General features: G+C 45.1%; 6 protein-coding genes across 6 annotated transcripts; 2 read left to right on the top strand and 4 right to left on the bottom strand.

The window, feature by feature from the left end:
- The first annotated feature begins 47,419 nt into the window (after positions 1–47,419).
- On the top strand, positions 47,420–66,355 carry LOC149286885 (zinc finger protein castor homolog 1-like). The gene is made up of 20 exons (XM_089493688.1): positions 47,420–47,525; positions 47,822–48,325; positions 50,131–50,968; positions 51,313–51,375; positions 51,778–51,868; positions 52,015–52,179; positions 53,996–54,168; positions 54,341–55,158; positions 55,327–55,447; positions 55,681–55,744; positions 55,850–56,010; positions 56,269–56,391; positions 56,504–56,824; positions 57,022–57,220; positions 57,387–57,558; positions 58,914–59,062; positions 59,379–59,619; positions 60,110–60,406; positions 61,348–62,406; positions 66,288–66,355. Exons 1-20 carry the CDS (start codon positions 47,420–47,422, stop codon positions 66,353–66,355), a joined length of 5,733 nt encoding a protein of 1,910 aa, XP_089349814.1.
- A 7,669-nt stretch (positions 66,356–74,024) lies between these two features.
- LOC149286884 (peroxisomal membrane protein PEX14-like) lies at positions 74,025–115,170 on the bottom strand. Its single transcript, XM_089493687.1, has 9 exons — positions 115,135–115,170; positions 113,316–113,363; positions 93,947–94,031; positions 79,833–79,964; positions 78,266–78,351; positions 77,587–77,689; positions 75,381–75,478; positions 75,066–75,157; positions 74,025–74,451 (listed from the first exon to the last, which is right to left on the bottom strand). The coding sequence occupies exons 1-9, from the start codon at positions 115,168–115,170 to the stop codon at positions 74,025–74,027; spliced, it is 1,107 nt and encodes a 368-aa protein (XP_089349813.1).
- Positions 115,171–115,833: 663 nt separating this feature from the next.
- On the top strand, positions 115,834–119,338 carry LOC149286883 (DNA fragmentation factor subunit alpha-like). Its single transcript, XM_089493686.1, has 6 exons — positions 115,834–115,930; positions 116,481–116,642; positions 116,888–117,036; positions 117,533–117,722; positions 117,959–118,098; positions 119,168–119,338. The coding sequence occupies exons 1-6, from the start codon at positions 115,834–115,836 to the stop codon at positions 119,336–119,338; spliced, it is 909 nt and encodes a 302-aa protein (XP_089349812.1).
- A 3,101-nt stretch (positions 119,339–122,439) lies between these two features.
- Positions 122,440–125,617, bottom strand: LOC149286882 (cortistatin-like). Its single transcript, XM_089493685.1, has 2 exons — positions 125,510–125,617; positions 122,440–122,649 (listed from the first exon to the last, which is right to left on the bottom strand). The coding sequence occupies exons 1-2, from the start codon at positions 125,615–125,617 to the stop codon at positions 122,440–122,442; spliced, it is 318 nt and encodes a 105-aa protein (XP_089349811.1).
- An 895-nt stretch (positions 125,618–126,512) lies between these two features.
- LOC149286881 (centromere protein S-like) lies at positions 126,513–129,998 on the bottom strand. Its single transcript, XM_089493684.1, has 5 exons — positions 129,960–129,998; positions 128,995–129,118; positions 128,693–128,726; positions 126,979–127,045; positions 126,513–126,665 (listed from the first exon to the last, which is right to left on the bottom strand). Exons 1-5 carry the CDS (start codon positions 129,996–129,998, stop codon positions 126,513–126,515), a joined length of 417 nt encoding a protein of 138 aa, XP_089349810.1.
- Positions 129,999–130,850: 852 nt separating this feature from the next.
- On the bottom strand, positions 130,851–138,086 carry LOC149286880 (6-phosphogluconate dehydrogenase, decarboxylating-like). The gene is made up of 13 exons (XM_089493755.1): positions 138,079–138,086; positions 135,755–135,830; positions 135,230–135,409; positions 134,654–134,719; positions 134,367–134,485; positions 134,031–134,097; positions 133,488–133,622; positions 133,157–133,346; positions 132,282–132,412; positions 131,839–131,972; positions 131,656–131,755; positions 131,346–131,468; positions 130,851–130,970 (listed from the first exon to the last, which is right to left on the bottom strand). Exons 1-13 carry the CDS (start codon positions 138,084–138,086, stop codon positions 130,851–130,853), a joined length of 1,449 nt encoding a protein of 482 aa, XP_089349881.1.
- Positions 138,087–143,656: the final 5,570 nt, after the last annotated feature.

The following is a 143,656-nucleotide window of genomic DNA, read 5'->3' as shown; positions in this document are numbered from 1 at the left end:
CAGAGACAGCCGGAGTGAGTAAATAGAAATGACGGGGTCAAGCGTGACCCCCCCCACCCTAAAGCCTTCGAAAAGCGAGGGGAACAAACTACCCCCAGCTCCTTACACTTTGGGGATAAGCGGGACAAAGGGGCTTGGTTTGATGGGGAATAGATTGAATGTGACGTCCTGGGAACACATTTTCTTGCAGAGAGGAGATCCCAACCCCTGCTGGGGTAATGAGTTGAAATACCATTAGAGTGTGCGGCCACCAGTAGGAGACGTCCGCGGGGGCTTTGTATAGGCGCGGGGGGCTTTGTGTTGGAGAAGTGATCGGATGAGGATTTGTCACAGCGGGAGCCACTCCACAAATCAAGTGTTTACCCGCTCCACAAACTTTTACAAACAAGGTGGTTTTTGCCCCTCTTTTCCTGCCAAATTTCCACGCATTTCCAGCTCTTTACTGAACGTTCTTCTTCTTCTATCTTTTACTGATTTAGCCATTCCTGCCACCTTGTTATCTTCTTACCTCTAATACCCCGGAGGAGCTTCCTAATCCTTAACACGTGTTTAATGACACTCGTCACGTGCGCTCTCGACACTGTATACAAATGAATTATTCAAATAGTAAGATATTTCTTTACATATATATATATAAATAGATAAGCGCGACAAAGGGGCTTCGTTGGATGGGGAATAGATTGAATGTATATATAAATATATATATATATGTATATGAACAAGACTGGATCTATGTAACCGGCTGCATGGAACGTTTGCAAAACTGTGGATTCGAGCTCAGATTCCGGATTCCGTACGAACATCACCAACATCACTGAAGATCTCTGCGAATTGGGCAGAGTTAACCCTGCGTGATGTATCACTTAGCTGGTGACTCTTCCTGAAAGATTTCAGTACGCGGGATTATGATTCTCTTTATTTAGGATAATAATAATAATTTGATGAAACGCAGGTTTTCTCGCTATTTTCTCACAGTGAAAGCAATTGCCTTTACTAACGTGGCTTTTCGTAATGCGTTACTTTGTGTCCTGATAGGGAGACTTTATACGGGCTCTGAGTAATGTTTTCGGGGGGAACCTGTATGCCCGGGGAGCCTCTGTGGATACAGCTGCTGAAGGTAGCGGGGGCTCCAAGGCCGGCCGGGGACTTGCGCATGAGAACCCCCCTCGGCCTCCCGGGCCGGTCCGTTCATTGATCAATAAATAGTTTAAACGTCCTCTACATCATGGAAAGCTTTGCAGTTTTTCATGTTAATATCACGATAATGGCTTATTTAACACTCTCAGTACCAGAGGGGCGCACGGCCGACGGCAGCCCTCGCCGGGGCAGACATAAAGTCCCCGGCAAAGCCTTTTTTTCCCCTCCGTAAACAAAGAAAATTGAATCAATGTTATAAATATTCAACACTATTATTTTTCTCCTTAGAAATAATACAATATGCATTCAATCGATAGGCAGCTAACTGGTGCTTCCTCTTAGAAAAATGAATATTTACATCCAAAAATAATAAGAAGCTGATGTGCGAATTCTTCTACCGCAGTAATGTAATTAAACGTCAAGAATGCCGGGTTTTAACCCTTGCTGGATAACCCCAAAAACATTCCGCATTCCGCGTTGATTCCCAGTGGCTGAGGGTGCTGTGAGTCGGCCACATGCCCAAATCTTTGTACCCCTTTGAGCTCACGAGTAAACACAGGCACGCAAAGTGAAATATAGAAATAAATACAAATATATATCAGGTTTCTGTTCTTGAGGTTAGATTGTAAAGTCTGCGTGTCTGTCCAGGGCTGGCGGTAATAATATTTAGTTTCACCCCGGCAAGTGTCTTTGCTGAAAAAGAGAAAAAAAATGTTTGGGCTAAGTAATGAGCTGTGATATTTTAAAAATGCAAGAGAAGTCAAATGTGCGTAAAATGCAGAAATATGTAGAGAGGAGAGCGATCGGGCCGCGCTCCCCCTGGAAGGAGACAGACACCGCCGCTGTCTGCGTGAAATCCCCACGGGCGCGGAGAGCTGATTTTCTGCTGTTAATATTGCATCCGTTGATGAAGAATTCGTTAGGATAATGGAACAAACGTAAAATATGAATGACTCTCTGTCAAGAAGCATCTTTTGTTTTTTTTGGCTTTGCCAGCAGCGGGGGGGGGGGGGGGGGGCTGCAGGATTCACCTTGGTTCTTTTCTCCAACATGCGCAGCGGCTTCACTACGTGCTCCGGCCTTTATGTCAGAAACAATGGGTTGGGCAACGAAACCTTCCCTTTGGCCAGCTGAGAGACAAGATAATTGCAGTTCAATGACACCTAGGAAGTCCTGGGCTGGCTACTGCTCTGCTTGACATTAGTTGCCTGAGGAATATGGGAGTTGGTGACTAGACCCACCACTAGCTGTAGACTAATGTGTCGTATAATGCCACCTCTTTTGGTTGGCTTTAAATCATAGGAGATGTTCCATAAAGCTCGGCTACATTGCCTTCTTTTTGCTTTAGAACCACGTTCAGTGTTGACTCCTGGCTGAGGGTGCTGTGAGTCAAGGTGAACCCCATGCACAGATCTGTGTACCCCTTTGAGCTCACATATAAACACAGGCTCACAAACCAGGGTGTAAAGGTTGGAGTAAACTCATCGAGGGCCGGAGTAGAGAGCAGCCGTGGGCAGCGCAGTTCCTGGCACTCATAGCGTTAAAGATTAAAGAGCTCCGTTTAGGTTACTTGCCTGGCTCCTGCGTCTCTCGCCTACAGGTGGGGAGGGCAAACGGTGCGAAGGATTTGGTGTCGCTAAACCCAAGGGCCCAGGTGGCAGCTACATGAGGATTCTGTGTATTTCTCCTGATAAGTGATTGTTAAACATGCGCGTCTTCCTTGTTTGTACACAAAAAAATCTGCAGCGAACAGATTTGTTTGTTTTTCTGATTTTTCCCTCATATGGCGCCGCATTGTACTCTGCGCGGTGTGGAGCCCGGAATGGGGGGCTACGACCAGGAGTAGGTATGAAGGTATGGGGGCACCAGGAGTGGCATGGCAGAGCCTCCATCACTCTCAGCCAAACAAGACAAACTAATATGAGTTTAACTGGGGCACCTAATGCAACTATGATGAGACTCCCTATAATCCACGCGAATTGCAGCGTCTGACAAAGTGATGAGTTCAGGTGTCTCAGGTTGCATTCAGCGAATGGGAGAAGGGATTTCTGCTCTGCCTGGCTCCTATTGGCTGCTCTGTTTTGTAATAAGAAACACACTGCAGCTAATACAGACTCCTCCACATTCATTCAGCCCGGTCACTGACACTACAATTCCCATCATCCTCCGCTATAGCGCCAGAGGCTTCTGAAACACGTTCTGAATACCCAAAACCTGGCTGTTTGACCCTTCATAAAATACTTTTGGGGCCGTCCCATTTCATAGAAGTAAGTGGCGTGGACGCGGAGTGCGTACACTCAAAGCTGCTGAGTGAAGGTAAAAGGTGTCTGTTTCTGTTTCTGTGACTCTCAGAAACCACTCGTCACTTTTTTTGTGTCTATTTCTTTTCTTTTGTAACAAAAGGAGTTTGAGAGCGCTCTAGACAGACGTCCTTTCCGAGGCGCCGGCACGTTCCTTGCTGGGTCCCGTCACAGAAACATCACAGGGCAAACATCTTCTCACAGCCCCTGAGTGCCCCGTCCCGTACCAGCGACTCCACTTCTGAGAAGCGGCCCCTGGATGGGGCGACCCCTGCGTGTTCCACTTTGTGCGGAGAACACAATTCCGAGCTCTCTGACAGCGAGGGACACCACTTGGAGTCGTTTTGTTTCCTGCGAGAAGAATGGAGTTCGGGCTCCCGACTTGTCACCTTCGAGTTCTTTCTCCCCGGTACCTACTCCATCATTATCTCAATCACCATTGTGTCCTTTTAAAAGCCTTTTCCCTTTCACTGGCTCTGGTGCGTGATACCGCGCTGACACTCACCCCGGGACCTATTGCCAAGGGAACATATCTCTTAGGGTTTGGCCCCAGGGCCCTCTCTCCCCCTCTCTTATTCCTATTCTTGTTTCCCTCGCCGCGTCTTCACCCCTTTTTTTTTTTTTTGTCTTTTTAACACGGTTTTCCTAAAAAGTTTTTTTAATCAATCAAGTATGAGGCAGAAAATTGGCTTTGTCACGGCTGGACTGTGGGTCGTGTGACAATCACACAGCCTCTTGACAGCTCCTGAAAGGCAGAGAGGGATATGGATATTTCTGGTAGAAGCCCCCCGTTTCCATGACACCGCTGCACGTCGTCCCCCCCCCACTACAATTCACAGAGCTCGCAGGGGCCCGAACTTTACAAAAGGAAAGGAGAGAGCGGCGTATGGGTACACGGGGAGAGAGACGCGGGAGTCAGGCCGAGTAGAGGGGCGCATTTGGGGGCGATGCTGGATACCCTGACAGCTGCCCCTTTTTTCTCCCCGTCTCTCTCACTCAGGGGAGCAAACCTCACATATAATAAAGAGTCTTCCCGCGTTAGGCCTCCGACCGGCACATTCCAAATTATTAACTTCCCACCGAAGGTGACATCTGCCTTTGGAGACGACGAGCTCCGATTGTCATGAAAATAAAGGGTCATGGAGCGTTTCTACCCCTTTACTCCGAGGCTTTTCAAAAGTGTCGCTTTAATCTTAATGACTTCGTGTCCGGAGACAGAAGACAGAAACCTCGGTGGTTAAAAGTTGGGGTTTTAAATCCAAGTTTACCAGGAAAACCAAAAGCTATAAAATGGTAATTGAATTTTTCTGAGATAGATTCAGCTCAAATATGCTAAGTGCATTTAATTTGGTTAGCGTCCCTCGAAGGTCATTTGGAGGGCACCATGCAGAGTATCTCGGCTCCCTGGAAGATATATTCAGCATCGCAGATAAATAATAAAGGTAACTGATGTCTCGAGTACACGTTACTCTTTCTGATTTAGAGATTATGTACTTGAGTGCATGCCTTGTTCTAAGTGCACATTATAGGCACAAGGAGCAAAACAATGTTTTTTCAGCCAAAAAAGAAAGTGTATAATTAGGAATTGTACAGCAAGATGTATAACGTATAATCTGGGTTCTCAGGAGCGTTTACTGGAGGGTTGTGTTTCAGCCCCTTGCCTTAGCTGAAAAAACCTTCATCATGGACAGTTCAGATGGCCCAATATAATGCGTAGAATTCATAATTTCAATGAAGAAATCCCACCGATATAACTATACATTATACAGGGCCAGCCAAGCTCTTCCTGCAGTGGCCCTTAATAATGTTTAGTGAAGTCAAGGAGCTGAAACACGACCCTCCTGCGAACTCTCCCTTTAGTGAATAGACCCCCAAAGATGCAATATGTTTTATTCCGATCTCCAAAAAAGTTCCTTGCGTATAGGAAGGGGAGTTTGTTTTTACCTCTTTGGAGCTTCATCGCCCTACGGCCTAGCAGAACCCAACTGGCACTGAAGACGTTTCCGCTCAGCTACAATTTTACCCAAATTTTAATCAAAATGTTACAAAGTCTCACACCTGCCCCTGCACTGGAATCAGTTTCTTTTTCACCGGGTTTATCCATCGTGGTTTTGCTCCTTATCTCATTTCCCCCACTTTTTCATTCTCCTTCTCCCCTCGCTGTTTCTCCTTTTATAATTAATGATTAGTTTTAATTGGTTTGCTTAGGCAGTCTGACAGCAAATTAGCTAAAGCAAGCCATCCGCTGCCAAAATCTGATGTGGGTTTTCTGTGCGCTCGCCGAGTAGGTGCTCTCCCTCCCTTCGCCTCCTTCCCTTATCTTACACTTTTTAGCCACGTGGATGTAGGTGATTTAAACCCCTGGGCTGATTTCTCTCAGGTAGAGGGCGCCCCCATCTTCCCACCACCTCCTCAACAGGTCTCAGCGCTGGGCAAGACTCACAGCCGACCAGAAAGTCCAGGATGCAAAAATATTTATCCAATAACTTCTACACTGGGCTAAAACCAGTTAGAGACCAGTACATTGCGGGAGCTGTGGGTACGAGATTCCTGGGGGGGGTAAACAGAATGCGGGTTATTACCCCAGATTAACATGGCCGGGGTATCTCATAGTCTCTGTCTGGGCATGGGACAGGATCTTTGGAGCGTCCCCCTTCTATGGGACCGAGCCCCGCCATCATCTCGCTGCTCAGCGGACCAGGTCTTAATAACAAAATCAATTAATTGTATAAAAAGGCTGAGAGACTTGAAAAGATTGTGCCATTTTTTTAATCTGTGCATAAATGACCCCAACTATTTCATTTGAATTGTGGGGAAAATGTTTTTTTTGCTTATAAATTGCTGATTAGAGAAACAACAGAGATACACGTTGTTTCCATATAAATCTAAAATGTAGATGTTTTCCAGAAATGTCTGATATGCAAATTGCTCGCTGCGTAACGGCAGAAAATTCATTTTCATTAAAACCGCCGAGTTTCAGCTGAAAATAAATCACTTGATTTGTAATTGTGAGACAAGCAGTTATTTGTCTACACGATCCTGCAAGAACAATAGCGTCCGACCGTTTAAATGACAAGCCCATGAGGTGTCTTAAAAAACCAAAATGGCGGCTGCCCGCGTGTACCCCCCGTTTCCGTCGATGATAACGTTTAAGCGTTGCAGGCAGCGGAGACCTCCCATCGTGAGATGACATTAAGCCTTTGTTTAGGTATAATGTCTCTTTAAGTGCCGCTGAAGGCCGTATAGACGGAGCCTCCGGAATCCGTCGTTTGTACAGCAGGCAGAAGGTTCTAAGTAACGCGGAGAATTAACGTGATGTATTAGAGGAGGAGGCAGCTTTTATAGATCATATGTGATAGGAGGGAATGGGATTATTTCGACAAGCAGTGGAGGAAGAAGACAGCAGTAAATGAATGTCAGCATCAGATAGAAAAGTACTATTAATCTAATAGAAGAATGCTTGTCGGCCAAGCTCAGTTGTTTTTTTTTTTTGCAGTGGATTTGACCATTTACCATATTTAACGAGAAAATCTGTCTTTCCCGGGACCCCTGTACACTCAACAGGTTGATTTTGGGCCCTACGGAAAGCATTATGTAGCAATGGGATCCAACCGTCGTAAAATCTAAGGAGTTTTGATTAAAATAATAGCCGATGGCAAGTAACGGTGGGCAGCACGGTGGCCGCCCGCATCCCTTCCCACACCAGAAAGAACATGAAAAGAAGGGCTGCCTTCTTAGATATAAAATGCGCCGTATATTCCGGGTCCTATAGAACGTAGATCTGCAGAGCTTAGGTCTGTAGAAATCTGCAGAATGAGGGAAATTAGTGCAAAATGCATTTTAAAATGCAATTTCTGAAAATGTATCTGCAAGTTTGAGAACAGAGGATACAGTCGTCTGCCGCCTGGCTACAAATGACAGATATACAGTAACAAATATTAAGGATACAGGCAGGCACAGAAGTGAAACACTGGCCCAAAAGAGCTTACAGTCTAATTAACCCAATGCCGCAGCATCTTTGTAACGGCACGGAATAACGCTCAGCCCGGCGACTGTAAATCTGAGACAAACAGTTCAGGCAGAGAAATGCAGAGGTTCTACACAAATGCAGAGGTTCTACACAACGCTGTGTAACTGCTGGCTCCCAGCAACAGCGCGTCCAAGTACCTAGGGGCCCGCAATGCACCGGCCCTCTCTGTGTGCTGCATATCCACTGCAATCACATTGACAGATTTAACTGCAAGCTCTTCAGATCAGTAAGTCCATGCTCCGTGGCTGCGTTCTAGTGGTTTTTCGCTTTGCATGTAAGGCCCACGCCGGCCCTTTAAGGCCTGTGTTTTTGGCAGTGGAGGGGCTAGAAGACATCAGGCAGCACTTTGCTAGCCTCCCCGGCATCCTCTCACAGAAACTTCACTCCCCAATTGTTATGTGCGATCGGATCTGAAAGTTGCTCTCTAAGCTTCTTGTCACATTTTGACTTAATGAAGTGCAACTGAAGAGGGAATTTGGGTTCATCACGCCAGTCGCGCTGCGCTCCCTTGTTGTCAGAAAAGAGGGGTGGTTTGGGACCGCTACGCAGCGCTGCAAGTCGTTATCATTCCGGTCAGTCTGTTTAACACAAAATTAAACAAAGAACTAATTAGTGCCTCATGAATTAATAAATGCACAGTTGCTTGGCTGGGAAAAAAATAAGGGAAAAATAAAACGGGGTAGCAGAGAAGAAAGACGAAAAGAAAGTGATGGCGCGGCTTTGAAATTTACTCTGTCCCCCCCAAACCGGGCTGTGTGGGAAAGCACCTGCATGCCGCTTATGTCCCTGTATACTGTGCCCTATCCCTCGGTGAACCGGGCGCTGCTTTTTGATCACGTTTATTTCCATTGATACATTTATTCGATGGTCAAACAAAACTTAAACCCGCTCGTGTTCCGGGACGTCAGTAGCCCCTGAGATCCTGTCCTGAGGCGGTGGCTCCGTCTTCCGTGGCCCGTAGGCCTGCGGCAGGGGGACGTCGCTCGTGGTAAAAATATATATACGAAGTCTAGAACTTTGCCCAAACTTCTGTAATTCGCAGCAGCCGTTGAGATCAAGCTCTTCAAAACACAGAAAAGAATAAAAATACACTTCAGCCGTAGCTGGCGGCCATGATGGGGCAGAGGCTGGGGAGCCGGGACAGGAGGACGCCGAGCGGCTGATCAGATCGAGAAAACCAAGAGAAAAAGAAAAATAATAAGAAGAAAATTGCTCGTATTGTTGCAGTTGGAGAGATACGGTTACGGGGCTGTTAAAGAGTTAATGTGACGTTTAGTTACAATTTACAGTTCAGGCTTTGCTATGGGCTGCGTCTGCGCTGCGGGATTCTGCTTTTAAATTCACACCTGCTGCGGGATACGCATGATGGGAGTTGAATTGCTCAGTTGCTGACAGTAGGTTTTAGATATAGTTACTATAGTTTGGGGGGGGGGGTCCATAAAGTTTAACCCTTCCAAGCGCCCTTATCTGTTTATACAGAAGAAGACCAAATAATGAAACTTTTATCCGTTATTGGAAATTACTGCCCACTGAGGCAATAACCCCCGCAGTGCCGCCTCAACCATATCTGGCTTTTGATGTGGCCAGTCGGCTGCGTGTTCTGTGGATCCAGAGAAGGAATGGCCGTGTGCCGGGACCGTCCGGTAGCCACGCTCACAGCCCCAGTAAACGGCTCCCAGCCCTCCGCAATCACATTATGTAAAGTAAATGCTGATTAAACATGGCATGGCTGGTCCCGGGGATGGAAGTGAAGGGTGCTTTTTATGTAGCGTGTGTTTGTTTAGTATGTAAATAAGCATGTGCTGGTAGCCATAACCACTTCAGCTAATAGCCTTTTGTCTTCTTGATAAGATTACAAAGAACACAGAGAGTCTTCACATGTTTTCAGGACAGTGAGCTCTCTGCTATACTGGAGGCAGCCGTCAGCTCACGCTCCAGCTGCTGCGGACTCCAACTCCCATAACACTCTCAATAGCTATAGATTCAGACATTTCCCTATGCAGAGTGAGCGCAGGCAAAGATTGTGAGCGCCTTCACATGCAATATGAGTGCAGATAAAGAGTATAAGTGCCTTCTCATGCGGTGTAATTGCATGTACAGTATGAGTGTCCTTCAGTACAGTATGAGTGCTTTCCCAAGGTGTGAGTGCTGGTGTAGAATGTGAGTGCAAGTGCAGAGTGTAAGTGCTGGTACAGGGTGTAAGTGCAAGTGCTGAGTGTGAGTGCTGGTGCAGGGTGTGAGTGCTGTGCAGGGTGTGAGTGCTGGTGCAGAGTGTGAGTGCTGGTGCAGGGTGTGAGTGCTGGTGCAGGGTGTGAGTGCTGGTGCAGGGTGTGAGTGCTGGTGCAGGGTGTGAGTGCTGGTGCAGAGTGTGAGTGCTGGTGTAGGGTGTGAGTGCTGGTGCAGGGTGTGAGTGCTGGTGCAGGGTGTGAGTGCTGGTGCAGGGTGTGAGTGCTGGTGTAGGGTGTGAGTGCTGTGCAGGGTGTGAGTGCTGGTGCAGAGTGTGAGTGCTGGTGTAGGGTGTGAGTGCTGGTGCAGGGTGTGAGTGCTGGTGCAGAGTGTGAGTGCTGGTGCAGAGTGTGAGTGCGTGTTGGGCTCGCTGTCAGATGCTCATCACCGTGGCTCTGGCTGATGTGACTGTTCTGGCTGAGGAGGGGCTGCGGGGAGCGAGTCCGTCCCTAAGAGGACATGTCAAGTGCAATTAGTGTTATCTGTCTAAATATGCACTGGGAGCAGAGAATACAGGAACAGGTTTCTATAGCTTTAATGGAGACATATGCAAGGTCATATTACTGATAAAATCCCCCAATCTGATTTTAGGATTACGCATTCTCAGTAAATTGCTGTTATTCTGCCGGCATCACTGATAAGCTGCAGCCCAAAGACGCACAAAATGAACAAAACATAAAGAAATCAGACAAAATGCTCCAAAAAAATCCTCCTTCACACAAGCTGGCCGAAAAATAATAAGAGTCTAACATGTCTTTAACCCAGAACACAGGGCCCTGCAAGGGTAAAAGCCGTGCGTCCTCCGTCCTGACCGCCGGGTCTCCGTTTAGCCTTCATTCATTATAAAACCCGCAACTTCCCACCGTGTCCCTACTTCCAGCTTGCCAGACAGGGCAACCCCTGCTAGCTCCAACTCACATCATCCCCAGCCAGTGATATGCCTGTCCCGGTTTCTTCTGTTCCCCGTTATCATGGCTGCTCCTCTCTAGCAGAAAATAGATATTTATAACATGTCTCATACTCTGGGCTGATGGCCGGGCCCGTGACAGACACGCGTACAGAGCCCGTCTCCCCCATCACCAGCGGGAATCCACAAAACCAACATTTCATAGAAATCTCACTAATAGAGGGACATAAAACTACTTATAAAAATAATAATCGGCCTCCGAGAAGCACGGAAAATCGCTGAGCGCCGGCGGTTCTGATAAAGACGAATTTGGTTTCATTCATTTAACCAACAAATAAAGCGTTCATTCAGTCGCCACAGCCATCAGATGCACGATTGTGACTGGGAGACACGTTACATGGACTTAGTTCTCACAAGGAGTTCAGTTCCGAGCAATAAGGGCCAGTGAAGTTCACACCTGTGTTCATGCAGGTCTGTGTGTTTGTTGACGGGATGTTAGGTTAGTTATTAGAATTAAACGGAATGGGATCTATGAGCAAAATAGAATAGAATCATGTGCTTAGAGTCCAAGATATCGTTTGTCTGCAATATGGGAGCAAAATAAATGAAGACTTACTTTTTGGACCCGAAGAGAAAAATAAAAAAGTGCTTCCAAAATTCTGCTTCACTCCTGCAATTGTTCCTGCATTGGGGGCATTAATTGCCCCAGTATTGATATCTACTTCACCCCCGACTACGTCTGGGAAAATCAAATCTATTAATTCTATACAATTCTAATGAATCTACTCCAGCTTCAGGAGACAAACCAGAATTAGCAAAATTTGGCGCTAATTTAAACCATCCTCCTTAACAAGGAATTACCTGAACGGACCCAAAATACTCGTATTATACTCGTGATAGATTATTACCTTTTAGTGGCAAAACGCGTCGGGTTTTATCTACTTCATCTCACATTTATTCAAACCTGTGTATGAAAACATCAACAAGATATGCATATGATACGATCTACTCTACACCCGTACATAAGATTTTATTTTGTATTTATTGTCCTGGTTACATTGTATACTAGATATTTATTAATGGATATGGTTTTTTTTTTAACTATTTTTATATATTTATTCAATTTTCCTTAAAATAAATACTAATTCTTTAAAAAGAATGAATAGAGTCGCTGCCATTTATTTATTATCGTAGACAGGATTATGTTTCTGGCTTTACCTCTGTCTATAGGCGCTGAGGTTTAAGATATAAATCTCATATAAAGGAAGTCTTTTTTTGCCATGTAATAAATGGACTGTTGGCCCTGACATGATCAAGACGCATCCTAGTATATATAGGAGTACATATACGCATTATATATATATATATATATATATATATATATACATCCTACACATTATACGCATTATATATATATATATATATATATATATATATATATATATATATATATATATATATATATATATACATCCTCCTGACTCCCAAATAAGACGTAAGGAAGAGGTCTGAGCGAAGTAGACTCGGCAGGACTTCCATTTCCAGGACAGTTTCTTGGGCTTAGATCTGCCGGGCGTCCGGTGACAGAAGCTGACACTTTTTTTGTTCATATAATTCCAGGCATCTGCTTGGATTAACCCTGTCTTTCCCAAAGATAACAGGACTGCTCACAAATACTTGATATTAATATACATAGTGAGTTGTCACCCCCCCCCCCTCCATCCCAGAGCTAAAAGTTTCTCGTCTCTCAGATCTGTGGAACATATGGCACTAAATAATTCAGCGGCCTCTTCCTGTGTTTTGTGCGAGACTCTTTCTAAGGAGCGCTCCGGATGAATAAAAATGGGATTATCAGATCCGCGTATGACATCATAGCCAATTGTGAGCTCATGGTTCTGCGTGGACTCCCCCCCCCGGGTCACCGTGACGTCATGTGGGTTTGTGTGGCCCCCAAGGCATCCCCGCAGAGATGCAAAAGATTAAAGTTGATCAAGTGAAATAGTATTAACCCTTTACTGCGGCAGAGAGTCCAAAGGAAGGCAAAGCAAAGGGAGTTAACCCTTCATGTGACCCATGAGCAGAACCTGATACTTTACTGGTTACGTGATGCCCCGGCTCTGTCATCTTTTGATGCCTTTTAGATGCAACAATGTTCCGCTCACAGAAAGCTTTTTGTACGTGTGCGATCCTCCCGGTGCCTCCGTGTGACACATGTTCTGTCCAGCTGCTTGGCAGAGAGTCCCCGTGTGCATCTGCAGAACACATGGTTACTGTACAGCCCGGCGTGCTCGCCTCCGGGGATACTCATCGCCCGTACCCAGCGCGCACGCGTGGAGACGGCCAAAAGTAAATGGAGTCCTTATTAGAAGTCGATACGTTTTATTGGTCAAACATAGAAAAAGGTGTCCATTCGAAGAGGAGACCTCGGAGGTCACTGCAGCTTTACATCTTTTTCAATGTTTGCCTAATAAAACGTATCAACTTTAAGACTTATCTTCTCAGGCGTTACGCAGCTTTATTATTTGTTGCGTGTATTTACTTTGCGTGTTACATTGTTACATTTGATACGTTCCATCTCATTCTTTTGTCACCTTTACTCTCTGAAGGATGTTCCTTGGACATAAATCCCTTTATTAATATATAATACGCATGCGGCCATGCATCTGCCTGACACATGTTCTCCATACAGTTACTTGACACCTGTGTTTCAGGCCCGGCTGCGCAGGACACCTGTTCCCTGTATAGTAGTGCATGCGGGGCAGACACATGTCTGCTTGGTACCTGTGCACCCCGGCTACACAACTACTACCCCCTATCCGTAACAGCCATGAGTGTATCATTAAAAATTTTTATTAGAAATTAGTATTAACTTACGGCCCTGCTCTGAAATAAAGAAAAACTGCTGAATTCACTTTTTTTGTTCTTTTTTTTATCAGGATGAAATCAGTGAAATCTCGGAGGTGAGAAGATTCCAGGTTTCTCCATAACAGGTACAACCTATTGTTTGTTGCACCGGAACGGTCACATGACTGCTGAAGGAGCGTGTGTGTTTGCGGTTGCCGTTAATGTTAGCCGGGGCTATCGCATTTCTGAAGTCGGACCATCGCAGCCTTGACTCAGTATTGCGTCGTCGCAGGGGCCTAGGCTTCTGGCGGCGGGTCTTTCTCCGCAATGCCTCGTGTAGCTGCCGGCGAGGAATGTTATTACATAGGCCCTATTACCGTGCTAGAGCGGCGCACATATTGTTATTATTACATGTCATTTTTATTTATTATTATTATTATATTTTGCAATGCCTGTCTCCTTTCAGTTCTCAGTTTTCTCTCCCCGGGTTATCAGGGTCTCACGGTGTCACCGCTTCTTGCCTATGGGGCAGTTCAGACGAGAGGCAGTTCAGATGAGAGGGAGGGTAGATTCCGGGTATAAATATCCGAAATGTCCGAAATCAGCGACCAGCATCGCTTCATATCGCCAACTTGGCCACTATGATGTAACCATTAAAAATGATGTAGAGCGCACGGACCTCTTGATCCCTTCTCAAATTTTTAGCACCCATCACAAAGCGTGAAGGGCATTTAAAAGTCGTAGAGACAGGTTGCACCCCGTGCAGGAGAGCAGATCCAGCGTCCTGCAGCCCTCCTGATCTCCTGGAAAGAACATATCTGTCTAGTAATTCAGAAATTTCTATTTCAAACTCGGGTTGGTGAAATTACTGGCAAAGGCCGTTCTCTCTTTCCTCCTCCGCCAGGACCGAAGGGCTGAAGCCGCTCCCCGGCCCAGGGTCTTCTCGCGCGCAACGAGACGCTGCTGGGTTTTGGCCGTGGAGAGACAGGCAACAGGTGTAGCATCCTCCGTCTCTTCTCTCCGTCCTGCGTAGTGTCAGAGGTGACGGCTGGATCACTAGTGTGTGTAAATAGTGTGATATAACATGCTAAGGGCTCGCACGGCCCGTCCCAGCCATCCATCATCCCGCAGCACACACCGGGGCATCCAGACACAAGCAGCATGCGCCTGCTCTCATTCTGTTTGCTTTTCTTTTCTCTCTTTTCTATAGTTTGCGAAGCCCAACTGTGAAGCACTTTTTCTTTTGTCCTTTCAACCTTTTTAACACCCCCTCCTTTTTTTTTTTTTTTTTTACTTTTCTCCTATTTAGACCCAGTCCCCCCCCACACACACTCATTTTCACCATCCTTCCTTGTTTAGCTTTCGGCTTCTCTTTTCTGACATCAAAGCCCTCCCACCCATTATTGTGCGCGAGCTCCTGGCCGCGGGCTGGTAATAGGCACACAGAGAAGCACGGCGCGGGTCACGTTAGGGCGCTACGCCTGCGAGCGCCAATGAATGTCCCCGGGATTCTTTGTATTGAAGCTTCTGGAGCCTGGCTACGGCTCTCCGCAGGCTGTGTGCGCTCTGTCCCCCTGCCGGCACCGGGGCTTCCCACTTGACTTTTCCAGGCAAGGGACGCTAAGCCTTTGGGCGCCAAAAAACAAGGCGTTTAAATATCGGAAACATTACAGAGGCCTCTCTGATAATCCAACGGTCGCTTTCCCTTTTAACTTAATCTACGTTCCCTCTATGGGGCAGTCTGATGCTAAACTCTCTTAATCAGCCGTTGGTCTCGTCTTAAATCCATATGTCTATCCCATGTTTAATACCCTCACTGTATTAACCTCTACCACTTCTGCTGGGAGGCTGTTCTACTTATCTACCTCCCTTCCAGTAACAAGGTGGGATTGGAGGGTGTGAGTATGAGAGTTAACTGTATGCTGCGATGGCTCTGTTTTTTATTTAAACCCCATGGTTTCTCTCATTACTACTGCAAGTGTTTTTTTTTTTAATATATATACATATTTTTGCCGTCTTTAGTGCTGGCCTGCGGCGAGGAGCTCGGAAACATGAACTTTAAGATGATATTATTAGTTAATAATGTCAGAAATCGCTGATAATTGCCGCTGCTTATCTCAGTCTAAGTAACGCCAGACAGTAATAGGGCCGCCTGCTATGTAGAAAGGCTCTCCCGACGGGTTTTCCAGGCTAAGGGCTGCCCCGAAAGCGTTGCCATGCGGGGAAATATCACCCCGGGACTGAAGGGCATTTTCTGTCGTGCGCAGGAATTACTGCGGCAGAATTATCTGCGCATATAATATCCAAACCCTCATCTTCCAATGATGTGCAGACATAATAACACAGAATGAGCCGGCAGATCGGCCCCATTCGGCCCATCTAGTCGCCCATTTTCCTTACTGTAAAGACCCAAACCTTGCTGGTCTCATCTTAGATTCAGGAGCCGTATGTCTATCCCATGCATGTTTAAATCACCTCGCTGTATTACCCTCTACCACTTCTGCTGGGAGGCTGTTTCACTAATCTTCAACCCTTTAAGTAAATGTGTTCCCTCTGACTCAACCATGACTCACGCACAACCATGTGCACAGTAGTAGTAGTAATGGGAGTTGTAGCCCGGTAGCCGTTTGAAGTAGGGTTAAAGCGGGTTTATGCTGCAGGCCGGCAGGTCTCGGCTGAGTGAGAGTGCGTACTACATGCTTTACGGTAAAGAGTGAGAACAATCCGTTGCTTTAATGAGACAGCCTCACGCTGAGTGTGTGTCTTTGAGTCGGCCCGCGGCACCGTATGGAGTACTTGCGCTCATAATATACAGTGACCCGCGTTCCCAGCCGCCTCTCTCCCGCGGGGTCGGGAAGCACCGGACGGCTCAGCGCAGATGTTGGGATTGTTAAGGTGTGAGTAGAAAGTGACTGACAGCCTCATAAACAGAGGATAATGCGCCAATAACTCTGCGAGAAATAAACCCCGTCGGGCCCGGCGGGCAGCGAGTGAGCAGCTCCTGGAGCTGAAAGGGTTAACGGAAGGGGCGCAATGCCGTAGCTTCACGTATGTTAGAGCGCTTCCACTTACAGGCGGAGATTCACTAAATGGTGAAAATACGCAGAAAGGAAACTCATCATTCAGCATTAAACTAGTCAGTTACCTAGTTATAAAGTAAAGAAGTTTTATTTTACTCAGTGGGTGGTAGATAAGTGGAACAGCCTCCCAGCAGAAGTGGTAGGGGGTAATACAGTGAGGGGATTTAAACATGCATGGGATAGGCATACGGCTCCTGACGAGACCAACGACTGGTTAAGGTTTGCGTCTTTACAGCAGGAGAAACGGGCGTCAAATTCAACGTTTCTGTGTCTCATTAAGACACCGCCACAAGATATGCCGTAAACAAAGAGGTGTAAATTCCTACTATGCTGGTAAGCAGATGACATGAGTCTGCTTACAAAGATCACAATACACCATAGTCAGTCTTTTATTCAATGACTGATGGATTATTCCAATGCTCCCAAAACATATACTTTATAACATTTTGGGTATATTTCGGTCTTAGTCTCTACCGACTCACATCATTTAACCTTTGACTCCCTCAGCAGTGTAAGGGGTCCGCACGCACGGGTGTTACGCAGCCTTTCTAGACCCAGATTTTGATAAACAGGGAAAAATCTGCCAAAGTGCAATCGCGCCATGAAAGGAAATTTACGAGAGTCGCGGCAAAACGGCCACGGAAATAACTCGTGTGTATAATTTAATTTTAAAAAAAAGCACATGGTATCTTTATAAACCAGACAAAGCTCTGGGTCGGTCACCTGCGGCTCGACTACCACTACAAGTCCCATGATCCCCCGCTGGCTGGAATTTCACAAACTGAAAACTTTGTTAAAGTTGTTATCTGATCTCCATGGCAACAAGCAAAAAAAAAAAAGAGCAGCCGTTAAGGTGTAGCACAGATTGACATTCCCCAACGTGCGTCGGGAGCGATGCTCTGAGAAGGTGCGGCACCACCGGTATTGTTTCAACATGGAGAGTCCCGTGTGAGATAATGGAGTTCACTTAATGACAGTTGAGTTAAACGCGTTCTTAACGTCTACACAAAAGAAGAGTCCGTAAGAGTCACAAAGTCTGAAAAGGCAACCGCAACGACCAAAGGCTCCTAGTGACCAAGATGGGGACTAAACCAGGTTCACAAGTCAGAAACGTATAATCTGCCGGCAGATCAGACCCATTCAGCCCGTCTAGTCTGCCTATCCCATGCATGATTAAATGTCCTCACTGTATTAGACTCTAACGCTTTCACTGGGAGGCTGTTCCACTCATCTACCACCCTCTAAGTTCCTTACACTCCATCTAAGCCTCTACATCACGTCCTCTTGTTCTAACATTTTTTCTCCATTAAAATAAACTCCCCTACTGTACTTTGGATACGGTGAAAATCCCCCCCACCCCATGTTAGACACATATTTAAAGTCAGGCGTGACTGCCTGGCTTCTCCGTAGATAAGTCAGAGGCTTGAGCACAGGTGTGACTACTTTATAGAGAAGCGGGATGCTTGAGCACAGGTGTGTAGAGAGTTGAGTGGCTGCTTTAAGTCTGGATATATTAAGCGGCTGCTGGAGCTTCGAGGTGGCAGACGCTGCCCTATGCCCACCATGCCTCGTTAAATGCCACATTAGCTCATCTGCAGCGTTGAGCGGAGATCCGCAGACAAAGTTTCGTGATTACTAGCGGCAGGAGCTAAATAGCCCCGGTAACGGGTATGAAGGTTCATTCATGGTCTGCTAGACACACAAATCTGATAGGTTTGGCAGACAGGGAAAGTATGGATGGAAGGGAGGGGGGTGCCGGCTCATCCAGTGCCGGGGGGCTGACGTGTGGAAGCCGACAGTCTCGCCTATACACACAGTGACAGTCCTTGCCACGGTATCTCTGCTCCATGATGTTTGTTCTCAGCTCCCACGGCACAGAAGACACAGTGGGTAGATTTGTTCTTGCGTTTTGTAAACAACAACAGACATATGGAGTGTTTAGCGGTAAAACGCTGTCGATCCGCCGTTTCCTAGAGTCCCGGCCACCGACGTTCAGACTCTTCTGCGTACCAGTCCCGGCAGCACAGATAATACCTCTCTCTCCCCTCTCCGGGGACCTTTCTCCACCGGTTTTACTGCTCTAACCCTCTGAGATGGTGAAACACATTTGACAACCTTTCGGAACCTTTGACAATAACCACTAATTAGCTTTGAAAAGTTAATTAGTGGTTTTGGTTGCATTATTGTAAACTTGAAAGTTTTTAACCTAGATCGTAAAGCCCGGCTTTTTGTTTATCGTGGAGCTTTTCCAAGTCCCGCGTCATCCCAGCCGTCCACAAACCGCCTGTTCTGCTGTGAGGTTGGGATGTTGTGTTTTTTGGGGCTCTCATTTCGCTCTCAGGTGTCGTATTCTGCGTCTCTCTCAGGCTTTATGTGCCTTTGAAAGGTGAATCTCTTTGTAAGCGCGCAGGAGCAGGGCCCTCTCCTCCTTCGGTAACGCATTTAAATGTTATTGTTAGTTTTCATTGTCCCCGATTGTAATAGTGCTACGGAATCTGCTGGCGCTCTATTACTGTAATATCACATACTGGATAGCACAATATACAGTATGACTATCTTATTATATCAGATAATTTACATTGTGTTTAGGGCTCTGTTACTCATTATTTCTCTTTTCTTATTGTGTTCTCTAAGTTTCGGGTTTTATTGATTATCTTTAGGTAAATACGTGACTAAATAGTGTTAAGGATTAGACCGAGACCCGCAGTTTAGTAATGCTGTAATGTTTCTTTTTATCCCAAATCCCCCGATACCCCCCTCTAGGAGCTTAGAATATAAATGTATCACTTTTAAAACCACGCCCCATACCCTGACTAACCCCACCCTGACACACCCTAACCACACCCCCAACTTGCCCTTAACCATGCCCCTGATACAAAAGCGCTCCTTCTCGGCTGTTGAGAGGTGTGCATCAGCAGACCCCTGAGGTTTGGTGACCCCGCTTAATGTTCTAGGAGTATGTCAGACTTCTCTACGGTGGGATTACTAAGACCCCTATCCTTCGGTGCATTAAAAAAAAATGTATTTCAGCATCTGTCCTGAAGTTTGGGTCCGTCGCTGGGAATTCTCTACTCTGACCTTTTATAACAAGAGGAGGGAAGATCTTACCCAACACCCCCAAAGCTTATATGGCAAACGTTTCTCCCCAAATTGCCCCATCGATGCCCTGAGCTTATTGGAGGTGCAAGGATCGATAATCACGTATTCTAATCACTGCTTTTTACGCCATTCCCGGCTTAGTCTCTGACTCTGATAGACTTGCTGCCGCTCGGTTGCCGTGGCATGATACTTTTCCCTTTTCCGTGGCAATTTTCCATTAAATAAATCAAACTAAATGCCCTACCAGGCCCTGATCCCTACTTGTTTTGCAATCCTCACGTCTTATTGCAAAAAGAAACTTGGTGTTTGGGAGCTCATACCTGAAACTCATTACTAATTCTGAAAGAAAGACAAAGATTTGAACAGGAGAATCAAGTTTGGCCAGTTTTATTTTTATTTGAAGGGAAAAAAGCCTTTACCAGTATAATTAACGTATGTTTGTTTGCTTGTTGCTGGACGCGGCTGCCAAAATCTACTGTTCTTATAACCCAGCAACGGCTGGAGACCAGGGCGACAGAGACGTCACCTAGTGGCACGTCTCAGAGGGGGGAGATGGCACCGAGACGAGGAAGGTGAGGCTCTAAAGTTTTGGGGACCAACTGGAACTGGCAGGATAGATGGGGTTGGCCAGTTTGCGGTGGCTTCCTACGGCATTAACCTCCTTGGGCACGCCATGGTTATCAAATTCAGGTGATTTGGCAAATGTAAGGGGGACGATGGTAGTGGCCAAATCAAGGTGGATCCTAAAACATACCAGACTGCATATTTTGGAAACATATTTCTCATCTGCATTAAGATGCGGGTGTCCGATTTTCATGTTGTTGTAAATTATAGATATTGCACCTTACATTACATATCCTGAAGTCCGGGGGGTTACTGGGAGATACTGGGTACATTGCAGGGCATTTTAGTGATGTACCATTGATAAGAAACAGAGTCAAAGGGATTGTAAAGGTCAGCATTTCCACCGTTGTCCCAACCCGTCGTAGACCTTTCTGTTGTTCCATGGCTGTGTGCCTGTGTATGACAGCATGCACTCTCCAGCTTGCCAGCTGGTACTTCCCATGCATAGTGATGGTTAGAGAAGAAAAAGAATACAGGGCTGGAAGAGTTTGATTGCATTTAGTGTCCAAGGCACTAATAAAATGCTATAAGGTCCTCAAAGAATAAGGGTCTCGAGTAAGGATACATTATTGCTTTCACCAATCTATAATGGGTTCCTGGATCCACTCTACACATGGCAGCAAGTTAGGCTATGACAGCAGGTTGTCATCAATGTGTTCATTATAATAAGAATGCTCTGGATCATAACAGACTTGGCGTCTTGCACCTTCTGTAGATTGTAAGCTCCCGGGTTACCTGGAGGGCAGAAAAAAGGCCTTGTGAAAAAGCAGAAGGATCGCTTAGATTTAAGAAGGAACAGAACCTTCAGACTTCATGGTTTATTTTTACTCAAATGGAGAGATGTATGTTTTTTTTTTTTTTTTGGTCTTCAATTTAGCATTGGAGAATTTTATAATTTAGTAATTAAAATCTCTGATAGGCTTTAGAAATTGCAGCTAATTGAATTTAATGGGAAGATGATTTTCAATTTTATTTGATTACGAGGACCCCTGGCATTGGCATTTATGGGAAAAAAATGGAGAACGCACTGTGTGGGCTGGGATGGTAGAATTGAATTGGGGGTAATCTGATTTTCTCATCATGACTTTCACTATAATTTTCCTATAATTTTCCATTAGATATCTAGTTTACGAATCCTCACTAAGAAGTCTAGAGAAAGGAGGCTGCCAGCTAACAGGATTACAGAGATGGAGCATGCTGTATGCCAACCGCACTCATGTAAACACAATGCCACTCCTTAGTACACAGAAGCAGGCTCGCACATGGCTGAGACGCACATACGTGAACACAGGCCTTCAGCTCCATTATTCCTATATGTTACTTACAAAGTCCCAACATGTCCTTCAGTACTGCAACTGACCTACAGTAAATAGGACAGACACATAGTGCTATACAAGGGTATCAGCTATACCCAGTAAATCCATCCATATAACCCAGCAACTTATATTTAAAAATCTTTACATGTTAGGGCTGCTAATGGAGAAGCGTGAGCTCTGGGACAAGAAGTGAGTGCCGTGGCTCCGATCCAGTTGTTGAACGGATCCAGTGGATGAGGTGGTTACGTTAGCGGGATGAGACTGGTGTGTCTCCAGAATACTGTCAAATGTCTCTGTTACAGCTACTGTGCCCCTCTTTCCTCTCCCGGTGCCCCTCTTTCCTCCCCTGATGCCCCTTTTTTCTAGGAGGTCAGAATGTTTGCTGGGTATGAGGGTATCGCAGGGTTCTACAGCCCTAAAAGCCCTGATAATGTGTATAGAAACAGCTTTAGAAATTATGCGGGGTAAATAAAAACCATTCTTCTTCTTCTAAATGCCTCACATAATTACCCGGCAGTAGGGGGCAAAGTCCCATAAAAACTCCCAATCCCCATCCCCTAACCATGCCTCTAACCACACCCCCTAGTCTGTCATTGGCTAGAATATTGGCAGGCATGCACTCCATATTATGCACGCTGTGATTGGCTTCATTTACACGGAATGATTCAGATCAGAACCGTTTAGAATATCGCAGGGTATAGTCTTTGCGTGTTTCTTTATTGTTTTCTTGGTGAAGGACAACAAATCTCACCAGCAATGATCAGCCATTGGTCGGTTTGGTGACATAGACCACCGACCACCAGGGAGACCTCCGATTGCTTGGATCCGTGGCACAAGTGGCCAGAGTTCTTCAGCTGTTGCCAGAATTCTGCGTGGTGGAGGAGATTGTCTTCGACTGTCATGGACAGTAAGAGCTCAAGCAATAAAAGCTCAAGCCGTTAAACTGCAGCTCCCATCACCCCACCGACACTGAAGGGGTTAAAAGGGTACTTTGTCGGTGATGGCATTTATAATCTCAGGGGCCTGGTGGATGGTTACTGTTCAGCCCTATGCCTCAGACCCAGCATAGGGTTAACCCAGCAGCCTTATAGACAGAGATGATAAAATGCTTTATCCGTAAAGTAAAATGTATGACCATAGCACATTTTTAATGTAGGACACACAGGAAAACTTCGATCTGCCCGACTGCAATTAAATCCACGCAGCCTTCCGCCAGAGAAAGCCGGGCAGGTCACGCGTTATATATCTATCTGGCCTCATAGCAACGCCGAGCAACGGCTTCCGAACCGCGTAGAATCACGTAATACCTGTATATTTTTAAGGCGCTATTTTTTTTTATTTTTTTTTTTAAGTATCAACTTCACCTAAAGTTTTCTTTGCCTCAAGTGAATGAGTGGGACAGCGTCCCTCACTGTATCAGCCTCTACCACATCTTCTGGGAGGCTGTTCCACATATCTACCACTTCTCAGTAAAGTAAAGCTTCCTGCAATGGTTACTGTGATATCAGTGTCTGAAGGCACAGGCTAGACTTCGTGTTCTATGTAGCGTTTGCAGAAATGCAGCTGTAGGTATTAGTTACGTGGAGCTGTGTAGTGAATAATCACCCGCCGCACGCCCCAGAACTAGACTGCGATGGCTACCTTAGTGGGGTGTGAAGAGTCCTGCTCGTTCCGACCCCTGTCCATGGTGCTAAACTCATCCTACCTTTGCTCACGCTACCAAAGTCAGAGGGTGGGCACAGTGTTGGCCTGGCACTCCAGGGGTTAATGGGAATGCGGATGGCCACAGCCCTTGGTCTCCAGTAGCGTGATAGGCAAATGCCTAGCGTCCGATTTATGAAAAGACGAGGGGCCAGAAATCCGGGACTAAGCAAGGAGCCGTGTGTCTAGCAGCGGGACTAGAACCGAGGCAGTTTGACAAAAACATTATATATTTTGTGGGTTTTCAGCCCAGAAAGAAAACAAAACACTTCTGGGATGTCCTGGTTTTAGGGGCAGGGAAGGGGTGAGCCCTTGTGCCCCTGTGGACAGCCAGACAAGGGGCTGTGTGACCTGGAGGGTGACGGAATGGGCAGCTTCCACCCCCTCTGTTGGGGTTTTTAGAATAGTAAGAGAGAGGGGTCTATCCAGCTTGGGAGAAACACTCTTATGTAGGTTGTTGACTAAGCATCATAGGAGTTGTCATTCCGCAACAGCCGGTAACTACTGTTTGTAATTGTCAGATTTAACTCTTTGCAGCCATAACACTTTCTATTCTGGTCAAGTGGGTTGCCTTGGTGCTCAAAGTGTTAATATAATGATGTCAGTAATTCCCAATTTTTGGCTTTTTTATTATTTTTTTTCTCCTCCCAGTGTTTGTTGGGTAACACGGATTAAGCACAGATTACACCAAAATTATTTATATAAGAAGGCACTCCTGAGATAAATAATTATAATGGAATCTCCTACTTAGCGAGGTTTTATACTGTAGTTTGCGGAAAAGTATCTGCACCTGGTTTTTATGCGTGTCGCTGGCATTTGGAATTTAATAAATTCTCAGCAGTGCCGTACACGTTAAAATGACTTAATTTTGTTCATCGTTTTAATTGTTACAATTTATCAAGCTTTGGAACGTTACGTAGATGAATTGATAGCATTTCGAATGTATAATTCCAGCATTTTTCGATTTTCTTTTATGGATGCTCTGCTGTCAATTTTAGTTTTTCAATATTTTACGATCAGGTGATTTTTATTTACTTTTTTAATGGAAAAGGATTGTAATGTTAACCTCTTGGGTGCCAGGGGTCGCTCTCCATTCCTTCTTTTGGTGTTTAACTTGGAGTACAATATTTACATAAAATGTAATAAATTAGCATTCAGATCTGTAGGAAAACTTGAGATGCTGGAAAAGTATCTCCTTTCTGGCTTCATAGTAAATGATGAAAAGTGATTACATTTGGAGGTGGGTACGATCATTGATATTTCGTTGATATTGGTTATTGATTGTCTTGGACAGCCTACACCAAACATAAAGGCTTAAGGGCAATTGTATTTCCAATTGCTTTCAGTCTCTGATACACATAAGAGCTGCAGGCCATTTAAATGTGAATGAGCAGAAGATCCTGACCCTGGAGCAAAGTGCCTCAACTGCCCAAGTCAGAACCTCCCCAGTAGAGGTTGTCGGTGGAGACCGGGAGCGTCGGCTTGTAAAAAGCCAAGGGCACCGGGCTGTGAAGTCTCTCCAGGACTCTCCCCGGTGTTTGGGAATTACTTGTGCCTTTTCAGATCTGCCTCCCGCCTCCTCTGTCAGGGACTCGAGTCTTTGGGAATAAGCCGTGAATCAGGAAGGACAGCCCCTGTGAGAGCGACGCGGTGATAGGACAGCCTGCTGCTCACTGGCTGGGGGGGGCTGAGTATGTGTGTGTGTGAGTGTGTGTAGGGTTTTTTTTTTTTTTTTTTTTTTGCAAACTCTGAGCCGGCAGCTCGCTGACTCCACATCTACCTCTGCGGCAGCGCTGATCAGAGAGGAGCACTCGCAGGGAAAAAGGGTCTGGAGCCCCGTCTGATCTTTTTACCTGCCCTCCAGCACTTGGGGAGGCCAGGAGGAGGCGTTCCCATCTCTCCCCTGCCAATCCTGGGCTGCCCGCCTGCTCCGCTCACTGAGCTCAGAGACACTCGGTGACATCAGTCAAACAACTTGTGATCCTGCAAGCAAATCAGCTACAATTAGATATTAATTAAGTATTATGAAAGTTGATTATTTAAGTGAATTCAGCTTTGGACTCTCTGACTATGGTGAGTACCCGGCACTTGCCAAACTCTTCTCCAAACCAACTAAGCCTCTCTTTCTTTTCTCTTCTTCTTTCTGTCACTTGTATCTGTGTTTTCTTCCTGTGACTCCTGTCTGAGGACAGCTATTGTTTCTTAGCTTTATATAGTAATGATCGGAGAGCTGGCCTTCGCTTTCTCCCAGAGACGGGCTTGCATGCTTTCGGAAAGTTTAGTGCCAGGGGAGGTGATGGGATTAAGGAGCGTTACATGTACGGCTGACAGTTTTTGCCACTTTCTCGGGCTGTGTTACAACTTCAAGCGGCGTACAGGTTTTTAACCCTTTGAGTGCAGAAACGGCATTGCCGGGCTCTCTGACACACATGGGGTTAAAGGTGACAGTACCCCGGCACATAACAAACGATTGCCTGGCTGGTAGATCAAGGATGATTTTGTATTTGCGGAGGAGAAACAGAAGCAGAAATGTTTCTCTTTGTTTTTGTTTTGTTTCTTTTGCTACTTTTGTTTCTCTTTGTTTTGTTTCTTTTGTTACTTTTGTTTCTCTTTGTTTTGCGTTCCTGTTTTTTTGTTCTGTTTTATTTTCTCTTTCCTCCTGCTGTTCCGTGACATTAAGCTGTCGCTTGGGCTTTCCTCGCACACCATTATCGCAGCCGGGAGATGATCCCATTGAGGCAGGGAGCAGGTTCCCTCACCCTTCCCGGGAGGTCGTTAATTTGATGGAACGGACTCCCTTTCACTTTTTCGTTGGGAAGTCACGCTCTTTACACGAGCAACAAGGGCTTTGCAGCGACTGTCGGGGCTGCGATGGAGGCAGCAGGCAGTGGCTTGGGAAACGCTCGCTTTGTGTTGCCTTTACCCTGGGTCCAGTAGTTCTGGTTTTCTGGGCAAGTGCCTGTGTCACCCCAAAGGAATTTCATTAATTTAGGACAAGGCAGTGGCAGTTTGTAAGAGGTGATCATTAGAATGTGATGATTTCTTGGGAGTATCCTTTTTGGTTTTGTTTGTGTGTTCATTGCGATGCCTCACGCTGCTCGCTCCCTGCCTGCCCTCCCCTGGCCGTCCTCCCCTGGCGGAGCAGGGGCCCAGGTGTGCAGCGGCGGCCGAGGGGGGCAGATTAATCGCTCAGATCCGGAGGTGGCGAGGGCAGTCAGTGGGTGGCAGTTACTGCTCGCAGGCATTGTTTGGGAAGACGGTTGCTCTCCTGTCTGTTTGCAGCACATGTGCTGAGGGGTTTCCGTGGCGACTGCTGATCACACCCTAGAGATTATTCCGTTTCACCTTTAAAAGAAAAATGAGAAGGGGTATAAACTTGCTCCCTCTGCCCTGTCTCCTACCTGCACCCCCGACGCTTTCCCGTCGCCTTCGCTGGCTCCGTATAAACTGCTGCTTACACTTTTTTGGAAGGATCCTTATAGTTCCGGCTGTATTCTCTTTCATCTTTTTTTGTTTCTCGCCTTACTTACAAACAATAAACCCTTTGAGTTTCACAAGCAGATCGGTGTGTTATTCACTCCCCTGGCTCCTAAGGGGTTAAAATCCAAAGGGACACTTTTCGGGGGGGTTTCCACATCAGTTAGATCCAGTACCGGCCCGCACCCTCCGGGAAATTAGGAGAGCTCCAAAATAACCTAGAAAAAAAGAAAAAACTCTGCTCATTTAACCCTTTGCTGGTCCTTCCAGATGATTGGCCCTGTCAGGTCTGGCACACTGACGCTTCCCGGCATTAGTATTGTACGTTATTATAAAAATAATGGACATTTCATATTTTCTGTACAAAGTACACCTCGGCTGAAAGATATTGGGGGGTGAAAAGGACTATTTTATAAAATCCTATATTTTACTCTCGAGATGATTTGTTTAAAGCCTTTTTCTAATTCCCAAAATGAGTTTTATTCTGAGAGGCAACAGGTGCCATGTTAAAGGTCCGGGGGGCCACTTTGGACCAGTTTGCCATGAGATACCTGAATGCTTCCAATTTCTTTATATATATATAGACCTCAGAGGATTCTTGTAAGAATAATATTTTATGCTTGTGACTTGAGTATATATTCCGAATATTCTCTGAATTTTCTGTATGTTTTATCAAGTTCTTTGCTGGATCCGTCGTGTAACTGGGTGAACAGTAAATCTGGAATCCATCAATCAAAGTTGCCTTTTGTGCCCCAAAACATACAGTGCAATGCACGCCCATACTGAATGGGTTAACCCCTCGTCTTGCCAGTGGTTTGTGGCCCCTGAGAAGTTCCCTTGGCCCTTAGCTGCCCCGGATCTTACACGCCCTCCTCTACGGCTCTTTCTGGACTCCTTTTCTCTGCATCCCTGTCAGCTTCAGAAGATGCGACCGCCGTCCCTAACTCACCAGGCCCCAAGATGACAGCAAATTTACATTTTTTAATTAAAACCAGCGCTGAGAGTTTTTTTTTTTTTTTCCCATTTTTTTTTTCTTTACATGAGGGCCGGGTTATGCAAATGAAATGGTTGTGTACCAAAGATTAGAGGAGTTTGGAAATAAATTTCCCCAACACATTGACATGTGGAAGGAGAGCGCTGCTTTTAGTCTGATTTCCCCAGAGGCTGGGAGGAGACGGACGCTGAAACCTCGTTACGATGTAAAAAAAACGGAAAAACTGTTACGCTCTTGTGACATCATCACGTTCGCCACGAACGCCTCACGCCTCGCTGCGCGGCGGCTCCATAGAAACGCGCTTCCATTTTTAAGCGCTATAAACGAGTACAAATCTGCAAATTCTCCCGTTTTCTGGCAACGATTTTTAATGGCGTTGATTGATCCGCTACGATAAAAATGAATATTTTCAGCTCCCTTGTTCTGATAAAGCGCCGTATATTTAGCGCGTTGTAAAAATGTCAGATGATGGCGAGAGGGTTTTGCGAAGCGGAACGACCGTTTAGGTTAAAGCGCTGAATTGATTTGCACGCTCTGCATCCTTTTTTTCTTTGATGCTTAAAACATTCAAACCCGGAATTTTTTTTCATTTTTTTTTATTCTCTCAATTATTTTCTATAAAAACCATTGTATTCGGGACAGAGGCCACCAATAGGACAGTAGAGATTTTCTCCTCCTGCTAACCACCTGCTATGAACGCGCCATTCGAGTGACGCCTCGAGTGTGAGTTTGGTGCAAATTATTACAATCGTTGGACACTTAGTATCCCGGCTGTTGCAAACTACAACTCCCTGGATATTGGGTATTATAGTCCGAAGCAGCTGGTGTGCGAGAGTCTCCTGTCCGGTCGCTGGGCCGTCGTCTACATCAGTACTAAAAGCGGGGAAACTAACACAAGTATTTACAAACCCAACTCGCACTGAAATTCTGGATACATATTCATTTTAATATTTTATTTTAAATTATTTTATTAAGTATTTTTCCCCTTTTTTTTTTAAAGGAGAAAAATGATTTTTTTCTATAGAAAGGGCATATTTTCTAAAATCTGCAGCATTTATAAGTATATGTATTCTGTCGATCATTCAGTGCTAATGACCGTCTAACACCAAACATGATGCTTATCGTGCCGGTTATTTAACCGTTTATGTGCCAAGAATCTTTGCACCCTCATGCACCTTGCAGGAAAAAAATGCTTTGGATAAAGTTATTTACTTCCCACTTAATAAACCAGAAATTGTAAATTAATCGGTTTTCTCATATTACCAAAAAAGAGATTTCGGCCGGATGTGCAAAAAACATGAGGGATTCTGTTATATAGTCCCAAACTTGCTCCAAAACACCCCAGATGCCGAATGTGATGTAGCGCGATTACTTTTATGTAAATGTGAGGTCATTTAACACTGATCTCTACGATAAGATTATTATTTTTATTTATTATACTGTATAGCGCCATCATATTCCACAGCAATGTACAATGGCATACACAAACCAAGGTGATATACTAGGCCTCATTCATAGCAGAGATTATTAAACACATGGCTAATAAGATTTTATTTATTTATTATTAATTATTATTATATAGTGGGTCTGACTATATAATTGGGGTTCTGCTCGGGGAGGCGCAGGAACGTACAGGTTGTCACAGACAAGATGATTAATTAGACGCAGACAGAGGCCACGTCTTACAGGTTACAGGTAAAAATGAATGGTCACCGTCTCCCTTTATATTTAAAAAAAGATTGTCTGCGATCGCCGGGCTTTCAGCTACACAAATACTGTGTTTATTATCTAGCAGCTGTTCCGATCATACCCCACCCAGAAATATTTCTATCATTCTTCTGCATGGGAAGTATCAATGCGTATACATCCTGTCAAACCACAAACGACTGCGCATGCACACATACTCTCCTTCAACGTATAGCGGAATGAAACATTGCGAACTCTGGCCTTAGTACGTTATGCATGATTTTACCAAAGGTGTGTGTGTCTGTACTTATGTATCTATATATATATATTTATGTATCTAGATAAATTTATATATATATATCTATATTTATTAATGTATATATATATAGCTATATGTATCTCTATCTATCTATCTATCTATATATATATATATATATATATATATATATATATATATATGTATATCTCCGCATACGGTGATAATGTTTTAGATTTAATGGCGCTCTTGGTAGGGGCAGAGAACAGAAGATTTGAAGTCCAAAAATTAAACTTTTTCGTTTGTTTTCTTGTTTTTTTAGTTCACTTTGAATTCCATCTATTGAAACAGTAACACAATAAAACTGTAACTCAGACTTGTTTATTTCGCGGTCACGTAGATGTCTGAGGTGTAAATCGTTAAATGCCTTTTTCACAGGTTTATAATTTATGGAGAAAAGTCCAATCCTCATAAAATTATTTATTTTCCATGCTTATCATAATTAATCGCAGTTGTTATTTTTTTTTTCTGCGATAAAAGCTGTTTCATTGAAAAAGCTTTTGGGTCACTGGAATTAAAGATAACATCCCTGACGTCTTAACGCAGTATAGCTGGTAGAGCGTGATGAGAGTGAACTTTATGGGCGGGTATCTGATTGGCTGAGGATCTTGAGAGTTGGAGTTGGACACTGGAGGGGATTGTATGCAGGACACGCAGCTACTGAACGCTTTGGTATCATTTGGTGTCCTATGAGAAGCTCGTTCCATTTTGACACTAGCTTGAGACATTTTTGTCTGCTCTTTAAATTGTAACAAGAAAATGTTTTGTTTCTAACTAAAATTATCGTATGAAATTCTAAACGTTACCCATATAAAGATAGCCGTCCATTAAAACGAGGGACTATGAGAAGCGGCCAGCCTGTTATTTGGGAAAACCCAAAATCTTAAAATATTACCAGGTTTTTTATTTTTTAAATTCTTGGCGTGTGTAGGAATAGAATTTTGTGAGTTCAGAGCTTATGAGTAAAGTGACGTTTGTCTTCAGGTCTGTGCTTAACATTCTGGAAGTCTCAGCCCGTTTCTTGGAGATGTAAGAGGATCTTTCGATTCCTGCCGTGTATTGATATTTTCCAGGAATATTCTCTCTCTCTATATATATATATATAAATATATATATGTGTGTGTATGTGTGTGTGTATATATATATATATATATATATAAATATAATATAAATTCATGCAAGGTTTTATCGTGAAGCCCTAGAACATTAAATTGAAATGCCATTAGCCAGCAAACGGTGTCTCGTCTCTTGTGCTTCCGGGTAATTAAAAAGCATTTCTTCCAATGACTGTGAGTTTTTCTTGTATACACGCTGGCTCTTTCTATCTCACACCTTTATTTCCAAACTCTGCTATAATCAGGGTTCTGGAATCGCTCCGTCTGCGGCACGTTCTTCTGCAGATGACATTCTTTGACAAAGTTTGGCAGGTTCATCTCTCCACCCACCGGGTGACTGCAAATCCCACAATCCGCCAGCCGACGGAGGGTCATAGCAGATCCCGATGTAGGGGGAGTGTGTTGTTTTTTTGCGCTGTGGAGGGATCCGTCTCCTGGAATAATTATTGCGGAGAAGCAGCTGTCAGAGCGAGCTCTTGGGGGGGGGGGTTTGACTTTGTTCTATGACTTGAATTAAGGAGAAAAAAAGTGACACTTGATCAGCCCTGGATGTCTCGGGGACACCTGTTACAGAGCTAAGTGAGTAGGAAGCTTGTTAGATCAAGAGTTTGGAGAAGGGGGGGGTATAAAGGACATGCATGTTGGTATTTGTACTTGTTGTCTGGAGGTCACAGGTACTAAAAAGGGTTAATTCCCAAATTGAGGCGCTGGAAAGGGAGGACGTGCCATGTTGGTATTTCTAACTGAGGTGGTAGTAGATAAATAGAACAGCCTCCCAGCAGAAGTGGTAGAGGTTAATACAGTGAGGGTATTAAACATGCATGCGATAGACATACGGCTCCTGAATCTAAGACGAGACCAACGTTAAGGTTTGAGTCTTTACAGCGGGAGAAACGGACGACTAGACGAGGGCCGGATGGGGCCGATCTGCCGGCAGGTTCTGTGTTTCTACCCGCAGAGCATGATGGGAACTGTCGCCCACAAATCGGCAGACACAAGCTGGTCTGTGGTCTCAGAGGTCTGTCGGCCGCCATGCTGCTCCTTAAACGTTCAGCGCGGTGGAGACGGCTCCTCCGACCTTGCGCAGAATGGAATGCGCGTTATATTTTATGTCCTGAAAAATCAACAATATTTTGTCCGTGTTGACCCAGGTTTCAGGCATTCTAGGAATGTCACACAACGGGATCAAAAGTTGCCGGGACTGATAGAAATTATTAAATTCCTGCGTATGAGGTCATGTATTTTTGTCAATAAATATTGTTCTGAAATGAGTCGTATCAGATGGGAAGATGAACGCGGCTGACGGAGGCTTCCTCGCTGTGTATCAATCAGCGTTCTGCGTATCCGTTTAGACATCACAACCCGAACACGATGATAGTTATTTGCGTAACGCAAGCCCATGAAAATATATAATAATAATATAATAATAATAATAATATTTCTATAATGAATGAAAATAGATCTCTCCCCGTTTCCTTAATGAACTAAACTATACACAGCGATTGCTCTCCGGGAGAGCGGGGTATGAAGTGCTTGCGGAGGGTAATTACAAGACTCCCGTTTTCCTCTTTTTACCAGAACTCTCACAAAAATTCCAATCGAAACACGAGAATAAACGTGAAAAGAGACCATGAGCTTATATCGCGTCTGGAAACTGGGAGTGATGGGACATCCGCTCGGATGAGTGGGTAGTAAGGCCCTGCAGCACGTGCTAATCCCCCCCAGCGAGGGGTAAGTCGAGGGTTTATTGCCCACAGGTGCAGAGGGCGACCCCGCGGGTGCCGTGCGCCTCCGCCGTGTCAGCACTCTTCTTCTCTCGCGCACTTGAAGTAAATTTGTTTTGCAAGGGCAACCTGTTTAATCATTGCACTCTCTAGCGGCTATGTATTCGTTCGGTTTCCGTGGTTACGGGACCATTAAGTAGAAGCTGGCAATAAGGCAGCAGAGTCAAACAGGTAATAAAAAAATTAAGGCCATTTTGGGCCCAGAGAGGACATACTGAGGAATGTGACGGAGCGTCGGCAGCGAGACACAGGAACTCATCAGTGTTTGATGGGCACCGGGAGCCGTCGGAGAAATCTAGCTGATTATACACGGCGACTTCTCAACCCGGCCCTCCTGCCCGTCCCTGACCGAGATTTAACTGCCTGAGTGCCATGGGGGTGACAAGGTACCACCCCGGGGTCTCAGAGCTCATGTTAGCCTTTAATGCAGCCAATGTGGCTCCCATACCCTCTTCGTGCCGTCTACACGCGGCTCTGATCTACTCGACCCTCGTGGCACTAGAACTGATTCTCTGCGGACGGGTATTAAATCCTGAAAACTATATATCTAAACGGGGTGTGAAGGATCCTGGGCACCAAAGCTTGCACTCTAAATCAAAGCGCTGGGGTGGATTTAAGGTTTTCAAGTTGAACCTTCCCATACAGAACCTTTATGTCTGAAATAATACTTTGACTTTACTGAGAGTTCTTTACCCATCAGAAGTGGTCGGGGGTTTAATACTGCGAGGGGATTTAATTTCTGTGTTTAAATCGTGTAACTTCTGTCCAGTAGAAGTCCCAGGAATCTCCGCTCCACGTCCTCTAATCAGTAACGCATTGTATCAGCCCGTATGCCCAGAAATACACTTTATTGTGTACCTGGTGGTTTCAGGCATGATTCCTAACTTAACCCTTTGAGTGTCAGAGGGAAGTGCCCCCAATCACCTATTAAACTTTAAAAGTAAAAATAGTAGTAGTTGGGTACTTTTACCCCACCAGTATGCAGCTTCGTGTATATCAGGACCTGTTCCCTCTTTACAAAGTAATCGGACCCCTGAGTGTCCCGTGTTTTTCCTCAAGTCCCTTCGTCACCCGATGTTTAGAGATATTTAAAGGAAAATCAGCTGTGTGTGGCTGGGATGAGGTTTAAAATAGCCGAGGGCATGTGCCTTGGGATAGTTGGATGAGCCCTTTCTCCCTACCATCTGATTTAGCCCACCATATATATACCAGGGGTGCCCAGCTATATGCATCCCCCGTAAAGACGCATTTAGCCTCAATAAATATACCCAGAGCTAAGGCTGGGGCTCATCCCCCGAATAATCATCAGGTGGTGTGCAGGTCTATAAAGAGATGAAGACCCCCAATAAACACGGGGCGAGGGGTCACAGGCTGGTTACAGGGAGCTGTTTTGTCGGAATCCGGCTCTAATTGCTAAAACAGAATAGCCCTTTTTGACTTTCCCCTCGTCGTCTCGCGGTGCCATTTGGTAACGGTCACAGGCTGTGCCAGTTGTCCTGATAGGAACAGGTGCCACGGCTCGTCCTTTTGGCTTTGACGGGGTTTTTTGTTAATAACATTTTTTCGGGACAGTCAGAAGCTCTTGTTTTGGGACTGGGCAGCTTTATTTGCGTGGAGGGCTCGGGGTGGGGAGTCGCACTTTTCTCAAACAGTTGCCGTACGCAGAATAGCAACAGTTGTTTTGCAAAGTGAGAAATGTTGGAACAACTGCAGATTGTGCCGATACGGAGAGGACGTTTAGAGGGTATGGAGCAGGCAGCCATTTAAAGAGGCAGGACACGTACTCTCTAAGTTTCTCCTAGGACACACACTATCTAAGTATATTCTCAAAGGAGGAGGAATGTTAGAACAAGAGGCCATAATCTAAAACTACAGGCTTAGAACATAAAGTTTTGCTTTACTGAGAGGGTGGTAGATAAGTGTAGCAGCCTCCCTGGAGACATGGAAGAGGTTAATACAGTAAGGGAATATAAGCATGCATGGGATACGGATACGGCTCCTGAATCTAAGACGAGACCAGCGACTGATTAAGGTTTGAGTCTTTACAGCAGGAGAAACGGGCGACTAGACGAGCCGGGCAGATTGTCCGGTAGAGTTTTTTCCCCTTAAACTTTTTCCCCATATAGAGTGAAAGTCCTCTGATGTGTTTCTAAAATTGGTACCCAGGTATATAATGGGTTATATTCGTGTCAGATAGCCATGGCTCCTAAGATTGTACTGGCTCTGAACTCTTTGTGTTACATTGATCTGTATGCATGTATTCTGTATAATCTGTGTAAAAGTTAACAGAAGGATGGAGGCTGTACAGGGCTGGAGTCGGTGGCAGGAGACTGTATTGGGTTGGTGGCAGGAGACTGGTTGAGTTGGTGGCAGGTGGTTGTATCAAGCTTTGGTTGGTAGCCGGAGGCTGGACAGGGATGGAGTTGGTGGCAGGAGGCTGTTTGGGGATGGTGGCATGCAGTTATATCAGGATTTTTTCTGGTCGCGGGAGGCTGTTTGGGGTTGGTGGCAGGCGGTTATATCAGGATTTTGCTGGTGGCTGGAGGCTGTTTGGGGTTGGTGGCATGCAGTTATATCAGGATTTTTTCTGGTCGCGGGAGGCTGTTTGGGGTTGGTGGCAGGCGGTTATATCAGGATTTGGCTGGTGGCGGGAGGCTGTTTGGGGTTGGTGGCATGCAGTTATATCAGGATTTTTTCTGGTGGCGGGAGGCTGTTTGGGGTTGGTGGCAGGCGGTTATATCAGGATTTGGCTGGTGGCAGGAGGCTGTTTGGGGTTGGTGGCAGGCGGTTATATCAGGATTTGGCTGGTGGCTGGAGGCTGTTTGGGGTTGGTGGCATGCAGTTATATCAGGATTTTTTCTGGTGGCGGGAGGCTGTTTGGGGTTGGTGGCAGGCGGTTATATCAGGATTTGGCTGGTGGCGGGAGGCTGTTTGGGGTTGGTGGCAGGCGGTTATATCAGGATTTGGCTGGTGGCGGGAGGCTGTTTGGGGTTGGTGGCAGGCAGTTATATCAGGATTTGGCTGGTGGCGGGAGGCTGTTTGGGGTTGGTGGCAGGCGGTTATATCAGGATTTTGCTGGTGGCGGGAGGCTGTTTGGGGTTGGTGGCAGGCAGTTATATCAGGATTTGGCTGGTGGCGGGAGGCTGTTTGGGGTTGGTGGTAGGCAGTTATATCAGGATTTGGCTGGTGGCGGGAGGCTGTTTGGGGTTGGTGGCAGGCAGTTATATCAGGATTTGGCTGGTGGCGGGAGGCTGTATCTTGCTGAAGTTGTGTGCAGTGCAGGCGGCTGTATTAAGCAGGTACAGTTGGTGGCTGTAGATATCACAGCTGAGTTATACCTGAGGATGTCACCAAAAAAGCAAATCCACCTCCACGGGGTTTATGAAAAGGGTTTACTTTGGGCAAATGAACCAATTTAACATGATAACCCCTGGCTGGAGCAGCGGAGGGGTGAAGGTATCACTGCCTCTGGGTAATGTAAGCCAGGGGCTAACTGTCCTGAGGAGCTTACCATCTAATAAAAACAGCCTTTGAATTATTAAAGGAAAGCAATAATCAAAGTTTTGTATAATCCTATTTGTGTTTAAACACAGCCTGAAGTCACTGGTAAAATTCTGCATTTCATGTAAGTGCCAATTTGTATTAAAAACTGTCTGTTGACAATTTCCTTGCCTCTCCGGCCTCCATAATTACATTTAGTAGGGATTTTTTTAATAAACCAATGGCTGCCGCTCTTATTATCTTGTTGTGTAGACGGCTGTCAGATAGATCTGTACGTTCAGCTGATCCGCGGAGACCGCGAAGCAGTGACCGCGAGACACGATGTCTCCGTACGCGGGGGCTACAAACTTTCAGGGTTAAAGTCACCAAACCCACACTTGGTTATCTGTAATATCTCGGCGTTCCGAGTGTCTTTGTTCAACGTGGATCTGAAGACAAGCAGCCTTTTTAAACCCTCGCTAATCTGGTGCAGTTTACAGTATTACCCTATTGTTCTTACCACTCAGGAAGTTTATTAGAGAACGAGCCCTCGGCTGTTTTGTTTTTGGCCGCATTTCATGCCAGACCAGTTAAACCCCCCCGAAATTGGCACAAACCGGAGAGCTTTAACACCTTCCCTGCACGATGTGTATCTTCTCCGTGATGAAGGTATCGTAACCAAGGCGTTGACATCTCCGAAGATCTGGCGTGTCGCCGGCGCATGTTCTGGTAGATGGGATTTGGCCGGAGAAGCCTCGCGCGTGACCTCAGGTGCTTCAAAAAGCCCTCTTGGTGCAGAACGAGCGAGCGTTTGCTGAATCGAGCGTTTTCACCGGGAATTTTACACTCACTTGCAATTCTTGCTGTTTTTTGGTAAAATGAAATTTAACACTAATAGTTCTTAACAGCTTCACCCAAGCGACGAGAGAAAAGATAACAGGCTCCTGTGTGTCAGCTCACATTACCGGCCCCTGCTCCACGGGGCGAGTCTGATGGGACCAGGGCTCCCGCTCCCATAATGGTTTTATTTTCTTTGTTTTTCATTCATTTTTAGAAAAAATAAATAAATTTGGGGGGGGGGGGGGCGGGATTATATTTCCTAGTAAAAAAAAAAATTACTAATTTTCAGGTAAAATACCAGAATCCAGATTTTTTTGTAGGTTTTTTTTAGCTTATTTCATATGAAATTCTGTGATTTTTTTTTGCTGTGAATAAAAGTTACCGGCAGGGCCCGACTGAGCATGATGGGAACCAGAGGTTGCTTCTTACATCATGCACATAGATGAAGGGGCTTTTGAAATTAACCCTTTTAGTGCTGACATAACTCATCCGTAATACCCCATGCGATCTTCCTCGCTACAATCACCCTTTTTATTCCGAATTCCCCCGCACGTCCGGCACCCGGCTCACTCAGGCCTCGCTCTGACGAGACCGTGCAAAGTGCAAGCTGCGTGGACGAGTTCTATATGGAAATGAAGAATTTAGGCTAATGGAGCTCAACCATTTCTAATTTTGTGATGGCAGGAGGATTTTGATTGAAAGTAATTAAGCAAGCTGGCTGTAAAATTAATTAAAGCAAAGAGGGGGGGGGATTTTTATTGGATTGGATAGCGATATAGCGGCTGTCAGATGGGGACGGATGGGGGTGACCTGAATTCTCTGCCCTCCCTCCTCCCACCCGGGACGTTTATGTCACTTTAATCTCCTTACAGCGGCTGGTGTGCATTTGTTTGAAATAATCAAGGAAATATGGTCAGAAATTGTCAGCTTTCAGATCTAATTTACCTGACAGCCTCTCGCCGGAGAGGGGACTGTGTGTGTCGCATTGTGGGTTTGTGTGTCGGTTGCGCACGCTTGTGTTCCGTGTGACATTATGTGTGTGGCTGTGTTGTGCGTGTTACAGCCGTGCCCGGGATACGGCGGATACCGCGTGTCTTTCTTGTGCCGTCTTCTTGCCCGTTCCGGGCATCGGCTGGCTGGGGGTCCTAGTGCTACCGACCCGCTGTAATTCACCATCTTCTTCCTCTTCCCTCCCCCGTCAGGTTTAGGGTTTAGTGAATATAGGATTAAGAAGGTGACTATAATTCCTGTTTCCAGATGGCGGGTGACAGCTAAACCCACAGCGAGCAGACAGTGGCAGCTGAGAGGCAAACAATCAGTTGATGAAGACGCGTCTAGAGGACTTTTTTAGGGAATCTAGAAGGAGGTTTCCCAGCGGCATAAAAGACGCAGAGAGGTCCCAACCTGGAGCTCCAGGAGCCGAGAGCGGGTCCCCCGGCCGCAGGGAGGGCAACCTCCATCACCTTCAGCCAGACACTAGTTTTGGTTGCAGAATTTCTCACTGATGTCTCCTCTCCTGGGCCCAAGCGGAGCAGAAGGCTTTTCCATGCTCTGGGCTCTAATCATAATCATTCAGAAAGGCCCTGCTTAAACACAGGTGACCAAGTCAGTGATTTTATTCATAATAATGTCTCCTCCCCACGCGGAATTCCATTGATTTTGATGTCACCGCGTAAGACAAAGCTTATATGATATAAGAATAATTATTATGCGTTACATATAGTATATTTGGACTCATCAGAGTCTTCCGGCCCGCGTGCGTTTGCCCCCAGACCCTACCGGTTTGGTCTTTCAATGCGCTGTGACCCCTTAGAAGCTGTTTCTCCCCAGATCCGGCCCCCATCGGCCCCCATACGGCCGCTCGATCGAGGATTCGTTTCCCTGGCTCCGGTGCAGGCTTTTCCTGCCAGCTCAGGGCACTGGAAATCGCTGGCGCTGCCAAAAACTCGGTGTGCGCTACAGCTCCCCAAACATCCCTTTATTTTTATTGTTCTGTTAATTACTGTTTAAACTTTAATAAGTCACTTCGTCAGAAGGGGAGCTCTAGTGAAGAGATCTGTGCAAACAGAGAGCTCAAAGGGACCCCGCTTAAATCGTAGCTTTTTCTCCGACGTGGGAATGTTTGTTTAGCAGGAAAACCTGTTATTTTAAGGAGAGTTAAAGGAAAAACAAGAATTGCGACAGTTACATTATTTTATCTGCGAGACAGACGGCTTCGGAGCGCTGTGGGCATGTGAAGCCGCTCAGACGCACGGGAAACGCGCCAATAAAAGAACAGCATGGTGGCGAGACCTATAGGGACGTGCATTAACTGGCGAAAGCTTTCAGGGGCAGCGAGGGTACATGCCAACATTTACCCAACCCGTGACTTAGCCGTGTGGCTTCCCCGCATCTTATGTGGGCAATATTAGAGCCTTAAAATTAACACAAAGGTTTATGCAAATCTCTGTGGAATTGGCGTTCTGAGCGTGGGGCTGACGTCAAATGTATGGCGGGATACATATCTACATACCCATATACATGCATTATAATGAGCCTAGCGGTATTCTCTAAGCATATATATAATATATATATATAATATATATATCAAAACCAATTAACATGGAATTTTATACAAACGCCGAATATGGACAAACACACACACACATATATATATATATATAGCAAGTACAGGAAAATGTCAATATAGGCATGTCTAAAAACAATAAGTGCATATATACAAATATATATATAAACACGTACACTTAAATATGCACACATCTGTCCCTCGTGACTTAGGAAAGCGTCTATAAAAAAAGCAAGGAAATTTCCATATTTGTGTAAATTGCTTTAAAAGCATTTTATCTTGTCATAAAAAGCAAGAGTGCTGCGCGAGTGATACTGGCCTGAGATGATTGGACAGCAACGAGCGGCTGCTAATGGCCATTTTGCTCCAGGGTGGCTTATTAAAAAATTTATACACAAATGCTTAAAATTGCATAAATTATTAAAAAAAAAAAAAAAGAAACCAAGTAAGCACTTTAATCATGCGCCCCCCCCTCCCCTTTCACTGCTGTCCACACAAAACGACAATGAAGCGAGCGCACCATGGCACTGTGTCTGCGTGCCGTGGCCTAGTAACACGCTACAGAGTGGCACGTCTGTGGCATGTCTGTGTTGACGTGTCTGTGGTTCCGATGTGCGTTGAGAGGGATTGGTAGCTCTGCGCTGAACTGAACGGAAAAAAAATAATCAACATATTTACATACATTTTAAAGCCAAATATCGAAACACAACTCTCATCATCCCCAGCCACAGTGATGCTGTATGAATAATATTCACTATAAAGGGCCAGCTTGGGTTAGTTTGTCCTGCAGAGGGGGTTAGCCTGGTCCTGTATAACCGATAGCGCTACAGAGAATAAATGTATGGACTCACTGCTTAGTGAATAAATCGTGGACATCTCTCTCTTCTCCTGGACTTTGTTGAAATGGAAACATTATAAATATTCCCTAAACCCCCGATGCCCTTCTTTCCTCCCCGATGCCCCCCTTTTCTTGGAGGTCAGAATGTTTGCTGGGTATGAGGGTATCGCAGGGTTCTACTGCCCTAAAATGAAAGATCTGCCCCTACAGAGATGTCTCTGCCATGGTATCCGTCACATTTTGAAGGTGAAAAGGCTTCATAGAAAAAGTTGCACCAAAGTGACGGGATTCCAACGTCTTTGTCTATTAAATATCGCTTTAAATGTTTCTTCTTCATTAATTCCTGATCATTAAATCCATCTTTCATCCCATTTGTTTTAGTCCCAAAGTTTACTAATTAATGCCAACTGATAATCACACTTGCAAGCAGAAAAATACATTCTGGTGTTAAGTGTTGAGTACTGAAGGAACATTCCATTGGTCGCTATGGTGACAGCACCTCTTTTGCCCCCAAATCATATTTCAGCACTATCCCTCTCCACTTTTGGTTACGGCTGGTTGTGTTTAACTTCATGTGGCCCCGTAATAGATATGGAAGCGGGAATTTGGCAAAGTAGCATCTCATCAAGTCACAAATGAGAAAGCCTGGGCTTCACCAACCATGCGGGATTCTTTCTCTGGCCATATTCCGTGCGTGGCGGTTCTAGATCCCCTGTATTATTTTTTTTTATGAATTAGCGAGGTCGCCAAATGGGAAACGTCTCATTATCCACTACCAGCTAAAAATGCCCCCCTCGGCAGCAGCCATCGCTGCCGGCCGCATAAAAACGCAGGGGTCGGACATTCCTTGCGCGTGTGACGCGCTCTTTGGGTTTTGCGCGGTTGTGTGATAGATACACGAGTGTTAGTGTGTGTTTTTGTGTTGGTGAGCGAGTGCCGGAGGTGTCCTGGCGGCTGGCTCGGGCAGAGCTGGCTGCACATTGATTTGTGAGCGCGGTGCAGCTGCCGACCTCTATTGAGGAACAAACATAATCAGCACTGACGCAAATTAGATGGTTATTCGTTTTGAAAATTGACAGAAAAACAATAAAAAAGATGAAATGCTCCCAAATCAATAGATATAATGAAATTCAAATAATCCGAGAGATGAGGTCTCCATGGCAACTGATAATGTGGAAAAGAAAACAATTTAATAAAGGACAGACACACTTTGCAAACAGATTGGCGAAGGGGGGGGGCGCGGGGGTTGGTTACTGTGTCTTCGTGAAGGATCACTGTCCGTCCCAAGGACGGCTGCAATAATTAAGAGGGCCTTTCGGTCCAGAAAGTGCAGATTCAGGTTTTAATACACAAAATTATTTCAGGAGCAGTGAATCGGAAAGTCGTTTGTTTTGACCTTCCAGTGAGGCCTGCAGCGGGGCGGCCGCGGAGACGCCGGGGCTGGAAAGGCTGAGTTATGGCATATTTGTGTTTTTATAGAGCGGAGAGGAGGGGGGGGAGGTTAAACAGTATTTACAGCTCACTTGTTTTCAGAAGGAGAGCGAAATCGAGTTTATGGGGGGGGGGGGGTGACACAAGGTGGATTGATTTTTGCCTCAATGTTCCACGGCGGGGGGGGGGGATATCGCAAGGGCAGATTCTGGAGTCACAATAGCTACCCCCAGGGGGCTGAATGTGGGGCCCGGCGGGCACTCGGCGCTTCCCTTTCCGAATGCAGCCCGTATACACCTGGAACAATGGAGTCGGAATGTTTGCGAAAAGTCAGCGTAGCCCCCGGTGTTTCCACCGGCTCGTCTTCCTCCACCGGCTCGTCTTCCTCCACCGGCTCGTCTTCCTCCTCCGTCTGTGCCTGACTTTGAAAGGTCGTTGGCGGCGGGTCGGAGAGTGATAGGAGCACATTTGTAATCCGGGAGCAGATAGAGCACATTGCAAAATACCATTGGGTTAAGAGCCCCCCCCCGGCCCCTCGTACACTTATTCTATATTTTGCTAAATTTAAATCATTGCTGTATAAGGGGAGGGCGATTGTCCAACGCGTGTCCTCCACTTATTAGCCAAAACCCAAGCGGCCGAAAGTCTTTCCGTGTTCTTGGATTTCAGATGTTTGACACCCAATCTTATTGACTGCTCGTTTTTCACCGGACGAGAATGATGTCTTCGTCTATCTTTGGAGACGCGTAGTGAGGGCTCTTCAGTCTTTTTTGACAGTTGGCTTTCTCGTTCATTTCGTAATTAACGTCTTTTGTCTCGATTAAAGTGAAAAATTTACGCAGTTTTTTTTTCCCCCACAACAAATATTTTAAGACAAGTTTGACTGTCAATTAAAATCATTTTACTTATTTTTTGTATCTATGGTAAATTGATCAGATTTTTTTTATCATTCTGATTTGATCTCGGGCGTCTGGTTGTTCATCTGTTTTGGTTTTTGTTAGACTTTTGTGGATAGCCGGCGATGTCAGAAGCTTTCTTTTGGAACAAGGTGGATCATTGATTCAAGTTTAGCTTCTTCTTGGAACTTTAAGACAAGTTTAGTTCTTAACTTCTCAGGAATCTCTGCGACTTTATGCACATCGATAAGGAACCTGATATTCAAGGTATGAAAGCCTAAGCAAGGCCATGCCTAGGGAGGCCAGACCGGCCATTTATAACCAACTCCTATGGACATGCACATTGCCGGTCAGTCAAAAGAGGCAATTAATTAGTTGAATTGGGCCAAGGAAGAGCCCGCGCCTCTCGTTTAAGCCCCTTACTTGCCCTGGGACTCAGTAGCCGCCCTACCTATAGCCCGGCTGACGGGACGAAGATACATGTTTGCTGCTCAGCCATTGTTTGGGCTCCGGCCGGAGAAGGAGAGACGTCCTTAATGAGAAATATGCGCTCATTTTTCTTAGGCAGCGCTCTCTCTGAATGAAATGTTTAGAAGCCTCGCCAAGGGGTACCTTTATTTCCTAGCAAAGAGTTCACGGCTCACAGACAGAGCTATAAAGCAGAGTGCATGGAGCTGACAGCCAGCCCTGCATTAGAAAATCTATAACTCAGGAGGGATCTGCCAGGTTCGGCCCCCCCCAACACGCCATGATTTACAGATATGGAGCGGGAGGGGGACCGTTTCTCAGGACGAGGAGAGAGAGCGGGGAGGACGATGGAGACATCGGCAAAAGAGAACAGGACCAGAAGCAATGGCCTAGCAGGAGTCCAAGTCTTCACATCTGCCAAGTGCTCTAGAATATACACGTTATCCACACTGTGTCATTAATGGGCCAATATATATATATATATATATATATACATATACACGCCGGGACAAACAGCATCCCCAAATCCAACCTATGGAACCTATAGAGGCAGGTGATTGTTACACCTGTACAGCGGCAGGGAACGGCGTGGGGCAGTATGGCGGAGCTGCCTCTGTGATGGAACATGCGATGTCGTCATTGTGCGGACACACTAACAGCTTGGAATAGGGTCGCAGTCTGTCCGGACGTATATAAGGGACAGACAAGCACCAGCACCCAAGGCACCGCAATTCCCAGCAGCCGGCCGCCAGTTCATGCGGTTTATATTTAGTTTTGTTCGTTGCTTTTCGCAGTAAAACGCTGAACCTCAGGCTATAGGCAGCTCTGCAGAGGTATATAGATATAAGGGGTGCAGCTAGAGAGCGACACATGCGCGGGTAACAGCCGAGATCTACGGGCTTCCCGGCGCTCCCAAAATCCGTGCGGATTCCGCAGGACCTGCCACCAAAGATTTAATATTTGTTTGTAATGAGAAGCCGTCCTCAGATGGATTTGGAGAGCGGCGGAATGAATGTCACCTCCCTTTCCATTTCTGATGCCTGCTGATTTGAATATTTATAAATATCAATAAATAATTTATTGGAGCAATCTGCTGTATCATTTAACAATCGCCTTTAACACTTTGCTGTCTGCAGCTGCGGCCGTAATGAAGTTTGTCCCTACAGAATCTTTCTATAAATATTGATATTTTCTCGGCTAATAGGAGCGTAGAAATATATATATACATAGCGAGAGAGAGTGCGCGGGTCCCTCTGCCGCTAGACCCTTTAAACCTCCGCGTGAAGAAAAGCTTCTTTTGAAGACTTTTGATGAATGCGGTTGCCTTTTTTGTTTTTGGAATTACTTGAAATAAAACGGCGTGTCGGCTATTTGCGCAGATAACGAGAACGAAGGACACTTTTCAAAATGAATATTTTATTTTGTTGTCTGACCTAATAGGATGGAAACTGTCCCTCTAACATCAATCGGATACGATTAAAGGCAACGCCGTTGCCACTCGGCTGCCCCGGATAGGAGAGCGAGGGACTCCTATAGAACGTATATATAGCGTGCGTTACGGTGTATATATGGCCGCGGTCTCTTTGGCCGCGTATCGCTCTGCGTTGATGTGAATGGGCTGCAAACGCGTCGGTCCCCTGAGGTCACCCTGGCACAGACTGATAGAGGTGACAGAGATACAAGTGACAATGTTTATGGGTGAATTACCTGCGCCGCGGAGAGAATCGCTTTATCAGATGCGCGTAATTAAGATTACCTAATGAAAATACACGGGATTAATATTTCATCTGGCTATTTGGAGGATTTGGCGCTAACAAGCGGGGTGAATAGCAGGTCTGGGAGCAGATGGCTGCCCTATAAACCACTAATCTACATACCGAGACCTTCTTCAGGGTGGACAAGTAAGAGAAGGGGCGAGAACGGCCGACGCACGCGGGGAAAACAGAGAGGGGGCTCTGAGCCGACCCAGTGTATTACATAGCAGGGCGAGTCTCCCCCTATTAACTATACATTATACAGGGCCTGCTCAGTCTTTCCTGCAGGAGACGCTCGCCGGGATCGACCCTTCGTAATGGAGTTTAAACCACAAGCCTCTAAAGCTGCCACTTTAGTGAATAAACCCCTTTGGACCTTTACCGGGCAATCAGCGGTTTGTTTAGATTGAATGTCGCTTATGAATTCTCCTCTGGTGGCTTTAATATAATTAACAACACACTTTGTAGCCTCGGCTGATCCCATTATTACGGATCAGTTTTTGGGTCAGTTTACGCCACGTCAGCAATCTACAAACCCTTGGCTGCCACAGAAAAAGACAGATTCCACCAAGCGAGAGCCCCGTCGCATCCGAACCCTCTGTCAGAGCGAGAGATTCCCAAGGTCATCGAGCGAGGGACTGCGCGGGGCCAAGGTCACTGCCGGGACTAAAAGCAATAATGTGTTTATCGATAAACCGGGCTGCCGAGCGCGCCGGCACCCGCACGCAGAGCGAGAACAGAGCCGTATGCAGCAGCGTTCATACGCGACTCTCGCCACGGCTCGGACCGTCCACTCTCAGCGTTTAATGTCTTTCCCAAAGCCGGCGCCCAAAGGGCAGAATCACAGCTGCTGCTGAACTAAAGGGAGGCATGAGAACTGGATCGGGTGACTTTTAGAGTGGCTGAGGGTTGTGAGATTCACTTTCCTCCGCTCAGGAATGAGCCTCCTGGTTACTCGCTAAGCCGAGCGGGGTCCGTCCGCCCGCGGGTCCCGCCAGCTTTCACTCGGCATTATTGGGCCCTTCCTAACGCGGCTTATCCTTAAAGAATCTCCTCCTGTTAGGGTGCAGTTTAGAGATGGTTTATCTAAACAAAGTTACCAAGTTTACCGGCCGCAACCACGGTTACTACTCCGTAAACACCAGGACTTGGTCAACAGGGCCGCTAGGCGTGGACTTCTGTTACAGGAGTTAATCGGTTTCTGACCCGTTCGGTGCCTGAGGGCTAAAAGGTACGCTGCTTGGTCTTTTGTGGCAGCCAAAGTGTTAACGCTCACCGGGCAATAGAGGCGATCGGGGCAGTAAACGCAGCCACACAATGACATCATCGGCAGCGGCGTGGCAGTGAAAGGGTGCGAGGCATTGTTTAAGGAGGAAGTTCTGCGTGTAAATACAGTAGTTGGTGAGTTTGTGCTGGGAAAGACATGAAACGGCCCCGCTTGACAGGCCGGCTTTATAAATGTCTTCCTTATATTGATGCAAAATAAAAGAATTTCTGCTTGGGTCAAATTAAATAAAACGGGATGTTTATTTTAACCGCGAAATAATAAACTAAACTAATTTTAAGCGGGACAGGGAGGGTTTCTGACTTAACCCTTCGGACACCAGGGACTTAGACGACACATTATAAAGCGCTGCTCTGCTTACGCCTCTAGCGTTTAGAGGGTAAAGGTCAATCATACGTTTATTGCAGTTAACTGGAAATAAAATAAAATTAAAATCCTTTTATCGCTTGTGTAAGGAACTCTGAATGGATGATATTCGTGCGAATGACCGTAAGTTGTGCGGTGGTCGCGTTGGCTCGCTCACAGCGTGTAAGTTGTGCGGTGGTCCCGTTGGCTCGCTCACAGCGTGTAAGTTGTGCGGTGGTTGCGTTGGCTCGCTCACAGCGTGTAAGTTGTGCGGCGGTCGCGTTGGCTCGCTCACAGCGTGTAAGTTGTGCGGTGGTCCCGTTGGCTCGCTCACAGCGTGTAAGTTGTGCGGCGGTCGCGTTGGCTCGCTCACAGCGTGTAAGTTGTGCGGTGGTTGCGTTGGCTCGCTCACAGCGTGTAAGTTGTGCGGTGGTCCCGTTGGCTCGCTCACAGCGTGTAAGTTGTGCGGTGGTCGCCTTGGCTCGCTCACAGTGTGTAAGTTGTGCGGTGGTCGCGTTGGCTCGCTCACAGCGTGTAAGTTGTGCGGTGGTCGCGTTGGCTCGCTCACAGCGTGTAAGTTGTGCGGCGGTTGCGTTGGCTCGCTCACAGCGTGTAAGTTGTGCGGTGGTTGCGTTGGCTCGCTCACAGCGTGTAAGTTGTGCGGCGGTCCCGTTGGCTCGTTCACAGCGTGTAAGTTGTGCGGCGGTCCCGTTGGCTCGCTCACAGCGTGTAAGTTGTGCGGCGGTCCCGTTGGCTCGCTCACAGCGTGTAACCTGCTGTCTGTACCGAGCTGTCAGGTTAGAGGATTATAGCCCCTGGATCATCGTAGGGGGTCTGACTTACACCAGTACATCGCTGGGAAGACTGGTTAAAAGCAGACATGGTTATCCCTGGAGCATCTGCTGGAGTTCCGGTATCGCTAACTGAGGCCAGGGCGAGCTCGGCCCGTCTCCTACTGGCAGCTGGCGGCCCCCGGGTCCCGCAGGGTGACAATAATGCTGGCTGCTCTGCAAATAATATAGAATAAATAATATAGAATATAACATAGAATATAAAGAATATTTTTATGAGGTATGGATTAATATCAGCCCCTTTAGTTTCTCTCAATCAGTCATTTGCCGGTGGTGGGGTAATTCGCCGGGTGCGATGTGATCTTAGTATGAATGGCTTGCAAAGCTTCTTAGAACTTTGTAAATGTTGACCTTATGGGTTTCTCGGGTATTTGATGGCGTCCGGACACTGCTCACACACCCCTTCTTTCTTCTTTCTTCCCCAACTTTAGCTGAAAGAAGTGTTTGCACTGACGCAACCTCAGGAAAGCCGAAGATGGCTGCCAAACGGAAAGGCGGCCTGAAACTCAATGCAATCTGTGCCAAACTGAGCCGGCAGGTGGTCTCGGAGCTGGGGTCAGACTTAGGAGAGGCAGATCCGGGGGAAGGGGAGCAGACCCGAGAAACGGACCCCACCGAGGGCGCCAGCGCTGACCAGAGGAGTGCTGAGGAGGACAAGCGACGCAGGGAAGTGATAGAGAAATGGGTCAACGGAGAATATACAGACGAGCCCCCGGAAAGGACTGGTAGGGAATGCAGGAGGATTGGGGTCGCGGAGCTCCCACCGGAAGGTGTCTACATGGTACAACCCAAAGGGTGCAGTGATGAAGAAGACAATGCGGAAGAGCCAAAGGTCTCCCAGATTAACAGATATGTGGAGGAGAGGGACTCGGAAGGGACTGTCACAAAGGATACAACCGAGGCAGCTACAAAAGTACCCTCCGGGGCATCTTCAGGTGGGTGGCTCTTGTTATGTTAGTGAGATTTAGATATGATGAGGACTTTCCCTATCGCCAAGTATGTCCTAGCCTCAAATATCCATAGGGGGAGATTCACCTACATTAGTGCCCCTTGGCAGAGTGTGATCTGCCTCGCAGCCCGGGTTGCGCACGCGCCGGGCACTCGCACACGGTGGGTTTTCTGCCTCATTGGAGGTCAGATGCCTCCGCTGGTTGGCTGCTAGTGGCAGCACAAAGCTCATAATTATGCATGAAGATATAAACAGAGCTGTTTAATTATCCTTCACCACATCAGTGACAAAGTAATTAACAAACATTGCGAGATCAATGGGAAGATGTGTGACCTTCAGCAGACGCCCATAGGAAAGCATTTCCCTCCGAGGGACAAGGTGACTCCGCTCATTGTGTGCATCGGCACTAAAACAAAGCCGCACAGAAACACTCACACCGAGTGAAGGCTCGGGCGATCAGCAGGGGGATTGTGTACACGGGATCCCAGATCATGTATGATTCTTCCTTCCGTAGTGTCTTCCTTCCAAATATAGCACGCAAGGGCTATTTATATATTTGTCTCTGCCTGAATCCTGCGCGATGTGTCCCCAGACACGGTACTCGGGGACGCTGGAGGAAGCCTGCTCTGTATACTCGCCTCGTACACGGCCGGCTAGCACTCCTTTCATTACTTCCAAACCACAGACACGTCACATAACACATAGCCACGCGTGCTTCATACAGCGAGATGTCATTCCCGAGCAAGTATTCAGGGACCTCATACACGGGATCCAGGAAAATGAATCGTTAGGCTGGGTTTTCCATATACACGGTGTGTGTATATATATATACACACACACATACACACATACATACACACATACATACACATATCTACAGGATCAGACCCTCTAAAACATTAAAGTTTGTAAGAAACATTAGATGCTAACAGTAACAAAGTATCTAAAGTTCTCTTCCAACGGATAGACGTTTGGTTATTAAAAAGGAAATGCATTACGCGGCTGCGGTCTTAAAACTAAGAAATCCTGATTTACGGTTCACTTATAGATCGCAGAGCAGTTTAACGCCAGCCTATATACTTATCCGTAATGTCGCGTCCTGATCAATTAAGTAAAGAGGGTGAATTATAGAATAAAGTGATCTGACAATGTGACTCAATGAACCATAAGTAGCCGACATTATTGTCTTTATTTGTCACATGGTCATATTTTTCTATATAATACAGCGTGCTATACTCATATAACGCAGAGTATATCGTACATACCCAGCCCAGTATATCATACGTACGCTCACCCCGTACCGAGCTTTACGAGTCTCCGCAGGTAAATTTACTATACTCTCCGCGTCTTGACAGACAGAACTTGGCTTCGCTTCCAGTAAAATGACTTTCCTTCATAATAGAGCAAAGAGAGAGCGAGCGGAGACATTTATGAAAACTTTGTTTAATGTACTGAAAAGCCATTTCTGAGAACATTTAGGGAATTGATTTTCTTGCCATTGATGAACTCCTTTTTATTTTACCCCAGTATTAATTACTTTTTTTCTCATCCTTTTTTTTTTTTTTAAACAAATTAATTTAAAAGTCATAAAACCTAACAAGTGAGCCAGATGCGTAAAGGGAAGATACGGCCGGCACTTGTCTCACTGCTAAATACTGTATCAAACAGAGAGGGTTACAAGAACACCTGATAATGTCCCAAAATAGCCTTTTACCCCACAGTTTTATATATATATATATAATAAAGGATAAGAAAGGAATATACGATGACTTTCTCGTTCTGCTCTTACAGGAGAAGCCTCGTCTCTGCGTGATTACGCCGCCAACACTATGAGTGAATTCCTCGGGATGTTTGGGTACGTCCAGCCCAACGTACGGGACGAACTCGCGAAGAAGATCAGCTTCGATAAGCTCAATGCTGCTACCTCACAGTCCGGCTCCGGTGAAGACCCCCTCAGCAAACGAGCGCGGTTCTCCAAGTACGAGGAGTACATCCGAAAGCTGAAGGCCGGGGAGAACCTCTCGTGGCCGGCTCACGTGACAAAGTGTGACGAACAGAACTCCAAAAACATTCAGGCCAAGGAAGGCACCACCCAGCAAGTAGCAGCACAGCCCCTGACCGTCAGGGTCCCCAGTCACGAGGCGGCCGTTCTTTCTGAGCCCAAGACCTCCGTTTTACCCCTCACAACAGCTGGCAGCTCACATATGCAAGGCCTAATGCCCCGAGCTTCCAAATACGACTTCTTCATCCAGAAATTAAAGACTGGAGAATCCTTAAGGCCTCAGAACGGGAACACTTACAAGAAGCCCTCTAAATATGACTTGGAGAACGTCAAGTATCTTCATCTTTTTAAGCCGGGTGAGGGAAACCAGGACATGGGCGGCTCCATCGCTTTCAAAACGGGGAAAGTGGGGCGTCCCTCCAAATACGACGTGCGAAATATTCAGAAGCTGACTCCGCCGAAGGCAGTGGTCCCCAGCCTGTCGCCGGCACCCCTCACAAGCACCCCGGCCACCCCTGTGCCAGCAGCAGAGCAGCCGGTGACGTTATCCTTCAACACTCCAGAGTATCTCAAATCTACCTTCTCTAAAACAGACTCCATCACTACAGGGACCGTCTCCACAGTCAAGTAAGTAACCGATGGAGAGCTACCCCGTCTTCACTCCTGGGTGTATTAAGTGCGCTGTGCACGTGGTTTGAGTCCCAGGGCTTGGTTCATTGTCTGGGAGGAATGCCGGCTGCAGTTAAGATAGAAGGTTTGCTTATCTGAGTTAAATTGGATCAGAGGGTGAAGAGGAGTCTCTACCCGGGCCGGAGGGGGGCAATGTCACTGAACTTGGTTCAGACGAGGTTAGGATGATGTGGTTATTGAGCACGGGTTATGTGTATCCAGATCCGGGAGTGTGGCATGAGACGGAGCTGGATAGGGAGCTTGACGGACTCTAACCAGCTCTGCCCTGTCTTTCTCACCAGGAATGGACTTCCCCCAGACAAGCCCCCCGAAGATGTAAATATTTACCAGAAATATATTGCCAGGTAGGAGTCGTTTGTACGGAGATGGGGAGAGTTGGTTCCGCCTGTAGGTCCAGAACACACATTTCCGCTTCGTCCCTTTAACATCCATCCTAACCTTTCACCCCGCCGGAGGTCGAAGACGGATCAGACGCCGAGGCCTGATTCCGTCAGAAACCTCTGCCGCCCGTCAGCAGGCTGAATGTGTCCGTGTGAAAGGAGTGCACAGCGTGTGGGAAATCGTTCATATATACGGGTCATTATGTTTAATGTGTTTATAGAGACATCACCACCCATGTGACTGTTCATATGGACCTTTCTGTGTTCCCTCTCTCTCTCTCTGCTCCCCCGGACCGTTTGTATTCCCGTCGCCTTCTCTTTGTCCTGTTGATCCGCGTTTGATTTTGAACCTTTTGTACTTTGCAGATTTTCAGGTAGCCAACACTGTGGGCACATTCACTGCGCGTATCAGTACCGAGAACACTACCACTGCCTGGATCCGGAGTGCAACTACCAGGTGAGGAGCAGCTCGCCGGCACAGACACAGCCATTAGTAAGCCCTGCGCTTTACATGAAACGCACATACGTGTAACACAAAGACACGTGGACGCGTGTAAAGGAAGCGTTAAAGATCCCTCTCACCGCCTCGCTCTCTCTCCGCAGAGATTCACCAGTAAGCAGGACGTGATCCGACATTACAATATGCACAAGAAACGCGACAACTCCCTGCAGCACGGCTTCATGCGATTCAGTCCTCTGGACGACTGCAGCGTTTACTACCACGGCTGCCACCTGAACGGGAAAAGCACACACTACCACTGCATGCAGGTAATAACGGTCTCCGGCAGGTAATGAACGACAATCCAGCCTGAAACTAAGAATGATGGGAGATGTAGTCCAGGATCAGCTGGAGATTCCCTGCCATATACTGCTGGCGCGAGATAGGGGCCAGCACCCTACCCCCGTGGCATGTATAGCATCTCCTATTCTACATGTATAGCCTCTCTGCACATGCTATACTTTAACTAAACATGTTAGACCCTTGCAAGACTAGTGGGCAGCTGAGATCAAGTGCCCCACTCCAGGTGGCAGCCTGTTACTGATGCCAGGGTATTTAACAACACATCAGCCACCTTTGCCACCCAGCAGCTGCAACTACTATTCCTGGCATGCTGAGCCGGTTAGGCTAAAGTGGACTGTACCGATTCTAGCTATTTCTTTTTAAATCATGGCTCGTAGATCTCATGCTTTCCATTTGCGTTTAATTCCTACCGTGCCCACTCTCATCATGCTGAGTACGACAACAGTGTTACATAGTACCAGCCACTCCCTATCTAGGTGGTTTAACACCACACAAGGGTGGGCTGCCTCGGCCCTTCCCCGTCCGCTGTAAACTATAGCTCTCACCAGACACCAGGTGGGCCCGTCCATCTTTTTACTAGCTGTGCCCGTAGAACAGACTTCTCCAAACCCGCGGGATCTGCCAATAAAAGGTGCGCTCGCTCGGCGTTCTGGAAGACGCGCTTTCGTTATGTCCATAATTGGTGTGGATAAATTTCAGTTCCTTGTTTATACAAAGGCCACATTTTTTAGACTTTAGCACCAAGTGCCACATTGCAAATTATTCCTCAGCCGCTTTTTGTTTAATTCTTTTTTTTCCCTCTGATCCCGTGGTGGGGTTCTGCTTTTTTTCAAGGTGTCACCAGCGAGTGCATTTTTATTCTGCAAACAGCTGGGAGAGGAGTTTTTTTGGGTATTTGTCAGTGTTTTGTTATTGTCTGTTCTCATCAACCTGCCGGGAGGACGGGAGCGGGGCGGGCAGGCGCAGGGGGTACTGCCGGATTTTTTTTCCCCTTTCACTTGTGAGATGGAGCAGACCCTGGCAATCGTCTCCTGATTTTTTCCTCTCGCCTGCCGCATTTTCGGATTCCGCAGCTTTTTTTTTTTTTTACTCAATATGGCAAAGTTGCCCGCTTTGCGCTGAGACAGATGCCAGAGAGCGGACAAATAGAGCATTCCATTAGTGACGTGCGGGCGCTGTGTGCTTGGCGTTAGGACCATCGTACACGCTGCTCCTATAGACCCCCCCAACAGGCTGTCTCTGCTCCATCTCAATGCTTCTCTCCAGCACCATCCCACAAATTCCCTGTTTAAGTCGTCAAACCTTGGGGTTTACTCACAAAAGAGGGGATCTGCGGGCGAAGCGAATATTTCCATTCCCTGGTATCCCAAGTTATAATGAAGGGCCAAGCAAGAACAGAAGCGTATTGTGGCTGGCCCTTCATCGTGTGTAGTAATACGGGAGAGTCGTCACGTTCAAGTCTGCTGCAAACTCCCTCTTTAGTAGATAAACCTTTTTTCTTATCACTTGATCACATGACATTCTGCTATAGTATTACGTATGTTATATCTTATATATTAAATACTTATTTTCATGGCAGCCGGGTATACTGGGAATACAAGGGAACGCGGAGTATACACAAAATTTACAACATATCAAATGAGGTATAATCAGGCTAAAAGGGCTATTTTGAGATGTTTTTGCAGGCCGTTGATGTAAAAAAAGAAAAAGTAGTTGCAAATTATTTTATTATTGTATGTTATATGGAAGTGATTTTTGGTTCTATATTTTTTTTATATCCAGGTGGGCTGCAACAAAGTGTATACCAGCACCTCAGACGTGATGACCCACGAGAACTTCCACAAGAAGAACACTCAGCTAATTAACGATGGATTTCAGCGCTTCCGAGCAACCGAGGACTGCGGCACCGTAGATTGTCAGTTCTACGGACAGAAAACCACTCACTTTCACTGCAGGTGAGATCAGCGTTGGGGAGAAACATGGCTGGGATTTGGTCTGGTGTTCCACCAGCATACCTGGACTGGGAGACGGACGGTAATGACTGGAAGGAGACAGATGGACTGTAGACATGCTGGAGATTGTGACTTTAGCGACTTGACGGTTCTCATCTGTTGCTGCTGTTTTCAGGCGTCCGGGCTGCAGCTTCACCTTCAAGAACAAGTGTGACATAGAGAAGCACAAGAGCTATCACGTGAAAGATGACGCTTACGCCAAGGACGGGTTCAAGAAGTTCTACAAATACGAAGAATGCAAGTACGAGGGCTGCGTGTACAGCAAGGCCACCAACCACTTTCACTGCATCCGCGCAGGCTGCGGCTTCACTTTCACCTCTACCAGCCAGATGACCTCGCACAAGCGCAAGCACGAGAGGCGGCACATACGCAGCTCCGGAGTACTCGGCCTTCCGTCTTCCTTACTGGGGGGGAAGGACAATGACATGGAGGAGTCCAGCAACGACGATCTCATTGACTTTTCAGCTTTAAGTAGTAAAAACTCTAGCTTGAGCGCTTCCCCCACCAGTCAGCAGTCTTCCGTGTCCCTGGTCCCTACTATCTCCGAGGCTCCTTCTCCACAGACCCAGAAAGCCACCAGCACCATTCCACCTACCACAAAGATCTCCAGCCTCCTGTCCCAGACACTGCCCAACAATATGCCCTTGGCTTTAGCCCTATCTAGTTCAACCCTTCCTGCAACCGGCGCTTACTTCCCGATCATAAGTGGTCGCGGAGGTTCCTCTCTGCCTACCGGCTCCGCCAACATGATGCCCGTAGCAGCCCCGGACTCCTCTCCGCAGTCTGCATCTGGGGCCAGCGATCAAAACAGCACTTCGCCAGCCGCCGCCACATCCATTATGGAAAGGATGTCGGCCAGCAAGGGTTTAATCTCTCCCATGATGGCAAGATTGGCAGCTGCAGCTCTGAAGCAGTCACCACCTCCTGAATCAGGTGAGCATTAGCTGGGTGTAGAAACATCTACTTAGTTATAGCGGTTCATGTTCTGATCATCCTTATCTGCGGTTACTTTGTCTCTTTTTACATTGATTCTCGCCAGCCTTGTAGGAAGTGATGGTTTCAGGTTCTCTCTTATTATAGACCTTTTTATTCCCTTTATAGGCATAGGACACCCGCTGGGGCGTATGAATGTAGGAGCAGTAAAAGCGGAACCTGGAGACTCAGAAGGAAAAGTAACCCAAAACAGCTTACAGGACCACAGTCTGGACCTGAGTTTGAACAGGTGAGATGGGACGGTGGACAGAAGGCGGCTGTGAGAGCCACCAGCCTGGAGGTGAAATAACAGCCAACCTGACGGCACGTTTAAAGCGTAACGCGGCTCAGGTGTTAACATCCAGGTCCGTTACATTAGGTTTTTCCACCCAGCTGTAGCTGGAATCGCAAGTCCTCCTTCTAAGGCAGATTGTCTGTAAAAAAATATCTCCAGTAAATTGGAAATCTGTGTTTCTCTTCCAGCATTGAGTCCAACGGCCAAGATGGAAATTCGGACCCGTCACTCCTCCCCGCTCTAATAAGCAAGGTAACAGCCGCCTGGGGTAATATGGAAAGGACCCATAACCCAGCATCGCTGTGAGTGGATGGAAACCGGCAGAACTGAAGTCTCCAATTATCCTTTCTTTTGCAGATGCCGCATGCCAACTCCCATCCGGCAAACCTCCATAGCCTAAAATCAGAGGCTGACAGCAGCGACTCCGGAGCCGGGGAGCCGACACATTACCTCGGCAAGGTGATGAAGGCTCTTGCACAGGAAAAGCACACAGAGCCCTGGAGAACATACTTACGCAGGTACCGTGAGATGGGGTCTCCCACACTACTAATCCAGGGAGTCCAGCTACAAAGGCAGCCGTCGCCCACTCCAAACACTTAAAAGCTGAGACCTCTGTATTAATCCTTAAAGATGGTTTGCCCCAGATATTCTTAATTTGTTTTAGAGTTTTACTATTTCTCTGCCTCCAATACCTGTCCTGTAGTCATTTCTTACGAGTTCAGCCAGAACTTAAGTCTGATTTGGGGTTTTGTGTCTGACGCGTTTTGCATTATCAGGTACGGCCCGGCAGACGTTTGCGACCCGCAGTGCGATTTTCTGCACAAACTGCATTTTCACTGCATGGTGGAGGAATGCGGAGCTCTGTTCAGCACCCTCGACGGCGCCATAAAACATGCCAAGTAAGGACCAAGGAGATAACCTCAGCCCTTTCTAGTGTTGGTAACTCACTCCGCTCCTGCGCGTTCTCCGCCATATCTCACCCCGGCCTTCGTTTTCTTGTTGCACTTGCAGCTTCCACTTCAGGACCGATGTGGGAACTCCAAAAGGCAGCTCCGAGGGTCCGTTTGTGGGCGACGGCAAAGTGTCCTCAGAGCCGTCTCCTCCTCTGTTGCCCTCGGCCCTGGTGCCCGGTTGCGAGGCACCCGCTCTGTGCTCCGTTGCTGTTCCATCCACTCCGGCTCTACTGGCCTGGAAGCAGTTGGCATCGTCCATCCCGCAGATCCCTCAAATACCGGCCTCTGTGCCCAGTCTGGCATCTTCCCCGATGGCGACAACTTCACTGGAGAATGCAAAGCCTCAAGTGAAACCCGGGTTCCTGCAGTTCCAGGAGAAGTGAGTGCATGCGCCGTGACCAGCTCTGGAGGGGACAGACACCCCTTATCGGTAGTCACCATGTTAGCCGGTCCCTATTATACGTGGCATTTTCCCCTTAGGGGTTGTATTCCGGTTCTTGGTGACCGAGCTGCGCCGGCTAAACATCAGGGATCATGCGCAGCAGCTTACCTAATAATAATATTGTGTCTTTACAGCGACCCTTGTCTGGCAACAGACTGCAAATATGCAAATAAATTCCACTTCCACTGTCTCTTTGGGAACTGCAAGTACGTGTGTAAAACGTCAGGAAAAGCCGAGTCCCACTGCCTCGACCACATCAACCCCAACAACAGCCTGGTGAACGTGCGCGACCAGTTCGCATACTACTCCCTGCAGTGCCTGTGTCCCAACCAGGTGAGCGGAGAAAAACACACCGTGGACGAGGGGATTGTGGCCAGCGGGAGGGTATGAGGGTACAGTGGCACAAAGCGGCAGAATGGAGCACATGGAGGGGGGCCGGTGGTCTCCAGCCGTGTTACGGGTCTGTCTGTAATGTTGTGTTATCGCTCTTCTCCCCCAGCACTGCGAGTTCCGGATGAGAGGACATTATCACTGTCTGCGTCCGAGCTGTTACTTCGTCACCAACATCACCACCAAGCTGCCATGGCACGTGAAGAAGCACGAGAAAGCCGAGCGGCGGGCGGCCAACGGATTCAAGTACTTCACTAAACGGGAGGAATGCAGCCGGATGGGTGAGTGCCGCGGATCCACAGAAACGTCCGTCAGCTTCACAGCGCTTAGCGACATTAAGCGGCTCTTCCTCCTGACGGGGCCTGTAACTGAAAAAGCCCCCTCAGAAACAACACGGGGGAGATTTGATCGGGGGGGGTCCTATGGGAAAGACGTACGGCTCCTGAATCTAAGACGAGACCAACGACCGATTAAGGTTTGAGTCTTCACAGCAGGAGAAACGGGCGACTAGACGGGGGCCGAATGGGGCCGATCTGATATGAAATTCTGTGTTTCTACCCTGTGCGTGTGGAAGGGCAGCTTCCAAACCAACCTCACACTCAGATAATGAACTGAATCAGTTGCCGGACTGGGGCGCCCCATTTTTTAGGTAGTAGTAGTGAAAGGGATAGACGTTCTTCACGGTAAATAATCTGCCCCCCCCTCGTCTAAATATCTCGAGTCACTGAAGCGTCTGCAAACAAACAAAACACAAGGACCTCTCCCCGTTAATTCATAAAGAATTCATGTCTCGGGTTAGAAGTGGCTGCAGTAACCAAGGTGACCGCCGTCAACACTCCGGGGCCGGCTCTGCTTACATACGCCCCGAGTCGCCCGTGTTTGCTCACCTTTCGCAGGTGCAGCTTTTAAAGCCGGGCTGCGTTGTCATGGCGACTGCAGCTCCTCACCTGCGCCGCTCCCGTCTATTTGTTCTGGTTTCCAGAGCACCGAACGGTCCGGAGCGGGGAGGAATCAGAGAGAGGGAATGAAGCGAAAAAAGGGGGGGAAATCTGTAATTTAACCGTTTCAGTGCTTCCTGACAGGTGCGCAATGTTCGTGATATTAACCTGGACTCAGACATATATGTGTGATCATCACTGCGTGTGCTCGCTAAACACCAAATATTCCTTATAGAACCTGCCGGTAGATCGGCCCCATTCGGCCCCCGTCCAGTCTGCCCGTTTCTCCTGCTGGAAAGACTCAAACCTTAATCAGTCGTCGGTCTCGTCTTAGATTCAGGAGCCGTATGTCTATCCCATGCATGCTTAATACCCTCGCTGTATTACCCTCTACCACGTCTGCTGGGAGGCTGTACCATTTATCTACCTCCCTCTCAGTAATTTAAAAAAACTCATCAAGTGTGCAATCTGTGTACTTTTCTGTAAGATCTGTTCTTTGCAGCATAGTGACTTCTGATGATCTTCTGGCTGCTCAAGGGTGTCCTGTCTGAGAACAGGTGATGATGATTTGTGCCAACATCTACTGTTCTTCACTCTGGCATTGAAAGAGTTGAAAGCCGACTCTTGCATAGGCGACGTCATCCCTGCTTTGTCCGAGGTGATTTAGCGTCGCTTTACTTTTTGTTTCCCGTTATTAGGGTGCAAATACAACCAGGTGAACAGCCACTTCCACTGCATCCGCGAGGGCTGCCAATTCTCCTTCCTGCTGAAGCACCAGATGACGTCTCACGCGCGCAAGCACATGCGGAGGATGCTGGGGAAAAACTTCGACCGGGTACCCGGACAGGTAAATTACCCCCCGGCTTTCCTGCTTTAACACCAAGCTGGGTCTAAGTCTAGTTGCTGCTGCGGAATCGACCTCTTCCTGGGATAGCCAGTCCTCCCCCCGGGGCAGTTTCACAGCAGCCGGAGAGCGGGCCCCGCCGTACCTGCTTTACTAAAGAGAGCTCGGCAGACGCAGAAAGATTCAGCCGCTGTGAGGCGCATTTCCAGCCATGCTCAGCTGCAGGGGCATGATGGGAAATGTAGTCCGCGGCAGCTGGATTTGCCACCGGCGTGATGAGGCTACGAGCTGCTGACCGCAGGTTCCTGTCTCGCTGCAGGTCCTCCCTCAAACTCACAGAGGAGACAACCTCTCTCAGTGGGGCAGCGCAGCTCCAAGCCCTTCCTCTACCGAGAATCCTTCCTCCTTTCAGATGACACCCCAAAATATGATGGACACGGAGACGGACGAGTACATGGATTACACCGGCGGGGGCAGCCCCGGTGGGATGTCATCGGAGTCCTCCAACCTAGACCGCAGCTGCTCCAGCACACCGGTGGGGAACGAGAGCGCAGACGCAGGTAAATGAGACCGTCCGACGCGAATGGGAGCGGAAACGCTCGTGGCTTTTAGGACCAAGCTCAGGTTTAGACATCTGTCACATCTCACGAGGTTCGGGCTTCATCCTTAAAGCGCAGTCAGGAACCTCGGGCCCCGAGTGTAAGGAGCAGCCATTGGGCAAAGTCAGCAGGAATGTTGCACCGGTTTCCATGGCGACTGCCCCACTGTTAGATCTGTGTCCCATGCTCCGTTAACCTCGCTAGGCCGGGTCAGCTGGCTCCCTTACCGTTGGGATGTTTAGTGGAAAGCCGTTACTCCTCACCCTTACGGTCTGGTGATGTGAGCCGGGACTCTCCTTTGTCTGCTCCATCTCTGTGATTTTCTGCGTTTCATTTCATCTCATCGTTTTCTCTCTCAAGCTTCTCATTTTGGTTCATTTTGTTCTGTTTCTTTTTCTCTCTCCCTCTCTCTGTTTGTTCTGTTTTCCTGCTTTCTCTCCACGCTCTCCAGGCTGCCCGGTCCCTTCCGCTTCTGACGACGCACTCACCCACAATGCACCTCCACAACCACCCCCAGCAGTGGCTCTTCCTCACGTACCCTCCTTTCCTCCTGCCCTTGTCAGGTCCCCCCTCTCCACCCTGCCGTACCTGCTCTCTCCATCCTGTGTCTCATACTCCCTGATCACCGCCAGTCTGGGGGTCAGCAGGGGCATTGTGGTGCCAAGCAGCGGCGCGCCAGCATTCACACCAGTAATAGCCACTCCAGCTCCAGTCAAAAGCGATGTCCCTCTAGTACAGGACGCAGCAGGTACCTTTTAGCTTCTTCTGTCCCACTCGTCCACCTAAAGTCATGTATGATGGGCCTTAGAACACGCTAAGAAGGAAAGGGGTGTCTGGGAGGCAAATGGGGTGCATGTTGTGTTTTAGAAGCAGCGGCCGGCTGTTCTGCCCTCTTCCGCCTGTTCAGAGTCCTTTACTCCGGGGGTCTGGCCCGGGAAGATCCGTAAAAACCCCGTCCAGAGAATTGGTGAATAAAAAGGGATCTTTATTTCGAGGCCAATTTATGGCTTTACCATCCACAGCATTACAGGTTCCCCATAAAGCAAGACAATCGCTCCGTCCCCTACATGAAACGTTCTAAGTGTATCAATTAATCGAAGAAACATATAACCAATGAGAGATCGCCCCAAAAAGTCATTAATAGCACAAATAACGTACATAAAGGCGCGATTAGATGAGGCTCTCGGCTATAACTTCGTACTTATTAAGGACGGATACACCAGGGTGCCCTAAATAAACATCAGCGTCCAGTGTTCCCGTACACAATGGAAATGCCCGAGCTCGAGGGCCGTACGGATAGTAGGGATAGCTTTGGGAGTCACTGAGGTCCCGGGTGCGTCAGGAGGCAGCTGAAGCGTTTCTTGCCCCTCCGGGTGTGCAGCCGTTAGGGTTTGGCACTCTGCGAGGAGTGATGTTATTCGTTAAAATGGGCCAATTCGGACCTGGGGAAATATTGCGTAATCTCAGGGGCTGTTAGTGTTGTAGGGCAAGTAGCTTAAATTTACTCCGCCAGCTTGCGGGGCATTTAGTGTTCGTTCTGCAGCTGTCTGCAGGGGGTTTTGCCATTTGGGTTTTATAAACGAGGGTGCATGAAATTTCCTCCGAAATGCTGCGAGCGGACGTCGGGCGAAGGCGATACCCGCCGGGCAGACATTCATTTTCACACTGTGCACTTCTGTCTCGTTCCAGGGAACACCATCACCATGCCAACCGCCTCCGGGGCCAAAAAGCGCTTCTGGATCATCGAGGATATGTCGCCGTTTGGAAAAAGGCGCAAGACGGCTTCCTCGCGCAAAATGCTGGACGAAGGAATGATGCTGGAGGGATTCAAACGCTACGACTTGTACGAAGACTGCAAGGACTCGATGTGCCAGTTCTCCCTGAAGGTCACGCATTACCACTGCACCCGGGAAAACTGCGGCTACAAGTTCTGCGGCCGTACCCACATGTACAAGCATGCGCAACACCACGACCGGGTCGACAACTTGGTCCTTGATGACTTTAAGCGCTTTAAGTCTTCTCTTATTTGCAACTTCCAGGACTGCCAGTTCTCTGGAAACAGCACACACTTCCACTGCTTGCGCTGCGGCTTCCGTTGCACCGACAGCACCAAAGTGACCGCTCACCGCAAGCACCACGGCAAGCAGGACGTCATCAGCGCCGCTGGCTTCTGTCAGTTCAGTTCTAGTGCGGATTGCGAGGTTCCCGAGTGCAAGTACAAGCTGAAGTGTTCCCACTTCCACTGCACTTATCCCAGCTGCAAGCACACAGTGGTGGGGATGTCTCAGATGGACTCACACAAGCGCAAGCATGAGAAGCAGGAGCGAGGGGAGCTCCCATCCGCTTCCCCTGGCCGCGAGGGCATCACTCAGTCTGGCACCGAGTATGAACTCCAAAGCCCACCAATGAACTTGGACAGCTCTCTGAACCTGAGCACGGACCCCCACAACTCCCTCCTGTTCCTGCAAAACGCCGCCGGGGTGGGTCTGAACGACTCGCTAGACCTTAGCAAAAAGCCCCAAGATGAGGTCAGTTCCAGCCTCAAGAAAGAGCCGCAGGACACTCTTCAAGTTAACTCTGTAGATGCAGATGACGACTTATCTCAGGACGAGGATGAAGACGACGACGATGAAGAGGAGGACGACGATGAAATGAATGAAGATGAGGAGGAGGACGAGGATCTGAATACAGATTCGGAGGATTCCATGCCTGGCAGCGAATGCTTACCAAGCAAAGGAGTCGAGCAGCGTGCAGAGGGCTCAACAAACCACTGTGACATCTCCCCGGCCCAAATCAACCTCCAGGCATCCCCCTGAATCCAGGCTCTCCCACCGAGGGCCCTGCTCTCCCCACACAAATAACAAGAACAGGAACCGAAAACTGAAATAGTTATATATCTTCTGCAGAGAAGGACCAGGTCATCAGTACCAGGGGCCACACTGTGATCACCGGCCCCCTCCAACAGAAACCTTTCATTCTGGTGCTTGAGAGCAGTGGACAATGCATTCTCGCGCATGACTCCTCACGACATGAAGCCCTTCCACTACTCGACCCCCGTGCCAGGGCTCCGAAGAGCTCCGTTCTGGGGGCAAAGGGCAGAGATGGGGGTACTTGTTGCTACTCCTCTGGCATCGCACAGATTGTGGTCGTTGCGAAGGAGGAAGCCAAACGGGCTGGGGTCTTGGGGTATTTATTGACTACAATTATCGGGTGCCCTGCGACAAGGATATCTGTCCTGTTCTTCCAGTTTTTGTCCTTGGGCTGTTCCCGGGAAGCTAATGTTTTATTTTATAAATATTTATAGAGAAAGCTTTCCTCTGCACCAATTGCTCTGGTTTATTTATTTATTTAGTGTTGTTCTGACATTAAATTGGGACTTCGCTTACGTGAGTGGCCAGGAGGAGTTCCGAGAGAGGGGTGTCCTCTGTACCCCATAGGACACGCTGTTGCTGCTTTCTAGGACTTTGGTGAAAATGAGCGAGGGTAGATTTGTGTCATAAGGGGGGGGGGGGTTCGGCAGCCCATGGCTCTCCATGTTTTTTTGGGATGACAACGCCTGTAATCTGGTTGCTCATAACCTGCTATCACACCTCCTTACCAGAAACTATTTCAACTCAGGGGTTAACCGGCCACAGCTCCCTATATAACGATCGTCCAGCCCAGCTTTACCGACCTCCGTGACGTCGTGTCTGGCGTTCATACTGCGGAGGCTCTGAATATGGCAGATAGGCCAGAAGCGGAGGCAGGAGAAAGGTTATAGCCCCCCCCACGCCACTGAGTATAGCACAGGATAGCCCCTCTCAGGTAGATAACTAATTCAGTGGAGATACTGCTGCATATGAGCCTGTCGGGAGGGCTTTAATACTCTAGACCTACAAGTACCAGAGGTGAGCGAAACGCGTTGCCCACCCAGCATTATCGGGCCTTGTTTTCCCCTAAAGCCATGGGCTAGCATTATCCCAGTGAGGCCACGTTATAAGCGTTGGGTCAGTAGGGAAGCCTCTAATTTGTATAATCAGTCCATTTTTGAGGCTGGAAAAAAAAAAACAGAACACTAAATGACAAACGCACAGCGTGCGCCGGGGCGAACTCACCTCACTTTTTTTCTCCAGATCTGCTGTATTTATTAACCTGAACAAAGCAAACAGAGATTGGGGTGGGTGGGGGGAGGGGACCCTCGAGTGTTTGCAATTATTGGTGTCAGAGACTAATGAATTCTGATTAAATAAAGTTGTACAGTATTTTTTTCTGTAAAGGTTATATATAGAACAAAAAAAAGGAAAAAAATAGAAAAAAAAATCAATTTAAGCTTGCAGAAGGTGTCTGTTGGTGAATATCATCCGACACGAGGCTCAGTAACCAGATCCCGCTCCAATCCTTACTTTTTGCTTCTGATTTCCTGGAGTCCAGATGTTTGACTTCACTTTAGCACTGAAAACGCGTGATTCCGACTTTTAACTTGAATTTTCTAGAAAATAAAAATAAAAATGACCGTAAAGTTGACATAATACAGAGGATTGTAATCTTCAGATTGTTAATATAAGTTTGTAGTTATATATATTTAATTTTTGTGGGTTTTTATCCCTTCAATCGGTTACGTGTGCTTTTATTTTTAGAGGGTTAGAGATTTTTTTTCTCCCTTTAATTTATTTTTTCGTTATTATTCTCATCTGTAAGATGAGTTTGGGCAGCCGCCTCCTTAGAGCTACGGGCCGCGCGAGAGACCCCGTTCCTCCTACGAGCGTCTCTTACGCAGCCTTAAACCTCACGGGGGCCGAGTCAGGAGCCGGGACGTTAAAGGCCCGTCTCCTCCGGGACCCCATTCCCTCTCTCTCTATCTCCTGCAGTTCTACATCTTTTATACAAAAGAAAAATAAGACACAAACACACAATTCCCCCCCAAAAAAAATGTAAACCGCCAGGTGAAGAGCAGGAAGGATGAGGTTCCTTCCCAGTACCAGCTATTGAGGACCCTATAATCCCCCACACCTCACCAAATGCCCCTACAGAAAAAAAAAAGCAATTAAAAGATTCCATAGCTGATGGAAATAAAATGAATGAAATAAATTTAAAAAGAAAGCTATAAATGAAGAAACTAACAAAAAAAGTCAGTTTTTTTTAATCTCGATATTGCACAGTAGGACGTAAGCCATTTCCAGCTAAACGAAACGTGTCATTTCTCCTTTCATTTTCCGTGGAGGTATTTGTTCATCCTGGCGAAATCCTGTTTACTATCGGTATCAGGATCCGTTTATCTGCGAGCCGATACAGGCAGAAGCAAGAGCTCATCCGTATATAACCGTGTATGTTTCTGTATATGTACGCAGATGTGTGTGAGTGCGAGCGTGTGTGTGAGTGCGAGAGCGTGTGTGTGAGTGCGAGCGCGTGCGTGTGAATGTATATTATATATATATATATGATACGATGGGTGAAATAAAATAAGTAATAAAGCCCCTACAATAGCCGTACAATATACAACATAGTATGTGTGTAAACCTGGGTATAAAAAACACAGAAAACCAATTTCTAACCCAAAATCTAAAATATTTCTGATGCGTAGGAGACGGGGATATATAAATAAAGGAAACAGATTATGACTTATTGATTTGTAACATCGCAGGGTTTGGATATATTGGTGTATATATATAACATGTGATATACTGTATATATAATATTTAATATACTGTATATAAAAGTATATATATATATATATACACAGCTGTGAGTGCGTGACTGCAAGGTCAGAAACTGGAAAACATCAACACTACCTGAGCATTGTGATAAAGGGGAGAGGGCTGCGCATGAGTAAATAACGGGGGGGGGGGGGGTTAGATCCGTGGGGCATTTGCTTTGATACATTATAACGGGATTGTGATAATAAGGAGCGGGAGTCACATGCGATCATTCTGGGCTCACAGATATTATTGATATTAACCAGTTTACGGCCTCATCCATATTGCGTGTTTGGTGTTGCGTGTATGTCCGTATACATACATGTTTATAGAGATGCACACGCTGTGTACATGCAGGTTCACGCTGTTAAGACTATTCTATGGCCAGGTCGGAATAAGTTCCTCGATACTTGAATTGGACTTTTCCCACATCACTAAAACTGAATATTTTTCCACTTGAATTTAGTGCTGTTAGAAATTTAATATATGTGTTTATTTATTTGATTTTTTTTTTTTTGCATGACTGATGCAAGGTTTGACATTTTCACTCAATAAAAACTGGAAAAAAAATTAGCAATTCCTTGTGTGTCGGCCCTTATTAACGAGAGGGGGGGGGTTATTAAAAAATACCCGGCAGCAACTTAACAGATCCAATACGATCGCTGCGCTTTATGTTTAGCTTTACGTCTCTGATTCGTGGAATCGTTACAAAGTAACCCAGCGATCTAAAGACCGGTTGTTGTTCTACTCTGCAGGCCGGCGAGCTTGTTTCTAATTGGCTGCAGCTAACCAATAGGAACCAACACGTCACCAACGTGACTCTCTGCGCCGATGTTTGTTACTCTTTCGCACGCGATTATGAAGAGCGCCTTCTCCTGCCTGGGGAGGAATTAGGTGCCTCGCGAAGGAGCCGCGTTAACTGACTGCACTGTAATCTTCTAATCTAGTTTTCCTGAGTAAAAGACGCTGTGACAGCAACGTTGCGATCAATAAAAGTTGAGCAATTTGGACCTAACGAAACATAAAAATCAAAGCATTTCCTCTAAAACGTCCAATCGATAAAGAATGACTCCTAATAGACGATAATAAGCCAGAGTTTCATAGAATAATGAACATAATACCTTATTATATAGGTGAAGCCCCTCGCAGCGATTACCCCCCCCCCCCCGGTACAGTTAAAATGCTAAAGCTGTAAGAATCCAGGTCCTTGGGCAATACCGATCCATTTTTACCAAACTTTACAACTTTCAGCAGAGCACAAAACCTGCTAAAATCGACACCCCTGTCCTGTTCTTCTTTTGGTCCGGACTCTTCGCCCCCAATGACCCCTTTCCCCCAAAGGCTGAGCTCCTGAGTACTTTGTAGCCGCTGGGAAAACGAAGACGCACCCCCCACGGGCCAGGGCAGGCAGAGACCCCGCAAAGCTCACGACAAAGCTGGGGTCCGGAGATTCTGTTAAGTGTTACGAGATATCGGGTGATTAGTAAAGAACTTGTCAGAAAAGTGACAATTGGGGCAATTTGGGCGATCTCGCTGCCACCTCGCTGAAGTGTAAATATACTTCTATCACCGAGGCAGGTGCAAAGAATAAAGAATAACATCGCTTTCCGGCGTATTCCAGAGACACGGGGACGAGGCAGCAGCCGGCAGATAAATGGCCGACGAGACAAGTGCTCCGTAAGCCGTTTGGGTACCGAAAAAAAAAAAACCTCTTAAGCAAAATATTATGAGAACAGCCAAGCAATATGCGGCCGTTTAGAGGAAAAAAGATCCTTAATGTTTATTGTAGATTAAAAAAGGTCTGTGCAGCGTCAGGCAGGGCAGCAGGCGAGATTACTTAAACATTCCGCTTTACAGCAAAGCAGGAATTTCTGCTCCCGGCGTTACCGGTTCTTAAAGCAGACTTGTCATCGAATAACTTTTTTTTTTTTTTTATGATCACTCGGATAGAGGAAACAGAGCGTGAGGTGAGGTCCTGGCCGAGCGTTTAAGGAGTCGGAGTAAAACCAGCTGCTGTTCCAAAATCACACAAAGGGTCAGATTGGAGTTAAATCGGGGAGGTCAGGCGCTTTATTTCTCACCAAGTCAGAATTAAGAAAGAATTGTGAACACCAAGAGTTGTCCCTGTGTGAATAGTACTAATTCACCTGTGCTCAAGCAGGGAACTCTGGTAGGGCAGGAGAGAAATACTGTCTCTGGTGGCATTTTGTGGTTGCGTTTGCTGTGTAGTCGCAGGGCTGAGCTGACCAGACCCCGCACAGCCGTGGGAAGATATTTTAATTGAAGTCCTCTTATCTATATGGGGCCAAGCAACTGATAAATGTGTCAGGGTGTTACTGCGAGTTCCCTGGACACAGATCATATCTGCTACTGATCAGCCTGCCTCGGGATCCAAGGGGAGTAAGGACAGAGACAGCTTAACCTTTTAAGTGCCAGCACGGATGGATTAGGCAATGTCATATTATATATATATATATATATATATATAGCTGGGACAGAAAACACTTTATTACCTTATTTCTACCGTTTTCTGATGTCTGGCGTTTGCTATTGAAATCTATATTTCTGCAGATCGTGATGTTACACGGCAGCCATAAAGCTGTCAGCGCGCAGAGGGGGCCCCCCAAAAATCTCAACAGCCTCCATTAACACCCAATGATGTAACCGTAATGTAACGATAAGTAACAGAAGCCATGACGATTGCTGCTTCTTTAATACATCTGGCCTTTTCTGCATCTCACCAGCTTCACAAATACAATAACTTGCCGAAAATGTCAGTCCTCACCGAGTCCAAGTCCTTCAGATGCAATCTTGTAAGGATTTAATACTTGGATACACACACACACACACACACACACACAATTGCAACACACTAATAAAAGGCTGAGTATCCAATCAGAGCCACTGATATAATGCGCCTAAGTCTGGGTTACCATTACTGTTACTCATCTACAAGCCCTATCACCCTTAACCAACAAATAGCTGCTGCCACATGACGAAAGATGTAGTTTAACAAAAAAGACCAAATTTATCACTTACCACTTAAAATTAAATGATTAATCAGCATGTTAATAAAGTAAAGAGTCCTGCGTTACCTGCATCCCCGCGGCTGGCAGCGCCGCCTCCACTCCAAGTAGCGCATGTAGATGTGAAGTCATCAGTCCACTCCTGGCTCTTACTACCGACTTGGCACAAAAAAAGAAGAGACCTGTAAGTTTCCAATAAAACAAATGCATGAGTGACCCCGTCTGCTGATATGGCAATCTGAGCGGGATCAAATAAAAGCAGAACTGGAAATAAAGTCTCATTCCAACCCAGGAGCCGATCAAGCGACGTCCCGTCATACAGAGTTCATAAACCCGCGACAAGGTGATCGTTTGCTTTGTTTGAACTTGAAGAGTAACTCAGAGCTTTTATTCAAGTCCTGTTTGTATTTTTCACAACCTGATCCTTTAGCAAAATCCGGGATATATTATAAGAATATTTCTTATAAAAGTCTTTTTTTCCACTGAAATATAGGCCTATAATCTGGTTTATAATTAAGATACGACCTTAACACCCCGGTAAGGGCTCTCCCATGGCGGAGAACAACGCTGGAACGGTAACCCTTCCTCATTGAGTGTCCACTTACCTTCACGAGGGAGAAGAGACCGGAAGCAGCTGGTGAAGCCGAAACCCGAAGCATGAGGCGGAAAGAACGAATCCCCAAAACGCAAAGACCCCGAGGGCCACGATTCGGATAATAAATCAAAAGCAGGCATCGAAGTAAAGAGAGACGGGGAACAGACAGATTCCCGCCAGTCGGCTCGGATACTGATAGATTTCAGCAACTTTCACGTCAAACTCTACGGATCTTTGGAATGTTTTCTAACAAATATATAAACCAGAAATCACTGCATCGGCCCTCAAGTCCCCCAAAATTAGCACCGATCTGAAACACCGACTGGTCCACCGGTGCTCATCCAAGTAGACCCTGAAGGCCCGCACTTTCAGGGAGGTAAACACAGACTCATTTAAAACGTTGCCCCGAGAGCAGAAGAACAGAAATAATTGTGACAATCAAACCAGATGAATAAAAACAATTAACCATTTCATTGCTAGAGAGTTGCCCGACACATTAGAACAAGAACAAAAAAAAAAAGCTCTAGATGGGCCGCCAAATTAGAGTCACGTATCATTCCAAATGATTGACGCCATGGCGGAACCACATGTGCTTTACTACCTACCATTTCAGATTATATGCCCTTTTAGTGTTAAAGCCCATTTTACATGTTCCTGGGGGGTAAAAAAATATCCAGACGCATTTATTTAACATAAAGTAGCTGCACAATATTTAACGGAAGATTAACGTGCCACCGAGCAGCCGTGTTGTAAGAAAGATGAAGGAACCAATATGTTTTGATAGAAGGAGAATCAGAATCCTCTCACAGATAAACAAGCCTTAGAAACCTTTCCCTTCCTGGCCGGGCTCGTCCTCGCTGCAAATATTTTACCTTATTAGGAGGAAATATATTATATTTTTACGGAAAGGCATTTCTTTTTTAACATGAAGGTTTTTTTTTCCCTCCCCTCTGTTCTGTTTCTTTACCAGGTTAAAATCAATATAAAGTAGTTGATGTCAAGGAGCATTTAGCGGAAGCTCCGGGGAGATTCTTAAGCTAATAATATTCCTTGTGATTCACGTGGAACGCTTCATCTCGCAAGCCCCGGAAAATCACCGCCGTTTTTCTACGGAGACAGCGAGATGTGCAAATCCGCTCCAAATTAATCCATTAGGGTACTTTGCTTATTGGGTATAAATCCGGATTTCTGCGAACTAAAAAAGATTGGGATTTTGAGCAATGCAATTTAGGCCGGCTGCAGCCTGTCGCGGAACGGCCAGTGGCTGCAAAAGATCCAATTTATTATAATTAGGTATAATTAGGTATGAAGGGACAGATTTGCGGTTCGTCAAACCGTGGTGATAAGCCCTATTTTTTCACATTGTTAAGGAGTATCAACACAATTTGTCTCGGCGGCAGCCTGTATTACGGGAATCTAACGGGGTATGGCCGACAGGGGCAACTAGAGCCGAAATCCGGGCAGATCAGGGTTTCTGCTTCCAAAATAAAGTGTATCCACAGATTAGGAATAAAACTGATATTATGTCATACATCTTTTCTATTATTATTATTATTTTTACTACAGCAAAATGACTATTGGAGTGATTTTGAGATCATTTTATCAAATCCCACATTTTTTTCAGTTAAATATTAAGATACGTATGAAATTATTATGAAATACGCTGTCCCTGGGAACCCCAATGGAGTAGCCGGTAATAGAAATGGTTTAGACAAACCGGATCAAAAACACCATCTACGAGAAGACGCAGGCGCGGTATTAATATACAGCACTAAGTTTGCACAGACTCCCAAGCGAATACAAGAGAGAAAGCAGGCACTTTTGGGCTCTGTCCCCCCCCCCCCCCCCGAGAGTTCAAAAGGGGCAAATGAATCAATCTATCCAATCACAGAGAGCGGGGAGCCAGCGCATTGAGTTTTACTCTTTTCCTCATCTATACATTTGCTGTTACTGCTATATACATAAATGACATAAAAAATTCTCAATTTTCACTCTGAGCACTGCTTAGGCGACACAGCCCTCTTTTAAGAGAGAAATGGGAGTTTGTATGGATTCTCCAGGCACTACAGGAGCGAACAATGAATTAAGTTGGACATTCCCCAGTCCCGAAAGGGTTAAGGATGTTCCGTAAGTGCCCTGCGCTCCAGCACAGAGCATTCCTATGGTGTATCTGCCTTATAAGTCCATTACCCAGAGAACTGACAGGTTTTTACAACAACGGTTTTTATCTATTCGTTTTTATTTTTAATTTGGAGCATTTTTTGGCATTCTGGCAGGATCCTGTCCTTGAAGCGGAGCCCCAGCCTCCTCCCTCCCTATGGAGAGGATGAGCTTAGTGACCATTTGGGCCAGAAACCGCCAAATTCAGACAATCAAGACTTTTATATATACCTTGCATGTTAACCATTTCCCCCCCCAATCACAACAAAGTGTTAAAACGTATCTCACTTCACTCACAGCTCGTACGTATCTCTGTAATGTCTGTTTTTGGCGCTCCAATTGTTGGATACGTGGTGCGTAGCGCTCAGATCTGCGTATGTCTAATAAAAGGTATATTGCAGGTCAGTTGCTGCGCAGAGAGCGTCGAATATTCCTACATCTCACGAGACATCAAGAGGGAAAAAGAGGATTTTTTTTACATCAACATAAGGCCTTGTATGCAAAACAGTTACATAACCGAAATAAATAATTTGCATATATGGCTGCACGGCTTTACTTCCAAGCTCTCCAACGAATGTTCCTTAAAATGTCACTTTTCCCAAATCAGTGCACTGAATAAACCTACAATATGCTGATTATATGTTAAATATTCATATTTATACCTGTTCCCGGGAATCACATGATTATTCCTCCCCTTTAAGCTATCGTTGCTGGTTATTGTTGATTGGTTCAGGCAGCCTTTTACGAGGATAGGGGAGAAGAAGAGAACCTCAGGACAGGGATCTGTATTACATATAACTAGTTCTGCCACAGGCTGCTGCCATGAATCTTGGCTTTTTAACCCTTTAATATTAAACCAAATATCTCCAAATCACGGATTGGCCGAACACCAAACTATAGGAACATTATATACGTGAATTTAGTGACGTAAAATAGAAGGTGACAGTCCCCCTTTACTCACCATGGAGAGGACTCTATCACCGATCCGCCAATGGCAGCAGCCAAGAACATTTTGAGTTGAGTATTTTACTTCCAAATAGTAAAAAAAAATAGTTAATAAAAATAAATAAATAAAACAAATGACCTGAAAAATAAAATATAAAAAAGGTGTGGATAGTTGTGAACAATACAAATAAATGAAACAATGTTGCAAATAAAACACGCAGCGAACCAGTAAAATAATAATACATTATTATTAAATTTATTGATGCTTTAATTTAATAATTAAATAAATTATTATTAAATTAAAGCATCAAAACAAACGCGTTGGGGATATTTACAGCGGAAGCGTTATTTTATTCTCCTACACGCCTGGAACTCAGCAAAGGAATCCAACCAGGTTTGGGATGGAATTAAAGCAGACGAGTTGGTCTAATTGTATCCAATTGTCATCAAAAAACAGTAAATATTCCAGATGAAATCCTGGAAGGAATTTTTTTTTTTAAGCGACGATTCTTTTTTGTTTCCTGATCTCATTTGCTTTTTTTTTTATAGACCTTTCAGAATGATGTCACACCCCCCCACCCCCCCCCAAACAAAAAGAAGATAGTAAAGATACGCAGGCGCCGGTTAAATAGCAACTGTTCTTTATTACAATTATGTACAATTAAAGAGTTTTTACTGGAAATCTATACATTAGCCACACTAATGAGCACGGTGGGTTGATGAGATTAAGGGTGCGCGGTGCTGCAATGAAGGTACGCGAGGGTTTAATCTCCTGTTTCCGGCAACGTTTTAACTCGGCCGCTAGGAAAACGCTTCAGGGTTCTGGACCTCTACGCTGCTCACGTCGGTCTGGTGACGGATTTTATTCTCTTTGAAATATTCTTTACATTAATCGTCTTGTCTGATTTCCACTATTTTATCAGCCGTGTAAGGTTGGCAGGGCTGCCTCGCTTCCTTGGCACTCAGCGTGATTTTCATGGCTTTGGGATTTACTGGTGTTTTTTAACGTTTCTTTGTTTTTAGTCATTGGGATTCTGACCAGGGTTTAAAGGGTATGGATCATGTGACTACTTCCACTGACCAGTCAGGCTATTCTCTGGCCCTCTTACCGGCTGGAGGCCGACGGCTCTTTGTGGTCTGTTCACGCAGACATGTAGGACCCTTGACTTCAGTCGGGCAAATAACACCGAAGTCACAGAGCAGAGGAGAGCATTTGGGTGGACAAAAAAAAAGTGTGTATTGGGGACATGAGTTTGGTTAATAAACACTCAGGACACGACGAGGATAAAGTGACTGACGTAGTCTATTTGGCGATAGTGGAACAGAAGACGGACTTAGGCAGAATCTGAATAAAACCCCCTATTCTTCCTATTGTTCAACTGCGTCTGTACTTTTCTAGATTCCAAAACCTGTGGGTCCTGCTAAAGGTCCCTTCAGCCAAAGAATGGAACATCGTCTGTCTGAAATATGTGCCCCCCAACACCTGACGGGTACGGAGTGGTAATTACGGGTCATTTGCAAACAGCAGCACCAAGCAGCACTCAATAAAACATTAAGTTTGATTTTCATGGATTAATCATTGGAGCATTTTTCTTCTTTTTTATATTTAGCTTAGAAAGGAGATGCTGGTCTTGCGACCGAAGATATAGCGGCGTCCCCCATTCCATTGGCATGTTCTGTCACACGGGGTAAGACCTGTTTCAAGGTGTTTGAAGGAAATCAATTTACGCCCCCGTTATTTACAAACACAAAGAGATTGTCCTGCGGATAAAAGCGAGAAGACATCTTGATGTAAATGTAGCGTTTCTGGACAACAGAAGACCATCAAACCCACATCTCTGCAAACTGAGGTTTTATCTCCACCACCAGAGCTTTGTGTTGTTTAAACTCTGATCCCAAAATCCCAACAGAATCTTAAGGAACCCGAGAGAGATGACGGGCGTCTCAGAGGAACAGGTGGCATCTCACTTAGTCCATTTCATTGCTGGCACCTTCAGGCCGACGTAGCTTCTCTACCTGCTCGTTGATTTGTCCGTCTCCCCCTCTGCGGTCTTCTGTCTGGACCGCGATGTGGTCTTCCTCGTCTGCTTGCCCAATATCTTCTTCCTCTTCCTCCTCCTCTTCCTCTCCTTGTACTTCCATGCGCACCTGACTCTGAACATCAATGTCAGGTTCTTCTTCCCCAGTGGGGGTCAAATGGTGGGGGTTCATCTTGGAACCTTCTGGACTGTGACTCTCCTTCACCGGAGAGGACGAGCCGGACTCGTTGCTCACGGGGGAAATGTCGCTGCTGCTGTTGTGGTTCAGCACGGCCGAGCCGGATAATGTTGGAGGTTTGACTTGGATTTGCCAGGCGGGGATCTTGGGTGCGGAAGGAGATGGTGGAAATTGTCTCCTAGCAATGCAATCAGATTGTTAGAATCAGGGATCTGTCCTGTTATAATTAGCATATGCCTTACTAAACCTCTGCCGGCTACAGGGTCTAACAGTAACTACTTGTATCTCGGGATACGGATGAATGCCTGAAACGTTAAGATGTCTAATAACTCATTTTAGGGAGAAACAGGACCATCGGTAGCTACTACACTGAAAGCTTAGTGAATGCAACAAAGAAGATGCACTTCAGGGAAAACAAAGTGTTTCTTTTTCATCGGAAAGGCAGATATTGCAATAATAGAGTGATTAAGGATTTAGTGATGTTTGTAATGCGATGGTTAATTAAATCTTATTTAATGGGCGCTGCTCATCGCCTGACCAGTTAGGAGAAGACCAAGGTTGGCAATGCTCAGGATATTTAAAGGTTAGACCGTACTTAAGGTCTTTAATGAGACCGTTGTGTCCTGTGTCTCAGTGACCGGCCCAAGGAAAGAGGGCAGCTTTAAACCCAAAATAATTTGGTGTTGGAAGACCAGCATGCGTTGGTTTCGGTTTATGAAATGCTAAAGAAAATTGCGGTTTCTCTCCAATCCCTCCCTCGGTTAGACACGGGTCGCGCATGCTCTCCGTTACCTGTTCAGTAGCAGCCCTTTCAAGGAGTAAATTTCCGACTTCAGTTCTTGGATGTTTTGGGATTCCAGGATGGTGTTGGTGGAACTGGAATGCTGTTTTTTGCGAATAAAAATAAACAGGTCTATGGTTTTTAGGTAATTCATACAACATCTTAATACTGCCATTAAGTCTGAGTGCACATCATTCAGCGTGGCGCAGAGCATCGCTTATTCATATCTGCCCCAAACCCGAGTTCTAGGTTATTTAGGAAATCTCTCGATCAAAATACCGGGTGTAGGCAGCAAGATGGGGTGTTAAATGCATCTGTTTTCTCACCTTTGATGCAGCGAGTTCCTGCGACAGCTCCTGAATCTTCTGCTGCTGCTGAACCAGCAATTCCTGCACCGCCGCAAGTGTAGCCTGGAGCTGAGTCACTGCAAGAGAGACGCGCATGCTGAGTGAGTGCTACCAACCCGCGCCTCGTCTAAGGCTGCGACCCAGTGCTAGGAGCGGGCACTCTGAGCACGGGGAAGCCAGAACAGGCACTAAATGGCATAAGAAGCCACTTAATAGCGTGTGTAGCTAGTGGAGGGAACTCAGTGCGAGTGCTCAGTGCAGCATGAAATAGGGGCAGAGCATGAAGGTGGGGTAGAGCATGGAGTGAAGCTAGGCGAGGATACCATATACAGCATGAAGCTAAGGGAGGGTCCCCCATACAGTGTAATACTAGGAGAGGGTAACCCGTAAAGTGCAAAGGCAGGGGAGGGTACCCCATACAGAAGAAAGAGGAAGGTCCCCCATACGTTGTGAAAGTAGAGGAGGGGACTCTGCATGGTGCAAACTTTCCTGGGGTGATTTTGGAAGAGAAAGAACAGACCAGGGACTATAAGCGTCTGAACGTAAATCTGAACAAAGAATAACATTATAAAGAAAAGGGCGCGTGAAACGGCAAGGAAAGAATCTCTCTGGATGATGAACGTGTCGGTGTTTACGTGCTGACCCGGTCTCAGGGCACCGCTCGGCTGGCAGCTTTTGGACTCCTGCCCAGATACCAAGTCATCAGTTTCCCCGACACTTCCACCGCGCGCACAGACACGGCTACTAAACAAACGGCCCCCCTGTGCCGGGCCGGACGGCCCGTGAACTGAAATAACTCCGCCAAACCCGCATGGCAGAGAATAAATGCTCATACAAGGGAATTTCATTTCTGGATCCTGTTCTAAATACTTTCGTTTCGACATTCTGGGTTTTAAATAAGGGTTTTGCAGATTTCCGGACGGTCAATAAATTTGCCGGGGGTCTGACGGCCGGCGCTGTAAAGCGGCATTAAACACTCGTACGCAGTCTGAACGCAGATCCCGAGCGGAAAGTCACGGCCTCGCTCAGCACATCAATATTCACGCGTTTAGGCCCCGCTTTCAGCTCTGTCTATATCGAGACAAACATAACACGCCGTCCAGCGCCGGTAATTTATGTCCGTTCCGTATAATCTCTCCCCTCCCAGCTCATCTGTGGGATTTGCAATGTATCACTCCGGCGGCCGCCGGCGGATTGAGAAGTGTAGCTGTGAGTGTCCCTTATCACAGCAAAGCATTTATCACGGCGTTTATCTCTCTGTATGGGAGCCTCTGTCTCGCTTTTATCCATCTATTTTCAGCTGTCACCCTTTGACAAAGCCCAGGGGGGCCGCCGGGAGCCGATACCAGCGAACGGCAGGCAGGGAAAACACCATTTATCTGGATATCAGTCACTTCTTGGATTACCCCGATCCCTCCTAAAGCCCCGAGCTCAATATTTATTAGGGCGAAAAACCTAACTTGGGGCATCTGCCGTGACCAGTAAATACGTATAAACGTATACAACAAAAAAAAAAAAGATAAAAAATATATATTTATTTAATTGCTGTAATTTATGTTCCACCGACCCCATAACATCTATTATTCTAAAACAGCCCACCATTTATCTACACCTACCATATACTCAAGACTCTGGGAAGTGCAAGCCATCGGCACTGATAAGGTTAATTTTTCTTTTTTTTTACCTTACTTTCTCAAACATCACCTCGTATATCGGTTTGGGTAATAATCTCTCCTAAGGAAGTGTTTTGCGAGAGGAAGACTTATTACATGACGCGGCCGGATCCTGTGCGATCCGCTCAGCTGAAAGATCCCCCCCCCCCAATAATTACTAAACAAACAGATCCCTCCAGACACATCTGCACCTTGCGGCAAAAAAAAGCAGGCGATCCGAACCTTCCGTCGCTCTGAAAGAGCTGTCACTCCAATCCCCTTATTAATATTCTGAGGTTGGGAGCCTTTCCGTAAAAACATAATTAATTGAGGCCGCGGCGACAGTAAACAACCAATTTCAAATTAAACCGAAATGACGGCGCCTTCATTTGCAAATGTGAACAGATTTTGCGAGCAGATAAATGAAGTCACCGTATAAAAAGGGAGACGGGCGTTGAAGGGGCTGAGAGGGTTTGGGGTGGGGGGGGGGATCAGCGTTCGAGGTGGGCCGGGAAGGACTCGTTAATCTTTACCTGTCTGTGTCACGCTGCCACTCATCTCAGACACCGCGGACTCGATGCGCTGCAGCTGCTTGCGGCTCTCCTTGCCGCCAATGATCAGAGGGAGCAGGTATCTCTGCGCGAGGTAAGGAGACGTCAAGGCAAAAATACGTGTCCTCAAAAACGCAAGGCAACTAACGCCAACTATTTAACAAGAGCTGAGCTAACTTTTTAACCAAAGATTCTTAACCTCGTCTCTACTACTCCTCCGCCGTACATTAGAGGGGTTTACACGCGACCGAATACTCTTAACAGGCGGTATCCACCATAAAAGCCAGCCATGGAAGGCCTTTGGGTAACAAAGTAATCTTAAGGATTTCCAAGGATTCTATTTAACATTGTAACTTACCGGCAGCCTCATGCGTAGAATAACGTAAGCAGAGACCCTTCTATGGGGCAGCTACTCATAGAAAAGGGGGCTTATTCACTAAAGAGTGAGCTGTGGATGCTTTGCGGATAGACAAAGAATTTCACTGCGCTAACTACACATTACACAGGGCTAACCTGTGCCAAGTTTGGCCTAATAATCCATCCTAAATAAATATTTAAGGACGGGGCTGAAGTTTTAGAGAGTTAATATTGTTCTGTTTCACCAGATTGTCTGTCTGTACCGATGCAGACGAGCGGCGCGGCTATCAGCCTTTGTGCCTACCTTGTAAAGCTGGTGGAAGCCAAAGGCTATGCCAGCCAGGATAATGGCGAGCGCTCCGTATCCTCGCCAGCGAGAGCCGGGGGGACCTGCGGGTCAAAGCAAGAAAGGGTAATTACAGGGGGTAACCGATACGGAACACGAGGGGGCAGCCGGGGTAACCAGCGGAGCGTTTCACAGAATCCACACCAGACCCGCCAGCACCAAATGGGTTAAGGGGGTAGAATTAATGACCTAGCAATTCAGACTAACCCTTCATCTCGGAGGCTGTGTTAGTTCCTGGCTGCGAGCAGTTTTATTGCCCCCTCCTTTTCATTATTAATGAAACGGGACTGGGATGATCTTTCACAAAAGTTCAGAGAGTCTATAAAGCCTCGGAGCTGAAATGCCATCTGACTCGTTTTACATTAAGTGACACAAGTCTGTCTCGTAGCAAAATTAAAAAAGAAAAACGAACAGAAGAAAGGGAGGGAGAGAGAGCAGCAGAGATGGGGGGGGGATAAAGTCCTTTATATTTTTTCTTATCCGAAAAAGTAATTAATGTGATGTTGTTCTATACCCCCCTCTCCGAGCTGTACACAAACCGTCCGGTGGGCCATAGGCTTCAGATACGGTAACCATAATCATGGTGTGCGGCCCATGCTGAGGGCCCAGGACAATCTTATTTAAATTTGGGAAGAGAAAGGGAAGAGGATCTAAAGAGAATGAAAACTTTTACACATACACGGTACCCGTTATTCTTTGACTGCGGCGCTAGATTAACAGATCACGCGGCTCCGAGTGCCGCCGCCGGGAACTAATCACACGTCAAACACGAGAAATTTTATATAATGAATTACGGGCAAAAGGTAATTTTGGTGTCATCTATCAGGTTCATTATCGCTCATGCAAAGTGGTGGGTTTTTTTTAAAAAATTCGGGATTAATCAAAATCAACGGCTTGCGTTACTCCTTAATTTGTTCTGCGCTGGCATATTATATCTGCACCTTTCTATGGAGTTAATACTTGGTTGATATTTATACCGACAAAAAAAAAGTTACAGAAAAAAAAGGCTGCAGAATTGCACTAATCCCGTCTGTAACATTGTATCTCTTCGTTAACATTTCCCCCAACAAAGGGATTAAACTAGATACCATAAGGCAGGGGTGTCCAAACTGCGGCCCTCCAGCTGCTGCAGGACTACATCTCCCATAATGCTCTTTCAGCTAAGGGGCTGGCTGAGGAGGATGGGAGATGTAGTCCTGCAGCAGCTGGAGGGCCGCAGTTTGGACACCCCTGCCATAAGGGGATAAAGCGCCAACACACAGGGGAGCTTGGGGCAGTTGGCTTGGATTGGGTTGTTTAGGATGCCCCTCTTATCCACACGCTAAGAGAAACATATCTTTTGTTTTTGCCCCCCTACCAAGGGCGGTACTGATTTATTGTATCTATACCCCGACTCTGAGGCATTGGGGTATCTCACGTTATGCACGGGGCAGCTGGGGGCACCAGTTACCAAAACCTATACATTGGGGGCATTGATGTAAAGACACCGGGGCTAATGTGATGTACGATAATGCTTAGCACTCACTGTATGGCTGCACCACCAGCTGATGAGACGGGACGGCGAGCGGGACCCCCATACCGGCCACCAAAGTTTGTGCATCGCCGTGGGCTGTGCCGGACTGCTGCAGGGCCAAGTCGATCTCCTCATCAGTTAACCCTGCGGGGGAGAGAACACAGAACATGACGTTGTGGGGTATAAAAGCCATCCTCTCGTATTGCAGTGCTGTGGACCGAAAGACGCCGAGTTAAAAGATTAAAGCGCAGCTGATATAGAAATCTGCCGATTCCCCCTCTACAGGAAGGTAAAGATGGCTGTTCCCGTGGTGTACGCGTTAGGTGGGCTTTAAATACATATATACCGCCTGTTTAATCTGTAGTCATGGTTACCTGGGTTTATTTAGTGTATTAAAAACCGACAGATCTGCTTTAAGGATCAAAGTCTCCGGGGTATACACACCCCGCGCCTCGATAACACATATAGATAGCAGTAAATCTGGGGTACAGATTTGTATTTAACCCCATGGTTGCCAGAGGGACGAGGCATGTTTTAGACAGGAACACGCAGCGTGGCCCCTGAGGCTCTCCAAAAGGTTAACGCGCATTCTGTGACATCTAAAGATAAATTAAAATAAAATACGGCTCCCGATCCTCCAGCCTTCCGCCGCGCGCTGGGATATTGTCTGCGATTTGATGTTTCTCATTCAATTTGGTTCATTTCTCGGCACTTTATTACTGCAGTCGAGTGTTTGATATTCGATAAACTCTATCCAGAAAATGCATCGCATCAAAGGAAACGCGACCGTCTTTAATCTGCAATGAACGTTTTTCCTGCCAGATGGGACTGGGGCTGCTATGTAAGGGTTAAAGAGTGCCGGTTTTACATAGCAAAATTCAGAGCAGGGGAAGAACTGGCTCTAAATGTTGGTATGAAGTCATCATTAGCAAACTTCACTCCCTTAGGTGAATACCCTCTCTTGGGGCACATAGAAAACGCCACCCCAGTGGATACCCTCCTTCGGTGCACATAGAACATACCTACCCCGAACCTATGCCAACTCTTTAGGCATCACAACCCTATAAGTTCCATAAAGGGTCAGTAATAACCAAAATCCCTGGAATACTCGTGTCTTCTGTATGAAGTGTCCAAAAAGCCAGCAAAATCCCTTTTTTATATAAATAAATTAATATATATCTGCTCTCTTTCCTAAGTGGTGTCCGTATAGAATGCGCTTTTGGCCCAAGAGCTGGTTCGTGACCAATTATTATACATCATCATCATATGAATGTATCTGGGAAGCGCCCTAGGTTAGGCTATCTGCAGCTCTCCATCTTCTGGGGGAGTGGCTTCATTGGGGCGTGGCCAGTCAGCAGCAGAGACAGTGCTAGCAATGAATGAGGAGAGGCTTGGTGTGCTTGGGGCTGGGCTACTTCCAGATAGAATTGGGCGGGGAGTATTAGAGGAAGTGGGCGGTGAGTAGGAGGGCAATGGGGCAGGGAGTGGGCGTGGTCAAATACCAAAAAGGAGACCCAGGGAAGCAGCGTTTCACCTGGAGACTCCGGGTCAAACCTGGAGAGTTCCCAGGTATAGATAAGAACCATCTAAAGTCTGGAGAAAAAACGGATACTAGTCTGGCCGGCCCAGCGGCACTTTTACCTCTTGTGTAATGCACCCTAATTCCCTCTAGATTGTAAACTCCTTTAAGCAAGGGCCCTCCTTACCTCTTGTTCATGTAAGTCAAATTGTTATGTTTTATATTACTTGTTATGTCCAGTTTACCCATTGTACAGCGCTACGGTATATGGTGGCGCTTTATAAATCAATAATAATAGTAATCTAGGCTGGCTCCAGGGAGCACGCGGCTACTAAAACTGTTCTTATATTGATTGTTCAGTTCAAGACAAAGACCCATTTGCTCTGTTACTTTTGTTGCAACATTGAATTCTGTAATTTATGAAGCAGAGTTCCCGGAACACCAAAAATTCTAAATCAAAGGTATTTGACAATCATACAAAAAAACCCTACGACTTAGACCTCTTGGGGAGGAAAAAAACATTTATATTTTAGGACCCAGCTGAATTTTGTTAAGCGCCAGCGGTAAAACTTTAGGAAGCATGGCTACCTTGGGATTACTTCAGCCCCGCAGTTCTGTTCATCCGTGTCTAATCAGGGCTACAAACTGAATCTTTGTCCTCCATACCAGGACAAGAAGAGGTTAATGGAAGTCAGAAGCAGAACGTCCGAGAGGGAAGGACGCCGCAGCACCGACTATTATTACAGACGCGGCCGGCTTGTCGTTGTTTGTCACAAGCCTGACTAATGCAACCTATTTTTTTTTTTTTATTTCAAATAATCTCATGCAAATTAGACACGCGCTTCCCCCAGTTGATTGCTATCTGCGCTGAATAATCTCACAGACAACGAGGGGACACGAGGCAAGGACTCCGAGCCGGAGGACAGAGACTCCATCGCTGCGCAGTCACCACCCAAAGCCGCCGATGGCTTCTGTCCTGAACCAGGGGGATTAATAAGGCCGATGAAACTGTAAAAATCCACCGAGCGTGGACCCCTAGCCCCTACATTTACAATCTATCCACCACTGTGGTTTATGATACTATTTTAATTAACCCAATAACACCCAGGCGGGCTGGTTTGAACTCCGTCCGTCCGTCCTGCCAAGCCCTGCTCTAGAACCATGAAGAGCGGGACACTGGCGCGTCTGTAATAGTTAACTAACCAGTTCTCCGACGACATGGTCTGCATGGGTGGAAACACCAGGTAACTTTACACTAGTCCTAGCCCTTACTAGTCTTACTTAGCAGACAATCACCTAATCATCAAAGTAAGTTCTCATCTCTTAGATACCACGACGCAAATTATTCCCATCTCCCGACCAGCTTCTTCTAGTTGACTCCAACCCAGGAGATGGCACAGCGGCCCACCGCATGCTGCACTTTACAAGATTCACATCTAAATATTTTTATATTTTGGCTTTACGCAGAGATACAGAAGAGGATAAAGTCTATAAAAAAAAGAAACTCTATAAAAATTTTTTTTTTAAAACGCTATATAAAAAAGAACGTTTTGTTAAATAATTATTGGCTCGATCGGATTGTGCGCATCCCAGCTCCTCGGGCACCAACTGGTTAACCCGGACTTGTTTTCACACAATGACAGATTTTGAATATATTTTGTAAGCGAGTAAACACAGGAAGCTGGCAAACGCCACGGATCTGGCTTTGTTTGGGTACCAACCTTTAATGTTACAAACGAGTTTTCTAAGGTAAATATTACACCTTCTAGAAAATCAGAAGCCCCGGACTGAGTAATAAGTGAACGGAAACCTTATTTAGGTTACAAATATTGTCTCTTAGCCCAGAGAGCGACCGACCGCTCTCCATCGCAACAAAAATCTTTACATTTAAACAAACCAAAAAATTACCCCGTGAATTATATCACACGTAACATTCTATCTACCCCAACCCAGGTTGGTCTTCAAATCTTTTAACGCATTAAACGCCAGGAGACTATTCGGTCGCGATGTTTGTCGTGTTTGTGAGATCTTGATTTTTGCTCGGGTATGGGGGGTTAATTATGACAATAAAAAAAAGCAACAGGGAACTCTTGAAGACCCCAAAACAGTACTTTAAGAAACTGGGCCATGAAGCGTCAAATCACGGGAGCTTCTGTCCCGCTTTCCCCCAATTAGATCAGTGTTTGTATTAAAAGATAATTCTGAGCTCAGAACCTTTAACTTTGGCCTGGGGTTCAGCATCTCCAGCGGTGCCTGATTCGATTGCATGTACCGGCCCAAGGGTAACAACGCTCTGCCGGCCCAAGGGTAACAAAACTGAGCGCATGATGGATATGGAATGCGCAGTTATGCTTTAACTCTCTGGCACTCTGGAGGTTAATGATGCCTGCGCATCTCTATAGCGCGCATTAAACTGCTCAAAAACACCCCAATAAAGAGCAACTAAAAAAATAACGAAACAACGCGTGGCTAAAGAGCCGAATTAGACACCGGACCCCGGCTCGGATTATTAAGACCCGCGGCAGCCTGGTCACCTCCGGTCCATTAAGTTATTAACCTCTACTCTTCCTTAGGGCCACGGTACTTTGCACGCAGCGCAGGCACCTCCGGTTGCGAAAGGGTTAAGGTGAGCCGGGAGTGCAGGCAGGAGGAGAAAGGGTTGTTAAAAGTCCTCTGCTGACCCCTAAGACCCCTATTTCCCAGAGCCCTGTATAAAATTGAATTTTTTAAACATAAATTACACGTAATGACGACACAGTAAAAACTAACAGTAATGGAAAGCAGTGCTGTATTTCATTAGGCGAGCTTATTCGCTGCTACCTGATACAGACGGGCCTTGTTTATGAGTTAGTGTGTTAGCAGATGTGGATAGAGGCATTCTCCTCGACCTTGCTCTTCTCATTGGGGCATGAAATTACGATGCCAGCACCTTCATATTACAGCCATAAATACTGTAAACTGCAAATTTAAGCCAACGGCTCCTATTGTCTCTGAACATAAAGCTGATCGGTATTTATTTAAAAGGGGTGAGGGAAAAATATTATATATCACATTGTTTATGGGTCTCCCCCTCCCCCAGCAAGGCAGAAAAAAAAGACGTGTGCATAGAATTGTTATATATATATATATATATATATATATATATATATATATATATATATATATATATATATATATATATATATATATATATATATAAAACAATATATATATAATTTTTGGTATTTTTTATATAATTTAAAAAATTCCACATACCAATTAAAGTACCATAAAAATTATTATATATATATATATATTATACATACACACACAGTATACACACATACAGATATAGACACAACACAGATATATTCCATACTGTAAAAATAGATATTAAACAAATTTTAGAATGAGTTTTAAATGTATGTTCATATAGCAGATTCATTTGCCATAATGCAGTCTCTCTCATTTATCTGAATATACATTTTTGTGGCCTAAAAAATTCCCCTTTTCAGTCAGTCTCAAAATGGTAAAAAAAGAATAAGCATGTTACTTACAATCACCAAAAAGGGAAACAAAAAAACGATTTTAAGAATTTCAAACATGAAAGTAGAATAAGAGGACTTTGTACAGGAGAATGAAACTCCATAAAAATCCTATTCCTTGGGAGTTTGCAGTAAAATTAAGGAATGTTTTAACGGGGTGCTGTGGATTTGATTACATAATTACATAATATTTGGATAATGGTATTTTGAGGGGTTTAATGTCACAGATGTGGTCCGGGGCCAGTTTAACCCTGAATTGATACATTGTTATCTCGTTACTTTTCAAACTGCAAAACAAAAAACAATAAAGTCCAACAACACAGGTAGATCGCTGACGGGTTCTTATTTGCTACGACGCAGCTTTCAGATCTCCCAGGAGACACCCGAGGGAGAGACAGACACAAAACGACCAAATGACAACCATGTGCTAAGCCAGAAGTGTAACATCTATCCACGGTGTCATCATCACCCCAAAGGCTTTCCATCCGCTCCAAAATAACCCTCCAGCCCCTACAGAAAACTCACACCTTTGTGAGCTCCAGAGGCCACCAGCTGAACCGGCCTGGTAGAGAGCTCCGCGGTCACGGCAAAGACCCAACACGTCCCACTCCGAAGGGGCCAAGAAGTTCTTTTAACTCATTTAACCCCGACCTCCATCCTAACCAAGATCCTAGCGGTAAAAGTGCGACTCGGGCTGGCGGAGCGCAGTGGAAGCTGCAGTTCCACAAATGCTAAAAGAGGGGCTACTGCCACTGGACCTCAAAGTCTATCTGGAATTTACCATCAGCACCCCCCCAATCATGGAGTCAAGCACGAAAAACAGATCTGTGCCTTCCCACCCCGCCATCGACCCTGGCTGTAATTTAACATATAACAATATGTGCGTTAAGACCCTATAACAATAAGATCTGTCATAGAGGTTTGACAAAAAAGGTTTGACAGGATAGGTCGGCCTTGTAACTATTTGGCTGCATGTGCCAAAGAGATTGCACTCTATGCTAGAATCCCACCATTTCTCAAAATCAACAATGAACGGTCTCTCCCCATCTTAATGGCTTGTGAATGACTTAATGAATTGTCACCCGAGGAGTTAAAACCAAGGATCGTCGAATTGCCCTTGTATTAAACTACTGTTTCTAGCTCAGAGAGCTCCCCCGGAGCAGAGGATGAAGCAATGCCGTCCCATGGAGTCCCCGCACTCCTGATGCAATAGCTGCGCCCAGATGAGCTCCGGCATCCTGATGCAATACTGATGCCCAGATGATTCTCCGCATCTATTCTCATCCTAGCGGAGCGGTGACAGCCGGCTCGTGTGTGTACCTAGTGTAAATACACATCCCTGAGGGATGCCGCCTGCCCCCCGCACCGACAAACTAATATCTCCATCTTTAAAAAAAAAACCAAATGATTTATCATTCCGCCCCCCACTGGGACCCATCATCTTTTCAGACGTATGAGAAAAACGATGAGTACGGATAGAGATATTCTTCCCCGGCCATCAAAATGACACGAAGCATAAGTGGATGTGCATGACTTTAGGGCATTACTGACTGCATGGCGAGGGTGCTTGCTCCTAGCAGCAAAGGGGTTAATGCATTCATTCTTTTAATTTTAATACCTTTACAGCTAGATTCAGGCAAATAATATAGATCAGAGCAACATGCACTGAGCAGTTCTTTACTTAATAATTATACTTAATAGTTCCTTACTTAATGATCTTAGATGTTTTTTTATCGCAAGGTTTCGATATGAGGCTGCTAGCTGTCAAGCACAGAAAGCAACACCTGAATCATGCAGACTACGCTTAGAATTCTAAGTTCTCTGTTATTATTGTGATTGGAGGTATTAACACAATTAATTTAAAGAGAAGGGAACCTCGCGGGGAACTTTCATTCATCAGCCGTTTGCTATTTTGTTTCTTCCATCAAATTCTAGGTTTCCGTCGAGTCTATGGTCGTTCTTCGGACACGGGAAAGGACAGTATGTGCCGAAGAACTCAGGGCACCCCGTTTAACAGCTGCCTATGGGACACGGCGACAAGTTAATATGACCAGCTACACTAACGGGCCACGTACCGTTAGCCCTCCTCTGCTTTGGCCAGGAACCAAAGATCAGACCCATGCCCTATAAAATAAGAATGAATGAACGAATGAATGAATGCCATTCCAAATGGTTTGTGATCATTAATCAGAAACGTAAAAATCAAGGGAGATGCGCATAGTGATTACAACTAACAGACAACGCACTTCGACTGATATATTTAAGTCACGGACACCGAAATCAGATACAAAGCAACGCACAGCTTATGAGATATGCAATCAGAACGCTATTCAAAAACCCGCAGTCTGATTGGCCTTAAAGTGGACCCTGAAACTTTCCCGAAAGCTTCACTTTAAGGTTCTCTATGGGAAATGTATTATGGGGCAGAGTCTGTAGATTAAAATAATCAATATGTGTGTAAATATGGTAAAAATAAGTATGCTGGGCTCATCTTCAACTAAACCCCCTACCCCCTTAATTTCTTCCAGCTAAATGAGAACATGTGGCCACCTACCCCGAAACCCCAGTGTGTGAGAGAGCGACAGAATGTCTCAGATCTTAAAGAGATCCTAGGAAGACTGGAAATATAGAATGTTTCTAAAGGGGCTTTGCATATCCTTTCCCACCAGGACTATTGTAACATTTAACCAACGGACACCACCGAGAACCTAAATCTGATCCAATTGTGTGTTTGTCATAATTCACGCATGTTCAGTGCCACGTTACATCGCTGCCGCGCATTCATATCCTTCAGGCCAACAGGTGAACGGAGACAGAGCAAAGAAAGAATTCTGCGTCAGCAAGAGGGCTGAATTATTAACGGAAGCAGAACATTTGGGCGGGATGTCTTAATGGCTGTAATTTTCTCCTTTTTTTTTCTTAAAACGGGGGGCGTGGGGAGGCAGCGGAGATAGCGTTTGCATCCCGGGGGCAGGCAGGCCGGAAACCGTCCAGTCGATAACCTGACCATCAGAGCAAGGTTTGTAATTAAAAGGTCGGTGACCTGGAAAGCTAGGCCCGACTCCCAGGACTTCTCGGTAATGACGGATCTATTAAATTAAGACTTATGAAATCAATGCTAAAAAGGCTTTCATGATAACGAGACTCCGGTGAAGGACGAGGCCAGGAGCTAAACCCCCTCTAGCGCTGCCCTGTGTGCGTAAATGCATTCTGGGGCGGAAATAGTTAATTCTAGGTATACATAATTTAATATATCCATATAACGTACAAATGTATCCATATAAGGTACAGATGTATCGATATAACATACACGTGTATCCATATAGCATATACATGTCTCTATATAACGTACACATGTATCTGTATAAGGTATACGTGTATCTGCATAACATACACATGTATCTGTACAGCGTATACGTGTATCTGTATAAGGTACACGTGTATCCCCTGTTCTGCGTGTATTTAAATCAGTGTCCCTCGTGTGCACGCCTTGGCATTCAAAACAGGATATTTGTCACATGGGAAGCGAGGAAGCTTTTTCCAAAAAGTACATATTGCAATAGATCTAGATTTGTACAAAACAAACAAAACTAAGCAATGAAGTTATTTCCCGACGGGTACATTTTACTGCCTCTGTTTCGGAGGATAAAAGAGAAACAGCTTGAATGTATATGTTGGTTTTATATGGTTTAGGAGCAAAGTTTTCTTTTGTAGGCAGTGGTGATTATTGGCTGGTTGGGGATCTCAGAGGATCCCCTCTGCCCACCAAGCTGTAAAATCTCTCCCAAGCTCCCATGAAGTCACTGTGTTACGTATTGAATCAGAGAACAGAGTAATGACATCATATCCCAGCATTCTGGGTAAGGTTGGTGAATGGCCCCCGCCCCCAGCTCTGCCTCTAACCACACCCACAATGAAGGTATCGGACACCTGAAATGTTGAAGCAGATTCTATCGGAATCCTTATGTCAGCCCAAGCAGGGAGTTTCCTGAAAAAAAATTCTACTTTTCCAAATGAGCAGACATTACAAAATTCCGGCTGGAAAATCAATGCGCTGTTGTGTATTATATCATAATATCATACCTCCCAAAAGCCCTGATTTTCAGTCACGGTCCCACTTATCATAATTGATCACGTGGGCAGCCTGAACGCCCTCACAGCCCGTCCTCTGTCATCTTTCACCACTTGTAAAGTACAAATATCTCCGAAGGATAAATCCGGATGAGGAGCGGATCATGCAACGAGGGAAGCAAGAAACACAAGCCTGATCTTTAAGTAATTATATTCTCAATAATCGGACTCTCCTGCGTTTAATAACAACCACCCTACCGGCGAACGTTCAAATCAATTTCTGAGATGTGTTTATTAGCTCTGCCTGTTTCAAACATCGCAAAAAAAATCCAAAACCATAACAGCGGATCCGAGTGCCATACCTTCTTCCTATACACTATTTTACTTAAGCCGCAGACTACATAATTCCTAAAAGATTTGGGTAAAAAGAGTTGAATTGTTAATTGGCCAACTGTGGTTCCTTGTAGTGTCCAAAAACCCACACACTCATATCTTGGCCACTTTGCTCACCAAAAATGCCCACTTTTGTCTTTAGAAGTAGTAGTTTCTATACACATTATTGGGGCTTTGAGGGCAGTAGAACCCAGCGATACCCTCATACCCAGCAAACATTCTGAGCACCCAGAAAAGAGGGGCATCAGGGGAGGAAAAAAGGGAATCGGGAGGAAAGAAGGGCGTCGGGGGAGGAAAGAAGGGTGTCGGGGGAGGAAAGAAGGGCATCAGGGGGTACACTGGAGACCAAGCATTTATTCTGTTACCAGTTACTAATGGGCAAAAGGATACAAGGGACGGTAAATCATGAGTAGACTGGGTTATAGCTTTCTCTTTTTCTTTCCCAACTACTCTAGAATTAGGATGCAAAGATAAGATATATGGAAGGAAATCATTCCAAAAAAGAAGCAAACACTTGAAAAAGTAATTTCTTTCCGGTTTTGGCACCAGCGGACGGCGGAAGGTCTAATTTGCAGAATTTAGAGTTTTGAAATATGAGAATGTTACAGGTTTACAAATCTCTTCTCCAGCAGATGAATGTTCTACACAAGAGGACACTCAATTCTGCCGACACAGGGTTCGATTAGTTTATGGCTCGTATGGGTTTGGTGATCTTCTGGCTCTCCGAGATGACGTCTGCTGCATATGGCATGTCATAGGAAGGGAGGTTAGGTGGGCAAAAGGCAGAGACCCTAAATTCACAGCATATACTGGAGTAAAAGGTCACCAGTCATAAGAAATTGGGTTTAAAACAAGAGATAGAATCCATTGAAAGTCACCTTGTACCAAAATACATACATTCCGTAGTTACAGAAACATGAAATATTTACCGCCAACTATACACCACGAGAGACCCAAGTTGACAAGTTTCTACTGCTAGGAGGTCAGGGTTGGCCCTCCATAAAAACTCAGACTGTGTGAAGAAGCGCGCAGCTTAGTGAGTAAATCCCAACAGCCTTCTCATAAAATGATGAAGGAAACTCTTAGTTGTAGCAAGATTGGGAAAGCAACAAGATACCTTTGCTTTTTGGATTTTCAAGAGTCAGTTGAATCATTGAGAAATTTTAATGCATTTAAAAGGTAATCTCGCCGCGAGGCATCCATTCACCCAACGTGTTTCACAACAGCCTCAATGTATAAAAGCAAAGGTCGGCCATAAATCCGGCGGCCGCGGAAACTCTTGAAATCCCAAACCTGTGATTATCCATTCATTCAAATGCGGAAATAATTCTATCCCGCGATTATAAACCCAACGCTTCGTTTTTTTTGTTGGTCATCCTGGCTTTTTTCACGGTCTCCGGGAATCTTCCAGGTTTGCAACAAAAGGGTTACGTTTGCAATAAGTGGAGTGAAATTGCTTTTGTATTTCTCTATGATAACTACGTTTGAGCATTGTCAGCACAGAGCATTTTATTTCCCTCTTTGACTAATTGCTCCATAATGACTTTTGAAATGAGAAACGGGAAAACAGAGAGACTTTTTCTCTACAAATATTTTAAAAAAATTTTAAAAAAATTAACAATACCCACAATAGGGGGCGAGGATGATTTTGTACAAAACTTTTTTGCATTGTTACAGATTAGCTTTGTGTTGTTACATTCTTATCTTTCCAGCCATTCAGTAAATATCACATTGTGTTGCAAAGTATAGCAGACTGAGGCTATTGGTGTGTTTTAAATAATAATAATAAATAATAATAATATTTATTATTGTATAATAATAATAATAATAATAAATAACTCTTTTCTATGCATGCTTCTCATTTAAATTAAGGACTGCTGCTTTCTACTGCAAGCCATTAAAATAGAATATAACAGAGCACTGGACGCACCAGTAAAAATCTGTCAAAATTAAAAGACTGCACTATATCTTATTTTTCCTATAAACACATAATTTCTAAGTGCACTTTTTACAAAGCCTTGAGGGACGCAGCACATCCAAAATTGACGTCCCTCCAGAGACCAGCTAAGTCTATCAGGTTACCACAGTAATAGAAGCCATTGTACATTCTAAAAACAATGCTTTACTAATGTGTATATATATATATATATATATATATATATATATATATATATATACACACACAAACATATATACATATACCGGTATATACATATATTTATATATACACAAAAGGGTGGCCAATGACTATAGTATGTTTCAAAAATTTTGACTGAGAATAGAAATTTCTGGAAATTGTATACAGAAATGGAATAAAATAATTGAATTCAATTAAAATCTAAATATAGATATATGCCCTCAAAGAAAATAACAGAAACTATAATGTTCATCAAAAAACCAAAATAATTTAAAAAAGAATATATCATAATACATTAATTTACTTGACTCTATTAACGTGACATTGTTGTAATGTATTTGAGATGGAAGGGTGTCCGCCGACGGACAATTAGTTCATCAACAAAAAGAACCGTACAAGAATAACGTTGAGAAGTCAATAGATATTTTGTTCAGGCTTTGAGATAAATGAATCTTTATTGCGGCCGCTGAAGTAATATCAATTGCTTAGTAATTAGGCCAATTCAAGAAGGCTTTCCTGACCTTAAAGTTGGCCTTTGACCCGTTAGCCATTATTACGTAGCTTGCTCCAGGTCATCAGATCTTAAGAGCAAGCTATACAAAAATAGACAAAGCTTCTGTTTCATATTATATATATATATATACATACATATATATATATATACACACACACATACATATATTCATATATTTAAAGTGGAACTCTTCAGTTTATACATTATTTGTGATAATATATTTGAAATTAGATTAATTACACCTTGCGTTCAGGAAATAATACCCCCCCCCCCCCAACTGGCTCTTCCTGATTGGCTTCTTAAAGTTTTAAATGATGTAGAAAATGAAGATGAAAGTGGGAGTGATGAGTAAGAACAAAGTTACGCTTAAATCTCTTATTAAATACATAAGAGGAGAGAAGGCAACTGTTCTGTTACTTAAAGGGGCACGCCAGTCATCACACGCACTTTAATGCATATGATAGTTGTATAGTCCCTTTAAATTTCATGGGGCCCCCTTTGCAAATTCTGCAGAATCCCCACCAGGTGACCGAACACAAGCACATGATTTATTTACCTCCACTGGCTCAGTGGACGTTGTGTTTAGACCCCCCAAGTGCATGGGCTGAAAGTGCTCCTGTTGAGGTCTATGGGCGCATGTTCCTACCAGACTCATCAGACTGCAGAGGAGGAGGGCAGCTGCTGGCTCAGGTCTACGTATTTTAATGTATTTTTCAGTATGCATTCTTCTTTAGAGGGGCTGTCAGAGACAATGGGCTGTTCCATTAAGGATCTCACCCTAAATAACCTCTCTGTGGTTTAAGGCAGGGGTTAGATATTTGGGGGAATGTTACATCAGGAGAGGGGATATAATAACTTAACCCCAGGAAACACGGTTCCTAACAGTAACAACGTGTCTGGGTTTGCTGTAAAGCTGGTAAGGGCCGAGATCTGCCCTCAACCTTAAGGCCTGTGTAATATGGTTTAACCCTGTGTGCGCCAGAGAAGTGAGCTACAAATTTCTATTCTATGTGCTGCTTAAATAAACATATCAAATTATAAAGCAGGCTTCTATGATGGTGTCTGGCGCATCCAAAGTCTTTCTGAGAGCAATATTTCGTTCTGTTATATTCATTCCTGGCTCGCCTGTTCAAGGATGACATGTCAGTGTGTTCTGCGTATTCTGGCCAGACTCTTCTCCTAGCTTAAGCAGGCAACATAAAAGCAAAGGACCGGCATAAAGGAGAAGTCCCGCCAGTTATTACGATTAGTATTAGATTATAAATACATAACAAAAGTATATTACTGTATACAGTGCCGGGGGGGGGGGCGTTATTACTGTATACAGCGCCAGGGGGGGGTTATTACTGTATAAATGAGACTTCTTAAAGTTCAAGTAACAATGTTTTTGTAATATTGGTATCAAAGTGTAAAATGCCTGATGGAGTGTAGCAAACTCTTCTGTTTAGAAACACTTGTATTCATTAAAAACAAAGTTTATTTAGTTATTGTATATTTGGGTTATTCTTATATAAATCTCTCCTCTTATCAAAGTCTGCAAGACCCTCCTATTCCTTTCCAAAGCCTGCAGTTTACTAAATTCAACAAAAAAATAAACTTCTGCAGTAACCGCTAACGGCATCTCTTCTAAGGAGTGGTTTGGTGGGTTCCCCATTAACGTGTTACTGAATGTAAAGCATCCCTCCGGCCCGAGGGTAAAGCCGTGTTTACGACAGCGCTTGACAACTCCCATCAGCCAGGGAGCCACATACAGTATACAGTATACTTAGCCGTGGCTACTGTACCAGTTACTGTGGCTGGTAACTTTTTGTGCCATTCAATACTGATCTCTACGGGTGTACTTCTTTCTTGCTCTGACCTCAGGATTCTGGCTCCTAACCTATACACAAATTTGTTGATGGTACACCAGAATATACCTTCTTCCGTAGCAAAGACAGTAGGTAAAAGCGACATGGACCAGTCTGATACCTTTTCTTTTCAGAAAGTCCTTCCTGGTGGACACCGGACTCTGGCGGACCCGGGGGTTCTGCAGAAACTTCACGGCTGTGGCGATCTGCAGAGAGAGAGAGACAGACAGACGGAGAGTATTTAAAAGCTGATCGTGCAAGTGTGTACACATTTATTGGAGACCTTTGCTGCCCTTGTTTTGAACCCACGAAGTTATATGTGGATAACAGACTCATTTACATCAAAAGCAGCTTTGGAAACCAATATTGAGGAGCAAAGCGTCTCGTGCGGTGTATTTCATTAACCTTTTCATTGTCGGAGGGGGCTCGCAGTTTCCTGGAAGTGGGAGGTCGAAGTAAACGTCTGCGCTGCTGACTAGCGTTATTTTCGCTCATATACATTCGGTGCGGAGGAGATTACAGCCGGCGCGGTGCATGCTCTCAAAAAGTGCTGCAGTACATTTTATAATTTAATGTGCTCCACGAAACAGATAAATCTCTGAGGCAATCATTTCACATAACAATTTAACGGCGGGAGAGGTGAGCAACGTGTATACTTTTGCTGACCCCTCTGGCGCTCATAGGAACATCACAAAGTCATAGCAAACTTTTTTTTTTCTTTGTGGCCAAAAGAATCAAAATAATGGTTCCCGTTCCTATAACGTAAAGGACACGATATGTCGCTTCTAAGAGAAACGCTATATAACCCTTGGCCCCCGCTCTCAGATGTCAGCGCCTGACACCTAGCCAGGGCGATGCATGTAGAATGTGGTTTTATTTAAAGGGCCGCATTTAAAGGGACCATGACATAGTTAACACTTATTCCAAGATTTATTTTTTTAAATCTTAGACGCTGCATCTCCAATTTCTGAGAAAGCTCTAAGAATCTTGCCTCTCTGCTTAAATTGTAGAAATACAATGTCTCAATGACCTCAATGACCTGAGGGTCCTACAATTTCACTTCTAACGCGGCTAAAGAAGAAAATATATGTGTGGATGTCCCGGCGTGAAGCGGTGTAAAGTTATTTTGTAAATCTCTTCATCCGCAGAGCGCCCCGGGCCGGTTGGTAGTACTGATGCTTTGGCTGACACCACAAAATGCAAGCCCCCCTACCTCTTCTTGTCTCTTATTTCTTTAAATGCACTAATCACGTCAGATGTAGGCAAAACGGATCCATCGGACAATGCAATAAACAGGAATTATCTGCCATCCAACACAGATCGGGACGCTAAGTACATCGGAGCAGGTGTAACTCAAATGATTAGTTATTACACCTGCGGTGGCACTGATTCAATTGAGAAATACACTCGGTAATAGGTTAAAAGGTTTGGATGGGGCACATTACTTTTAAAGTGCCTGCAGTGAGGGCATGATTGAACAAGATGTCATTAGTAATTCATTTAAAGGAAAACAGGAGAAGGAACAGTGACTGAAAGCAATTTAGACGTCAGGTAAAGAGAAGAGGCGTCTTTTAAAAAAGCATGATAAGTGAATTTAAGCATGTGAAAGGGGGGAGAGGAACGCAGGGGGGGGTGCGGAGGGAGAAAATAGAGAGAGATGAGCGCTGCGGGTGACAAATGCGCTGTCTCGAGCCACAGTCCAAGGGTGGCGCATGTAGACTTCTTAAATCCTGTACATTATGTTTTTTTATTTACACCATCAATTAAAAATATTGTTTTATTAGAATAAATTAGAATGTACGCCCCCTTTAAAAGTCTATAAGAATTCGAAAATAGTCCCATAGTATTAAAATTAACATATTTTAACCATTTTATTTTTTATCGAGGAAAAAATGGAAATATTTATGTTGCATTAAACCAAAAGTCTCTATACACTGAATATTAAAAAAATATATATATTTATATATTAGGTTAAATAAATTCCAAATAGTTCAAAAGGGGTAATATTCATCTTTAATACAAATCATTAAAATGGATAGCAGTACAGAGCAGAAACGCCCCAAATATTGGACTCAGGCTTCCCAAGACACTTTTGCCCACCCTGGTATGGATGCCCCTTGGGGTATTTCTGACAGGTCCGATAGAATGTGTAAAAACCTCATTCATTTAGAAAGTAAGTGGTATTAGATAATTCCCTTTTTGGGCCCTTGGATGGAGAAATCAGGTACTTTTTGAAAGAAAAAAGAAGCATCGCCTTATAGGACCAGACAAAAATGCGACATCGATTTCACAGTTAATTTGGATACGAGGGTAATACCGATTGACGGGAGTTAATTTGCATACGAGGGCAATTCTTGTATGTAGCAGCTCATCTGCACATGAAGAAAAACATGAGGGCAAATACAACACAAATATTTGGACAACAGAAAGTGGTGTCTGAAACGAGAGAGAAAACATTAACTGGGGGCAGGGTCACCCGCTCCGTACACAAAGAAAGGTCAGAAGTTATCTCAATTGATTCAGGAAACAATTAGCTCAACAAGACGGTCTGCAAAGTTCCAACAGGAGCTCTCCATAAAGGGTGGCGTGTATATATTATTTATATATATATATATGTTATAGGTACTAAGATGGAAGACAGGTACGAAGGTATCGAGCAGTTATTAACGTACACGAAGCAGGAGATGAGACAGTCGGTGGCCCACCGCCAAAGCTAGTGAAGGGAGAGGAGCGTTTTATTCATTAATACTTGTTAGCGATGCAGCCCCCGCCGTCGGAGCGATGCGGGAACATTAAAAGGAGAAGCCGGCGGCAGCAATGTAAAGTTTTAGCAAGAAATCAGGTCTGTGTCAAAACTGAAGTGACAAATTTGGTCATCTGTGGCACAAGGAAATGGTTGCAGAGCGGCTGTTAATCAGACGCAGCCATCACACACTGCTGATGCCAGCACTCGCAGAAGAGATGCACGAGGCTAATTACGAGGCTGTATATCTCGCTAAAGACGCTCGAGCTGGGCCCGATCATGCCAGCTTCTGCATTCAGCTTTAAGGGGTCCACGCAGGGCAGGAACGAGGGGGTAACGTGCTAATAAGCAGAGGCTCCGGGATATTGCCGGGACCAGCACTAGCCAAGCGGGGAAGTCACATTGAACTCACTTCCTTATCCCAGACTGTCTTCGAAGCGAACCCGACCATAAATTTGCAATCAGAAGAAACGTACGAATCAAGAAAAGGGGGATAAAAAGAGTTTTCAATTTGTTGGATCGGCCCCTTTTTGACATTACCCCACCGCCCCATTGGAAACCGAATGCAACACTGATCAATAGCAGTTAATCTGCATATGGAGGAAATACTGCGCAGCATCAATTAATTTGCATATAAGGACACACGGCATGGTCAGCGATGAATACATTTACTTGATCCTTAAAGTGTCAATTAAACAGCACAGTGTATAGATCGTTTCTCTTTTTACATTCACGCAGTTAAGTACCGTAATTAAAGTGTCTTTAAAGCCCTTTATCTCATAGTTCCCCACATGCAACAATTTTAGACTGTAAGCTCTGCGACGTGTGAATTCACGCCAGTGGATATGTTCTGAGAATGTGTTAAACATATTAGCTTAATAGCAGAATAAACTACAATTATATAACTAGAGAAGAGTAGTAAGAATAAAATGATAAAATAATTAAAGGACACACATCGAAAGGCACGTCGCTAAGGGCAGCCATCGCCTGGACGCCACGGACAAAATGTCTTGACTCGAATGTTTGCTTTTTCAAAATCTCATTCATTTCTTTGCCGGGCGACGCGTTTCACACCCCTCTAAAACGTATTAACAGAACCCTACAGCTGCGGATAACGTCCGGACGTTCAAACATCTAGTAGAGACGTTTAGGGGACTTTTACACAGGTGGCAAGTTGTGCGAACTCACATCATTTTTGGGGTGATATCTTGGAATTAACATTGTTTCTCCAGCCCCCAAAAGGGAATCTTTCTAAGTTTTCTATATGTAACAAACAATAGACTTCTCACACAAACTTAAATTAGTACGCTACCGGCAAGAAGGACCTTCTGTATGAATCTGTAGGTCTCAAAAAAATGTGCTATAAACCCAATAAGGAGAAAAAATAAACAGAGTCAAAACAGAGTCTAGTTTCCGCTCCAAACTGGTCTCTCGCAGAAGTTTTGGGGGTTTTTTTTTAGCCATTGAAGACAGTTTTTATGAGTGTCAAAGCTTATGGCAATGTATTAAAAAAAATATATACCAGTTAACAATTCGTATCTTCCACGCTGTCTTCTAGGACTGAAAATTAGACAGTAGAACCAGCTGAGCCAAAGACCCCTCCGTGCAATAAGTACGTTCTGAGACAGGGCATGTTAAGGATGACAACGCTTGAAAAGGGTGCTGATAAAAAATAAGCTTTTGCCCTGCAATAAACTTCATAAAAATGCATTTATATACCGTATATTTTCTTTATGTTTTACTTTAAAAAAAAATAATGCCACCCTTTAAATAGCAAATATTGAGAGATATTCATCTTAGAGGGTAAAGTTAAGGGAGAAATAGTAACAGAAGGAAGCAGCGTGGCTTTATGGCTCCCCCTAGCTGTGATCGGAGACATTACAATGGATCCAATAACGCTTCCTGAGGAACGGTCAGGGCTATTAAGTTGAGGGGCGAGGTTTTTTTTTTTCTTTGTTTTTTTATGCAAAAAAAAATGTGTGTGTGTGGGGGGGGGTTATAAATGCTCTCTTCAGAAATTCTCTTAAATTCGCTTAAAATTCCTGCAACGGCAAGGAAGTTTTTGCCCCAATTGCTTGATATGGTTTCCATGGGTTTATCCCTTCCAAGCTTCTAAAAAGAAAAATTAAGAAAATTTACGATTATATTATTAAATATTATATTATTTTGCTCAGCCAGGCTTTCTAGCCAGCAGTGTTCTCTCCTTGTGTCACGTGACCGTGGGCTAGAATTAATCCTGCCCGACAAATATCAGAATTTCTGAACAGAGCTGCAAAAAGTAATGAATTGGTGTCTTTGGCTCATCGCATTTAGTACAGTTAGCCATGTCCTCTGGGCGATATTAGGGGAATGTTCTCGGATAGTTCAGGCACCTGTCCAACATCTTCACCTGTAACTTCAAACCCCCCAGCAATGTCTGCCGCTTCCACGGCTTTGAAATCCGAGCCTTCCAGGAAGTTAATTGATGTGAGTTTACGTAGGAACCGCAGGCAGCTCAGACAGCGGGTGGGGGGTATAGAGAAAAGGCCGTCTCTTATCCGGGTCCAGAAAATACTAAAAGGTCAAACAATGCCATCATCTATGATCGAGAAGACACGTTGGGCATGTGACAACGATAGATAGATAGATAGATAGGTAGATAGGTAGGTAGGTAGGTAGGTAGGTAGGTAGATAGGTAGATAGAGAGGTAGGTAGATAGATAGATAGAGAGGTAGATAGATAGGTAGGTAGATAGAGAGGTAGGTAGATAGATAGATAGATAGATAGATAGATAGATAGATAGATAGATAGATAGATAGATAGATAGATAAATAGATAGGTAGATAGATAGATAGGTAGGTAGGTAGATAGAGAGGTAGGTAGATAGAGAGGTAGGTAGGTAGATAGATAGATAGATAGATAGATAGATAGATAGATAGATAGATAGATAGATAGGTAGGTAGGTAGATACTCATATATATTTGTTTTACCAGTTAATCTGCCAGAAAAACAAAACAAATGTATTCATATTAATACAGAGCGTTAATTCCAGCGCCGACGGACGTTGCCACAAACCAAGAAAACGAAGCAGGTCCGACCAACATATTTCCGCGAGTATTTCACACGTTTGCGCTACATTATTATTATTTTATTTCAATATTTTTATATCAATATGTTTATATGTTTCGTATCGTATGTATACAAAGTAACTCCCGTACAAAGTGCTACATCTGGAACCATTGGCAATTCCATTGTTGCCATTTTTTTGCCCAACTAACCGCACTTTGTAACAATCGCTTAAAAGTCTTCCATTCAAACATCTAGGAAGGATTTTACTTTGTGCCGAGGTGCCCCCTCCCTCGCCGTCCAGCGGCATTAGCGCTCTCGGTATTGACTTCATTCCGTTTATTCCGGAGGAACCCAGGTGTGGGAGATCAGTAAGAGGCTTCCCATTTCCTTAAATATAATGGATTACAACAAGCTTCCGCCTGTCCGTGATGGAAACCTCTGCACCCCCTCCTAGGATCAATCATAACCCAATTGTCATCTGTTTATTGGTTAGAAATAAGGTTTAATCCTAATAACTGGGGCCTTACTCTGCCAGAAGCTCCGGTAAACCCTCAGCCGAAGAACAATCGGGGGATTATACACTAAAGCTGCAGGAGGTTCTGGGGTTTCAACTCCCTGACTTCACTCGGCATCATTCAGCGCCAACACCAACGATCTTACCCTTCAAGGCAGGCAGAGCCGACCCTGTACACTGAATACAAGAAATCTCCCTGGGGCAAAACACAGGGCCAGCTATTCTTGCAGGGGTGTCTGCCCTTTAAACCTAAATTACCCCGCAAGCACCTACATTAGTGAATAACAACCCCCCATACTTTAAAGAACCTGTATCTTTTCGGCTGACTTCTGATCAAGGATGATGGGATTTGTAGTCTGACAACAGATGGATACCTAGAGCTGTCCATTCTGCTGCTACATCAAAGGCAACTATGTCTATCTTGGGATACAAGAAGGGCCGGTGGCTGCCTGAGGATGATGAGATTTGTAGCCTGCGATCAGCCCCATCCTGCACTACAAGCTCTGGTCAGCCTGAAAAATGAAGTAATAGGAGATCAACTGTCCACTCGATCTTTGAAAACGAGATTAGGGGATCCGAGACCTTAATGCTCTGTGAAGTGCTTCGAATTAAATAAAAAAGGATGCAAAAACATTAAGAACATGGTTTATATTTAGCATTTCCCAGTTATCACAGCGCCGCAAAGAATACTTTAACTCTTCGTGAACTAAAAAAGAAGAAATGTTTCTCTGGCACTCAAAAGCCAACTCTGTATAATACAAGATACACTACGCTATAAACATATAAACATATTGATATAAAAATATTGAAATCAAATAATAATAATGTAGCGCAAACGTGTGAAATACTCGCGGAAATATGTTGGTCGGAGCAACGCAGCTCACTCAGGCCACAGACAAACCTACTGTGAGTGAGGCCATGGAGAAGCAAGCGAAGAAAGAAGACAGAAGGAGAAGCAAGAGAAGAAGCGGAGCTGGGGGAAAGGAGACAGGGACACGGAAGTGGTCGGTAAGGAAGGTAGGGAGACATTGAGAGATAACATGTGAGAGGTCGTGAGTAAGAGCGAAAGTGTGAGAATGTAAGAGAGTATGTAAGAATGAGAGTGAGAGCGTGTTCATATGAATGAATATTACGTACATGTATTTCTTTATATATATATATATATATATATATAAACAAAATGTGCATGTCAAACATCTTGTATATCTTGTACTATTGTATGTGGCTATTGCGTTAAGCAAGCTTGACCACCACTGTGTTAGAGCAGAGCTGTGTTAACAGAGCATCATGGGAGTTGTAGTTGCTGCAGGAAAGCCAAAGGTCGCCTTCCAACTAGGGTTGCCATTTCTTTCTTTGGGGTCTATTCATTAAACGCAGAGTTTGAAGGAAAGTTGAAGTTTCAAGTCTCTCGCTTCACTATTTATAACAAAGGGCCAACATTGGCAGGTTCCTCAAGCTAGAAGGGCTGAGCTGGCCCTGTATGATGTATAATTAAATGCAAAAGGAAACTTTGTAGACATCTCACTGATTTAACTATACATTATACAGGGACAGCCAAGCTCTTCGTGCAGCAGAAGCTTACTGGGTATGGACCTTCATAATGTATAGGGAAGTCAAGGAGCTGAAAACGCAACTCTCCTGTAAACTCTCTTTAGTGAATAGACCCCCCTGTGAGGGTGCCAGGACCCCAGTCTCCTACCAGTAACCTCACTGGCATAACTGGTAAGAAAAGAAAAAACCTTATCTTTCACAATCCGATGGTCAATCCTTTAGATCCATTTGTAATGTTTTCTTAAACTCTATGGCAGAATGATGTTGAAGTATCGGAGACTGGGGGATATTAATAAATGACACGCAAACAATCTGGAGGAATAAAAAAAAAGAAATAAAATAATAGGAACCAGAGGAAGAAAATCAGACGGGAGGATTGCAGGTGGAGCAGGGCAAGTGGTTTCAAAGCTTTCAAGGATATCAGGAAGAAGAAATCATTAGGAGGTCTACAGTGGCAATCAATTCTATCCCAGCTACCCCATGCATTTACAGAAATGCACCTCTGATATAATAAAAACCCATAAACACACAGAAATTGGGTTAGAAAATGTTTCCAACTCCTGCCAAACAACGGCTTGGAGAAATGAAGCTCTGTTTTAATTAACAAGGTTTGCAAACGGCTTTGTAACAGTAGCTTCTGCCTGGAAGAGCTGCATTCTCTCACACGCCAACACGCTTACCCTTAAGAACACAGGTTTAACAAACGTCCGATAAGGAAACTGCGCCTTACGCCCTACGAGACCAACGACTGATTAAGGTTTGAGTCTTTACAGCAGGAGACACGGGCGGACTAGACGAGGGCCGACGGGGGCCGATCTGCCAGCAGGGATTTGGTGCCACTCAACATTCAGAAATGGTCCTTGATTTACTCAACAGTTCAAAGAGCAGAAACCTCAATAAAGTATCAAAAAAATCCAAGAAGCCATGACTACCAGATTATGACATCTGGCTCCTAAATTCTTGCGCTATTCTAAATTTCGCATCCCTTCTTACAGCTCTTTGCACTTTCCGGCTCCTAAACCTTGGATTTTGAATCCTTCTTCCACAAATTTAGTTTCGGAAAAGCATTACAAGTTTCGCCCCAAACACAGAGTTCCGAAACAAAATACATTCCCCCAAAAAACCCCAAAACAAGACAAAGTGGTTTGCCCAAAACAGTTTTGGTCCCCCTGCTCATGTCTAATATGCACAGATGTCAAATATTTTATTGTACTGTCGTCTGGAACAAAGCTTTTTTTCATTAGCATTTTGACCGGAATCTGGTCCTGTTAAAATGTGTTCGGAAGCCGGGCTGCGCCCTGTCCTGGTTTCATTTGGGTCGTCATAGGGTGTAACCCGAAAAAAAAAAATGTCTTTAATTTCCTGATTTAAAAAAAAAAAAGAAAAGAAATTCTTAAAAAGGAATTCAGCCAATGTTTCAATTAATAGAATCTGGTTCTCCCGCATTCTTTGCCCGCCGTCGGCACCATTCCATGCCACCTATCATTTTATAGCCGCCGTCGTCCTGTTAAACGTGGGGTTTTAGCACCTATAATTACCGAGCTCCTTGTGCCAGACTAATTTAATTAACAAGTCCAGCCTCTCTCCCTTTGGAAGGATTTCATCAGAGGTGCCTTTGGGTGATACGAGAGAGAACGGAGAGCCCAAAAAATAACTTAACTCTTTGTCTGTTTTTAAACAGCGAGGACCGTGGGGAGATCCTCAGTAGGGTGGGAGCTAAAATCACTCAGATTCCACTTACAAATTATATATCCGAACCAGCCATAAATATATCTGTATTTACCTCGCGTGGGCATGTGTTGATTCAGCGGTCTATTCACAAACCGCAGAGCTTGTATTTTTTTTTTTTTTTACACGATTTCGGTTATTCCCTGTCCGGTTTCGGGGTTTTATTGAATAACGATCGTGGAATTTAAGTAAGGCTTAGAGACTCATCAATGGTAGGAACACCACCACCTCTCGACCCTCTTCCATAACCATGAGGTCCATTCGCAACATTCCCATCCAGCACCACCCATGCCCTCATTACAAGTGACAAATCATCTATATTTCTTAAACTAACAGAAAGTATCTATATCGATACATAGTACCCAAAATCTTTCCAAGACTTTCCGGTGAAACTGCGCGTCAAACCCACCACCTGTTTTTAACCCTACGTAATATTTGGGATCCGGGTCCCTGTTTTTATTCCCCTAACAGAGGAGAAATCGGGTAAAATCAGGCAGATACTAGAACGCGAGGGACACCGTCGTTTCCAGAGTCGTGTGGGTTTGACTGGCGGCTCTGACAAACCTGCTCGTGCCACGAGTTCCAGGCTGCATCTTAATGTATAAATTATTAAATGGGTTAATGTATTTACATTATTCAAGGCTTATGTGCATTTTTCTCTGATAATTTATGTCTCAGAGTTTGGATGTCCGCGGCTGTTAATGTCTGCAACTCTTCCTGTTCATTATTGATTCTGGAACAAAAAAAAAAAAAGCTGGAGTTTTAATGCCTTATTTTTAATGTATTAGAGTCTGAATAAGTGCATTCTCTCTCTTTTTTTTTTTCTTTTGTAATTTCATAATTTAAGTAGTGCATTTATTAAACTGACACAGAATGAATTGTGGTGAAACCTGGCTTCGATCCAGATTACCCAACGAGCTGGCCAGAAAAAAAAAAAAAAAGCAGACAGACTACTGAATGAAACTGCGGAACGCGCCGGAGTTCCGATTGGAATCTGCCCCATATTTACAATGCAGAGCAAAAACAAGCGCCACGGACCGTTCTGCCCCCAGGGCCATGCCCGCCAAGCACTAGAATCCTCACGGCAGACTCAAGTGATTTTTGGGGCAAAAGTTTCAAGAATTCTTAATTCCGAACTACTATTTTTTTTTATTTATTTTTTTTAGCAGCCCTCAGGATTCGGGACTATTTCCCAGCGGTTTCAAATGATTAAATTGTAGCCCCAGGATCTTGGGCCAAAGCGACGAGGAGGGAAGGTTAAGGAATTCTCGGATTCTGGAAAGCCTGACTCGGCCGTTTTTGAGGTTAATCTTCAGCTTTTTCGATTCTCATTAATGTACCTTAATGGCCCCCCATTCATACGAGCCCGTAACGTTAAATAATTAGCCGGCGCGAGTAGCTCTGTGCCGAGAATATAACAACGCAGTGGGATTCTCCCAATTTAAACAAATAACGCGCACGGCAGGGGTCCCCGGCAATGAATTAGTATTAATATCCAGCCGGGGAGATCCTATTGCCGTTAATGCTGAGATACACAACCCACTTCCCGGGGTTATTTACTTCAAGCAGTCCGGCCCTTAAGTCCCCGGGAAGGGGGAACTAATGAGGCCCGTTCCTCAAATTATTCAAACGGGGATAAATATGGTTTTTCTCCTGCCGTGGAAAGGGTTTTTACGTTTTAGGGGTCTGTTTGGTCACAGATAGTAAAACATAATTGCTCCAAACCCATAATCAGCAACACAAAGTCGGCGTCTAAGAATAACTTTAATCGTCTTTATTAAAACTGGACTAATCCCAGGAACCCCTAATGTCCGATATACTTAATTATGCGCAGATACGCAAAAACCTTATATATGAGAATTTTAGTACTAATTTACGCATACGTAAAAATGATAGATAATCGGAAGGGTCTGTATTTACATGTCAGGGTTCCAAATACAGATATGCGGGGCGATTTAAATCATCGACACCGTTTATTAATGGTCTGCCATGTGCACACTTGGATGTAATGTAAGAAAGTATTATTCAGAAAGCGGTAGATAAACGGCACAGCCTCCCAGCAGAAGTGGTAGAGGGTAATACAGCGAGGGGATTTAAACATGCATGGAATAGACATACGGCGCCTGAATCTAAGACGAGACCAACGACTGATTAAGGTTTGAGTCTTTACAGCAGGAGAAACGGGCGACTAGACGGGGGCCGGATGGGGCCTATCTGCTAGCAAAAACACAGCTCGCATATTCCCCAAAACCCACTTTTTTCAAGGTCTCACATGATAAATAAATGTGATAATTCTATTTTTCTATTCCAAACTCACATGTGCTCTTAGGAACTCAATAACCTTCCCTTGAACAGAGGTCGTAACGCTCCACCATTGACAGTATATTTATAGTTTATAGCCTTTTACACTCTACGCCAGCGGTATTGGTCATGTAAGGATCATGGGAATTATAGTTCAGCAGCAGCTGGACAGCTATAGCTTACCAACAGTTAAAAACCTGGAGAATGTATAAAGTTTTAGCTATGGGTTATTCATGATGACAGCCCCTTAAATAAAACCCTCTTTATTTTGTGTGCAGCCTAATTACGATGGTTTTCAGCCATCTTTTCCTAATTTTCTTAATTTACACAATATTTGCTCGCGCCTCCAGAGGGGGAATAGAATCGTCTCTTATTAATTATCCCAACAGAAGGTGGAAACTCAGAGCTCAGCTGTCTGTGGCTTTTACCAAATTTTTTGTGAATGAGAAAATAGTCATCTGCTTCCCAGGCATTCAAGTTGAATTAGGAGCTGGCACCGAATGGGTTCTGCCTCGCTTACCGGCCACTATGAGCCCCCAAAAAACAAAGTGCCTGACCGGCCCTTTAGACACCAAGAGGATGCGCAACCTTTTGCCCCTGTTGCTATATTTAAAGGGACAGTTTCATGTTCCTGACAGCCCTGGTAAAGAAGAATGCATATTACTTTGTGCACTTTAGTTCACATTGTTCAATAATATAAAAAAGCCCTTTTCTGAGGTAGAAGCTGCAGCTGCCCTCCTCTTGAGTAGTGTGATAAATCTTGGCAGGAAAATACTCTGACTGTACTCAATGGGAGCACTTTCCACAGATGCCCGTGGTGGTCCGAGCAGACCACCGCCCGCAGCATTCGTTGAGCTAGAAGCAGAGCTGTCTGGCAATAAATATATCATATGCATGGAATATAGCTAGGGGGGTGGGTGACGGGGGCTAATGCATGTATATTTAAGATCCTGGTACTGACATATAAGGCCATCCATAATACTGCTCCTCCGTACATTTCTGACCTCATTAGCAAATACTCTCCTACTCGATCCCTACGTTCCTCCCATGGGCTAAGGCTCTCCTCCTCACTCATCACCTCTTCCTTTTCCCGTCTACAAGATTTCACTCGGGCTGCCCCATATCTCTGGAATCTTCTCCCAAGGAACCTTCAGCATTCTCCCTCCCTCCCAACATTCAAGAAACATCTAAAAACCCACTTCTTCAGAGAAGCCACAACCATCTTAGCTGCTAGAACTTCCTTGTCATCGATACAACCCCCACACTACCTCTCACCCTTTCTCTATGCCTTATGTTTGTCACCCCATTTCCCTCTAGATTGTAAGCTTGCGAGCAGGGCTCTCTCCACCAAATGTATCGGTTTGTCTTAGTCTGTCAATTCTTGTCTTGTCATATCCCTTGAATTTATGTATTGTATTAAGCGCTGCGTAAACTGTTGGCGCTATATAAATAAAGGATAATAATAATAATAATAATGTATAGGAATTCTGCAGAATGCCTCCACGCATTTGCAAGGGGAGAAACCACAAAAACGTGAACAGAGCAATCATATGCATGGAAGTGGCGGCTGGAGTGTCCCTTTAAATACTTTTTTTTTTTTAAACACATATAGGAAGGAATTACGATTTTACTGATCAGTCCTTAACTTTAAGTAACGCACTTGGAACCATAACGTCCCCCATGCCTTTGCACCTAGGATACGATTCATCAGTAAATCCGTCACTGGGGGCATCCATTGGGCTACCTTATTTCCTCTGCTAAGAATCCGTTAGACAGCAGAGTGTCTCGGCCACGCGGAACACGGTGTTCTGACAGGACAGAGGTAAATTCGGAGTCCACGTCCAAGTCCTTCAGGATTAAGCTATAGCCGAAAACCGTGCTGTAGGTGGGAGTTTACTACCAGATATATCATTAGTGTCAGGTTCTGTGTTTGCGCACAATTTATTGACAAGACCTTCCTGGCTCTTTAAACATTTCTAGGCTCCAACGTTAAGAACCTCATCCAAAGCTTGTTTAAAACAAGAGGCCCAACTGCTACAAATCAACTTACAAAACAGGGCTCTCCATCCTGTAAACACCTCTCAATTCTCTCCAGCCCTCCTCCATAAATAGGAGCAAAGTGAAAACAGCTCCACAGTCACTTCAACCCATGAAATATGGCTCCATTAAAGCCCTGTCATTTTCCCCTGGCAGTTTTCCCAGTTTAACCAATTCGTCGACACCACGGAGGAACTTTTCGAGAGACGAGTTCATTTTCAGTCCAGTAACATATGTCGGACAGCGAGAAGCTCGTAGGTGGAAGAATGTGGCCGATTTCTGAAGAAAACTTGATTAATTACTCTACATGATACTTTATGTCAATCTTAGTGATCATCTGCTGCCCTCTAGTGTTCAAAATAAAAAGGCACTTATTGCCTTTAAAGCCCAGAGACATGTGCAGGGGGGATTTCAGTACTGCTAACACTTTTAGAATATTTTTGTATGAGTTCTCGATCTGTTATCTGAGCCCAATCTACTAGCCGAACACCCTGACTCATTATTGCGCTGCCAACGGTAATCAACAGAATGGGTCAGGCTTAACCACCCAGTTCGACACTCTGACTGATGAAAGTCTATGGAGGAAGGGACTTCATTAGTATTGCCATAAAGCATCAGCTCAGTGTGGTGCTTGAGCCGGGAAAGTTACCCAAAAATATCACATGACTGACAAAAATGGCACCTCCAGGTCTGCAGATAAAGGGAGTTTATTTGAACAAAACAAGGTAAAAACAAGGTATTCTTTAATGGTTAGGCTCTATACATGACTATTTATTGCCCAATGAAAATCATTTGTTTTTCCATGGGACTTCCCTTTTAAAAAAGTCATAAGCAACCCAATATATAAAAACACTGGTGGTGAAATTCACTCCCCCCCCCCATCTGTTAGGCTACAAATCCGTATGACATTCAGAAAGCTCGTCCTGAGTGTGATACAGAACTATAGGCTGACCATATGATGGACAAAGTGATTGTTACAGAAATTCGTCACTTTCATAAATCCTGCATTATAAAGTCTATAATGGTCCGTCTTAACATCCTGTCCCTGCATGGTTATTCGCACCTATTAGGTTACTACTCCCCTTTCAAGTAACCTTCGTAAGGTGAGGAAAAGCGAAGGGACTGAAAGATGCTAGTTTTCCCCAATATTTAAAAACTTCCCACAAGTAAGTAGTCCGTTACTTTAAATGACCCCAGAACAATTACACTGATTGTAAAAAATCTGTAAGTGGGTTTAGTAAATGAACAGAGTGATGGGAAAGCGTGAAGTTCCTCTTCCGGCAGAAGAGTACTAATTAGAAACTTATACTGATACTGGTTTAACCTGGAGTCTCTGGGTGAAGAGTTAATTCCTCGGGACTATCTTTAATATCGGTGTAGTGGAGTGGTGCTTGGCCACACCCACTCTCCACTCAGGTCTCGCCCACTCCTGCCTATCCTTTGTCCCTTTAAAGACTAAATAGGACTGGTCCCACCCACGCATGTGGCTAGCACCACCCTCTTAGTACAACCACACCCCCAGGAGTAGAGGCGCTCCGACCTGATGACAGTAGAGCGGTGTGATAGCATTAAAGGGAAACACTGGATATCCCCCCGCAATCTGGATATCGTGGCAAGGGTTCATTACGTACAAATACCAAAGATAGACTTTTTGGGGGGAGGAAAAAGTGTTAACGCATTTGTAATCTCTCACCACTAAAAAGCCTTATCCCCGGAGGCACCTCAACAGAGTCCACTTTCTGGACATTTCATATAGCGAGTCCCAATGTGATTGATGGAAGGTAAACATCTGCCATCCTCCTCACTTAGCTCACTGCATTAGGAGAGTCTGATGACAAGAAAACCTTCCCTCTAAAAGCATTTTAAACATAATTCCATTTTTCCCCTCTTTTTATCTCACCCAAAGTGTATCTAATAGTTCCTAAGCTAAAAGCCTCACTGATTAAGCTAGTATATTGCCATGGGTCTGTTTATCTCTGGGGCGAGATAAGATTATGTTATCCACTGAAGAAACAATTATTGTATCATTGTTGGTGAGTTAATTAAAATGTATTCTCTTTACATTACAGGCATGTGCTATACACAGAGCTGTCCCTGCAACTAAAGAAGACCATGTCCATGCACGTCCAAACAGCACGCTAAGGGTTGCGTGTAAAGGTAAAAACTCCTGGGTGGAAATATAGATGAATAATTAACAGGGGAGGGAAAAAAAGTAAATTTAAAGAGATTATGTCAACAAAATGTTCCGGTTTATTATTTTTTTTAGCCTTAAAGGGAGGATACACCAGCGTGCAGCCAAGTCGTTACGCAAATGACAAGGAGCAGCGGATATTCTTTGGATCACCTGCCCTCATTTATAATGACATCCCCTAGGGTGGAATGGAATCTTTTACCTAGTTACCTAGTTTTATCTTAGTTGCCAATCAGGCCTCAAATAGAAACATGGAACCTGCCGGCAGATCGGCCCCCGTCTAGTCGCCAGGTTTTTCCCCGCTGTAAAGACTCAAACCTTAATCAATCAGCCGTTGGTCTCGTCTTAGATTCAGGAGCCGTATGTCTATCCCATGTATGTTTAAATCCCCTCGCTGTATTACCCTCTACCACTTATCTAGGTTTTTACTAAGTGCCAAAGCAATATGAACCCAGATGGTGTTGCTCAAAGATTTTAAGCCCCGGTTGGGCTGCACATGAAGGACAGCGGGGGGGGTCCCCCTCTTCACCCTCCTGCTACCGGCAAGTATTTGGGGCAATCAAGTGTAGGAAATGTTCCTAATGTCTCCAAGACCCCCTCCCTGGACACACTGTATATTCTATGCCTGTTTGCTCAGGTGGAAGGCTCTGCCAGCACATTACCGGGGTGCCGGCTCCCTCCCTGCCCGCTGTATTTAGAACAGGGAGGGGTGAGAGATCTCCTAAGGTAATGTAAACAGTGACTGCTGCTGGCATAGATTTAAAAGAGAGAGATATATATATGGAGGGTGCGGAAACGCCTTGCCCAAATACAAGTGACTTGGGTGTATCCAGAGTCAAATGGGCATTAACCCTTAAACTGCAGCCTCACTAACAAATGGCCCGAGTGCATTGGCAGCTACGATTACTGGGGGCAGATTGCATGATGGGAAGCACTTTAATTTACTGTAAGAATACTTTTTATAGTTTTCAGGGTATTAAAGGAGAAGTTGAATTAAGTTGTGTGTCCATTGGCTGTTTATAACATTCATAATGGCTTTTACAGTGTTCTATCTACAAACATCAATGGGGGCTATCCAAAAGTCTAGCTACCCTTATATATCAACTATACAAGCATTCAAATTTACTATTAAAATTTTATTGATTTATATGGGGCCATCATATTACACAGTGCTTTAAAAAAACATGTCTACTACATTTTAAGGATATATTACGCCTGTGTGTGCCAGGCCTGGCACTTTGGAACCCAAATGGTTAAATTAACAAACAAGGCTTTGAAATGGATCAATAAGAGATTCCATGTAAAGCAAATTTCTAACACACCTGCATTCTAAAAAGAGTTTGGCCGTTTGTTAACCTCTGCAGTGCCAGATGGGTGTGGAAGCCAATGCAATGTGTTTGTTACACACCCGGGTACAGAAAGGGGCTGTGAGGTCGTCATATAAGAGCATCTACTAATAGTGTTGCTATTTTACTTTATTAGAATGGAATACAGGAATGGAGCTTCCAAAACAGGGTTATCCTTCATTAGCTATTAGAACTCCATTAAAGTCCAGGTCTAAAGGAAAGGGTGCAGGTCTAATACCGTAGTACCTTGTCGGTGCCCCCTAGTGGCAGCTTTCTGCGTCTTGAGAAGGATTGTACCCCAAATAGGAGCACTTTTCACCCCGAATGTCTTTAGCAATTTCAAGCTGCCTTAATAGAAGGTAATAAGTTTGCTTTACAAAGCAGCTTTACAGTTCCTTTAAGAAGTTAACAAGAAAATGCTGTATTTTTTTCAATTCACCTTTCAATTCACCTTTTTTCAGGTGAATTCACCTGAACATCAAAATTACCGGGGCCCCCTAGTGGCAGCTTTCTGCATTGTACCCCGAACTGGAGCTACTTCCTTCCGCTATTTTCAACTATTAGGTTTTTCCCCTTTGAATAATATTCTACCTGAAAGCAGGTTTTTTAACACAACCAGCCATCTTTATAGCTTGTTTACTTACATTTTTCTTTCCATTTCATTGATTTGGTATCCTATTGCTGCTGACATTTAGAAATATTTCCAGAGACCCCTTACAGTGCAGCGTCGAGATGCTGCTGTGCATTTCTGGGTCTATGACGAATCTTCCAGGACTTATTAGGTTAGAAGAAAACGGAGCAAACAAGTATGATAAACACGTGTTGTATAGACTTGACAGATCAAATCGGGTCGCAGACGAGGAAATCATGGGATGCAGCTGATAAACTTAACAGAAGGTTAAACTTTAAGGCTGTATGGGAAAATAGCTACTAAATACATTATAATTAATTAAGCACCAACATTTAAAATATAAATGCAAACTGTGTTCAAAAAGCATTAAATAACGCAATTTCTCACTTTGGAAAATGGAAAGTTGTCTAAATGCTGGTGCTTCAGGAGTCTCTTATTTCCTTTTATATATACGTCCTATTCCTAAAGAATATGTAATAATTTGTCCCAAAAATTCTCATAAATAACAGCTTTATAAATTATGTTTCTGCTTATCCTCTGCTATTTAATAGGTTTTAATAGGTTAGTTCCCGCGACCTCGAAGCCTCTTGGAGATCGGAACGCAGCACTAACTGTGCCGCACATGATGCAGGGTGCAACACAAATGTATACATTTTTATGCCAAATATTGTTACAGAAGTAGCAAAATGCATCTTTATTTGCAACAACATTCTGGCTACATGTATGATGCGTTTGCTGTCAACTCAGGCAGGTACGCTACTTAGTGTCCAAAGCCTGGTTAGGAAATACGACACACGCAGAACTGCTCTTCCCTTTCCAACATACTTAAAGCTACTTAACGCACTTTGCTACACACCCCACTGATAATCAAAATATGCCTTATACAAAACCCCAAAAATAAATAGTTCCCCCAACAGTAATGACTTACGATGGGATTATTTCTAGTAGAAATTCACAACCCTCTACTTGAGGGTTTTTTTAATTCCAGAAAGAAAGGAATTCCCTAAAATCTGCATCTCCAAAAAACATTTTTTTTTAGCTGTCAGATGACTGTACAATAGGATATTTTATATATATATATATATATATATATATATATATATATATATATATATATATATATATATATACACACACACACTATATAGCACCATCATATTCTGTAGCGCTGTACAATGGGATATTATATTATATATATATACATTCACTATATAGCACCATCATATTCTGTAGCACTGTATAATATATATATACATACATACAAACCAAACAAAAACAGATGTTTCTCTCGTCAGTGAACAGACTCGTTCAGATATTTTGATTATACCTCGTCTTTCTAACAGAAATGTCAAATGGGGCACCATCGCTTCTACTAGGGGCTGATCTTCTCTTAAACTTACCAGCTGCTCTCTTGGGACACCCTTCTCATTGACCACGGGGGAAACACTCTAAAAATGAAGAAAGAGAAGATATTAAGTGCTCAGTGGTCCCCACTGAGATCACGAGCATTATTACAGCTTCATAAGCGAACACAGTGCAGAGTCACTGCTCTGGGAAGTATTGGGGCATTCAGACACAACATGCTTAGATAATCGGCCATTTCCTAAAAGCAAAGTAGACGCTTTTACTCCATTTACCCCTTTAGATAAATATAAATCAGTGCTAAGCATTCAGTGACAGCAGTTAATCATTGGGAGCCATAGCTATCTGGGTCCTGAGATCTACACGGTACCATCAGCTGACGTGAGAGTTTATTCACTAAAGTGTATGTTGTTAAGTAACTTCGTAGGAGACGTGTCACATGTCACCATACATTATGAAGGGACAAATATGAAATTTTTGTCATAGAAAAAGGCTGAGCTGGTCCTATATATCTCAATGAATGATTTATACATCATTCAGGACTAGGCAAGCTTTTCTTGCTGTGTTCCAGGTGTCCTGAAATCTCCCACTTTAGGGGTTTCCATTAGCCCTGAAATCTGGCATTTTAGCAGCCTCTGAAAGCCATCAACTGCAATAAGAGATGACTGACATCACACGTAGTCTGCCGCACACAGAAAATAATTAAAAAGGTCATATGGCTATCAGAATGTTGCCGGTAACAGCTTGATCTACACAACCGTCCAAGTCATTTATGGGATTTTATTTATGATTAAAAGTACATTTATGGAAACGTACAGACACGCTGCGGGTTAAGATATTCTTTCATAAAGCTTGAGAAGTTGTATTGTCAGCAACCAATAAATGATCCAATCTCCAGGAACCTTTCACAAGTTGCCATGGTGACAGGATCACCTTTAACCGGTTACTTTTCATAGATAGCCCCCGCTAGTGGTTTTCTAAAAAAAATCATGCAAAGTTTGAAAAGTGGTCTGATCGCCATAGCGACCAATTAAGCCAGAACATTCCACAAGTTATTAATGTGATAAGACCACTTATAAGACTCTGTACCAGAATCTCATTTAATACAGTCATTGTTGCGGACCCTGACTGACAAGACTTTTGGGTTTGTTTAGTGTGTTTTATCACCATGTGGGTGTTCGGTTAGATCTGACAGTTGAACATTTATCCAGAGAATGACGGCGAACTCACGTGCATTAAAATAGTTTATTAATAAACAGTATGGTGCGGATATTCCTACGGTGCTGTTTTTAAATTATGGATAAGTTATGGTGATGAAGCATGAGGTGATAAAACCAGTACCTCAGAGGAACACGGGTCCCAAAACGTTGGCATTTGGCTTTCCTGACAGATAATGGCAGCCTTGACTGGTATTTCGCTTTATGGGCTCATAAAGAAACCCCCTTTTTCTATAGTTTATTAACAAAAATGATACAAATCAGCCAACATCAGAAAAGAAATTGCAACGCATTAAAAAGGAGGGTAGAGGCAACATGGCAGGAAGTGAGGGAGCAAAGGTCAGGGGTAAAAGAGCAAGATGGCTGCAGGCCAAGGGTCAGGATGGACTATGTGAGGTAAAGTGACCAGGCCAGAGCACGCGAGAACCCAGAGCTACAGTAAGGGGTCAAAGGTGAGGCAGGCAGTGTATGGGGTGAAGCGCCTCCACTGAGGGATAACAGGTGCATGGAGCCCGCCATACGTGCCGAGCCTTCCGTGAGAGCTTCTGCCAGCTAACCCGGCCGCCAAGTAACTCGGCTACCAATGCCAAACCCACGACGGGTCACCCTTCCCGCCCTGGCACCGAGACCCGCGCCTTACCTGAGCAGGAGGCTCAACCTGATCCGAGGAGGCCATCTTCTCAGACCTCACTAGTCAAACTTCGAGAGCACTGCCTCTGCACGCCAAAGTGCAGCCAGACCAGACCAGAGCAGCGGAGTGCAGAGTGTTACTTGACTGGGATGAATGTACTTTACATTTACCGGAGGTTTTTGTCCAGGCACTCATGGTGTGTAATACCTGCCCTGAAAACACCTTTTCCAGACTGTTTAAGACTCATTCATCTGCTGCAGAACCTCTTAGTATCCACACTTGTCCCTCCATCCCTATAATAAACAGTGTTATCATTCAAAATCCCATAAAAAATAACTTTTTGGTGCTTCAGTTTATTTATCCTAAAATACCGGTATTTGTGAGGGCGAACGCCAAAGCGAAATGGTATCACTTCGCAAATCTGAAATTGTATCTAAATATTTCAAAGAGTCTGTTTAAAATTATGGCAATAATACATTATTGCAGCTTTTGCATTTTAGTTTCGAGGTATAAATGCGCAGGATCGTTAACCAGTTTTCTGCTGCCAAAGCACCGCAACTAAAAACATCAGCAACGGAGGAGTTAAGTGCAGCGAGGACTACATGTCCCAGCATGCAGTGCGGCTCAGGATTGCGGAAGTGAGTGGATGGGAGCGTCAAGCACGTGATCACATCTTTGGCTGCTGTCAGGGCTTAGTGTTCCAGGATCATGGCAACTTATACCAAGGCGTGTGTGGTCGGTGTGAAGGGGAGCAAGGAGAGGCATGGGGTGGCAGCTGCATCTCTACAGGAGCTCCTGGAGAAAGGTGAGTGTAGGGAGTGATGGGAGTAGCAGAGAGGGGCAGTATGTGTACCAAGGAGAAAAGTTGGATTGTGTTACCTGATGACATGTAGCTGACGTCATGCACCACTGGGCATTTTATTATGTTATGTTCATTTTGATATGACATTGTCATTTTTTTAGTAAATAAGAGACTTAGCTGTAATGTAAGGATGTTCTACAGTACTGAGGGGGTGGTTGATAATTGAAACGGTCTCCCAGCAGAAGTGGTAGAGGGTAATACAGTGAGGGTATTAAACATGCATAGGATAGACATATAATTGGTTGAGTCTTTACAGCAGATTCTGTTAATAAATACTCATCTAACCTTTCCAGAAACCAAATCTTTCTCGCCAGTTTCCTCATACCGGGTAATGCGGTGCTGTACCCAATTTCCTTTCTATCAAACTATTTTTGGTGATGTCTGTAGGGTTCATGGTCAACGTGTGTTTGTTCGTGACATGGGACACCCTAAACTTATCCGTCACTGACCAAAATATTTATTTGTGCAACTTCGTGTTCTTGCCTTTCTTTAGCTTGTAAGATTCTTGGCTTGGATTCCACAAAGACACCCATCACCCTTGTCCTGGAGGAAGATGGCACCATTGTTGAGGATGAGGATTACTTTCTCTGTTTACCCCCCAACACTAAGTTTGTCCTCTTGACAGATAACAAAAAGTGGGCATCGACTGTAGTAGGTATGTGATCGTCAGTGCTTCTAGCGCCAAATGTCAGGGACATTAAATTGTCCCTTTAAGAATGTTTGAACCCTCTAATCAGTAGCTCAGCAGCGTCGGCTTTAATTTCAGGACATCTTATATTTTCTTCGTGGCTGATCCTTTAAGATACTTTAGTTTTATGCCACCGGTCCCAAAGGTTGTACCTTTTACAAACATTTTGATAAATCTTGCCCTGTTTTTGTTTGTATCCCTTTTCTCTTTAGATGGGGGCACTGCCTGGTTGGCGCGGGAGTCAATTGACGAAGACGTCACGGACCTGCATGCTTCAGACGTTCCCAAATGGAAAATGCTGTCTTTTCAGTTAAAAGAAAACTTGTCCAACATCATTCTGATGTCAGAGTCCGACCTTCAGGTAATTTTTTTATGAGGGAGTGATTGCAAAACATTTGATACTTGAGCGGCTTCTCCTTCTGTTGTTCTAAACATCCAACCAAAAAAATACTTTTCATTCTTTTAGCAAAGCAATTGTTACATATAACAAAAATGATTATTCAGCAATTGACATTTTTTTTTTTTTTTATTTATTATAATTATTATTTTATTTATTTCTTTTTATACCTTTTAGCACAAAACAAAGTGTAAAATCACATGCTTTCAACGGACCCTCCTTCCCATTGTATTCTCTTATTAAACTTTACTCAGACTTCTAACTCTCCAGATACTGAATGTCTTTATAAGCAGACAGGGCTGAAGTTCTAAATGATAATGTCTTAAGATCGCTTCTAGAATGTTTAGGTATTTTTAGGTATTCTGTTTTGCACAAATCCCTAACTCATCCTCTGAGAAAATAAACAGGATGGAAAATCATAAACTAAAGAAAAGCGCCGTTCCGCCTGCCTCTCTTACAGACGCTGATCGAAGTTCCTGTCGAGGAGCTCGCCGGGGAGGTGGCGGTCACTTTGGAGAAGGTTCAAGCTCTCCAGGAGACCCTACAGAGCGTGTTGGACCGAAGAGAGGAGGAACGTCAGTCTGCGCAACTTCTAAAGCTGTTTCTGGAGGCCACGAAGAAAGAAGAAATTCAAGGCATTAATTCAACAGGTAAGTAAGAGAAATAAACAGTGAAGGGGAAGAATGTGTATCCTGGGCTTACTGTTTTAACCCCTTAATACAGAAATTATCAATAAACTCCAACTCCAACCATTTGCCAACCTTAGGAGTTAATGAGAAGGGGCAGTACCCTGCTGCATGTATACCTTAAGCCTGACTCGCTGTTCTCCCTGGAACATCCTAATTTCTTATACATAATGTTTCTGTGTTATTATAATTTTTTAAAGATCCTCCGAACCTTGACCAAGTAGACTCCGGAAATACTCAAGAAGTCTTCAGCTGTAATTCTCTGCTCTCCGGCCGGATAATAAGGACGTTAAAGGAAAAGCAGATGCCGCAACTTAGTTTATCAAACAGTGAGCTAGAGGTGGGTGTGATGTGCTTTTTAATAATCGCAGTTAGGCTAGGTTTCCACTTGTTTTTTTTTAGCTAAAAACGCCCATAAAAATGCCAATAGCGCCACCTGGCGTTTTTTTAGTGAAAAAACGCTGCAGCCAGATGTTAGCTGTTCTTCAATAGGAAATCGCAGAATGCCAGATCCACTTGGCGTTTTTTTGTTTGGGGTTTTTTCAGTCCTCTTTGGCGTTTTTCTGCTTTTTTGGGCTCTGTGGCAGTTTTTCAGAATCGCAGCATGCTGACGCTCTGGCGTTTTTTGCAAGGAAATCTTGGCGTTTTTCTCCAATAGAAGTCTATGGGAGAGAAAAAACGCCATGAAAAAGCCATGTGGGTTTATTGCCTTGGCGTTTTTTATGGCGTTTTTTCCACAGTTACAATGCAGAGGATGGACCCAGTATCTGTGTGTCCTACGAGAAATAGGCTGGAAACAAACAGTTTCACACAAAACAAAGTTCATATTGAATTCTACACCATTTGGAACAAACATCCAATACAAACAAACATACGCGACGCATCAACTGGATCCTGCGCGCCAAAAGCAACAGCAAACAATTTGCACCATCATTTGGGGCCAATCTTCCTAGAGGAGCAGACATTCGGAATAAAGCAGGCCTTACAAACCACAGAAAAGAGACAAAAGGGTCCGCCGGGGCGTTTAAGTAGAACTCTACCAAGGAAATGACATCAGGGGGCAGATACTTGCCATTTATCCTAATCCCTTTTAGGTGGGTGAAACTTCTAACTTGTAAAGGCTGGAAAAACTGCCTAAGGTCAAAAAAAGCAATTTCCACAGAAAGGCTAAAACGCCAGAAAAAACTCCAGAAAAAAACGCCAAAACGCAGAAAAATGCAGTGGCAGTTTTCTTGGCGTTTTTCATCAAGAAAAAAAACGCAGGACAAAAACCCAAGTGGAAACCTAGCCTTACAGGAACAAGAAAAAAAAAATACAATGTATTAAGGAAACCGGGCAGCCAGGGGTTAACAGATAAGGAAATAAATACATGGTTAATTCAGGAGGTGATTTTTTTTTTAATCCTGCAGGCTGTTATGAGCGAGGATGCGAGCGCCTTGTCCGTGACATTAAACTGGAACGCGCAGAAGGCTGCAGAGCTGCAGAATGACTGCCTGCTGGAACTGCAGCGACGCAGCAAACAAGTGCAGTGTCTGAACGCGCTAACAAGTGTGTCGCAGAAAAAGAAAAACCTGTCCTAAAGGCTTCGGGGAAAAAGAGATTGTCAAAGGAGTGTCAGTGTATTCAGATACTGAGCTCTACGCACACAGGTGCAGCCCGGAGCGGCCCCGCACACGCGTGACGCATGTGAGACTTTACTGGTTAAACCGCATGTCTGAGCCAGAAGCAGGCAGTGATCCAGACAAAGGCTTTTTACTGTCTGCGACAACATTCAGGGCCGGTGGGTGCGATTCTCAGGGTCTTCTGTGCTGTTTCATTTTCCTGTCTGTGTTGTAAGTGTTAGGGTTGTTGCTTTTATATATATATATATTTTATTTTTTTGTAAGGAGTACTTTAAAGCGCAGGTAACCCGCAAACTCTTAATGTTAAGTAATTCCTGCTATATATATGTGTGTCATATATATATATATATATATATATATATATATATATATATATATATATATATATATATATATATATAACAGCAACCTGAACTCTCCAGCCCCTCACAGGCATGCGGAATACACAGCCCTGATTTCTTTTCTGTACATTACAGGTTACGGTATCAGCGCTTAGTAAGGGGGTGGGGAGCCTTTAACCTAAAAAATGTGACAAGGATTTGCTGCCTCTTTAATTTTTTTTGTTTTGATTTTACCAGTTTTACAGAAATTATAAAAACGTACATTTTTGTAGCATTTTTTCTTTTTTGTCTAAAGCCTCTGACATTTCACCTTTTCTTGCCATGCTTGGTTTTCCTCCTCATGGTGCTGGAAACAATATTTCCTCAGATTTTTCTTAAAGACTGTGTTTCTGCGAAGATCGTATAAGTTGTTTTCGGGTTCGGAAGGCTTGTTTTTATTACAGTATCAGCTCAGTTATAAAATTTTATCCGCAGAACTCTGACCTTCAAACCAGATATTTTACAAACTTGGCTCTTCGACAGTAGAGCTCAGCAGGAAGCCGTCTGACGTGGAATAAAATGCGTCGGGCAAAATAATTATACATCCCAGATCAGCCTTCCTGATTCATCTGTGAAATTAAAGCACTTTAAAAACTTTGTTTTTTGCCAAATTGGACGTTTAAGAAACTTTAACATTTGTTTTGATAGACAGTTCAAGGTCTTTCTTTTGAATTCCTTCTCATAGTTGTTTCCGGTTCTGGAGCGCATTTTACTTTTGGTGATTATAGGCTGTATGGCCTGTGAATGTTTCTTTGTAATAAATAGATACGTTTCTAAACAGAAGCATTGAATGTATGGAGTCGGCACTCACTCTGCGAATAAAACAGCCTCCACTCTTCGCTATTCTATTCTGGCGATCCAGAGCCCAGCGGCGTTGGCTTTACTGCACTCCAGCCGAAGCTTGGCATTGTGCACAGTGATCTCCAGCTGCCCACCCATTTCACGAAGATCCTGACACATATTAAGTACGTGGCAGCGACTGTTCATTAGCTGCTGTACATTTAGGATAGCTCTATGTTAAAATTCCCGCGCTAATGTAGATGCTTCAGCTTCCTGGAGCTCAGAGGTCTCTTCTTCAATAATGGAAAGGGGCAAAATTTACCAATGATTATCCGTACGGAAGGTCTGGGTTTTAACAAGTTAAGGAGTTTTATGTTTAGTAGAACTGATGGTTCTAAACCGGCTGTAATAATCTAGAACAGGGCTTTTAACCCCGCAAGCTCAGGTGATAACGCGCTGGCCCCCGCTGTGGTTTTCACAGGCTGTAGCGGGGTATTTGTAAAACAGCTCGGATGACGGTGCCAGCATTGACCGAGAGACTTGCATTCATCAATCATAAAACTGATTTATAACTTAATGAAAAGTCTTGCAAATTGCTTCGGCCAGCAAACGATTAAGGGCCGATGACACTCCTTTAAAGTGTTTAGGTTACCGGCAGCCAATAGAAACATGAAATAGGAACTTCCTGCCAGGTGCTCAGGAAGTGCTCTACTGAGACAAGTGTGCAAGTAAATGACTTCCCCTGTACTGCTCCAACACCAATAACATATATCTATATTCTGTTATCATACCAATATAGCTGTGCAAGCTTTACAAGTATTTGTACACATAGAACATAGAACCTGCCGGCAGATCGGCCCTATTCGGCCCCCGCCGAGTCTCCTGTTTCTCCTGCTGTAAACCTTAATCAGTCGTTGGTCTCGTCTTAGATTCAGGAGCTGTATGTCTATCCCGTGCATGTTTAATCCCCTCGCTGTATTACCCTCTACCACCTCTACTGGGAGGCTGTTCCACTTATCTATCAACCTCTCCATAATGTAGACATCACAGTCCACGATGAGATTGGTACCCTCTTCGAGAAAGTTCTCTCAGCATTTTGGTGGTGGTATTTTTTCATAATTTCTTCCTGATAAAGAGCGCGCGGCTAACAGGCAGTGCTTTAAATGCATAATCACTTTATTAGAGTTTTTGAAATGAATAAAAAATACTAAGTGAATCGGGGCGATGTTTATAGATCATCGGTGAGACGCAACAACGAGAACGATTCCCGAGACGGAGCCCGAGGAGCGGTAACCTGTTCCTCGCGTAAACACAACGTATTGAAATGTATCATATTATTAACTCTTTAAATACAGACATGGATTGGAGACATGCTATGTAACCCAGACACTGCGTATACTCTATAGGGTGTATCCGTGGAAACCCTAATGGGGCAGAAGGGGCATTTCTATTCCTCCCGAGACTCCCAAGACTTTTTTTTTTTTGGCTGGAGTGGAAGATTTGGGAGACAGATTACAATAAATCACTCAATTTTACCTAAAGGCTAATAAATTATTGGGATCAGGGAACCCCTCGCAGGAGTTCGGTGGAAACGTCCTCTCACCCGACTCCTAATCGCAGAAAAATGGGGGGCAAGAACTCAAACATGGAGCAAAAGCTACACCAGCACACAATGGGTTAACCGGGTTTAGCCTGGGACTGTAACTTAACCCTTTGAATAACATCAAAAATGCATCTACTACAAGTGTAAAGGGGGTATATGGGTTAACACCTTTGGTGCCAGAGGGGGTGCACAAAGCATGGGGGTTTCCGCGCCATGTGTCATTACCCCTGTAATAGTTTGAGTGACGGTGCGTTCGAAGGGTTAAAGATAACGCTCTGGGGGTCACGCGGGGTCATTCAGCAAGTGGAAAAGGTCTTCCAGAAGAAGTTTCTGCAGGTGGCAGACCGCTCTCTGACGGGCGGTTGGTGGAACGTGGACCTCGGAGGCCTGGATTGTAATTCTGGCTCGTCTTGGTGGGAGTTGGGCACAGTATCCTCAGCCGACGTCCAGTCAAACGCGGCCGAAAGAGCCGCCAGAAACGCGTTGTTCCTGAACTCCGACAAATCCTGCGAACACATAATTACAAAAAACACTCAATTCAGTGAATATTCCACGGAGCGCATAATTCTGCCACCAGTAACAGCGATTAACTCATTCCTGCCTGCCTGCCACCCGATCCACTTGATTTACCCCAAAAAGTAAATCCTGCTGATGCAACGAGTTCTTTTCTTTTTGGGGAATCGATATAGTTAAATACATTAAAGGACAGAAGGGAATTTATTTCAAAGGAGGAGAAAAGTTACAACAAGAGACCGGAATCTAACACGAGAGAGTCAGAGGCTGAGATGGAAGGAAGTTTTACTTTACTGCGGGGGTAGTAGATAAGTGGAACAGCCTGCCAGCAGAAATGGTAGAGGGTAATACAGTGAGGGATATTAAACACGCATGGGATAGACATACGGCTCCCGAATCTAAGACGAGACCAGGAACTTTTGCCGGGACTGAAAACTAAAACTTTCAATAAAGAAACATTTCAAAAACCATGTTGATGCGTAGATCAGAAGGATTCCTGGAAACCTGATCCTATAACCGTGTGATGTCATTCTGCCCCTGAGATTATATGATGTCATGCTGCTCCTCGGATTATGTGATGTCATTCTGCTCCAGATATTATGCGATGTCATGCTGCTCCTGAGATTATATGATGTCATGCTACCCCCAGATCATGTGAATGTTACCCCAATACTTTCATGGTATGATGACATGCTAACCTCTGCATTGTGTCAGAGTGTTGCCGTCCTGCCCCTTGGATTGTGATGTCATGCTTACCCCTCCAACACTAAAACTAAAGTAATGAAGCACATGACATCACGGCAGCTCTGGATGAACCTGGGCAAGCAGGAAAAGTATTGAGCCACCTCAGGGGCCACATCCATTACTCTTTTACCCCGCCGCGGACCCCCTGAGAATATTCGCGTTCAGTCATGAGTGAGTTTCTGCATTTCTCGTTAAAACGCTACATTCGCTTTAATAAGCGGAAAAATCTCTTCGATTCATTACAGCGGCTTTTGGTAAAATAACATAATTCACCGGTAACAGGGGAGGAATAACTAATCAAACATCTAATTATCACGATCTCCCCGCGACATCGGCGGCCGCTTCGTTCGGGACTCTAACCTTTTACTCATCACTCTGAGAGGAAGTGGAAGAAAAACGGCGGATTGTGACAGATAATGGACTGCCGGCCTCCGCCGCGCCGCTTCCACTCACCATTTTAATGCAATAAACCCGATTTAATGGCTCCTTTTATGGACTGTTTCCTGGAACTTTTTCAAAAAAAAAAAAATACTGGGAAAAAAAAAGAAACCCGTAAATGAATCTTTGGAAACAGAAGCCTTTAAAACGGCGGAGATTCGATGACCTCGGCCCCGGCGGGAACCTCCATCTTTCTCCGATAACTTTATTTAGCCATTGATTTTCTTTCAGTTCGCCCCGGAGTCTGCAGCATTAAGTCGTTTATCCGCCGGCAGCCATGTTGAACGCAGGCCCTGCGCAGGCACGGGACAGCGGGGCAGATCTGTGCCCGTTGACCTCACAGGCTGGTTAAGTGACCTCATGATACATACGGTATTTATCACGTGATCTCCTGGACCAGATCTGTCTTTTGAGGTTAAAGGAGGAACGTCGCCGTATTGCAGATTGCAAGCTCTTCAGAACAGGCTGCTGGAGCTTCGAACATCTCACTGAGCTCTGTTTGTTCCACATTTCCGAGGCTAAAATGGCATTTTCTGTGATCCAATTTTTAGTGATAACCATAGAAACAGAACCTGCCGGTAGATCGGCCCCATGCGGCCCCTGTCTAGTCGCCCGTTTCTCCTGCTGTAAAGACTCAAACCTTAATCAGTCGTTGGTCTCGTCTTAGATTCAGAAGCCGTATGTCTATCCCATGCATGTTTAATACCCTCACTGTATTACCCTCTACCACTTCTGCTGGGAGGCTGTTCCATTTATCTTCCCCCATTTCATCCTTATCCCTCTCCTTTAAACATTTTCCAGGTATCTGAAATGAAAATCCAGCTCCCTAAAGCAATAATAATACCAAAAATAATACTTATTATATATTATATCTTTATAATAAAAGTGTAGGTAATATATATAAAAAAATATTTGCTGAATGCATGAAGAGTGCCCAAAATGCCCAAATGTTTTATGCTTTTTTTATGCCTTTGTGTGCAATAGTTTACAAGGTCGTTAATAAGTTAATTTCATCATAATTTCTCTGGAAAAAAAAATCTACTGTGCTATTTAGACCCAAAAAAACATTAACAACAAAAAAAGAAAAGAAAAAAACCCATCATTTTTCCATTTTAAAAAAAGCTTATTATATTATTTATCCAAACGATCCCGGACCGAAGGCGCCCGCCGCGGGTTTCCTTTGGTTTTGTTCTTTATGCATCTGGATCAATTGAAAGCAATAAGTAACGGGAAGCGAGTAATAATTCGATTAAAGTCCCCGACGCAAATCAGCTTCAATTTCTGCTGCACAAAAGATTCATTTATCGGGAATAATCCTCAAAAACACGTATTTATGTAAAAAAAATAAAATAAAAAGCGACGCTTTATAGACGCGCGTTCCAAATCCCTCATCCTAAATACAAAAGTCTCACCCTAAATATATTTAATCAATAATATGAATCTATACTCCAAAAACATAATTATATATCTTTATACACATTTACCCTCCCCCCCATATATACGCGAAACTTCAAAGGTTTGGGGTCGCTTAGAAATTTCCATGTTTGTTAAAGAAAAGCACATTTTGTCCATTAAAATAACATGGAATGGATCAGAAATCCAGCGCAGGCGGGGTTAATGTCGTAAATGACTATTGTAGCTGGAAACACAAACCCCGCGCCGTGCACCTACCTGAGCGTCACTCGGCTTGTACCGACTCAGCGGGGCGGCAGACCTGACCGCGCAGGACGTGGCCAGCAGGAAGACGAGCAGATGCATGAGGGAGACGGCGCTTCTCATATCTGATCGCAGGAAGAACGTTCGCCTCTTTCTCGCCGTTTTTGGTTTATTCTCCAAAAAACCGCAGCGTTTTTTTATACAGTATCTGCCGAGCCGCCCGCCGCGCCAATGAGAGTAATTAGATAGCTAATTGCTGAGAATCCGAACTCCGTAATTAAAGCTTCTTTGGCGTAGCGGAGAGCGGGCGCTTTATTCACACGAGTGCCTATTCAGAACGCGGCGGCGGGGGAGCGGATCAGGAGGGTACTTGAGGCCGGAGAGGGATTCTTGCGTTGGTACAGAAGACGGAGGAGGAAAGGCGAGAGACCCCGAGAGGGGGATTAAGTTTAAAAGTGGAAGTTCTATAACTTTTTACCTTTCGCGGAAGAGCATCGGACGCAGAGGCTTCGCCACGGGGCGAAAAAAATACCAGCGTCCTACCCGACCAGTGGAGACTAGCGCTTGCTTTTTGCCCCTGTGGCTGACGCCGGCGCTCTGAAAACTCTTTTGGGGTTGTTAACCTGTTTATGGTGAGTTTAGGAAAGGCCAACATCCCAAGGTAAGAGAAAAAGCCGCAAACTGCAGAGTCCTGAGTGAGTCGGAGTGGCGAGTGCGCGAGCGAAACGCGTCAGGCGCGGATATAACTCTCGCGTTACCGGAGGGCGACCCAAATAAACATTACATAGAAAGGAAATATAATGTACAAAGTATACGTTTATTGCCTACGCCCAGCGGTTTGTGAGAAAAAAGCAAAATTATTGCCAAAAGAGACAGAAATATATACATTTTTCATTATTCCAAAAGCAAAACCAAAATATTTACAATTTGTGATTGTTTTTTCTGCAGTTTGGGGTGAAAACACTACTCTGGCTCTCATTGCAGGGTGAGAATGCCGGCCCGGAGCGGGTGGCGTCGCTCACTCCATCGCCTGGTCCTCCCCGTCGCCGGCGGCCGGGTCCCCGTCGGAGCTTCTCCGGCCCTTTGCGGCCCTCGTGGATTTCTTCTTCTTCTCTTTCTGCTCCTGGTTATTGGAAGCGATGTCATCGCCGCATTTACAGATGTGCTCGTGCTGCAGGACATTGAACGGACGGCGCATTAACGGGGGTATCCAACGCTAGTCTGCGGAGTCCGTGTCGGCTCGGAATGATGAGTTATTAATTAATACGGGAGCTTTTAATTGCTTGGGTTACCAGTCCCGTGTTAGAATCTAGCGGGAAACGCTTTGGGGAAAGTTCCGACGGACGCATCTCTGGCTTTTAATACTTTCGCCAACTTCAAGGGACCGAGCTGCTAAACGGTGCTCAGACCCCAAAGGTCACCAAATATTTTTGGGTTCTAAATAGCACTAGCTGAGAATTTAATATAATAAATAGAATTGTTACCAGCGAGCGGCTGCGTCTGGCCAATAGTTTTACGTCTTCCATGTTGATGGTGCTTCGTTTGGCGTGCCTGCGCAAAAAAAAAACCAGTCTTTATATATATATTCACAACAATCCCATTCATTCAGAAAAAATATCCCGCAGCAGCTTTGAAGAAGCTGAACTTTTCTACCCAAAATAAAACCTGATTTTTTTCAATTTTTAACACTTCCTTGCATTTAAAAAAGGTGAATTATTTGCCCGAGGCGATGACCGGAAAATGTGGTTTTTTTTGGAGTACGTTGCTAACCAACATACAACGTGTACGGAATCCGGTAACGACGACAAGTCTTATCATCCCCGCTGTATTTGACGCTGCGCCCCCCTGTGGCTACACCCATAATTGCAAGTGAAATGAAATCAAAGTGGAGGAGCTCTGGGGTCGTTGCATTTTGCCCCTTGCGATCCTGCCCCCGATAACAACGCCAGTGCCAATTAGTACAACTGGTTAACATTTTTACTGTTAACCCATTGGGTACTAGAGACGTGGCCAAAAGCTTAGCGAGCAGACCCTTTTAGTTTCTAAGGGGTTAATGCTTATTTTATGACTACTTTGTTTTGTGTTAAATACTTTGGGTTTTTTTTCTTAATCTCTCTAACCCCACTTAGAAAAAATATTAATAAAAAAAGACATTTTCCCAGAAGACAGAACCCTGAAGAATCCTCCGCATTTTGCCGAGTGAACGGCGTAGGACTTCACGCCCGCCGCGCAGAGGGCTCTTTCACGTGACCTCTCGCCGAGGACGGAGAAGAAAGAGCCCCGCGTGGAAGGCAATTTGCCGGCTCTAAAGCAATCACGTCCCATTACCCGAGGCTTTCATTGAACGCGGAGCACCTGCGAGGACTGGGGCTTTTAAAAGTTCAAAGAATACCTTTTCCTTCGCCGAGGCGGTGCGCGGAGTCTGGGGGAACGGAACAAACGAGCGCAGAGCGGCAATTACCGTCGCCTTAATCCTCACACCTGCACATAATTACACCCAACGCGGCCGGAAAGTCACGCTGCGGGCTTCACGTGGCACGAACATCGTCTTAACTCTAATTTCTTTTCTTCGTTTTCTATAAAATGTAACGATTACCCAAGAAGCCAGAAAAGCAATCAAGATGTACGAAGCGGGGGAGGGGGTTCGGGTTGGGGTGACCCCAACCCCCATGTTTTCCAGGACATACACATATTACACGTGATGCTGGACGGAGCGTGTACAGGAAGGAACGCCGTGTCCGCCATGTTGTCCTGGATTCATTTACACGGCGATGACCCCCTTTTAGCTAGTTAAAGAATTGTTACATGTAGGCTTGGAATACTTATTTTTCCCACACACTCCTGGCTAATGGGCCACGCAGTCATTCTATACGGCTAATGGGCCACGTGGTCATTCTATACGGCTAATGGGCCACGTGGTCATTCTATACGGCTAATGGGCCACGTGGTCATTCTACCAGGCATTTTCTTGGGTGAGAAAAATAATAATAAAGCTAACGTTCCTCTACGGCCCGGCCTGTCTGACCGGACTATGCTCCGTTGGCACAGAAGGGGTGCCTCGGGTTCAACCATAAGCCCCTGGGCGGCCGTGCCCTGCTATAAAGGATTTCCCATCCCGAATAAAACGCCTGTCCTGCTGAACGCTAAATCTAATTCACACAGAGAGATCCCGGCGGAGGCAGCCGCTCCAAAACTCACCGTGCAAACAGCTCCAGATCCTTCGCAAACGTTTCTGTAAAGTGAGAAAAAAGAACAGAATATCCTTTAAAGCCGGGATTTAAACCCAACACATTAAATATGGTTTAGAAGCAAAGAAGCCGCCGGCAGATCGGCCCCATCCGGCCCCCGTCTAGTCGCCCGTTTCTCCTGCTGTAAAGACTCAAACCTTAATCAGCTGTATGTCTATCCCATGCATGTTTAATCCCCTCACTGTATTACCCTCTACCACTTCTGCTGGGAGGCTGTTTACAATGTTATTAAAAACTTCTTTATGAACTCACCACATTGCCTGAAAGTGATTTCTGAAATTGCAGCGATCGCCTGTTTACTGAACTGGGTTTCCTTATCGTCGGCGACCTCTTGGCACAGGCATCCTACGGTGTAATGAACCGCAGCCTTCAGCCGCTGCGAGAACCAACGGCAAGATGGGAAGAAAGGGTTAACTCCGAGTCTAATGGGGAGACAGCCTTTCATAAAAATAACTCTGGCTCTTAATTATTCAGTTGTTACATTATATGCAAACAATATTCTGTACACAGACACACTGTCTGGAACACAGGAGTGATGGGAGTGATAAAGGGCCATTGGAACACAGGAGTGATGGGAGTGATAAAGGGCCATTGGAACACAGGAGTGATGGGAGTGATAAAGGGCCATTGGAGCACAGGAGTGATGGGAGTGATAAAGGGCCATTGGAGCACAGGAGTGATGGGAGTGATAAAGGGCCATTGGAGCACAGGAGTGATGGGAGTGATAAAGGGCCTCTGTACGCCTATAAAGAGATTCCAGCTACAATAGTCATGATCTATTTCCTGTTATTTTACCCAGCACTGTGGATTATGAATTATTGTAGCAGGGCTCTCTATGTGTTAATGGCGGCTTCTGTTTAATTAGGTACGTTTTATTGTTATTGGTATTAATTGGATTTTTTTTACTTATTACTTTCCCTTTCTATAGCAGCGCTACGGAACCTGCTGGCGCTATATAAAGTGACATAATGTAACATAATATTTTATTTACTGGAAAGGGAGATGTTTGCAGGCTTTGCGTGCAGTCACCACGATCGCCACCAGGGGGTAGCAGACTACACACACTGAGCGGCCGGCGGGGGGGGGGGGGGGAGCGTATATACTCGCTGAGCGGCCGGCAGGGGGGCGCCGTATATAAGGGCCGAGTTATCGGGACGTGCTGCTGTATGTCCGAGACACAGCGTGGTTTAGTGAATGCCGGCTTTGCTCGCACTGACCTGCGTGCGGGAGAGTTGCTCCTCGGCCTCCTCCGCCATGCCGCCGGATCCGTCTACCCGCACAGTGCGTGAAGTTTACCGCCAGTTCCCAGCTACGGTGCCCCGCGAGAGCCAAACAGCCTGTGCGCGGCGGTCACGTGACGCACTCCGGTCCCAGGACGCGTCTGCGGTGTAATTAACCCCTTGCACGCCGGTGCTGCCCGTTTGATGCGCGGATCTCCCTTACATCGTGTTTGAGGTTTCAGGGACAGCAGCCTCTGTGCGCTACAACTCCCATCATGCCCAGTCAGCCATAGAGCCAGGCCTCCGGCGGCTGGCTGTTATTCAGTATTGTGTTTCATTTCATGTAATGAAGGTTAGACGGAGATAATGACCGCACCAAAGTTATGAAGAGCAGGAGCCATATAAATCCCCATGACTGGTGGTTGGTATTTGTCCCCTTAACCACTCTCAGAAGGCCGCCGGGTGGGTTTTACTGCATGCGATAGCCGAGCCCCCCATTTAATGATCATTTTGTAGCTTTTGCTTGGCTCCGCAGCATCGCCTCGAACCCCCAAGAGTCTGGGAGAAGCTGCCGTTCCTCCTCAGCCCGAGACAACTACCCCGCCGAGCCAATCAATGGTGACATTATGGTGGTTGCCATGGTGATAAAGCAACTAACACTTTGAATCATAACCCATTTTTGAGGGCGTGCGGCTCCCGCCATCTCCTCCGTACGCTCAGTGTTATTGTTTATTTAATAAATACATTAAAACCAGAAATCACACAAATCCTGATATAAAAAGAACATTTATTTTCTCACTACACAGAAAAGCGCTGGTCAGCCACGGCACGGAGACCCCAGCGGGGAGAGACGGGGAGACCCCCGCGGCTCGGCGGGGGGGGGTGTAATCACACGTTGTAGGAGGAGGAGGACACATTCCCACCGTGCCCGGTCCAGTTGGTATGAATAAACTGTCCTGGTTTTGATAGAAGCTCGTAGGTGTGCGCCCCGAAATAATCCCTTTGGGCCTGAAAAGTAATAATAATTATTAATGATTTACAACAACAAGTAAAGTCTCTGACCGCCCCGCGTTACCAGAATGGGAAATGTATTCATCCGTCCCCAAAAACGATCAATCAGCCTTTTAAAAACTTAGATCAAGGAACACAAGGCGTCATTTGAACACAGGAGTGATGGGAGTGATAAAAAGCAGCCGTTTCCAGCTACAATAGTCATTTCCAACAATAACCCTGTCTGCGCTGGATTTCTGAGCCATTGCATGGCATTTTAATGGATAAAGTGTGTCTTTCTTTCAAAAACAAGGATATTTCTAAGAGACCCCAAACTTTTGAACAGTAGTGTATACCACCCCCAACCCCCCCCTTTACCCCCCACAGTCCCACCTGGATTAGGTTCGCTGGCAGCATCTCATGTCTGTAACCGTCGTAGAAAGACAGCGCGGTGGTGAAACAAGGCATGGGGATGCCGGCCTGGACCCCGACGCTCACCACCCGGCGCCAGGAATCCTATAAAAATAAAAATGGTTTATATGGAAAACCGGTGGAGTCAATGTATCCGTGTTTTACATAAACAGTTGATTGTGTTTAGAAATGTAGTTGTGTAAATAAATACTGATTCTTAATGCCCCCGCAAAGCCCTAAACCAAGAGTGCCCCTCTTGCCCCAGACATGCTGCAGAGTACCGAGGTCTCACCTGGCAGTTTTCAATCTCTTTCTTGAAGAAGTCATCCAGCAGCAGGTTCTGCAGATCCGGATTCCTGTCAAAAGCTTCTTTGATTTTTCCCAAAAACACACTAGTAAAAAAAAAAAAAAAAAGTAAATAAGGGTTCAGCTCCACCGAACGGTCACGGAGCGCGTACTACAACTTCTCCCCCACCTGCGGATGATGCAGCCTCCTCTCCACATCATGGCGATGCCACCATAATTGAGCTTCCAACCAAACTCCTGGGCTGCCTGCCGGAAGAGGATGAAGCCCTGGGCGTAGGAGATGATCTTGGATGCATAAAGAGCCTGAGAGCGAGCAGAAAACACATCTTATTAGGGTGAGAATTAGACGGAATACCTGGCACGCGAGTTATAACAATTAATGATTCTGTTCCCTCTTCACATGGCCAAGAAATATCTAGTTCTAAGAAAAGAAATAATTTGGATTGGCAATCTCTCTGCAGTATTATTGACATTGAGAGACAGCATGAGAGCGAAGGAGTGAGAGTGCATGAATGAGCGAGAGTAAGTAACGTAACGCGATTGACTGTTCACCTAAAGCAGCAGAATCCGAGGCTGGCGGCAGATCCACGCATCAGGCAGGCACTCGCTTACCTTGCGGATGTCTTCCAGGAACGCCTTCTTGTCGCCGGTAAAAGGAGCCTTTTTGGGGCCGCTTAACTCCTTGCTTGCCGTTATTCTTTCATTCTTCAGGGAAGACAGACAGCGTGCGAACACGGCTTCACCTGAAATCAGGAAACAAATAACCTCCCAAGTGACCTTAAGTCAGACGCAGTACGATCTTCACGTTGCAGTCCTTTGGCCGCGGGTAATTCCCGCGGAATCTGCTAACCGCGCTACAAGCTTTCTCTTTCATAAAATATTGATACGCGATATCAGCTCAATCGGCATAGAGCGCAACCCGTACGAAGCTGGAGTGCGATTATACGGAAGCTGCCTGCACCGCCGGATTCATAGATGACCCAATAATGGCCATGAAGTCGCAACTTCCTTAGGAGGAAGGGGGTGCGATGCAGCAAAACTACACCGGGCAGCCGAGTTACCGCAAGAGGCGTCCTCCGACCGCACGCTTGCGTTACAATACAGAGTTACAATACATCCACTCTGAGAAAAGCAGATAAACAATTGGAAAATCAGCTTCCTCTTCCCTTCCGGTGCAATCGCCCCCCCCCCCCCACCCCAGAACAGGGAAGTTGCTCTCTCCTACACTAACAAATGAGAAAAACAATATAAGACTGCTTCTTTCTGTTGCCCATCTATCGGTACTTATTGTTTTACATTTTGCAAAGACGCTGTTGTTGTTTCTTAGCCTAACCGTAGTCTTTTTTGGCTTATTGACTAAACTGTGCGTTGCAGGTAAAATGAAACACAAAGCTACGAGATAAGCTCTCATTCACCTACTGATTAAGGTGGGCTTTCATTCAGGTTCTTACAGGTCTCGAAACCGAGAATTATTCACACACGCTCACCGATGAGTGTGACCGGGACACCAAATTCCAGGGCGGAGATGGCCGTCCATTTTCCCGTTCCCTTCTGTCCTGCGGTGTCCTGGATTTTGGGGAGCAGGTGCTTGCCGTCGGCGTCCCGGAACTTCAGGATGTCAGCGGTGATCTCGATGAGGAACGAATCCAGCTCTGTCTTGTTCCAGTCTTCAAAAGCCTTGGGTAGAGATTGTACGAGATCCAATCAAAAAGAATCACCGAGGCCGGTTACATTCATTCATCCATTGACTCATTCATTCACTCTTCTTTTGGGTGTATATCTGCCTATTTGAGAAATGTGGGGATTAAACTCAGTTACCTTCGCCATCTGATCGTGTTCCATCCCTAAAATATCTTTCATCAGGTGGTAGGCTTCACAGATCAGCTGCATGTCTCCGTACTCAATCCCGTTGTGTACCATTTTCACGAAGTGCCCAGCGCCTTCCTCTCCCACCTGCCCCGGAATAACACATTATTTACATCACTCTCTAAACGTGTTTACCCGGGCAGACGCGACGACGCGCAACCCACAACACAAGCTTAACGTCTGAGCTAAAGTCTAGACCCAGACGCTGACAATCTGCAGGATTAACTATGACCCTGTGATCCTTTGGGTGGAATCTTGTAGATTTAAAGCTTTCTAGTTGTGGGGGATATTGGGAACAATTGGAGAGCCGTGGGTATTTGACTTCTGCTCTGGGTAATCTGTGCTACTTTACATCAGGTGTTTAATAAATAGATGCAGCAAAGCAACGGTATTCAGATAAAAAAAAAAAAAAGAAAGGTGCGCAATTTACACGCACAGGAGTAGTGGAGACAAGGTAAGATGTGGCATATGAACCCTTTCTGAAGGGTCGCTTACCCAGTCACAGCACGGCTCATCTTCCACCTTGGCAGCGATGCTCTGGAAAATGTCTTTGATGTGGGGCCTGGAAGAGACAGAGGAAACGGCATTGGTGGTCGGGACCCGCCAAGCAATCGGGATGAAACAGTCGGAATCAGTTAGGTGAAGCATCATATTCAGCAGATCATGCCCGCCGTGCACGGCGAGAGAGATCTAACGACTCAAGCGCAAAGCAAATTTACAGCAATCAAGTTAATAACTGAAATCAGACAGAACGGGAAAGCCAAATACACGGAAGACGACCCATGGGAGAGTCTTCTATTTTATTTCTCCCGCGTAGGATTTGGGTCTCACCAGGCCGCTTGGTCTCCTCCAGGCATGAGAGACGGTCCGTATCTCGCTCCATCCTCTCCTCCGCTAACGCCGCTCCCAACAAACAAAATCCCCTTGGCTTTTAATTCTTTACACCGTCTCTGGTTAAAAAAAAATATATATAAAATTAGATTTAAAAAAAAAAAAAAAAAAAGTTCTAAATTGTAAAGAACATTTATTGCCAAAGGTGTTCTAAAGACGTAACCGGGGGGCCGAGCGGGGGCCGAGCTGGTGGTTGGGAGGTAAGTACCGGGGTGTCCCAAACTTACTGTACTGTCCCTGTACTCAGAATTCCCTCCGTCGATTATAATATCACCAGCTTCCAGAAGAGGAACCTAGAACCATAAAAGAAGAAACAGGAGATATTCATTAACACAAATCAGTTCTTCCTCCCCAGTGATTTGTAAGAATAACAAAGAGGGGCCCATTCACTAAACGGAGAGTTGACAGGAGACCCCGCGGGAGGGCCGCGATTCAGCTCCTTGCCCTCACTAAACATTATGAAGGGAACTGTCAGCGTTTGTCATTTGAAAGCACAAACTCTCCCTTTAGTGAATAAGCAATCGGGCCGATTATTAAGTATTCAGTTTGGCACCAAAAAGACGGATACATACAAAGTCAAACCAAAGTCAACAAGAAACAACACAAAAGTCTCTAAACAGAAGAGCGGGAGCGGCACGGCTTTCAATTAACCCCTTAATGCCACCAGTAATGGTCTCTGAAGCACAAAGTGTTGATGAACATGGGTCTCCAACCCAGCGTATAGCAAAATATAAGCCTGCGGCCGACGCGTTCCCAGCACCATGTATAAATCATAACGCAGCCCAGCAGCAAACGCCACTTACGAGACTTTTAATGAAGTCGTCCACGGCCTGTCCGGCTTTCACCAGCATGATGATCCGACGCGGCTTCTTCAGCTTGGAGACCATCTCCTCCAGGGAACGGGCGCCGATGATTTTGGTGCCTTTGGCTTCGTTGGCCAGGAACTGATCCACCTTGGACACGGTCCGGTTATACGCGCAGACCTTGGGGGCAAATAAAGAAGTGGAAAAAAATGCATTATTAGCAAAGATTTTTTTTTTTTGTCTTTTATGTGACTTTTCTAAGCCTTTCGGAGACGCCAACGACATCGCTGATCGATAAGTAAAACTACAGAAGCGCGGTCCCCGTGCAGAACCCGCGAGCGTCACGGGACGGCGGCCTCAGGGCAGCTCGGGGGCCGAAGCTACTGAAAGGAATCGCAGCGAGAAGTCAGATTCGGGGGCATTATTTGGTAATTCTTAAGATTTGACAACCAAGGAAGTTACAAAACGCGTCGATTACCCAACGGGCCGATTACCCAACGCGGTGTCCCCATTCCCAGCACTCACCACAAAGCCGTGATCGTTCATGTTCAAAACCAGGTTTTGGCCCATAACAGCCAGACCGATGAGGGCGATATCAGCTCTGTTAAAACACAAGAGAATATCCTACTGTTTAGTATTCAATGTACACAGAAACCTGCCGGCACATCGGCCCCATCCGGCCCCCGTCTAGTCGCCCGTTTTCCTGTAGAGACTCAAACCTTAATCAGTCGTTGGTCTCATCTTAGATCCCATGCATGTTTAATACCCTCACTGTATTACCCTCTACCACTTCTGCTGGGAGGCTGTTCCACTTATCTACAACCCTCTCTGTAAAACTTCCTTCCATTCCATCTCAGTCTCGGATCGTCTAGTGTTAGATTCTGGTCTCTTGTTGTAAAGTTTCTCCTCCTTTGACATTAACGTCCCTCCAGTCCTTTATGTATTAAATGTTTCTCTCCCATTCCGTCTCTTGTAACTCGATGGATATGAAGTTCATTCCAGGACATAAAAGTATCCAACACACGCGAGTCCCGACCCGCCGACCCGCCGACCCCAACCGATTCCGTCATGAAAGGATCCAGTGGAACCGACTAACAGAGTATGAAAGCAGCCAGAAGTCACAGCATCCGCTGAATCACCCGGCAGGCAGCGGCGGTAACAGAAACCTATTCACTGCCGGACAATGCTTCATTCATACAACCGGCACGCAAGAGGTTAATGCAAGTTGTCACACATTAAGACACAAGACGGGGTTAATAAAAACCTAGAACCTGCCGGCAGATCGGCCCCATTTGGCCCCCGTCTAGTCGCCCGTTTTCCTGTAAAGACTCAAACCTTAATCAGTTGTTGGTCTCGTCTTAGATTCAGGAGCCGTATGTCTATCCCATGCATGTTTAATCCCCTCGCTGTATTACCCTCTACCACTTCTGCTGGGAGGCTGTTCCACTTATCTACCACCATCTCAGTAAAATAAAGCTACCTTACATCTAACATAGGGATATCTAGGAGAACAGATAATCTGATGGAGCGAGAGGGACTTCACATGTGATTGACATTTGGCCGGTGACTCTGCGCAGGACGATTTGGGGGATTTAAACTTTTTAATGAAAGTCCCCGGATAATCACGCTATAGGCGCCGTCTACCACACCCGTCACGCTAACCCATGCAGTCCCTCCACAAAATACTCCTCCGGCTTCCTCGTCTCGGCTGTGAGTCACGGGACGGATCTGCCGCCCGTGCGACGGGGAAACGCTGTACAAGGAAGAGAGTTCCTGACTAAGTCACCTGTGTTCAAGCAAAGGGCAGCCCTGACTTTTAGGTCCCGCGTATGAAGCGCAGAGACCAAAGCATCAGTTATTGAAAGGTCCGGATCGATGTGTTTCTGTCGGGTTCTAAAGGAGTAGTGGTTACAGGTAACACTATTTCAACGATTCATTGTGCCAAGGAACTAATAAATCCCCCAAAAAACTATATATAAAATCAGAACCAGCGCCAAGTGACAGAAGACGACGAGAGATAAGTCCCGCCGTGATCAGCTTACAGGAAGGAATTATTGCTTTTCTGGGAAAGTCCTAATCCGGCCAGAACGGCGAGCGACAGCGATGAACCCGCGACACGTCGGGTCTCAGCCGTTACATAATAACACCCCGCCGGCCCCCGTCTAGTCGCCCGCTTCTCCTGCTGTAAAAACTAAAACCTTAATCAGTCGTTGGTCTCGTCTTAGATTCAGGAGCCGTATGTCTATCCCATGCGTGTTTAATACCCTCACTGTATTACCCTCTACCACTTCTGCTGGGAGGCTGTTCCATTTATCTACCACCCTCTCAGTAAAGGGAAACTTCCTTACATTACCTCTAAATAAAAGCAAAAACAGCTCAGTCTTTATTATTTAATACAGAACCACAGAACTGGTCTCTGGCTATAAAGGGGTTAACCGATTCATTCATGTTTAAACCAAGTGCACAGTGGTGACTGACAGGGCAAGACAGCTGTCGCACCTTCCAGGTGTAGCAGGCAGGTATCTACTACTTCTGTCAGATCAGCTGCTGCAACTCAGAATTTCCTGCAACAACCTCCGGGCTATTGAGGGATTTCACAGGCCCGGCGGGTGAGGATGGAGCTGTGAGGGCTGCCGCGGCATATTCTTATCATTACGGGGCAGTTTACAGGTGCAAATGGGGGGTTTCTGTCAGGACTTTATTCTGTTTGATATCAATAAAGTTTATCAAGTAACCCCAGATAAACATGTCGCGCTCATACAATGGTTAATGAGCGCGACGCCCACTATGCCCACAGCCCCCTCTCCCACTATGCCAGGGGGTACATGGAGTACCCAGGGGCTACTTACTCAGCCATGGTGACAGATTTAGGGGTGCCTTGATGATGTCACTGCTCCCAGGTGCCCGGATGCTAAGCGCTCGTTGCCCTTTAAGCGCTCTGTGCCAGTCACCCGATTCTCAACCAGAGAAGTACACTCAAACCACCTGACATCACCCTCTTGCTTCTCTCCAATTGGCTGGCCTTCATCCACAGGGCGTGGTGTAGCTGTCACTCTGCCTATCCCTTCTGAAGGCAGCTCGGCAGGCAGTGGCCCCACTAAATGAGACCAGAGCAATCGAGTGCGGAGCTGAAGAACCTCTCCTTTCACTCCTGTGCGATTGCGTGGGGCTGTGATTAACCCTCTCAGCGCTAGAGGGGTGTGTAATGCATCATCATTGTGACAGTGAAAAACCCCAAAAGCCCCAAATTATTGAGTAGAATTAATGATTTAGCCATATATGGTATTCAGTCAGGAACTTTAACAGAGAATAATGTATTTCGATTGCTGGGTTTTATTGTTTTTTTATATATATATCTTATTAATAGTGAAAATGAAATTAAAATGAATATTTAGTGTAAGATGACGTGTAACCGAAAACACGCCATGTTCTTCATATAACCGTACCTGGGAACATATTAACCCTTTAATAGTCCACAGTGAAGATTCTATGTAGTGATTCACAACGTGTGAGCTAAATGGCTCTGATACCGGTCGTCATGGAAACCTTGACTTGTCATTATTTAAGGATACACTCAAGTCACCTGCATTCAATCAGGGATATCGACCATAAAGTACTGGGAGCAAAAAGCACCAGCGGTACTATAGTCACGGGGCAAGAATCTGCCCTGTTACCCTGAGACTGGGGCAAATACCCCAGCAATGCATTTAACACTAGGAATGACGTGAAACTCTTGCCCCTTGCTGATGTGCAGGGCAGTCAGGGTGGGACGGGACTCGCTGGGCCGGGGTATTCATTATACTTCATTACTTTAGTACATCAGGTTCTAGAGAAAGGAGCAGTTAGAATGTGCTGAGTCAACGTGACTTATTAAACGAGCTGGATTCGTCTCGGCACAATAACCGGCCCCTGTCGCTAAGCCGCGTGAAGCTGGCACGGTTTAATGTTTGGATAGCCACTAATCCAACGGTGAACGCCTCTTAACCCGGTGTGTGCCAGGATGCTGCCACATTGGAGGGCAACTAAAATGTTGCAGAATAAATGATCAAGAAAGATTAAAGGATCTCAATATGTCCGGCATGGGGGAGAGGAGAGAGAGAGAGGGGGAGAGGGGATAGGAGAGAGTGACGGGGAGAGAAAAGAGAGAGGGGATGGGAGAGAGACATTTAAATACATAAAGGGATTTAACAAAGTACGGGAGGGAAGTTAATTTCAAGAGAGGAAAAAAGTTACAACAGGAGGCCAGAATCTAACACTAGAGAGTCAGAGACTGAGATGGAATGGATGGAAGTTTTACTTTACAGAGAGGGTGGTAGATGAGTGGAACAGCCTACAAGCAGAAGTGGTAAAAGGCTAATACAAGTACATTCAACTCCAATACAAAGATCTTTTTGGAGATCATACCTTCCAGACAACGCGTCCTAAATACACAGAAGGTTTCATTACTGTTATGGCAGTCTAATTGTGCAATTGGCCAATTCAATCAATATATTCCACACACAAAAAAATAATTTGGATGTTTTTCTAGATATGAAGCGCATGCGGGGCTATCACGAGTGAAAGGAGATAAGGGAATGTTGATTCAGGGAGAGTCGACTGCCTGGGAGCCAAGAAGGAATTTTCTTCCCTTTGAGATGACCTTACTGTCTCAGCGGGGCTTCTGGATCAACTAATATCAGTTTATGGAATATATATATATATATATATATATATATATAACCGCGTGTGTATAGATTGGCGTTAGTGACCTAGCAGCACAATGTATATAGCAAGATTCCCCGCATCGTCATCATCCTCATTCAACCTGCACCAACGGCAAGTGGCGCAGTCACATACGTTAAGACCCCTCGTATTGATCCATACATCACTTTACGGTCTATATTTGCAATGTTTAGGTAATATCGCACATGAGATAATAAGCGTAATAAATGCCACAGACGAGACGCTGATGCACTGCATGTATGTTTTATTGTTCAGTCTGCTTCACTAACAGTTCCAGTGGTGCAGGATTACCATAAACAGTTAAATATATCTGCATCGAACACCTAGGCTATACAGCAAATGGATCAGTAGTAGTACAAATACATGAAATATTTACATATTGTATACTCAAGCTCACACATCCAATTATATTTACAAAATAAAACACAGAAAGAAAGAAAAACACCATGGGGGGTCTCTTTCGTAGAGCGTCCGAGAGCGCGTCAGGACTACACAAGCCTGTTTATTCCGTCCGCCATGCCGTCCCCCACATTCTGGGGTTCCTATGTATTATCTATATTAATGTTACAGGGAGAGGACAGTAATGTGCCAGCCGGAGACGAGACACGGGTCTGATAACCCAGAGGGGCTGATTTATAATGATGTCACGAGCTTAAGTAGAATGTATAAATCTAAAATATATATAGGAACCAAATTGATCATTTTTATCGAGCAATGGGGGGGGGGTGAATCAAGTAGTTGTTTTGGATCAAAATTTAGAAATATATATAATTATATTTATATATATATAAATTGTTTATTGGTTAATATAGCGCCATCATATTCCACAGCGCTGTACAATGAGTATATGTTTTTGATGACGCTCTTTCATTCACAGGCTTATTTTTTCTTAGATTCTGGAATATTTTGTCACGGAGATATTTGTACGTTGGCGCCATCTCCATTTTTCTACTTTGCGGCCCGAGACATCTTTATAAATAACCCCTTTTCATTTTTTTTTATGTGATTTCCATTTGGAATCCTCCGGAATGATGTAAGAACGGGATGATTTCGCTGACATCAGACTCTATCGTACCAACACTCGTAATTCAAACGGCTTTAAACCCAAATTTAACGCACCGACAAGAAACACAAAAAAAATAGTAAATATTTTTTTTTTTGCAAAGTCAAACAAAAACACTGAATAGATATAAGCACCAAAAACGTGGGGGGTTTTTTGTGCCTCTTTCAATTTTTGTTAAGTCCGTTAAATGATCATGCTGTTAACCCTAACATTACCAGGAAAAGAAGGTTAGTTTGGTGTAAATCCCCGCCATGGGAGGATTAATACTCTATTTTAATCTTCACCTGTCACCCTGGTTACTAGTAAAACGAAGAAAAAAATTGTGTATATTCTTTTAACCGTTACAGGCGGTATTCACCCCGTTTTAAGCTGTTTTCGTGTGGCTTGTAATGTTAGTTTAGTTTTTCCCTTTAATCCCCGACTTTGATCACTGTAAGTTTTTGTTCATCCTCAAGCGATAACTACAACGAAGCAGCGTGTTAAAATATATTTTAATCAATGATCAACCTTACAAAAGCGACATGGAAGAACGCGAAGGGTAAAATAGCTTCCATATATCCATACCTGGGAACGCTCAGGGCTTTTCCCCAAATCTCGGGGTCTCAGGGTAAAGACAGAGATTCTCGGGGTCGCACAGTCTGAAGCGGATTCCGTCCTATTCTCCACTGCTGTGATTATATATATATATATATATCTATATATATATAGTCTGCCACCAGTATGTTATGATTGATACACCTGCTTGAATGCAGGTGACTCAGCTAAGAATCTTAAGTCATTTTTTGAGTCGTTTCACTGACACATTTGGCAAGTCGCTATATAATATCGTCCCAATAGGCTATTAAAGTGTTAATAGTTAATGAATCTCAGGGTCAGCCCGATAAGAAAGTTCCCAGGTATCCATACATCTCATCATTTGCTTGCATGGAGGTAGAAGCAGAGTATCTCAGTTTGCGGAGCTGATAATGAATGATATTCACCACCCTGGGTTCATTCATGCGCTCAGAGATTAGATTGCAGACAAATCTTAAAGGAACCTGCAGTGAATTTATTCTCAGACGTGAAACTTGTGAGCTCAACAAAGCAAATGGTTTTTATTTGACATTTTTTCCAACTCTTTCGGGAGATGAGGAAGCACAGATATGGATACATTCCAGTTCTAAACAACTTTGAGTAATTGTTTCAGGAAACAAAGTATCGGGGAAATAGTAAGATCCGTGGGGTTCCAAATCCAGTCTAAAATACATTCAAGCAAATCCTTAATCCGAATAATAAGCGACAGATACACATCAAAGTCTGCGTCCCGACTGAGGCCGATCTGGGTTTGTGGCCCAACCCAGCGCGCGGCACCCCAAAAAAATCAAACCACCCCCCCAAAACCTTCTGAAACCAAGAAAAAAAAATTGAACATGATGCATAGATGACATCGAATGCCTGGGACCACAAAAGGTGCTACAACCATCGAGCGCTCTTTCTGTGCAATTACCTGCAAATACAGTACGATCAGTAACCAAGTAAACATGGAGTCTGTAAACAAGCTCTAATAAGAGAGGTCTTTGCCTTGGGAGGAACCCGCGGGCTGCAAAAACTTAAAAATAACTTAAAATTCCCTTTATCAACTTTTGTAACAGCAAGAAAAATAAAGTGCATAGGTTGCTATTTAAAGCCTATGGGAGTTAAAGGGTGTGCGTCTCGGTGCGTCGGCCACAAGGTGCTTGATATGAATGCGAGCTAAACATAAAAATAATCTATTTACAAGTAAGGGTTTTCCGTTCATTTTCATTATCTCCGGGCGAACGGGCAGATTCTGTATGTAAACTTTAACGACATCACATAAGAAATCTCTGCTTGAGTACAGGTGAGTCTGGTGAAGCAGAGCCAGGACTGGGGATAACTAAATGGCCCTGGCAATTTAAGAACAGCGGCTCCAAATGGTGTAAGTGCGGCTACTCGCTGGATACGTGCGACTTCCACTCACGCAGCAGCAGTATCGGTAAGTATTGGGTACTATCGATCGCCGGCCCACGGGGCATTTGCCCAGACAGCCAGTCCGGATCGGCTGATGAGGATTCCGCTGAATCCTGGCAGCATTAGCTAATGCATGGCCTGAACACGTGCCGTCTGAATACTCGGTGCTTTGGAGGTGGGTTGATGTTGACGACTGGGTTTGGTCCATGCGCAGTAGGTTGGCTGGCCCCTGGCATGCCCCGTCGGCGGGGGTCTCAGAGCTGGTCGGCTCGGAGAGCTTCAGTCCCGCTTAGCCATCAATCCAGTTCCAGAGCACGTATCACACGGGGTGTCCGCCCTCACCTCATCTCCCGGCCCCCGTGGCCAACTCTTTGGTCCATCGTTATGAGTAATTTAGCCAACGTCACCAGCATCAAGATCATTAATAAGATTTTTATACGAGGAATGTGAAGCTAATTAATTACTACATCAATCAATACAAAAATACCTACAATCACGATAACGGTAATAACCACAGGACAATATTATTGTGCAAAAAATATTTGATAAAGGAAAGGGTTAACGGATACAGCTTGGCCCGATCTCCCCCCCAAAGCAAAGACCTTTGAAAGCACTGGTGGGTACACCGGTGCTTTAACCCCCTGTCTGCCAGAAGGGCACAGACTGGGTACGGT

Source organism: Sceloporus occidentalis, unplaced genomic scaffold (assembly GCF_023333645.1).
Source record: "Sceloporus occidentalis isolate IW3139 unplaced genomic scaffold, rSceOcc1.0.p SCAF_66, whole genome shotgun sequence".
Lineage (NCBI taxonomy): Eukaryota > Metazoa > Chordata > Lepidosauria > Squamata > Phrynosomatidae > Sceloporus > Sceloporus occidentalis.
Note: the sequence above shows the minus strand (reverse complement) of the source record. Positions and strands in the feature narration are given on the sequence as shown.

Excerpts from the sequence above, each read along its gene's own strand:
- LOC149286885 (XM_089493688.1), top strand. The coding sequence starts at position 47,420 with ATGGTTATCCCTGGAGCATCTGCTGGAGTTCCGGTATCGCTAACTGAG. Across the intron at positions 48,326-50,130 it reads ACCCTCCGGGGCATCTTCAG|GAGAAGCCTCGTCTCTGCGT; the intron begins GTGGGTGGCTCT and ends CTGCTCTTACAG. Across the intron at positions 51,376-51,777 it reads TACCAGAAATATATTGCCAG|ATTTTCAGGTAGCCAACACT; the intron begins GTAGGAGTCGTT and ends TGTACTTTGCAG.
- LOC149286884 (XM_089493687.1), bottom strand. The coding sequence starts at position 115,170 with ATGGCCTCCTCGGATCAGGTTGAGCCTCCTGCTCAG. Across the intron at positions 94,032-113,315 it reads GTGTCCCAAGAGAGCAGCTG|ATCGCCACAGCCGTGAAGTT; the intron begins GTAAGTTTAAGA and ends CTCTCTCTGCAG. Across the intron at positions 74,452-75,065 it reads AAAGGGCTGCTACTGAACAG|GAGACAATTTCCACCATCTC; the intron begins GTAACGGAGAGC and ends TTGCATTGCTAG.
- LOC149286883 (XM_089493686.1), top strand. The coding sequence starts at position 115,834 with ATGGCAACTTATACCAAGGCGTGTGTGGTCGGTGTGAAGGGGAGCAAG. Across the intron at positions 116,643-116,887 it reads GTGGGCATCGACTGTAGTAG|ATGGGGGCACTGCCTGGTTG; the intron begins GTATGTGATCGT and ends TTTTCTCTTTAG. Across the intron at positions 118,099-119,167 it reads TATCAAACAGTGAGCTAGAG|GCTGTTATGAGCGAGGATGC; the intron begins GTGGGTGTGATG and ends TTAATCCTGCAG.
- LOC149286882 (XM_089493685.1), bottom strand. The coding sequence starts at position 125,617 with ATGAGAAGCGCCGTCTCCCTCATGCATCTGCTCGTCTTCCTGCTGGCC. Across the intron at positions 122,650-125,509 it reads ACAAGCCGAGTGACGCTCAG|GATTTGTCGGAGTTCAGGAA; the intron begins GTAGGTGCACGG and ends ATGTGTTCGCAG.
- LOC149286881 (XM_089493684.1), bottom strand. The coding sequence starts at position 129,998 with ATGGCGGAGGAGGCCGAGGAGCAACTCTCCCGCACGCAG. Across the intron at positions 129,119-129,959 it reads AGCAACTCTCCCGCACGCAG|CGGCTGAAGGCTGCGGTTCA; the intron begins GTCAGTGCGAGC and ends TGGTTCTCGCAG. Across the intron at positions 128,727-128,994 it reads AATCACTTTCAGGCAATGTG|AAACGTTTGCGAAGGATCTG; the intron begins GTGAGTTCATAA and ends CTCACTTTACAG.
- LOC149286880 (XM_089493755.1), bottom strand. Across the intron at positions 134,720-135,229 it reads ACGACTTCATTAAAAGTCTC|GTTCCTCTTCTGGAAGCTGG; the intron begins GTAAGTGGCGTT and ends TTATGGTTCTAG. Across the intron at positions 134,486-134,653 it reads CTGAGTACAGGGACAGTACA|AGACGGTGTAAAGAATTAAA; the intron begins GTAAGTTTGGGA and ends TTTTTTAACCAG.